General features: G+C 32.1%; 3 protein-coding genes and 1 long non-coding RNA gene across 7 annotated transcripts; 1 reads left to right on the top strand and 3 right to left on the bottom strand.

The window, feature by feature from the left end:
* Nucleotides 1–7,949: 7,949 nt before the first annotated feature.
* On the bottom strand, nt 7,950–10,354 carry LOC143069292 (uncharacterized). Its single transcript, XR_012976353.1, has 2 exons — nt 10,129–10,354; nt 7,950–9,674 (listed from the first exon to the last, which is right to left on the bottom strand). It is a non-coding gene; the product is annotated as an uncharacterized LOC143069292 (long non-coding RNA).
* Nucleotides 10,355–28,478: 18,124 nt separating this feature from the next.
* Nucleotides 28,479–49,366, bottom strand: LOC143069291 (isthmin-like). 2 transcript variants are annotated; one of them, XM_076243849.1, is made up of 6 exons: nt 48,867–49,363; nt 38,674–39,097; nt 35,143–35,280; nt 31,883–31,966; nt 30,225–30,633; nt 28,479–28,882 (listed from the first exon to the last, which is right to left on the bottom strand). In XM_076243849.1, the coding sequence occupies exons 1-6, from the start codon at nt 49,089–49,091 to the stop codon at nt 28,783–28,785; spliced, it is 1,380 nt and encodes a 459-aa protein (XP_076099964.1). In that variant the 5' UTR covers nt 49,092–49,363; the 3' UTR covers nt 28,479–28,782. The 2 variants fall into 2 exon arrangements, with proteins under 2 accessions (XP_076099964.1, XP_076099965.1); XM_076243850.1 differs by lacking the exon at nt 35,143–35,280 and having other exon boundaries at nt 48,867–49,366.
* A 5,827-nt stretch (nt 49,367–55,193) lies between these two features.
* Nucleotides 55,194–111,046, top strand: LOC143069295 (uncharacterized). Of its 3 annotated transcripts, XM_076243857.1 has the most exons (14): nt 55,253–55,332; nt 68,378–68,432; nt 70,489–70,583; nt 73,525–73,770; nt 74,390–74,448; nt 83,230–83,388; nt 83,561–83,726; nt 97,093–97,162; nt 99,087–99,198; nt 100,298–100,352; nt 102,519–102,679; nt 103,285–103,406; nt 104,189–104,335; nt 105,619–111,046. In XM_076243857.1, the coding sequence occupies exons 4-14, from the start codon at nt 73,528–73,530 to the stop codon at nt 105,774–105,776; spliced, it is 1,452 nt and encodes a 483-aa protein (XP_076099972.1). In that variant the 5' UTR covers nt 55,253–55,332; nt 68,378–68,432; nt 70,489–70,583; nt 73,525–73,527; the 3' UTR covers nt 105,777–111,046. The 3 variants fall into 3 exon arrangements, with proteins under 3 accessions (XP_076099970.1, XP_076099972.1, XP_076099969.1); XM_076243855.1 differs by lacking the exons at nt 55,253–55,332; nt 70,489–70,583 and adding an exon at nt 55,194–55,216; XM_076243854.1 differs by lacking the exon at nt 70,489–70,583.
* Nucleotides 111,047–116,333: 5,287 nt separating this feature from the next.
* On the bottom strand, nt 116,334–122,563 carry LOC143069290 (tRNA (adenine(58)-N(1))-methyltransferase catalytic subunit TRMT61A-like). Its single transcript, XM_076243847.1, has 3 exons — nt 122,194–122,563; nt 118,513–118,779; nt 116,334–116,947 (listed from the first exon to the last, which is right to left on the bottom strand). Exons 1-3 carry the CDS (start codon nt 122,516–122,518, stop codon nt 116,451–116,453), a joined length of 1,089 nt encoding a protein of 362 aa, XP_076099962.1. The 5' UTR covers nt 122,519–122,563; the 3' UTR covers nt 116,334–116,450.
* Between the last annotated feature and the right edge of the window lie 21,616 nt (nt 122,564–144,179).

The raw sequence follows: 144,179 nt of genomic DNA, 5'->3' as shown, positions 1-144,179 counted from the left end.
CCAAATTTTATATATTTGCCGAAAATTTGAATTTGTGGACGTGTTTTTACTTTCGAAAGAAATACATAGCTTTTTTTGTTTTAAAAGATAAACACAAGCTGTTTTTTGTTAAATGATTTGTAACTGCTGTTTTATTTAAATGTCCTTTCAATTTGTGCAATTTATTTTTCAAATAACTCATATTTATCAAATGTTCACGCATGTAGAAATGAAACGTCATTGTTGCTGTATATTTATCAAATTTAAAAAAAAATTGCACTATTAACGTTTTAATAAAAATTGGCACACATAATCTTCTTGCGTAATCAAACCAAATGGCATTTTAAAAACAGAGGGGTCCATGAACTTGTTTTCAAGTTAGATAAGTTTGAATGATCAAGATCAGTCGAAAACTGAATCTTTTCCCAAAAAGTAGTGAACGAGAACAATAGAAAATTCCTTCGTCGTTTAAATCAATAACAAAACAATGCCGGTGACGACACAGTTCTAAAGTAATTCCTAAACCACAATTGTACATTTTTAAACTAACATGCAAACACACGATATATTATGTTTAGAAGTTATCGACATAACTGCATGGAAAGCTTGTAAAATTGAAATCTAAAAAATGGTAATCTTTGATGCATATTGATTAAAAAATTTGAAAAAAAATCATGTACATACAAATACCAAGGATCTGTCGGGTCATGATATTTGGAGTGGTCCACACACACTCCTTTAGCATGTTGCAATTTAAAAAAATATACTTATTTCGAGTATACTTGTCAGCTCTTTCGTAAACATTCAATAAAGAAAGATTGCGTTTTTCTGAATATAAATAAAATCAACAGTAGTATACCGCTGTTCGAAAGTCAAAATAAGATTGAGAGAAAACAAATACGAGTTATAAACTAAAACCGATGAAAAACATCAACTATAAGAGGAAAACAATGAAACAACTGAAACATTGAAGTGCAACATCAACAAAAACGACGATGTAACGCACACAGAAACGAGCTATAAGATAACAACTGTCTGACTTAGTACAGGACATTTGATGAAAAAATGATGGGTTAAACCTGGTTTTGTGCCTAGCCAAACCTCGCGCTTTTATGGCAATGTTAATTATACACTAAAATGACAACATTACATTCCGAATAAATGTAAGAACAATCAGGACAGATCAATACACAAATAAATAATACAATAGTACATTTCGACATGCTAACTACAGAAAAAAAAAGAACACGTAAAACAACTTAAGACAGCACATAAAAACTGCACAACACAACCACGAACTGTCCATCACACGACTGGATCAACGCCACAAAAGTGACGTCACAGGTTAATTTCTAAAAATTGGATATAATTCAAGATCAGGGTTGTAATTACGTTATATGATGTATTTTATTACAATTACAAGAATATTAATATAGAATTGTATTAGTAATTAGATAATTAATTGTATTATCTAGCTATGTCGGTATTTCTTCTAAATCAACTGTAAAACAAATAAATCGTGTACATATAGTTGCTTTAAACTAAATTTTTTAAATGAAATGGGTGATTTCTTATCTTTTCTTTATATAGGAATAGATACTTTAAAAAAATATATTCAAACTATAAACACTATAACAATATCCTATCCGAATTACAAATACACTATCATAATCAAATACATGAATGTTTGATAAACAAGTACCGTGACACGTCTTATAGCAGTGCGAATTCACACTCAGCAAAACAGTCATATTCGAGAATAGGTCATGTTCGGTACATAAAAGACTAGACGACGTAAATGGTAAACCATAATCTAAGACAAGGTAAAATGTCTCAATTATTTTAGAAACAGACACATCGTATCGATCAACCAATTCGTGATGGTGTCCATAAAATTTACGGAGTGTCATTTTAATCTTTCCTCCTCATAACTTATTTTGGAGCACTCTCTGCGTAAGGAGCACACTCCTGTATAAGTTATATAACTCTATAATGTTGAATTACATAGTATTCATAATATATGGAAAGTCAGATTTATATATTTATATTATTCTATGATCTTGTGAACTAGATACAGAATAACTATTTACAATAAAATTAACGGTACCAATTTTCTTGCACCAGATGCGCATTTCGACAATACATGTCTCTTCAGTGATGCTCGTGGCCGACGACATTAATAAAAAAAAAATATATTTCGTGAAAGTTTTGCAAAAAGTAAGGTACTGTTAACCTCCTATTACAATAACTATACATTTATATTCGAATTTCCGTTTCGATTTTGAGTAAAACTTCGCATATACCACCTACAAATAACGTGTCACTCGACAGTCTCAGCTTTTAATTCTACTGCACTAATTGTGTGTCCTTTTTAAAAACTAAGGTGGAAAGTTTTACACTAAATATAAAGAGATAATAATCTGGAATAATAGGATTCGAATCTTAATCTCTGTTGCTTATTGTTAAAGTAAATTAGAATAAATACCCATAATTGGATTATAACTAAGCTTAAAAAACGTCAATATAATTCCCCGTTAATAAGAACGTAGGTCATATTGGTAAATAACTAAAACGAGAACACACTATTACATATTGTTTTGATAATATTGAACATTTTAGCAGAGGACGTTTGCAAATAAAGAACATAACTTTTTTGTTAAATAGAGGCATACCTTTAGCCTACTTTTCGAATTATTAGAATAGTATAAATATAGTCAACTAGAGCATATAAAAGAGGGGCGAAAGATACCAGAGGGACATTCAAACTCATAGATAGAAAATAAACTGACAATGCCATTGTTAAAAAAGGAAAAAAACAAACAGAAAAAATAATAGTACACAATACACAACATAGAAAACTAAAGAATAAGCAATACGAACCCACCAAAAACTGGTGGGTGATCTTATGTGCTCCGGAAGGGTAAGCAGAATCTGTTCCACATGTGGAACCCTTCGTGTTGCTCATGTTATTGCAAACTCCGGTAAATAGTATAATTCATTAGGTCACATTCACGAAAAGGAAACGGGATTGTAGTAACGACATCATCTGTGAAACGGATATTTAATAACTGTCAACCAACTCGTGATGGCGTCCATACAATTTACGAAGGGATTATTACAACTTCACTATTTGCAACTCTTAGTGTGATAGCTTCCATGTAAGTAGAACTCTCTATAAAGGAAATCATGATAGGAAAAACAAGCCAGGGAAAATCGTATCTATTGGGAGATATAAGGGTTTTTTTAACCAACCCTCATTTCTAGATGTAAGTCAAAATATGAGACAGACTTAACTGTATCTGTTGTATCCTTTATCTCTAGTTCGATTGGATAGATGCGTTCAACATAGTCACCAAGTTTTGAATTATTTAGTGAGAGAACATCATCTTTTTAGCGGAAAGTATAGTTAAAAGATATTGATAACTACTTTTCTTTCTTCCTAGAAAGTTGCTGTATGAATAAGAGTTACGGAACAAGTCGACAAGAAGACAGGCACAATTGGGAATGGGAATGCCGATATTTTGTTAAAAAGCACGTCCTTCCAACGTAACAAATATGTGGCCAAGAAATGAAGCATCTTGATAATATGTCAGTTTCAGAGAATGTTTTGTTTGAATCAGAGTGAGTATTTACAAAGTAGGATTTATCTCTCCCTTAGATAAGATACCTGTTTCTACGTTGGTCATTCTTTTTTATGAAACAAATCAATACCAAGTCTTACAAATTGTCTTTTTGTTTGAAATTGGAGGTATTTGTGTAAAGTGTACAAAGTCAAATGTTTTAATACTATTGCAATATTAAAGAGTCTTAGATTGTATGTACTCTAGTGTTTCACAATATCGATGAAGCCCGGATTTGTTGTTGATAAAATTGATGTTTATAATTTAGAGAGAGGTTTCGTGGAACACTTGGAAAACCCAGGGATTTATCGTTGTTTGTAAGGACACGTATGTAGTTTAGGTATCCAATACAATGATGAAAGATCCAGTTCTTTATCTTTGGTTAAAATTCCAAAGGAACATACAGCCCGTAGCAGAGTAGTGATCGAATTCGCGTTTCTTTACCGTCAGAATAAGTTACGTTATCGACAAACTTATTTCAGAAGTGACATAATTTAATTTTCTTCATTGACAACATATTTCATGTCCAACGTGTAAGTTTTCATTGTTTAAGTCGAAATTTTTTTTTAACACAGTAAAACATTTTTTATAATCAACCTCTGTCATTGGCATTTTCATTTTAACGGTAAAGGATCAAATACGGGATCTCCGAAATTTCTATCATTTGTTACGAGGAAATCATTATTCACATGTTATGAAATACAAAGGAGTTGAAATAATCAAATACTTTCGAACTGACGGAAACAAAAATACATAATCTAGAATGTGTGTTCTGTCATAAACAATGGCTTCGTCGTGCGAATCGACGAGATCATGTTACATGTAACCGATCTTAGCTGTAGAAACAGTTGGTGTGACCTCGATAAAATCTTTATCAATTTAATATAAGCGATAAATATTCATGACTACAATGAGGCCGTTAGTTTTCTCGTTTGAATTGTTTTACATTGTCTTATCGGGGCCTTTTATAGCTAACTATGCGGTATGGGCTTTGCTCATTGTTGAAGGCCGTACGGTGACCTATAGTTGTTAATGTCTGTGTCATTTTGGTCTTTTGTGGATAGTTGTCTCATTGGCAATATTGGAGTCACATCCACTGTTTCTACTGTAAACATGAACTCGTCGGTTAGCGCAATGAAGACACTTTTAAAGATTGAGATTGTTGGTTTATTCTTTACACCTTCGAGGTATTAAAATTATTTCAGTGTTTATTTAAAGTTAAATTTATTTTCAAATCTCTTCTGTTTAAAATTGTCGAAACTTCCGTTTAAGATTTCTGTAGTAAACTATCTTTTCTATAGTTAGGACCATTTTATAATAAATACCCTTTTGTACAAGAATACTTTCTTTATAGAAGTATATATCTGCTGGTTATAGATTTTTTTTATAACTTTCATTATTGTGACGACGCGCTATGAAATTCAGATTAATTTATAAATGAAGTTGTATATAAATTTTTGGTCATAAACACAAATCTTTTAAACAGTTCGACGAGGGCGTCAATGTTACAAATGTTATAAAATTATAATCCTGGTACTTTTGATAACTATTTACAGTAGTCTGTTTACTGTAACTTACTAAGCTTGGCCCGATTCACCTGTCATTTATGGAAACTAATTCACCACTTTCTGATTCATTTTTATTTCACCATCAGACATGGAGCTACATTTGTAACTAAAGGAAAACTCTCAAATTAAAGAAATTTGACAAGATATACTGAAACTTTCTTATAATCAATTAAACGACTGCTTTTCTTAGATATGTGATTTTTCATGGTCAAACTTTTTCATTGTTAACGGACATTTTGAGATTTTTTATTGTAAAAAAATGGTGTTTTTTAAAGAAATCAACATTCAAAATTTAGAACTTCATGAACATGTACAGGAAGCTGAATTATTGCACATCTATGTACTACTTAAAATTATACTTCGATCTGTTGCGTCCTTAAAATGTTCTGACCGTCCTAAGATTTAATGTACGGAAATGTTTCGGTAAATTAAATTCAAATCCGAATTGAATGTTTATGACACACAAAAAGAGAAACCAGAATCTCTTGATGACCAAACGTATGTAGTGAGATTCTATCCTTGTTGAAAGCCTTGTGGAGACCTCTAGATTTTTAAATTCAGTCCGTTTTTCTCATGGATGGAGTGTGGTCTCTCTGCAAATTACCCCATATCTTTTCATTTTCCTATTTACCGAAGGTTCCATGTGAAAATTTCCATTGTATCATATCTGTTAAACTAAATGTACAAAACAGGCTCAAGAAAAGGCGAAATTTCTTTTTCAAACCCGAACTAGAAATCCATTTTTTTTCTAATAGAGCACCTTACATTATCGTCAATGAGTTCAGGCATGTGAAAAATTATATAATCATACACAAGAAAGAAACCCTGAACAGGCTTTCAGCAATAATTTTTACCTATTTAATACTAAGTAAATATTAACATGTACATGTATTTGATAAAGTACAGATATAACAAAGAAACTGCCCGGTATCCGACGTAAGAGTACACTTTTTAATGCACGCGTAGTCGGGTGCGTTCACTATGAGGACACTTGTACTCAACTACACGTGAAGTATGAGTACAGAATCGTCCCATACAGGACATTTTTTTGTGTTATCCTAGTATATTATCCGACAGTTAAGAATAGAATCTGATGAAATTTTGAAGTTGAACATGTGGGAATTTTTTATTTTTGCCACGGACCATTTAATTTTCATGGAGGAAGGGGCCTGGTAGTTTTTAGAAAACAATACTCTGACCCTGATTTTGACTTAAAAAATCTGCTGCCTCAATATTTTGTCATATGAAAAAAAAATTGTCAACAAAATTTTCCTGTATAAACTGTAATAGAAAACAGAGAAAATGTCTCTATGAGACACAGATGCCCCCGCCAAACAGGAAGTAGACGAATGACAGATCTGAAAAGGGGAGACACGGTACAATTCACCTTGATAAAGCTTCAGACCAAAAAGTTTGGCATGTGAAACGGACGAAGACATATTCTAACAGAAGTACAAATACAAGTCCTCCCTTTTGTGTATACATATGAGAAAACATATCAAAGTTATTGATTGAATTCAAATCCATCACACATACGGTACACATTGTAGTCCGAAAAAATAAAGGACTTCATTCCTATCAAACACCTTTTTAGTTGTTTAACAGTATATTTCTTTTAGTTTTGGGAAAAATTGTAAAGGAAATAATACTATCAAGACGTCCTTCCATAAATCTTTTTTTTCTGTTCTGACTTTGAAGAAATGACTACTTTTCGCCCAATCGAAATGGTGCATGGACATATTTTGTTTCATATTATTAGAATTATTTTCAATATTATCGGTATTAAACTTGATTATCGACACATGAAAGTTTGTCAGCATTGTCAATCTTTTTAACGTTAAAGTACCAATAGTTCGGTCACTACTCAATTAAGTTTGTCGATAACGTAGCTAATTTTGACGGTAAAGAAACATCAATTCGATCACTTCTCTGTTACGGGCTGTAGAACAGACAGATGATTATCCAGGATTTCCTCTTTGGTAAGTGTCGTTAAGGTATATGTTGAGTTTCCAAGTGAATTGTCAATACCTAATTCATTTATCAGGCAGTTTAGGTAATGAGATTTAAACACACAAACAATGTTGTTTCGGGCTTTATCTGCCTGGACAACATATTTATCATGGAGTTAGGACAAATGTTTTGCAACATTTTTGGTCTTTAAAGAGTGACATAGGATGGGTATTGATAGACCCAATAATCCTCGTCTGAATCGACCAGTATGTTGAAGTTGTGTTTACATTTGATGCCCACGATATTTCGGACCTTTGGATAACACATTTCGTAGGGAAGTGGTATTGACAATGTTGAGGTCACCGGTAATAACATTCATTTCAAAATTTAATATCATCGGATTTTTCACAACATCAATTTCATAAATTATGCATGAAGACATGATCATGTAAATGACTACATTATATTTTTTCTTCTTTTTTTCAAGATATGTTGTTTTTTATGTTGTAAATTCTTATCTCCTCTTTGGTATTTATTTGAATATTTACACATTCATTTAGTTTGTAATCTAAATAAAAGAAATATTTTGTGTCTCTGTACAATGGTGTATAAAAACAACGTACAGATAGTCAAAAGGAAACCCAAATAAGTTTTGAGATGGAAACGGGGAATGAGTCTTCAACACAGCAAGAAAATCCAGCATTCCGAGACAGGTAATAGCCGGCCCCTAAACGAAAATGTATACTGGGTTCAGCAAAAAATGGAGACTTTATACTTGCGCACAAATTGATATTCGGTTCTTGATTTTTTTTCCTCAACGTAACGACTGATAACAAGTTACACATCTAACATAGTTAGCACTTTAATATACTATACAAAATAAACAAAATTGGCATGTCGGACAAAATAATGAACCAGCTCAGATAATTGAGTTGAACATGCAGACTTTTCACACATATTTTCATTAAATCATACATCACACAGCTCACACGCTTGCTTCATGTTCACATTTACAACATTATTTTCATTTCTCTAATAGTATGAATAAACTTCTCTGATAGTATAAGTAAACATCATTGACACAGTCATTAAAATCATAAAGGCACCAACTCGATTACACAAAACACAGTAGCATTTTTCAGAAAATGATTCGCAATGAACATAAACTTATCATTAATATTTAAAATGTATGTTTTCAACTTTAATACACGAAAAATATGTAACAGGATCAAAATGGGTTAATCCATTTGTAGAACTACCGAAGAAAATAATCGACATTGTTCGGTGTTTTGTCTTATCTTTTTTTTTAAATCAAAATGGTGAATATTGAAATCAACTGTATACTAAATTTAATGGTTTGATACTGATGCTGATTCTTAAAAGTAAATATGTTCCATTTCCTTTCTCTCCTTTTCATACGTATCTTGTCCCAGCTTAGTATATTTGATTCATATGGATAATAGTTACTATGACTCTAAACATCTTTTTCTTTGTCAATTTTGCATTGAAAATTTCGAAACGAACTACCGTCAGTGACGATCGGCAAAATTATTACCTGGTAACACACCCTTGTAAATCTCCCGAATGGACTTTTGAAATTTATTTTATCCAGGGACTCTCTATACTAGTTAGTATAGAAAGTCCGTGGTTTATCGTACTAAAGGAAAGTCTAAATGAGTTTATATTGTCTGTTATTAACCACATCAAATAGAACTAAATATATAACTTACGACAAACAGTCGAAAAAATACAATGACACGTGTTAAATTGTAATCGTATAAGGAACTTTCAACGGTATTTGTAAAAAATGTTATAAAAAGTAGGGTAGTAATATATGATCAAATATTCGAATCTTTAAAAACATAATAGAACTTGCATTTAAGCAATATCTCTTAAACTGGTGATGGGGATAACAAGAAATTTGCAGACAAATCCATAGCAGGTGAGGAAAAGCGTCGTGTTCTACTTTCACCATTAAACTCATCTTCCCTGAATGATACACACTTCCTTAATTTTTCTGTGCCTGTACTTTTCGGTAATCTATATGAACACTTTACATCAGATGATTGTTTCTCTTCGGATATTGATGATTCCGTTTCTGATGAATGAACAGAAGAACTACACACTGAACTCATTCCAGATTTCAATATTGATCTCACTTCGGATTGTTTATTTGAAATATTATTTTCCTTTGACTTGTCACTTTCAAGTTTAGTAGTACACAGAGAAAATCGTCTCTGCGTGAATCGTCTGTCACTTGCACCTTCATGACCATTTTTATTGTTGTGACTTACAATCGGCTTTGAGCTCACGATATCAACACTATATCGTCTATGACGACTCACAGCTCCATTGTCTTTCTGTTTAGGTTTTGATGTTGTCCCCGTTATATGCTTACTGGAATGCTGTTTCGTAGTTTTCGGTAGTGTATCCATTAATCGAATGGTTTTGACACTCCCTATCATATTATCTCTTCTCATGGCTCCTTTCTACATTGGAATCACAATTCTTTTTTCCTCTCTGCATTAAAACAGACCAATGATTAGTTGTCTTAAATCTGAAAGAATATTTTTTAAATCAATTTATGGAGATATTTTGTTATTCAAGCTGTTGTGAATTTTACATTTAAAACTGATAAAAGCGACAGATTCAATGTGTTCTTTAAGGACATAAAATGCTATTGAATATGGACACATTATCGTTCCAATAAAGACCTAATACGGAATAAATATAACATGAAAAATCGATTTAGATAATCATGTATGGTTCAAATTGTTCTTTTTACAAGCTACATCAATTTAAATTCCATTGAACTCTGTATGTGATGAAAAACATCTACAAAAATCTACGAAAATATCTTCCCAAAATCCAAACGAACTCATTTCTATAAACATTTTAAATTGAAAAATGTTGTTCAATACACATCCAATTAAATTTTAAATAGCCAAAAATAATCACACCGTTCTTTCAAATGGACCGAAAATCTTTATAATTATTAATTAGGTGCTTACCTTCCATTTTCAACCGTCTGCTCGTAAAATACCTTTCCAACTGATGGAAGATGAAGGAGCAAACCAATATCTATAGACCGACACGCCTCAACCTACTGTTCAAATTAATCACTAACATATGAAATCAGTGCATTGTTGATGTTTAAATATTCATGGATCTATTTAGGTGTATTTGTGATCGGATTAGCTATACCCAATACACATGACGGGCGGTGTTTATGTTAAAATAATTACCTGTCGTCTGAAAAGGTCGTTCAACATAGTGAAAAATCCATTACTGATATGTTTAAAGTACTTTTTGTGGTGCGACAAGAGCCTAAGATACCATTCACGATAGATTTTTATAAGCTATCACAATTTCTTTTAAATCACTTTAAATGGTCATCCAAAATGTCAGAAAATCTTTAAACTAACAACACTTTTGTAAATGTTTCCGATAAAACATATACATTTCTTCCTAACCTTTTGAACATTCGGTGATTTGCATTTCGAGGTTTGACGTCCTTCCAATTATGTGAACTTTGTCAGTATAAAGCTTAGTTTACATGTCTGCACAATTACCCACTGACGTGTAATGATCGGAAATATTAGAAGTAACAATAACATTTAATTATTTAAAGGTTCAAACATGGAACAATGAAAACAAAAACGAAACTAATTAAATTTGTGAAGTTAAAACGTTAATTGATATTCCACAGTTATTAATACAGTATGGGTCAAACGCAGCTTTCTTAACTTTCAGACCTAAACATCAGTAATTTAATTTTCCTTTCGTCTTCTATAGTTTTAAAGAAATTTGATCAACTAACGCAAATTGATTTGAATACCAAACATTATTTATGTATATTCGCACTAAAGAAACGACGGATCTTCAAACTACGGCCTATTACAATATTCATATATCGAAATTTCCCTGATTCATGAAAATATAGATTTTAATCATTGTTTTTTACATACCCAAGAACTATTTAACTAACTGAAGTCTGCATTCGATATAGCTGGCTTTTATCGCATCAACACAGATTCGAGAAGCCAAGTCCAATCTTTCTTAAGGCAATTGTGGAACTATCTATAGAACTATTACTATTTTCCAAAATGGCACTAACTATGATTTTTATATAGAGAGCTTTTATTCCATCAACACAGATTCTAGAAGTCAAGTCCAATCTCTTTGAAACCAAAGATGGGAGTATCTTTAGAATGTATCTATGTTTCAAAATTGCACTAACTGTGATAGTAAAAAATTGAAAACCACACGTATGATAATTTCAATTCGTCCGAACCGCTTTTCTGGATTTACCTTCATCAGGAACGCTCAAAGTCAAACATTTGAAATCCGAGGATGTATAAGTACCAAAAGCGTTGAAGAGCTATATGACAAAAATACCTAAAATTGAGAGCCAAATTCATTTAAAGTCATTGACTACTGAGCTGATGATATATTCGGGAACTTATAGTCCATCAGCAGAGGTATCGACCAATTGATTGTAAAAATGAAAACAACACGCTGGATAATTTCAATGCGTCCGAAGCGCTTTTCTGGATTTACCTTCATCAATGTATATTGCCCAAAATAACATTTCGGTTTTATCGATATACGTTTATACGCAACAGGAAGCGATGGATTTTACTCTTAATATCATCCGATATTCAAATAAATGGAACATTTGTCCATACACCCGCTTGCATACAAAGTTTAAAGAGAAATTACTAAAGTACGGGTAAATTGACGCCACACAAATTCGAACTTGATATGTTTTTGTGGTAATAAGTATTGTGTATATTTATATTTTTCATAATATTTGATAGAGGCAAACTTTAGTGAGAGAACGGGAATGAAAAATTCAGCAATTTTTCATTTGAAAAGTGATATTAACGTCACGCCACACCAAAATCCGGATTGGTCGTTGTGTTGTGTTTTGTGGTAATAAGAAGTCTGTGTATAGTTTAGTTGAGGCAAATCTGAGAACGGAAACAAATTTTGATTGCCTTTCTTTATACAATGAATATCAAACGGATAAGGGTCATTCATACTATCTTTGTGTAAAAACTTAACGAATATTGTTTAATCCCGTTTGGCATTTAGATCGCAAATATTGTATCTTTTGACATTTCAGACATTTTGGTTTAATATAAAAGAAAGAAGACGTGGTATGATTGCCAACTCTCCACTAGAGACCAACATTGTCGAATGGAAAATAACTCGATTGACAGTGACGGGATAGGGTTTTGTTTAATCCCTTTTGGCATTTAGATCACATATATTGTATCTTTTGACTCTCCAGACATTTTGGAGTTTTTTTGCAAATTCTCCACAAGAGATAAATAACACGGAAATTAACAACTATAGATCATCGTACTGCCTTCAACAATGAGAAAAGCCGCTACCGCATAGTCAGTTATAAAATGTCCCGAAATGACAATGTAAAACAATTCAAACGAGAAAACTAACGGTATAATTTATGAATAAAAAATGAATGATAAACAAATATGTAACACATAAACAAACGACACGGACACATGCAAGGATATTTCATAAACACTTGTTGTACACATGCACGTGGAACTGTTTCAAGCTGTGTTATAATCTTTCTTTGAGTGCATTATTAATCTTTTCAGGGAAATGGCTTAATTACAATGCAATTAATCAAAGAACGAGCGAGTTCTTCTTTGATTTGAAAATTACCAAAAAACACTTTGCACACATAGATTTATCAATATTTTTCTGGCAGATTTGTTTTGAAGTAGAATATCAGACCAATATTCGTCTTTACTACAAGAGAGTACCGTACGTTTTGACAAACTGTTTGTTTTTAAGTGACATAGTTTAATATATTATTGTTTTTAAATGGATTTTTGTGTTTTATCTAAAAATCAGAATTAATCAAACATTTGTTTGTTTGTATAGTTACTTAAAAGGAATGTATATCTTCAGTGTTCAAGAGGATTATTTTAATTGTGTCGAACTTATTTACTATAAGATTAAAATGATGTTCAAATATATCTTTATAAGCAAGACCATTTTGTTTTTGTTTTGGATTGTCTTTTTTCAAATCAATTGCCTGTTCTAAGGCTAGTCATAATGTCTATAAAAATGTACCAATATTCCTACAATCACCTTATTCTTGTACAGATAGAAGATAACTAAATTTTGTGTATACCATATTTGTACAGTATAAAAATATCGGCTCCTGGTATTCTGCATCTATTTTGAGCAAATGCAGTTATATCAAAATTAAGATTTACCATTGCGATTCATTTGGTGTGCTTGTCGTGATCCATGTTAAAGCTATGGCTTTTATTTTTTTTTAAAACAACGACTGGTAATTCAAACATTAGCTTCATATAATGTTAGTGTATTTATATATATCTTGGATTTTTTTCTCCCAAATTATCGTTGATACTAAACACTGATATTCTGATAATGATATTAAAAAAGATACTGAACTAACTTTAGAAGAAAATTAAAGTTCGAGATTTAGAGAACCAATTCAAAAACAAAGCGACAGATGTATAAAACAACAGAGCAGTAAGAAACAAAATATAAAGCCTTGAAATGAATGAACTCCAATCAAAACCTGAAATAAGAAAAAACCTTACTTGTTTGTTTCGTTATGCTAGTGAGTTCTTCTCTACATATACTTATATTTGAGAAACAAGTAAAATAACAAAAATACCAAACGCCAAGAAAAATTCCAAATTTTAAGTGAGATTGAAAACAAGACAAGGAAGGAGGCAAGTATGCTTTTAAATGAAGAACAGAGTGAGAGGAAGTTCAAGTAGACATATGTTTTTTTGCGTATGTCCCAAGTCAGGACCCTCTGCCCTTTGTTAGTCTTGTCTGTTTTTTTTTAAATTTTAGTTCATTTTTATGTTTTGCAGTTGAGTATGGCGTCTTTTATCACTGAACTAGTATTCATTTTTGTTACGGGGTCAGCTTAAGCACGCCTTTTTGTGCGGGATTTTCTCGCTTTGTTGAAAACTCTTGTTTTTCGCTCCTTGATCGGGTTGTTGTCTTTTTGACACCTTCCTCATTTATATTTGCAATTTCATATTGCATTGAATATTTCATGTTAATTTTAATATTTTCCTCCATCCTCCACATTACTTTATATTTGGTCACTGTAACGTTAAGAAGCCAAAATTATTTGCACAATGTTTAAAATAAAGTATGTGACAAACAAAGTGAGAGAAAAAATGAGTCGCAATATTTTTGATGGCCATTTTTACCACAAAAAAAATGGCAGTAAAAAATTAAAGAAGATTTTAGTTGAACACCGAGACGTGCCTACTATAAATTTGAAATGGAAATATGGAAAATGAGAAAGCGACAACAACCCAATCAAACACTCACAGTAACAGTATTGTACGTATTGTTGGACATAATGATTGGTGTAAGGGTGTCGAATTAAACAACAATGTAGATTTAGTATAAAAAACGAAAGTGAAGCAAATTTACCAAACTCCACAGTGATCTGAAAAAGGATAAGTCACTTAAACCTTACAATGAGAATTTTATTTTTGCCTGTTTTCTTTAATAAACAAAAAGTGTTCATGTGTGTATCAGCTGTCGGGGATGTTTATAAATAAAACAGATTTTTTTTTCTCAGAACGATTTTTTTTTCACTAACAACTTTTTTTCTCTACAGCACACAGGATCAGGACTTTTCTTTCTGAAACATAATGTTTTTTTTTTTTAATTTGAATGCTCAGTCATTAGATACTATTTTTTTCACTTCCCTTATGATAGTTAACTCGATGAAAGAGTTTTTACTTCGATTTGGAAATATTGCGCACATGCGCAGACACACCGATCTTTTAACCCTAGTTGGAAGAATCGAAGTAAGCCGAGTACTTGGGGACAGGACAATAATTTTCGCGTTAATAGAGACTATTCATTAATATAATATAGCAGTGATCGCCTTGGAGAAGAAACTTGAATTTGATAATTAATAGCAAATACACTTTATTTATAGTATACGTATGTTCATAGTATACAGAAACGCGAAAATAATAGAATTAATAGAAAACCAAAATATTACGGGCTTTTGAAAAAGGGAGAGGGCTTAAAAAAGTGTCCTATCTCCAAGTACCTATGATTTTTTTTATACCTTTTCTGAAATTCTCCAGACATAAAATCTTTTACAAAAACTTTCCTACAACAGTTTACATACTTTAAACCAAGCTCTAAATGCCCGCTATTTCGCTATATAATATAGCAGTGATCGCATTGGAGAAGAAACTTGAAATTGATAGTTAATAGCAAATAAAGGCATCAGTAGTATACCGCTGTTCGAAATTCATAAATCGATAGAGAAAAAAAAAAAACAAATCCGGGTTACAAACTAAAACTGAGGGAAACGCATCAAATATAAGAAAACTACGACACAACAGAAACACAACATTAAAATGTAACACACACAGAAACGAACTATAATATAACAATGGCAATTTCCTTGACTTGGTACAGGGCATTTTAAAATAAAAATGGTGGGTTGAACCTGGTTTGTGGCATGCCAAACCTCCCACTTTAATGGAGATGTTAAATATAACATTAAAATGACAACATTACATGACAAGACTACATTACAAATAAATTGGAGAAAATATAGGACAGAGAAACAAATGAATAATAGCCAACAAAAGGTACCAGGTTAAAATTTTAATACGCCTAACGTGCGTTACGTCCACACAAGACTTACCAGTGACGCTAAGTTTGAAAGCCAAAACAAGTACAAAGTTGAAAAGCACTAAGGTCAAAAGTCTCAAAAAGTTGTAACCAATACGCCTGGGACAAGAACATCATTAGGGACCGTTCAATATTTACCAGATGGATGGGCCGGTGCATTCTTAATATTGTTTCATTTAAAAAGCTAACGCCCATCCTTTTAAATTCTGAAAAAAAGTCCTTGCCCATCTATAAAAATCTATAAAAAAAAGTCCTTGCCCCTCTAAAACTATAAGACAATCAAAAATGATTTAGGTTCTTTTTCTATTTTAAAGTTTTTAAAATTTTATGTCTTGAAATCAAAGAATAAACTTTGGTGTTAATACAAAATTTAAAATGTGCTAGTTAATTCCATATATATGTATACATTTAGTTCAAATATGAATATTACTTTATCTGTTCTACTTTTGGAAAAAGAAATTATGGTCCTTTTAAGCAAATATATAGGCAGGCATGTTTTTGAATTTGATGCAGCCTTTTTCGCCTATTAATTAATTCCCTAAATTTGACAACTAAACACCAAACTATCAAAAAACCTAGCATTCTGTAAAATTGATATATAAATGAGAAAGCTGTACAGTTATATGAAAATCTAAGTTGATTTGAAAAAGTTAAAAAAAATTTAAAGGTGACCAGTCACCATCCAAATTTGGTCCAAACTTAAAATTGCAGCTTTTTTTTTAAGCTATTAACTAAATCCATAAAAATGACAGCAAAAAAACAAAGTACTAAACAGCCTGGCATTCAGTAAGATCAATATAAAAATGATTTAGCAGTAGAGTTTTATGAAAATGCAAGTTGATTTGAAAAAGTTATAAAAAAAATTAAAGTTGACTATCTGAATTTAGCCTAAAATGAAAATTTGAGTTTTTTTCTTACCTATTAATAAAATCCATAAATTTAACAGCAATACACCTAACTACCAAAAAACCTGGTTTCCTATAAGATCAATATATTAATGAATAAGCTGTATAGGTTTTTGAAAATCCAAGTTGATTTGAAAAATTTACAAAAAAATTAAAGTTGACTATCTGAATTTATCCCTAACTAAAAATTTTAGCTTTTTTTCTTACCTATTAATTAGATCCATAAATTTAACAGTCTGAACAGAAAATTTTAGCTTTTTTAATCCTTAATTAAATCCTTAAAGTTGACAGAAATGAACCAAGCTACCAGTTTTTGAGTGCCCGCAAAAGAAATTTCTTACACACCGATAAAATGGATAAAATATTTTGCTATAAATATATTCTGGCCCATCCACTAAATATTTTTAAAAAAGTTCTCGCCCATCCAAATATTTCCACAAAAAAAGTGCTTGCCCCGCCCCATTTTGCACCGGCCCATCCATCTGATAAATATTGAACGGTCCCTTATTATTTAGAATTTAGAATAATTCATACTTTTGTGAACAGTAAATTTTATAAAATGACTATATAATAGATCTACATGATTAAACTGAAATGGTGACTAGCTATAGAATAAAAACGGACACATTACAAAAATACAAAATCCCAGTGTAACGTTCAAAATGAGGTCATACACTTTATTTATAGTATACGTATACTATTTTTACAGTATAAAGAAATGCGAAAATAATGGAATTTAATAGAAAACTAAAAACATTACTGGCTTTTGAAAAAAGGGAGAGGGCTTAATAAAATTGTCTTGCCTCCAAGTACCTATGAATTTTGAAACCTTTTCTGAAATTCTCCAGATATAGCATCTTTTACAAAAATTCTCCCTACAACAATTACATACTTTCAACCAAGCTCTAAATGCCCGCGATTTTGCGGGTGTGTTCTAGTATAATATTGAAGTTTAAATCCGCTTCTAAATGCGTTCAAGACCAAATAACTGTAATTCATTCATTTAATGCATCCAGTTCAGTTTCATATGAATGTGTTTTTTTTTAAATCCGTGTTCTGACATCGGTACAAAATATTTTTCTAGAAATTGAACACATTTGTTATTAAATAGTTCGTTTTTATGTATGCTGTTATCAAGTTGTTCGTTTCTATGTATGTTGGCGTTTGTTTTTGTTGTAATTCTGTGTTCCTGATATTTTCCTCTAATAGTTGATGTGTTTCCCTCGGTTTTAGTTTGTAACCCGCATTTTTTTTAATGATTTTTGAACAGCGGATACAACTGTTGCCTTTTTTCATGATATTCGTATATGAACGTATGAAATGAGATACCAGAGGGCTATCAAAATACATATATCATGACAATGTTAGACACCTTTTATGAAGAAAAGGTTTTCCTTTGCAATAAATTTTAATATACGAAATAAAGTAGACATTCTTCAAAGCTAATTATTTACTTCGATGTTCATCGCTGAACTTTAATTATTTTTTTATATGAAATACAAATTTATGTATGGATTTATCAAACAGTTTTACCCTCAAAGCTGAAACGTAAGCTCTTATACACAAACATTAGTAATGACATTTAAATTGATAAACAGTTATGTTGTCCCCAAAGGTATCAAACTGAAACCAGAATATGTCCCCCAAAACAAACACGAAAACTTTAAACGCTCTTATATTACATAATATACAGAATGACGCTTTCACTTTCAATAAATTATATCAACACTATTCCTCTGGTTTCATCAATATTTCTGAATGACCCATATTGATAAACAGTACTATAGTTCTGCTTTCAATTTGTGTATAAATTATAAACGTTCATAAATACATCTCTACTTAGCATTTTATTGCAATAAATCACGGTAAATTAAAATGAAATGATGACAAGAAGGACTTTTGTATGGGACGATTCAATGTCAGGTCTTATTTTTGTGCCAAAAGCATGGAAATACAAACTGTGAGCTATTAGTCTTATTTAACTGTCGTCAGCTTATACTTTAAAGGAATTTTTATCATAAAGGAGATTTTAAGTGATCCATTTTCAGGGGTGTACGTCATCTTGTAGGTTCTGAGTTATATATGACATAAAGTAACGCATTTTTAATGATAAATTAAAAAACTTCTCGGCTAATTTTTTTTTTATAATATTTACAAAAAGTGAGAATGCATAATTCTTTAGACAATGTTAACTTATGAAATATTGTGTTCATTCAATACAGAACCTTTGAGTAATATAATTGTTATGATAATGTTTTTGCTTTGCAATGAACGTTCCCGGTTGTTTTTTATTACTTTGGTAAATATCTTTATCTTTCTCTATGACAAAGTGATGTTGATGTAAAGGAATGCCCAAAGCAGACCCTGTATTAGCGAAATATGTCTAAGAACCAGCTGAAGAACTATTTTTTCAAAAAGAACATAAAACTAATAGGCACTCGAGGTCTACTTTGCCTGGGGGAGTAAAAACTTTAGTTCTTGAAAAATTTATAAATCTATAACAGGAAATTTAAGAATATTTGTTATAAATCAATTCATTACTAACTACCGAGCTTGTGATACCCTCGAGGAATGGTAGTTAGTTCTGAGTTGGTGATACTCTCGGAGATTGGTAGTAAGTTGTGCCAAACTATGGGTCCATACAGTGAGTGGGGACTTTAAATGGATGAAAAAAGTGCAACAAAATAACGTTTGTTGTTTTTAAACTTTTTTAAAATCGGCAAAAAGTACACAGGTGACAAATTTAAACGTAATACTGCCAATCGATAATGTAACATATCTGACATTTTTTTTGCGGACTGGTACTGGATGATTTTCTTCGCATTTCTCCTGTTTACAGTACGTCTTTTGCATTATTAATGTTTGTATTTCACGTATTGTAAATACAACAACCCTTGCGTACTTTTCCTTATCTAATTTCATTTCTTCGTCCGAAGGAATTGTTGGGATTGACTTAAAAAAATGAATACAACACGTTTAATAATTTCTTGCGTCCGAAGCGCTTTTCTGGATTTACCTTAATCAGGAACACTCGAAGCCAGCATTTAACATCGACAGGACTTTTGTGATACTTTTTACATTTGTTTTAATTCTTTTTCCTTAATCCATATTAAGAATGTATCGAAACTTTCTCTTATCTCAAACCGTAAATGGTAGTGTGCATCTTCTATTTTGTTTTTATTCGAATTATTTTGAGGAATAAGTTTTTACCATCAAACATATACTATATGTTTGTAAACTAGACATTTTTGGTACCCATAACCAAATCTTACACATTGCCATGGATTAATTTGAGGACGGGATATCATTTTGTCTGTTTTCCTCGGTATATGATGTCAAATAAACCTTCTCTGTCTAATATAGTATTGCCATATTCAAAGCATTGATGGACAAAGAAACTGTGGAAAATATTAGTAAACATCAGAGATATTCGACGTATTATTGTTAACAGTTGACAATATCTGACGTCAGTATATGCAGGATTTGCTGTACACGACATCGAAAACATGTTGAGTTTCTTAATTCAATAGTGTATCTAGCCGTAAATAAACAATGACAATTAGTTTTTCTAAGTTTGGACATGACCTACACTTTTTTGAAAAATTTTAATGTGACAACCCAACTCCAGTTTTTAGATAGAAATTGGTTAACGTTGACATCTTTTTAAACAGGTGCGCGAAAGATTTCAAATTTGATGAATAGGTTGAAGCCCTATCTACATATTTGACACACATATGGCCTTTTTCGTGATCAATGCGTGTAAAAATATATTTCAAATAGTACAAAACGCCGTAGATAGTTCATCTATAAAATTCGAATTGTATGTGTTGCAGGTTCTTATCCAAGTCGAGAAAAAAGTAGCTTAATTTAAAATACACAATTTATTACAATAATAATGAAAACCTTGAAGTGAAAATGTATCAATGCAAGACGACATATTTGTTTAGTTAAATGGTTAAACATCTTGCAAAATATCATTTTCACTTGTGCGTTATTTTCACTCAACCGCATTTTCAGTAATAGCTAGTATATCATCTCAATATACAAGTGAAACTAGACCTTACATTATTATTGCAAGAGACAGGAATAACTTTAGAATATTGCAGCAGTAACTTAACATTTTCTCCGAACAATGGCATTCAAATTCAATCGCAATTTGAATACGTCGAGACATTTTCTTAAGCCCCAGTCACACTGTCATGTTTTATTGCGTTTTAAAATGATACGTTTAACTTCGTTTTGAATAAAAATGTTCCGTTATTTTGAAAGCTAGGTTTTACAAGGTTTGTGCTATGTTTTATCACGTTTTGCTACGTATAAGTACGTATAGGCCCACGTTTCCACCGCGCATTGATACGTTTCGATACGTAGTAAGCACGTTTTGTTACGTTCCGCTAAGCTTTGATACGTATTTACTAGGTTTCTACTTCGTTTCAATTTTCGCTACGTTTGTTGTTAAATTTTCAAAACATACGGAACACTTCGTTACGTATATTCCCGTTTCGCCGGGCTTTCAAAACGTAGTAAAACGCAGCTCTTGAAACGTGACAGTGTGACTGGGGCTTTATAACTTTACGTAACAGTATATTCGACGTCGCTATTTAGCAACGATATTCTGATCTTATGTAGTTCAGATAAACATTCGTAATGTCTTCATTTTTACTTAGAATTATATGTCATATTCTTCAATTCCATTTTTAAGTATCACTCAATAACAAACATTTCGGTGCTGACAACTCATATATTACAGTGAACTTGAAAGTCTGCTTTAAAAAAGATACAAAATGTGTAATTAACGTGATACACACGAAGATGATTCCTCAAGTAATTCAGGATATTCCGTCTTTTTCGGCATTTACACCATTCCAGGTTTTCGGTTTTATTCGTGTTGCTCACTATTTTAGATTGTTTTCTGTCTTTCAATGTTTTCTCACTTTGTTTTTGGTCTATGAGTTTTTGAAACAGGCAGTGTTATACATACGTACTCATTTTAAATTGAAGTTATTACAAGCACTCAGTGAGTTTTGATTTAAACGTTTTAATTAGACATAACCGGAAGCCTCCCTTACTTTTTGGTATCTTTCGCCTCTTTTTCTTCTTTTCTTCGATAATAATACAAATTTTCTAGATGACAACTATATGACATACGTAAAGATTTCAATTCTAATTTCTCAGCAATAAAATACCCTCTTTCCCATTGTATGGTTCTTGCATATATCAATTAAGACGTTACGCTGATAAATGTTTACATTAAATGTAGTGAATACTTTGTAGGAATATGCTCCTTACACAAACCAATGCTCCAGCATAATTATAAGAAAGAGCGACATAAAGACAGTAAATAAATTTCACGGTCACCATCGTGATTGATTGCCATCTACAATCTGACTGCGTCTCCTTCACTAGCAAAATGTTTTCTAAGATTTTTAGGTAACAGAATAGTCGTCGGATCTGTAATTTTACCGATAGAATGTGTCATATTCATAATTTTGACATTTGAACTGAGTGAATTTCGCATGGTACGCGATGCATGCATGCATAGCAGAGGACCATGTCAAACTATTTCATTCCCATAATTACTGTATCTATACATGGGTTAGGTGAAAATCATTTAAAGTTGACATACGTCCTTGAAGTTCCAAACAAACACTTGATTTCAAATTGACGACTGGGAGTAAATATAGGACCAGAGTCCAAACAAATACTTTATTTGGTATACTCGATACATGTCTCTAAAAATGCCTCTAGTTTTGCTTAAATACAATAAAATACATTACTCAAACATTAACATTAATAATCAAATTTTAAATCATAATAATTACATTAGATGTATGTTTCATTGTGATACTTTATTATGATTGACTAATTGCACATCACGTGTTATTCCGTAAGCAATTGCATTGCTCAATAAAACTTTTCAATCATGATAACACGTGGTCCCACAATAAAGTGCACAGGTGAATTAAATAAAACAATAATAAAATTCGTGTTTTCATGATCATTGCTAAATAAAATGTAATTATAAGTATTGAATGCTTCTTTTTGTAACTTCATAGGGTTGTAAAAGCGTTGACCGTGCGCACATTTTTAGTATAAAGCGCTTCCGCGCTTCATACAAAATGTACTTCGGTCAACGCTTTTACACCCCAATGAAGTTACAAAAAGAAGCATTCAATTCTTAAATGAAACAAGATTGATGCAAATAAATACAATCTAGCATGTTTCATTAGAAAAAAATATAAGCAATGTTTAAAGGGCGATCAGCCTTAGTGAATAGAAAGAAATTTAAGAATCAAAAACACCATTTATACTGGATCGAAAGCTGAATAACATAAACTTCCATAAACTGGGTTAAATGGAAAAATCTAAATAGATGCTACACCCGGAATGATAGACAATATTTTGGCACATTGTACTGCAACACAGACGAACAATTTTATATTTGATTCCTCTTGAAGTTTAGCCTTCAAAAGCACCATTTAAGACGGCTGATTGTAATTGGATAGTACAAATGTCTTGCAACATCAACAGTAAAGCAAATAAAACAAAACGAATAAGTCATATAAAGTATCATCATATTAAGGTCTTTGATGACTGAAAGGCCTCCATATCAACCTCTAAAACTAGCAATTATATGCAACTCGTTAATGAATTCGACATAACAACTTAAATACAAAAAATATTAATGCGATACTTTACGTTATTAAAGACATGCATATTAGAAGTTAGTGTTTACAAGCTCTCAAATGACCCCGATCGTGCAGATGAATAGAAATACCAAAAAAAAAAAAAAGAATGAACAAAAAATCAATGGTATTGGTATTACAGACAATAACATTTTAAAGTATCATCAACGGATAAAACAATACTAGACAAACATACTTATTACGCGATTACTTTATTCCGCGTTTAGCCCTTTTTAACCACAATACTAAAGATTTCCTAATTCAAGGCATAGATTACCTTAGCCGTATTTGGCACAACTTTCTGGAATTTTGGGTCCTCAATAAATTTCAACTTTGTCTTTCTAACTATTTTGATTTGAGCGTCACTATTGAGTCTTATGTAGATGAAATGCACGTCTGATTTATCAAATTAACAACATGGTACCTTTGATAACTATTAACCCATTTTTCTATTTTCAAATTTGCTTGATGTAGTTAAGTAAGGAAAAAAATCCAAGTTTTACATAATCGCGATAATTTTTTACTCGCGAAAGTGACGCAAATAAGTTGGCTCACAGTGCGCATGGACAATAAAGGATAAAAAAAAATATAACGTAAAATAATAATGATAATAATAATAATGATAAAAATGAATATTAAATTAATAAAATTAATGTCACCGATGTTAAAAAAAATGTACCAGTAACCTAACTTAATATTTAGAGAACTATATATATTGTTTATACTATGGGACACATTTGCCGCATTTAAAGGATTTCAAAGGTAGAGGCGGAAAATAACGATGGGATATTCAAACTCATTATTCACAATCAAAAAGACAATGATATGGGAAAAAAGAAATCGACCAAATGACGAACAACAGTAACCAAATCACTACATAGAAAATTATAGACTAAGCAACACAAATTCCACCGGGGGTGAGCTTATCCCGAAAGACATGTGACCACGATGTGTTTGTCCTATAATATACGTTGATACATCAACATATGATTTATATGGTAATAAGGCATCACACAATAGCGGATTGATAATGTTAAGATATCATCAAAATTGTAAATCATCTGAAACATCAACGAATGAAACTTTGAAACAATTATACTTTTACATACAAAGGATAGACAATACTAATGATTAAACACACATTGAACAACTAACTAGCAAAAAGAACAAAGTTTAAAACTAAAGCATGAGCATGTAATACGGACCACTTTAAAACAAAACTAGGGTAATAGCAGGTGACCTTGGAAAAAGTAAGATCACAAAAATACAGAACTTAGAGGAAAATCAATTCGGAAAGTCCATAATCACATGCTGGAAGTTTCAGCAGATCCATCTCTAAATAAGGTACGCGTCGTGTTGCCTACAGGCAGTATGAGTACAAACCCGTCTATAATTCGATAGTTCACATACATCATAGAAAATATGACAGTTACAATTGGAACATATCCGTCCGCTGTCCTATATTCCATAACGGCCATCCAACTCATAATCGCGTCCTTATAAGTTAAAATTTTCAAATGGCTGATTTCAACTTCACTTCTAGGAACTCTTTGTTGAAAAGCTTCCTTGTAAGTATTTTTAGGAAATCATGACAGGAAATGCAAGCTTTGAAATATTGCATCAATTGTAATATACAATATACGTCACATGCAGGCGCTGCTGGAATGTCTCTTTATAGAAACGTAGATTTAATTCAAGTTATGAGACAGAACTAACTGTATCGGTTGTTTCCTTATTTTTATGTTCGATTGTAGAAGGTTGTTTAACAATAACGTCGAAGCAACTTTTATTGGTGACAGAAATGATGTTAATAATTTAGAAAGAGGTTTCGTGTAGCACTTGCCAGACCCAGCAATATAACGTTGTAAACTTAGTGAGGACATTTATGTAATTTAGTTATCCAATACAGTGAAGGAACATGCATTTCTTCAGCTTTGGTTGAAAGAAACATAGGACAGACCTTAGATTATTAAAAATTTCCTCAATGATAGGTCTTGTGGGGGAATATATTGAGAATCTATGTGAGAAAGCCAATCGTCCGTCCTTTAACAATGAGAAAACCTATATCGTATAATCGGCTTTAAAAGACTCCTACATACAAAATTTGAAACAATTCAATTGAGAAAACCAACGGACTAATTTATAACATAACAATTTACAAACATCAAATATGACAGACACAAACTAACGACAATCGTTGAACTGATAATGTGCTTTGTCTATATGACTTTTTGTGTTTCTTTGTGACGTATGGTGTGTCCTTGTTCTTATATATCACGTCATTGTATTAAGGTAATTTTGGTATTCTTGTCTTGCATTTTTGCTAATGTGCTTTGTCTAAATTCCTTTATTTTTTTCTTTTTTACATATTTGTTTGTTTTCGTAGTGATTAAGATTATAACACAACGTTGATTGCTGTATTTTGATTTTTTACATATTGTGTCGGTTTATGTTGTTCACACATCGTTGTCAATATAATGGAACTTTGTGCGACTGTCATTCAAGCAAGGGGTTTAGCTAGCTATAAAAACAAATTTAATCAACCATTTCTAAATTTAAAAAAAAATGATTGTACCAAATCAGGAATATGACAGTTGTTATCCATTGGTTTGATGTGTTTGAACTTTTGATTTGCCATTTGAATAGGGACTTTCGGTTTTGAATGTTCCTACGAAACTGAGATTACAACTCTTTAAAATAATATTCAACTTTCGTAGTTGTTATGCAGAGGTCTCCCTTTTTAAGTGATACGTCCTAACTTTCTATTTTGGTGGATTTAAGGCTTCCAAACTTTTCATGTGGAACAAACTTTGTTTTATGATTTCCCAGATAAACATTTGTACAAAATGACACCTGTATTGTACATTTATATTTATTAGCATGGGGAAGTGTTAAATGAGGTCAAAACTTTTTTTAGTTATATAAACCTTTAATGTTATTTTATCGTTTTACTCTTCAGCAATGACAACTAACACTTTTTATCTCACTATTTTATTCCTGGATCTTAACAAAACCAACTAATGGATGGTATACCCGTATATATCATGATAACAGGACATATACCAGTTCATTATGCGGACTGACGTGTACTTTCACATATTAAACAAGCAGGATGTTGACAAATCATAATATATTGTATGTATTTTAACGTTTCTTTTAATTGCCATTCACAGTACTTTCAAACCTTCAGAAAAGGGTCTACCAAGTTATCCTTCCAAAATCTTTTAAGGAGCTAAAAGTTCTGTGCCTGGAAACTTGAATTTTTAAGTCCTCCTCATTTTTGCTAGTGTGCTTTGTCTATATGCCTTTTTGTGTTTTTTTGTTACATATTTAGGTCTTTCCACCTTTCCGTGGAAAGACCTATTGAATTTGTTCTGATTATTATTATTATTATTATTATTATTATTTTTTTTTTTTTTTTCTTCCGCCTAATTTTTTTTCTTGCGTATTATTGATGTTTCAAAAGATGTTGCTTAGATATTTGAAATATGGTATCGTATAGTTTATACGCTTTAAAAATTTACAACTGTGTAACAAAATACTTTACGTTGTAAGAGTTATCTCCTCAAACACTGTTTTTCTTGTGGCCACTACTCCTTCGCAACTGTTAAAGATTACGACAAATTTATTTTACCAAATTGCTCGTTACATCTTCAGGATTAGGATATTCATTTAGACCGAAGCTTTACGGAGACTCCATATGAGAGTTATTCCCCTTTTTCCTTAAATTAAGTGATATGCATTTCTAAATGGTAAACCATAAGTGATAAAGACATAGGGTCTTTAGATTTGGGGTCCTTGGTCGAAAATAATAAAAATGAGGTCAAGGTCAAAGGTCAAGGTCATATTCTAAATTTTGATTTTGGCTTATTTTCATTTATTTTCAAATACCTTATGACATATCGACAAATAATTTTTCATAAATTGTTAGTTGCGACATGTCCTTACTTGTATATTTTGATTGAAAGGGTGCGCAGACAATAAATAGGAGTTTTTGCCCATCTTACATTTAGAATTACGCGTAAAGTGATATTACTAATAAACCAAACATATTAAAGACCTTGGGTCTTTTGATTTTAGGTCCTTGGTTTGTGACCTTGAAATTGAGGTCAAGGTCATAGGTTAATATGACGTTCTAGATTTTGACCTTTGCTTTAAATTCATATAAATACATCATACAGCCATAGGAACTAACATTTTAAACTGATTTTTCATATTTCCATATCAAAATAGATCTTTACTAGTGGAAAGACCTTCAATTGTTCTCTGAACAATTGGTTTTTAATTGTTTTATTTTTTAGAGATTAAGATTATAACACATTGTTGACTGCTGTATTTTGATATTTTTACATATTATGTCTGTTTGTTTTATTCACACATCGTTGTCAATGTAATGGAATTTTATGCGACTGTCATACCAGCAAGAGGTATAGCTAGCTATAAAACTAGATTTAATCAACTATTTCTAAATAAGAAAATGCAAGTACAAAGTCAGAAATATGAGAGTTGTAATCCATTGGTTTGATGTGTTTGTGCTTTTGAGTTTGCCATTTGATTAGGGTCTTTCGGTTTTGAATTTTCCTCGCAGCTCGGTATTTTTGTTATTTTACTTTTTATTAATATCTAGTTAAAGCGGCCTCCTTAACAGCATTGATGCTTCTTACCTTCTTGTATTTGTAATATCAAACTGAGATTACAACTCTTTAAAATAATGTTAAACTTTCTAAGCTTTCTACTCTATTTGGCCTTTTAAACATTTTATTATTCAAGCGTCACTGATGAGTCTTTTTTAGACGAAACGCGCGTCTGGCGTAAATATAAATTTTGATCCTGGTATCTATGATGAATTTATTTTCATTGCTGTTATGTAGAGGTCTGTTTTTAGTTGATGCGTCATAACTTTCGTTTTTGGGGGATTTAAGGCTTTCAAACTTATTATGTCGAACGAACTTTGTTCAATGATATCCAAGATAAACATTTGTGTAAAATGACATCTGTATTGTACATTTATATTTATTAGCAAGGGGAAGTGTTAAATGCGGTCAGCATCTTTTTTTATATATATAAATTTTTAATGTTATTTTATTGTTTTACTCTTCAGCTATGACAACTAAAACAATTTATCTCACTGTTTTATTCCTGGATCATAACAAAACCGACCAATAGATGGTCTACCCGTATATATCATGATAACAGGACATATACCAGTTCATAATGCGGACTGACGTGTTCTTTCACATATAAAACTAGCATGATGCTGACAAATCATTATATACGGTATGTATTTTAACGTTTCTTTTAATTGTCATTCACAGTACTTCCAAACCTTCAGAAAAGGGTCTACCAAGTTATCCTTCCAAAATCTTTTAAGGAGCTAAAAGTTCTGTGCCTGGAAAACTTGAATTTTTATGTCCTCCTCATTTGGATTGTCTCTGCAGTTTAAACCATTATTTGGCTGAATTACTTCATTATACCTGTGTAAAAGGAAACATTTAAGTTGATAAACACTTAATTCAGTAAAAGTTGTTGTGTTTTTCGGTCTTATAGGTTGCTCTTTGTAAATACAGCTGTTTCTCAAGCAACGCATCTTTTGGGGAGATATAAAATATCCATAGATACGTTAATTTGTTAACGCACTGGTTCCCAGATATGATCTCTGTGTTTTATCTCATAGTTACAGAAATGTTACCAGTAAAGATAAACATGGTAGCGCCTAAAATTCAATTCTTGGGAGATCCAAAAGTGGGGGTAGGGTTAATATAGAATTGTATAATAAGTTTAAACTCTTAGAAGTTATATATAAAATATGCCGCACAGCAATAGTAGTGTACATCATTTTTTCGTTCTGGGATACGAACCTTCATAGTAAAAATTATCCTGTGTTGGACGCTAAAGGAGTTTATGGGAAATTACATTGTATATATTTACAGAATTGCAACCTATAGCTCCTCGCAGACTTAAGTACTTACGTACCCAATGTTTCCAATATAATGAACTATAAAAAAAACTGTCATGCAAGTAGGAGGTTATACTAGTACCCGATATAAACCAGGTTTTATTACCAATTTTCTTCGAAAATGTATGTTCCAAGTCAGAAATATGATATTTGTTTTCTATATGTTCCGTTGGTTTGATAAATCTAAGGTTCAATTTTGTCACTTTTTATGGACTTCCCTCTTTTTATGAGTTCAGTATTTTTGTCATACTGTTTTTTTATACATCTCTACATAATATACATGTATATAGCATCTGACGCATTGTGTTTGCGTTCGTCGTGAATGTTAATACTAAAAAAAGATAATAAGGCAGTTGTTTGGACCAATCCCGATCAGTGATATATAAAACCAGCTTCAGACATAAGATTTAAGAAATAATGTTGACATACAAGTTGAAAGAAATACTTAACAACTATTTAACATCAAATGACTCAGTTATAAGGAAGAACAACTAACATCGACACCACATATGTTAAACAATTACCATCATGAATTGGTTGACGAATACGATAGGTCGATATCTTACACTATCGACGCATCTCGCTCTCCATCCCTCCGGACTGTATAAGATAACCTCAACCATTACTTGTTGCCTTGCTTTTCATTTTTTAATCGATTTACGAGATTTTAACATCGGTAAACTATTGTCGCCTTCAATGTCAATTCTAGATAATTACGATCTTAAATCAAATTATTAATTGATACCTAAAACGTACCAACTTAAGCAATTAATAAAGTATATAATGTACATATAGGTTCAGCAATTAATAAAGTCTATAATGTAGATATAGGTTCAAGTCCTCTCAATTAGCTATCTTACCGAGTCCAGTCTCCCTTGCAGATAATCCAAGGACTGATGTCCAGCTTGTGATGAAGTTCCTGTGATATCTCCGGTGATATCAGATTTGGAGTTCCGGCACTTTTACCTCGTGTAATCAATCTCATCGTGTCATCATAACAACAGAATTGAGCTGCTAATGTCTCAGTGCCCCGATATAACTTAGACCGGATGCAGTATTGAGCATTTGGTTTATAAGCATTCAGACCTTCCTCTGATATAATGATATTGAGCCACTTGAAATGTTTTTGTTTTTGTCTATCCCATACTTTATTGTTATAGTCTAGATGTAAAGGATAATAACACGGACAGGAAGGTAGATATGACTTATTGAGGTATGTTTTTATTGTCTGATTATTACAATCTATCCATTCTTCACAAGTATCCACATCTGAAATGCACATAAATTAATAATTTTCAGACAAAGAAAGAGAAACAATATTATCGATGAAGGGCATACTAATATTTTTGAGTTCATTCGAAGTTTGATAGAACAGCTTTTTAATGTTTTCTTTCTGTAACTTATATCTTATATTTGGTCATATGTTCCTCTTCAGAAACAAAGTAATCTTAATATACCCTGTAAATAAACTACTTAGAATTCATGTTACTGCTGATACCTTCATTAATTAATCTACTGATATACCTTGTAAATAAACTACTTAGAATTCCTGTTACTGCTCATACCTTCATTAATATACTTTACTAATATACCTTGTAAATAAACTACTTAGAATTCATGTTACTGCTTATACCTTCATTAATATACTCTACTGATATACTCTGTAAATAAACTACTTAGAATTCATGTTACTGATCATACCTTCATTAATATACTCTACTGATATGCCCTGTAAATAAACTACTTAGAATTCATGTTACTGCTGATACCTTCATTAATTAATCTACTGATATACCTTGTAAATAAACTACTTAGAATTCTTGTTACTGCTCATACCTTCATTAATATACTCTACTGATATGCCTTGTAAATAAACTACTTAGAATTCATGTTACTGCTTATACCTTCATTAATATACTCTACTGATATACTCTGTAAATAAACTACTTAGAATTCATGTTACTGCTGATACCTTCATTAATATACTCTACTGATTTCCCATGTAAATAAACTGCTTAGAATTCCTGTCACAGCTCATACCTACATTAATATACTTTACTGATATACCCTGTAAATAAACTACTTAGAATTCCTGTGACTGCTCATACCTTCATTAATATACTCTACTAATATATCCTGTAAATAAACTACTTAGAATTCCTGTTACAGTTCATACCTTCAGTAATATACTCTACTGATGTACCCGGTAAATAAACTACTTAGAATTCCTGTTACTGCTCATGCCTTTATTAATATACTCTACTGATATACCCTGTTCATAAACTATTTAGAGTTCCTGTAACTGATCATACCTTCATTAATATACTCTACTGATATACCCGGCTAATAAACTACTTAGAATTTCTGTTACTGCTCATACCCTCATTAATATACTCTACTGATATACACCTGTTCATAAACTACTTAGAGTTCCTGTAACTGATCATACCTTCATTAATATACGCTACTGATATACCCGGTATATAAACTACTTATTAATTCCTGTTACTGCTCATACCTTCATTAATATACTCTACTGATCCTGACGATGGAAAGTATCTGTTAAATTCCCTGGAAGCAGTATCACCTTTAGGCTTCTTTTCTACAATAAAGGTATTTAAGTTACTCGTATGATTAAGATTCAGATGTCAAATAATATTGTGTGCGTTAAAAAGTAAAATCACAAAATTTCTAAACACCGAATAAAATTCAAAACGGAAAGTTCATAATTAAATGGCAAAATCAAAAGCTGAACCACATCAAACGAATGGATAACAACTGTTATTTTCTTGGCCTGGTCGAGGCATTTTCTTATGTAGAATATGGTGGATTAAAGTTTACATAGGATTATTTTCCGAAGAAATTGAATCTCGGTATATGGATAAGAAATTCTTTGAAATACAGATAAAAAAAAATCGAATCCTAAATGTGTATCAATATATTCAGTGTTGATCGTAACACACGTTATGTTAGCCAAAAAAAAAAAAAACCAACCTTTGATAAACCGAAAATTCCTCCGCCTCATTTTTAGACTTATATCTCGAATTTGACTAACACAGTCATCTCAGTACCAGAATCTGTGACAAACGAGACGATTTTAATTTTGAAATAATAAATTTCCCCCACCTTAGTAGCAATATATCAACTTCACCTGCATATGGGATATATATTTCACAACTTATTCGATATTCAAGAGCTTGCAGCTCCTACTCAGACTTTGTAAAACGTCATCAGTGTCTGAGTAGAAAGTTGATGAACCAGGGGTATGTCAAAGAACGTCTCGTCCTTTTTCTAAAAAAAAGTTCATCGGAAGGTACCAAGACCTTGTTGATAAATATTCCGTATCAACTTCACAAATAATACACGATGGTCTTTATGTATAGATTCTGCGTACTGATGTTGTTTATCATCTGAACAACGTGTTTTATAGTTCTTTCATTTGTCTTTGTTATATTATTAATATTACTTTTACTGTTGAATGGTTTTATGTGATATCCGTTCGACGTGGCTCGGTACTTATACATCTCGTCAATGTTTTTGTATTGTCTTTAATTTTTTGGTGGCGTGTTTTGTATATGCGACTTTTTGTATTTCTTTGGTTCTTATAACGTCACTCTGTACTTTAAAAGATCCCGTCAGTATGATATTGTTCTATTTTAACTCATTATGATATATTTCTATTATGAATTACAAAATACGTTGAACCATAAACGTCAAAATCATTCAATCGCGTAGTGGAATTAACTATTTGTGGATTATTATAAATTCTATTGGACTATTTTCAATCTCGGTCTATTTTTGAAATTTATTCTTACATACTTTTGATTTTTTAACCCTATATGCTAACATTGCCTATGTAAATTTGTTTGTATGCACATTGAACGACAAATCTATCTGACGTCAGACACACAAATCAATGAATGTGTTTGTAGATAGATTTTTTTGTGTTCTGTTAAATAGTTCCTTTTAAAATTGTTATACGATGATGACTGATGTACCAATAGTTTAACTATTTTATTTATTGTGTCTGTTTAGTTAACGAACGCATCAATGTAAATATAACGAAATTTGATGAGACTGTCATTAAAGTGAGAGGGTTAGCGCTATAAACCAGGTTTAATCCACCATTTTCTACATTTGAAAATGCCTGTACCAAGTCAGGAATATGACAGTTCTTGTCCATTCGTTTGTGATGCGTTTTGTTATTTGATTTTGCCATGTGATTATGGACTTTCCGAATTGATTTTCCTCTAAGTTCAGTATTTTTGTGATTTTACTTTTTTCAACGAGCCTAGCAGAGGTCAAACTCCAAATTTAATAAATAAAGCCTTTTATTCTGTCTACCTTTTTGCATATAGATTTCGCCTAATGGTTTTCAAGAATATATTGATATATTGTTGCCACTGTTCATTGATATGTGTTCTTCTAGATATTTCAATCAATTGTATCCTCCAATGGACCATCGAATGGTTATGTCAAATTACTGTTTACGTCAGAGTTCAATTTGGGGTCCTCATTGCGGTCCACGTTTAAATCATGACAATTTCTCTTAAAAACAAATTCAACGATTTGGATGGGAAAAAAATGTACATAATTAATTGCAGGATAAAGACAGTAACTGCTTAGTGTCTTTAAATATCAGCTGTATTTGTACTCGGCTCGAAGCAGGAGTTATAGCTCCCTGAAACTCGCTTTACACCTGTTTTAGCCTCATACAAATACAGCTGATATTCAAAGACACTAAACAGTTATTGTCTGGACATGAGGCGTGACCCAGAAAGGCCAATAACAATTAAAAACCAATTCTTCAGAGAACAATTGAAGGTCTTTCCACCTCGATAATAAGAAAGAAATTAAAAAAATATGTTAGAAAATGTCACTCCGTTTTGACATAATGTGGTAAATCAAACTGATATGAAAAAAATTAAGATTAATAGGTTTATGTAGAAGACTTAATTGTTTTATAATGAACCAGAAAGAATTTTGGGCAAAGGTCAAAATCTAGAACGTCAAATGTACCTTTGACATTGACCGTGACCTCAAATCAAAAGACCCCAGGTCAATCACGTGTATGGTTGTGGAGAAATCAATACATAAGGGGAGAAATCAATACATAAGGCGAGAAAATTCTTATAAGGGTTAACCAAAACTCTTCGACTTGATAGGTTGAAGTTGCGCCTTATTGTAAACAGTTATTTGGCAAACGCATCATATCATTTACTGTAACAGTTTCTTTTGAATAACGATAACAAGCAAAATTTAAAATTTATAACATGACCTTGACCTCAATTTCCTTTAAATGGACCAAGGACTTCATATCAAAAGACTGTAGGCCTCTACGACTTATAACGTATGAATTTATCCAACATGTCGCCTATCTTAAATTTCAAAGGGAAATAACTCCCATAAGATGTCTTCCGATAACTTCAGTCAAATAAACCAAATCATTCTTAAGAGTAGACGAACAATTTGGTGAAAACAGTTTGTTGAAATATTGTACGGTTTTAGAGATATATCGATAACAAGAAAAAGGGGACGCGGGGAGATAACTCTTATAAGAATAAGTGTTCGGTCACACATGGTGAGTTTTAAAACCCCCATTACTGTACAACATCATTGGCCAAAAATCCATTCGATATATTGTAAGACAAAAAAGCATCTCAGACGGCAGAAGAAAAAAAATAATCAGAAGAAAAACAAAAGGTCTTTCCACGAAAAGTCATGTTCTTTTCAAACTTTTCATTACTACTAACGTTTATAATGAACGTTATAATGTACCTCTCTTACAGGATGGCATAAAGCAGACCATCGTCTCGGTCTCTCTACATGACATTCCACATCCCCTGGACCGACTTTTTTGTCCGCTGTTACAAGTCACACTACACTCTCCCCAAGTGGACCACTGGTCAACTGAATCTTTAAATAGTTAAGATTTAAATTATGATATCCTTATATGACAAATTGTCTAATCTGCAAAATGCATTCAAAACCATCACATCATACATATCCTTATAATGTTTATTTCCTTGAACAATTGTTGATTTGTCTTTCCTTGAAATTATCTGAGTGCATGGCTTCTCTGTTCTGATCTATCTTGTTCATAAAACCAGCTGGTTTCTTATTATTAATAACAAAATAATCCAATATTTATCTATTTACAATGTTTAAAACTAAATTATCTACTGTAGATTTATATGACACCAGGCCTTGAAGGCATAAAACTTTGCTCAGTGCTCTGATCACAAAAATCATGCTCCAAACATGAAATCCAGCAGTTTGATTGGTTGATTTTCGAGTCTTAGTACAAAAATCATGCTCGAAGTTTTATGACCGTGAGGCCAGAGATCAGTTATTGGTAGAGGTAGTGTTGCTCAATAATTCTGTATTTTTTTATTTTTTATTCGTTTTTAGCTCACCTGGCCCGAAGGGCCAAGTGAGCTTTTCCCATCACTTTGCGTCCGTCGTCCGTCGTCGTCCGTCGTCGTTGTTAACTTTTACAAAAATCTTCTCCTCTGAAACTACAGGGCCAAATTAAACCAAACTTGGCCACAATCATCATTGGGGTATCTAGTTTAAAATATGTGTCCGGTGACCCGGCCAACCAACCAAGATGGCCGCCATGGCTAAAAATAAAACATAGGGGCAAAATGCAGTTTTTGGCTTATAACTCAAAAACCAAAGCATTTAGAGCAAATCTGACGGGGTAAAATTGATTATCAGGTCAAGACCTATCTGCCCTCAAATTTTCAGATGAATCCGACAACCCGTTGTTGGGTTGCTGCCCCTGAATTTGTAATTTTAGGGAAGTTTTGCTGTTTTTGGTTATTATCTTGAATATTATTATAGATAAAGATAAACTGTAAACAGCAATAATGTTCAGCAAAGTGAGATTTACAAATAAGTCAACATGACCAAAATATCCAGTTGACCCCTTTAGGAGTTATTGCCCTTTATAGTCAATTTTTAACAATTTTTCGTAAATCTTAGTAATCTTTTACAAAAATCTTCTCCTCTGAAACTACTGGGCCAAATAAATCCAAACTTGGCCACAATCATCTTTGGGGTATCTAGTTTAAAAACTGTGTCCGGTGACCTGGCCAACCTACCAAGATGGCCGCCATGGCTAAAAATAGAACATAGGGGTAAAATGCAGTTTTTGGCTTATTACTCAAAAACCAAAGCATTTAGAGCAAATCTGACAGGTCTAAAATTGTTAATCAGGTCAAGATCTATCTGAACTCAAATTTTCAGATAAATCCGACAACCCGTTGTTGGGTTGCTGCCCCTGAATTGGTAATTTTAGGGAATTTTTGCTGTTTTTAGTTTTTATCTTGAATATTATTATAGATAGAGATAAACTTTAAACAGCAATAATGTTCAGCAAAGTGAGATTTACAAATAAGTCAACATGACCAAAATGGTCAGTTGATCCCTTTAGGAGTTATTGCCCTTTATAGTCAATTTTTAACCATTTTTCGTAAATCTTAGTAATCTTTTACAAAAATCTTCTCCTCTGAAACTACTGTGCCAAATTAATCCAAACTTGGCCACAATCATCTTTGGGGTATCTAGTTTAAAATATATGTCCAGTGACCCGGCAAACCAACCAAGATGGCCGCCATGGCTAAAAATAGAACATAGGGGTAAAATGCAGTTTTTGGCTTATAACTCAAAAACCAAAGCATTTAGAGCAAATCTGACTAGGTAAAATTGTTTATCAGGTCAAGATCTATCTGCCCTGAAATTTTCAGATGAATCGGACAACCCGTTGTTGGGTTGCTGCCCCTAAATTGGTAATTTTAAGGAAATTTTACTGTTTTTGGTTATTATCTTGAATATTATTATAGATAGAGATAAACTGTAAACAGCAATAATGTACAGCAAAGTAATATTTACAAATAAGTCAACATGACTGAAATGGTCAATTGACCCCCTAAGGAGTTATTGTCCTTTATAGTCAATTTTTAACAATTTTTATAAAATTTGTAAATTTTTACTAACATTTTCCACTGAAACTACTGGGCCAAGTTCATTATAGATAGGGATAACTGTAAGCAGCAAGAATGTTCAGTAAAGTAAGACGTACAAATACATCACCATCACCAAAACTCAATTTGTCATGAATCCATCTACTTCCTTTGTTTAATATTCACATAGACCAAGGTGAGCGACACAGGCTCTTTAAAGCCTCTAGTTCTTTGTTGTTGTTTATGCGAAGGCGTGTCAGCTTATCTTTGACTTGGGTGTCTGAAATTTCCCCTTGGCATAGTGTGCCTCTTTTTTTATAACAAGATACAAAATTAAAAGACACATTAAAAAACTTATTATATGTACAATTTTATTAAAAAAGGAAAATATAGTAAGATTACCAATAAGGCAGTCTTTGAGCAAAGACTAAAGGACAAGAATGTAAACAACTACAATTTCCACATACCCCTTATCAATGAAGAAAACCCATCGTTTAAATCCAGCTGTAATAGATCCAGAATGAACTAAAAATGATACAATGAAAAAAAGACAAGCTAATAGAATCAAATAAAACAAATTGTGACAGGCAGCAACAAACGAGAACCACGGAACTTGAGACAGTAATATAATGCAGGCTTTGTGATCGATTAGTTTTCCCTTATACCAGCTTCCAATACTATGTATCAGAATTAATATAGAGCTACTGCGTATGGTTATGGAGTAGATTTCTTCAAGAAGATACGATATTCCAGATATTGCATTTCCTTGTTAAAGGATTGATGCTTACAAGGAAGCTTTAACAGTTCATCAACCAAAACTTCGAATCTATTGCGTGATGCTTTATCAATGGATATTGCCTAGTGGTCATAAAAAGCTTCTATCCAAATTTAATAAAATTCGATGTAGTTTGACAAAGTTTTTAATGTAAAAAAAATGCTAAATACTACAGACTGAACCAAGATATTGACGATGCTAAAGCCTCCGCCTACGACGGAATCTAAGGATCATGTCTCGCTTTCGCGACATAAATGTTGCAGGCTCGACAAAAACTGACATGGAAAACAAAATAAATTGATGTGAACTTAAACAAATATATTTTTTTCTCGTTTGAATTGTTTCACATCGTGTCATGTCTGTGCCTTTTATAAAGCCTACTACTGGTAATTCACTGTTTTGGGGTTTTCTCATTGTTTACTGAGGCTGTGTGGTTATACTACATGAGTTGATCTATCTTTGACAATTACACTACTGAACATCTGCTTAATTTCATATATGCAAATGTTCTTCATTATCTTGAAGCAGTATCTAGAAATCAACAAATAAACTGTAATGTCTACATACTTTTTGATGACTCAAATGGATTATAGTTTAAACCAAAATCCATGGAACCAGCGCCTTTTTGTAGGGCTTCTTCAGCAACTCGTTCTATGATATGTCTTATAGTAGTTGGCTCCAGTTTAAACATATGCTGTCGAAATTTTGTCCTTTGAAGTTTCTTCCCTTTTCCACACTTTTTACATTTCTTATTTTTTCTGCGTCTACGACCGCCATTATTTATGTTTTCTATAGAATTATTTTTAGTCTTTTTTTTCTTACGTTTTTTATTTTTCTTCCTTTTTCCTTTGTGTCGTTTTCTTTGTTTAGTTAATCGAATTTGCTCTAACATAAAATTGTCGTCGTCATTATTATATTTTGATGAAAAACCAGTAAAATTAAATAACAAGTTCCCGCTATTCTTTCTTTCAGTAGAATTCACATCTTCTGCCTGAAAAAAATAAAGTTACAGTGACCTATCAATTTATAAAATATAAACTAGTAACAAATAGTAATAAACAAATCAAAATATCAAAGAAAGCATCAGAAAACAGAATGAATGGGGAATGTGTCCATGGGAAACATAACTCAAGAACTGTACAAGTGACGATACCGGAAACGAAAAATTCAGCATATTTTTTTTCATTTTTAAAAGGGCATATTACTCTATAACGTTATAAGAGACGCCACCAAAATTTGAACTTGATCTGTATTTTGTGGTAATAATCATTGCGTATAAGTTTCATAACATTTGTTCGAGGCAAATTAAATTTAGAAAACAGAGGACAAAAAAGACAAAAGGACAAAGAAAAATAAATTCGGTATTTTATAATTTTTCAAGTTGCAGAACTTTAGAACAGATAAAGTGACACCACCAAAATTCTAACTTGATGTGTGTACTGTGGTAATCAAACAGTGTGCAAACTAAAGTAAAAGAACGGAAAGAAAAAAAATCCACATTTTTTTCCATTTGTTAAGGGGCATAACTCGAGAACGACTAGTGTGACGCTTACAAAATTTAAACTTCATCTGTGTTTTGTAGCATTTAACATTGTGTATAAGTTTCATCACATAAGGTTGGGGCAAACTAAATTTAGAGAACGGAAACCTAATTTGGGAAGTACGCACGGACGTACGTACAGAAGAACAAGGATAAACACTTTGATAAGAGAGATTTGTTTAATGTCCCCGTCGTAGCGGAGGGTGCATTAAAAAAAGATGATAGATATCAAACAATTCTGATCATGTCGCAATGGCTTACATTGCTAATGGCCTGCATTATTTTCCTTTATTTCTTTACAGATGGTGACAATAAAACAGCATCATTATTTATAATTATCCCGAAAATAAACATGATTAATATGAATCATTACATTGATTTCTTATCAAATAGTTTCAGAAGCTACTTTTTTTTCTAAAACAAATAAGAGTGATTTTAGCATCAAAGAATAGGTACATCACTGATATACTTCAAAGAGAAAAGGCGTTAAGGATGACACGCGCCTCCACGTGAACAGGATGATAAAGATCAGAATTCACTGTTTGAAATGTTTTATCAAAGAGTTTCTGTGTGAGATCTTATGATAAGTCAAAGACAGGCTAAAAGAGCATTTACTGATGAGTGACATAAATAAAGATAATATTATTCTTACCAAGATAATTGTTAAAGTTAAAACTTAAAAACAATACGAGAAATCAGTTAGATGGCAAAATAGCAAAATAGTAATGTACAATTGTGTTCAATATGAATAAAATGAGTCGAAATGAGGGATTGAACTACAATGAAACAGAAATACGACAACATCAACAACTACACACATATATATACACACACACAATAATCAAGATTGACTTCAATCCCTACTGAAGGATTGAAATAAGATTCCAAAAATAAGTTGATTGCAGTTTTAACATTGTTGGGCTTCCATGAATACCCGAATTGACATTGCTGCTCTGAGTCGCTGATCACAGACAGATGGCAATTCTACCCTGTGTACTAATCCCTCTGAAGGAATGGTCTGAATTTGCATGTGCAACAAGCAATTCTACCACCAATGAGCTATATATAACACGTAACCACCCTTTCATCAGATAAACAATACCAGTCACTACACTGACTGCTTCTTTAAAGCATTTACGTTTAGTAATTGAAAGAGGTGATAAACATGCAAGTTTTCAAAATTGTCAGTTAGGCTTACTGCTTTATAACATTTTGATTTGACTAATCTATGCTATTGAGAGGAAACTGGATAAAACGCGTTTTACTGAACGTGAAATTAACACATTTTCTAAAGCGAATATCAGAGCATTCATCCCTTTTATTTTCTTAGATGCTGATATGAAGGAAAAGTCTTAAAATAAGTTTTTATAGATAATAAACTAGTAAAAACGTTTTTGCAATTATCATAGATTATCATTTCTTCAAAACAAATGCGTATATTTTTCTGCAGAGAATCGTATGTTGTTGCTAGATAAATATTCATCTCACTATATGTCATCAACAAATTTGATTTTACCGGCGTCGCCGATGGCGGAAACAGGGGTGGTGTTCTTGAAGCTATCTTAGGATTAGGACGTGTCCTAAGACCATCTTATGACAACTCTTTGTCCTAAGTCGTGTTCTCGAAGCTCTCTTAACTTAGGATATATCACATTTTCGTCCTAACTTTAGGACACCGAATAAGGTGTCTTAAGATCATCATATCTTCATCCTGACTTTGTGCATGCTTTTTTCTATTTATTGTTTTACGTGGAGATGAACATCTAATAAAACGCACAATCGGTTGTTATAACTCGTATAACAAATTGTGCATGATTTTAAACTTTGAACTTTGTGTTTTACAATTCGACTTTTCAAATCTCGAAATTTTGACTTTAACTTGAAAATTTGACTTTTCAAATCCCGAAATTTTGACATAAACTTGAAATTTTGACTTTCAAAAATCATGAAATTTCGACTTTTTTGAAACTCGAAATTTCGACTTTTAAAAAGTCGAAATTTTCACTTTAAACTCGAATTTCGACTTTTTTAAACTCAAAATTTCGACTTTTATAAAACTCAAAACTTCGACTTATTTTAACTTCGAAATTTCAACTTATTTTAAATTCAAAATTTCGACTTTTTGTAATCTCAAAATTTCGACTTTTTTAAAACTCGAAATTTCGACTTATTTTAAACTCGACATTTCAACTTATTTTAAACTCAAAATTTCGACTTTTTGTAAACACAAAATTTCGATTTTTTTTTACAATCGAAATTTCGACTTTGATCTCTTTTAAAACTTTGATGTTAGTATTCAAACACAGTTATTACAATTTAAGGAGTAGACATGGACGCAAATTATTAAAGCGTCATCAACACATTTTGGCAATTTATATTTTGAAATAGGTTTTGTTCCATGTTTTAGTTCCCACGACACTGTCATAGAATCGTCATATCTGAGAACATTTAGCATCGCAGTTTCAAAGGCCTGTTTGGTTTCCCAATAGCTCACTGACTTTGCCTTGTTTAAACAATGGTAAATCAAGTAGCCAAAAATGCCATGCATATTCAGAAAGACAAATGAGCTGCTCGGTTTTCTAGTTTTGGAATTTTGAAATAAATAAATGGTTCTTTTTTCTGGAATATTGATTAAACTCTACAAGTTGACATTCTTATGACACAACTATTGTCTTTATATATTAGACTGTTGAATAAAAGTATGTCGTAATATGGATGTATCGGAATAACAGGGTTGTCTTGATACACATATCTGAAGTCCAGACTTGAAATATGTATTTGAACGTGAAACATATTTTATTTATTCTTCGGCAAGAACAAGATTTTCTATCTAAAATAACCTCTTTAAAATGGTTTAGTTTATTAAAATGTGCTTATTAAGTTTTCTTTATGATGTATATGGCTCTCGGATTGCTGATATAAATGACTGTGAATGTGGTAATCGCAAACGTATAAACACTTAGGAAAAGTCGAAATTTTGAGTTTATAACAAGTCGAAATTTTGAGTTTAAAAAAAAGTCGAAATTTTGAGTTTAAAAGAAGTCGAAATTTCGAGTTTAGAAAAAACTGAAATTTTCAGTTTTAAAAAAGTCGAAATTTTGATTTTAAAGTCGAAATTTCGACTTTTTATAAAGGCAAAATTTCGAATTCTAAAAAAGGCAAAATTTCGACTTTTTGAAAAGTCGAAATTTCAAGATTTCAAGATTTTAGAAAGTCAAAATTTCAAGATAAGAAAAGTTAAAATTTCGAGTTAAAGTCGAAATTTTAAGATTTGAAATGTCAAAATTTCGACTTTGAAAAAAAAGTTCACAACTACTTTTATTTTTTCTATGTCCCTAATACGCTTCCGTAGAATTCGATATTCTCATTTCAACACATATTGTTTTCCAGTTTAAATCACAATCCTTGTTGGTATTATTTCATTATTACATTTGAAATCATGCATTTAATTTAATACATGGTATTACAAAATTTCGTAAACAATTTTATTAATTAGTTTCGTCTTCAATAAATGTTTTATCAAACAATTACTTTAACTATTTCAAATTTCGCACATAGGATATGTTTAGGACGTTGCGTCTGAGATAGTTTCGAGACGCAACTTAAAAGTGTCTTAAACTGGTCCTCAGTCCATCCTAAAATTGGTCTAATCTATGACTTAGGACGAATCTTAGGATACTTTCGAGAACACCACCCCAGGTCTTTAATTGCTCAACTTTTTCCTTCGGAAAGACCTTTGTCAAAATTTCTTCGCTTCTATGGAAGGAAATGTCTTCTCATATTTGATCTGCATGCGGCTTAAAAATTATGAGTTGTAGCGAGTTACAAATTTTTGCATCTACTGTTACAACACTTCCTATTTGCAGATACTTTGATATTTTACAATACTCGTTGTCCAGAGGAAAATGTTCGTTAATGTTTTCTTGTCCTCTATGGTAGTTACTGATTGTATAGTGTGTCTCAAGTTTGATAATAAAGAGTTGTAGCGTATAACAATTTTAACTTCCTGTTTGCTGGTAATGTTATATTTTACAAAGTAATTTTTTCTTTGTTTCAAATGGAAGGGATTAGTCAAGCATGCCACAGAATACATTCAAATGTTTGCATCATTGCAGGTCCAGAACCGGTATTGGTTTTGTTTAAAAAAACAAGCAAATATTTACGCTGCTAACAGCTTTTTGTGGAAAATGTTGACAAAAATAATCGAGTGCCTCATAGAATTACATTACGCTTTTTTAACCACTTTTTCAATAAGAAGCTAGTCTATACATGCAATAAAATGTTTGATGACATCGTAAATACACTTATATTTCTAAGTATGACAAAATATATCAGATTAAAAGAAATTGTTAATAGGTCTTTTGACTAATTCAGTAATCGACGACTTACTTGAAATTACTGTTTTACTAGTAAATGAACATACAGTACTGACTAAAAAGTGGTATACTATATAATAGTATGATTTTTTTTAAAATTTCCAAACTGTATATGTTTATCTCGTTAAAATGTAACATATTTAATAATAAAAAGATTATTTTGTATTTTTTTACTTCTAAAATTTATATTTGCTTAAACCCACGTCGTTTTATAACTTCTTATCCATTCGCACCAAAATAATTTTACATTAAAATATGTCAAGGTTTTAAACTGATTCTCATACAATATATTTCCTCATATTCTGTCCAGAAACAAAGGACGAATGATAATTTCGAAAGTAAACACTGAAGTTCATCATTAACACTCCAGAAAAAAATGTTATTCAAAAGCCAGATTTTCTGAATATTTCTTTATTTAAAACTACAGAATCTTTGTAAGATGTTTGTATCCAAAAAAAAGCACTGATCCGAATCATCATATGGTATACAGCGGTGCATTCTAATTAATTATCATTAAGCATCTTCTGTTTTCATTGTTGTTAAATTGTGATGGATGATATATAACTATCAGATCATGATATAGATGCAAAAATACATTTCTTGTTTCTTGTAATTACTAGGTTGAACTTTCTAATTCCCTTTTTATCATTTATTTTGATAAAAAGAGGTTTGTGTTATTTGTGATTAAGAACCTATCAATAAACAGCAGTGGAATGATATGTTTTTTATCCGATATCTACTTTACAAACAAATCTTCAAACGAATGTAGTAAGATATATAATAACCACACAAGATGATCTTATGCACTTAGATTGACCTAAAATAAGAACGACGAAACTGGAAAAACGACACCGTCTCCCAAACTTACTTCTAAAAAGTTGTTTATCTACAAAATGTTTTTAAAATTCGCATTGAACTTAACTGACTTGGAATGGATGATTGAGTCACAATTATGATAGTTTTTACATGACTAGGACGGAGGTTTAAAGTAACATTTAATTTTGATATGAAATAATCATAAGGTCACCGATTTTTGTGTTTTATCCAATCTGTTATTATTATTTTAAGAATGAAAAAGATATATTTTTTCAAAATCAATTCTAGTTCATCAAATAAAAGTTGTATGTAAAATTTTACAAAAATCTGTGAAAAAGCTGTAAGTTGACCAAAGGCGAAGCGCTGAATAGGTATGGTTAGCGCTTCACTTCGATTAAAAGTCTTAACGACATGGAACAACAAATGGAAGTGTTTACCGACCTTGACTGGCTATACAGCCCTCGCACGATCGGCTCGGTGCACGAAGGCGTTTGGTGAGCGTTTGAATAATTTTGTGCCATCGGTCAGGAACGAGTGGTGGTCGCCATTTTGGAGGTCGCCATCTTGGTTTTGTAAGTTCTTTTTTGGTTTGTTTACTATTTTGGTGTTATTTCTTCACAACGGCTGCTTTCAGGGCCAGTTTGGTCAGCTTGGCAGCCCTCTAACCTCGATGATGGAGTACTGGTAGATGAGTCGTGGACGTAGTTCTAAAGATGACAGGAAGCGTTATCAGGACCAAAGCCGTGAGGCAGTGAAATGAAGGTCAATCATCTAACACTGTATCCCTCGGACGTTAATCGGCATAACACTCCCCCATGATACAATGGGTTTTGGAGTGCATGTTAACGCGGGAGACGGCCCAACCTTTTGCGTTTACTGTACGGCGTTGGATTGGTTACTGTCATCTAAAGTAGTAAGTCGTTAATCATCTAACTGTAAACCCTCATCGAAGATAGCGGGTAAAGGAGAGCTGAGACGTGACTGGATATGACGACATGGAATCGGTGTTTTCACAGCTTAAATAGATTTTTGCACGTGTTTCATATGTCCAGTAAAAGACTGAAATTTACATAGAGCATTTCTGTATCTGCTTGAAACCAAAGGTATATATGTAAGACCCAGGGACGGGTTATTTGGTGATTACTCATTTTCTAGCTCGATTCATTCTGCACCTTTTTTTACAATGGATTGTCCTTTATAAGGCTTTCCTGTTACTTACCGCACATATATACTATAACACAAGTATACCGCTGTTCAATAGAACGCTGCGTATACGTATCTTTTTGAAGATTGATTGCTTGATTGATTGGTGTTTACTTTCGCACTATTGTGCTAATTTGTGGTGGTCAGTTTTTGATGGTGGAGGAAGTCGATGGAGTCAAAATCAAAGTCAATGCAAAATATGTATGTCTCATTTTCCGTTGAGATGAAATCTTACAAGTGACACGAATTAAAGATGTTAGACGCAGATGCACAATCACGAAGAGTCACATGTATGCATGGATTGCAAATTTTGGCAATCAAAATAACATCATCTTTAAAACTGAAAGTTCAAGAGACATTTGCAGAGACGATAGAACAAAAATCGCACAATTCAACAAGCTTAAGATGGTGGCTGTCAAGTACTAAAACAATACTCTGGTCCCTTCTTGTTGGGCATAAAAGATAAAATTTAGAATGAAAATTGGGAATGTGTCAAAGAGACAACTTAGAATGCTTAATTGTCCATATGTTAGAATAGATTGTCATACAAATTTATAAGCATGGCATGATTCCTTATTGAGATTTTTTTAAAAATACTGAACTACTTTCAGAAACCGTTTTCTATAAATAACTGGCAGTACTTTCATTACTGTGTGGCAACTGTTATGTCCATTCAAAAACCATAAATTTAAGAAAAATATCTGCTAAACAAAGATAATATTTCATATTTATCAATCTCAAGTTTTCACTGATGAGTCTTATGTAGACGAAACGCGCGTCTGGCGTACTAAATAATAATCCTGGTACCTTTGATAACTATTAACAATATACAAAATTATGAGGACATTTTTTAAGCTTAGTGGAACCAAGTACAATTATATATAGTGTACTATATTAATACTTGAAAAGCAAATCTTAAGTCTTAATTTACACGTTTATGAATTTCTGCAATTTATATAATTGCATGATTGACATGTTTTGTAAGCATTTAAATCTTTCCTCGGAGACTTATGATTTGGTACTAAAATTAATAAAATTGTATTTCAAAGGCAATTTTCTTCCGAATGGTTATAAAGTGAATAAATTTTGAGTGTATGTCCGCACTCGCATACGCTATTGGTGATATAGCAGTTGGAACATTTAATTTCGATAATTTGATTTGAGCTTTGGGATAGAAATAATTAACATACCATCGGCGATATTTCATATCTTGTTAAATCTTTTAACTTTCCATAATTGATTTTTTTTTTTTTGCCCTTATAAAGCAGTTTGAAAAGTTCTAATATTGTAATTTTTACCAATATTGTTTGGAGTAAGATTTCATAATCTAGTTATATGCTTTTTAAAAGAAAACTATGAAGCATCATTCAAAATGCACGATGAAACGCATAAGTAGTTTCATCGAAGCCTGCTCCGCCTCGCCAATCATTTCAGGAAAACTTGGTTCAAATCCACAGGCTAAATGTATGCAAACTAAAGTTTTGTTTTCCATATTTTGTGTCTTACGCGCAATTTAGTTAGAATCGTGTTTCATGGTACCGTGGAATGTATTTCTATGATAGACTGTTACACGTCACGTCCAAATCGAACTCATCGTGTTGGGTCTCCTGTAATAATGTAAACGCATGATACCGATTCATGCGACACAACACACATTACTGGAATCACATTTATCACGAACGCTCGAAACAAAATGTTGTAATGCCAAATTAGTTGAACACTACATGTAGTGTATTAAAACCAAAAATGGCCGCTTAAAGTAGCTGGGGTGTCTAAATGTTCACCGATAGATGTTCTAAAATTTCTGTAGAAGACTTCTGGATTAATGTACTTTCAATTTTCAATATAAAACTAGAGGTAATGGCCTTGTTTTTTTAACGATAAAATGCTTTGAAATGAACGGAATTGCTTTTTATAAATTATTCCGAAATTTCAAATAAAAATATGGGGTCACGCACTTTAAAAAAAAAATATTCCAAATAACACAAATTTAGATGTTTCTTTTGTATGTTTCAAATAATAACTGATTAAATATTTCTACAACATGGCCAGAAGTAAAGGATGCCCAGAAAAACACACAAATATCTACTGTAACACGAAAAGATTCACACACTTTTTGTTACCAATTGGTTATGGGGAGTTGCTCAAATTATTTAAGAATATTTATTTTAAAATCACGCTGTATTTACATATTTGATAAACTATAAATTTACAATAAGACTATCACTTATAATTATAATACATTGATATGAATTACATCTATGATATGACATTAGCTTGTTATTGTGTGCTTTAACCCCACCCATTTTTTGACGTTGGATCAATTGTTTGGTTCATTAATATGTTGTCAACCTATTGTTGACTTGTACATGTTATAGCTTGTGCGAAATTATCTTTACAACGTTTGTAATTTAAAAGAGAAATCTTGATAAGTGTACTTTAGAGTCCAAATGTTAGAATGGTCCGAATGCTGGGTATTGTGTTTAAACCCAAGCATAGGTAATTATAAACAAAAACATTAGTTATAAACTAATATAACGAATCACAAAATTTAACGACAAATTATAATTTTTAAATTTCATCGGAAATTCTTCAAAAGTTTTTGTTATGGATTTTGTCAGTATATAAAACATGCAGTATCAAAAGCAGAACCATGCAAAGAAACCAAATCATTATCGGTTTGAAATATGTTATAAACTTGAATTTTAGCATTTACAAACTACATGATCAATATTGTCGACATGTTGCAGTACATGTTCTCCTCAACTCTCTTGTACTCCGTGACTCCGTGTCTACGTTAATTACGTGAAATACTCAAGTCTTACCTGTTTGCTGTCATAGTCCAAAGAGACGTTGGAATAAGATGATCCTGAAGTAAAAAGTCCATAATTAGCGGGAATACTCCAGGATAAATAGCATATAAAGAAAACTAGGAACATCATATTCAACTTTTCTATAACACATAAACAGATTTGTTTCGGTGTTTTCCGATTATCGTGTACATCTGGACGTTCTTGCGTTGTAGGTGGCATACACACGTCACTATTCATAAGAACAGATTAACTGCTAATTAGTGACCGGATATTTTTTTTCACCCACGTGTTTTAATCTATCTTCGTAGTATTTTTCAAAACCAGTGCATCTTTATTTAACACTAAATGTTACTGTTAAATGTACAGGCGATCAACAGGTGCCAGATAATAAAAGAACTTTAATCCATTACTTCTCTCAATACTTATTTCAAAGGCACTCGATTAGTAGATATTTTCCTCATAATTATTCTTCTCATGATAATCCTTTGTGGTCATTTTGTTCTCTGGCCGTTGTTCGTGTTAATGATGGTAACCAAATGGCCATGGTAGATAATTACAGCGATAAGTACACTTCAAATAAATCTGTTCCATCATTATTAACTTTTATCTATTCAAATACCTATCATTATAGAACACAAAGTGATAGAAATAACACATCTTGGGTTAAGTACATTTTGCCTATTTAAAGACGAAGAAATTATGGTAAAATTATCTAACTTTATTGTATCTTTCTCAGTCCTAACTGTAAACAATTAGAAAAACTAAATTACACTGTACTGTCAATTAATTTAACCTCTTCGGATCTGAGAGCAAGTGAAGTGGGGAGTTTTGTTAGATTTATTTGACATTAATGCAGCTCCCAATCCATTCTTGAAAGTAAAAACTTCTATCAGTTCTATCTACAATGCCATTATTGATGGAATTACTGAAACAACTAGACAGTTTACACTGACAGATTAAAACATTTCCGGTTCTTGCACTATGTTCGAGCAACGACAGCTTCCCATCAACATGTCTAAATTTTAAGAATACCCGAAAGTTCAGGGCAGAAAGTGTTTATACATAAAATTCCCCAACCTTTAAAAGAGTCCATTAACGAATATTTTTTATCTAGTTAGCATCCAATTTACATTTAATACAAACATAAACTTGTTCATTTGACAGCAATCCTGTCAGTCAGTTATTTCAACAGAATTGACTTGGGGTGTAAAGATCTCATCTGAATAAATGTACACAACTTCAACAATTGCCAGATTTGAACATTGTAGACTAGTAAATAATGTTTCTACTATTAACACTTTTTGTTGATCTTGTATGGGTAATAATATTTTCTTTGTTCAGAGTATCTACTAAAGATTGTGCCCAAAAACCTAAACTAAAATCGTTATTCTCGAAGTCGAAGAGGTAGACTAACAATTTCCGCTTTGTTACCATTTTAATTTAGTAGATCTTGTCGCGATTGCAGTATGAAGGATTTTAATCACCTTATAACCATGTCCCATGCTATTAATATCATTAACACCGAGACAGTATAGACTGTCTGTAATTTTTCAATCCAATGTAATTCAATTATTTTCTGTGATCGTACAAACTTTGCATGAGATTCCCCAGGCCTGCTTACTAAGTATTTACTACCTTCTAAAGGTTGCACCGTCAAATAATAAGTTTCAGTTTCAAAATTCAAGGAAATGTGCGACAGCGGATGACCGTGAGGGCATTCAAGTGTATTGCTATCGCCTAGATTTTCATCACGTAACTAGTACTTTCGTTTTGGGTTTTTAACCCGCGATCTATAAACATGATGAGTACGTAGACATCATCAACTAACGTTCCTTATCACTGTTTATCAGTTCATTTCTTCAATGAATACTCATCGAATACTTTTTAAAGAAGATAAATTAATAATATTAAAATGTTTTGTTATATGCATATACATATAAGTAAAAATCATTAATATCTATACACACGTATGCGGAAGAATATCTCAAGAACGTTTGCAATCTCAAGGAACGATAACTCTGCATGGATGATTTAACATTTTCTGCGGGAAAATACGAGTGCCTACTTTAAATAAGTCCATTCTATTAAAAACATCGAATTATTAAAGAAGAGTGTCCACCATACGCTTGCACCGAACCATTATTGATATAGTAGAATAGAATGATATACATGTAACTGAAATATACAAGTATTAATATAAAATATAGCTTGGCAATAAACCGAGTATACGGATTTGCCTCACTACAATATAATAGTCATTAAGGTAAGGTTGAAATCCCTGTCATTAACTTATCATCCACGCACGAACTTGTCCCGGAAAAAAATATATCCGTACACAAACCTCACTTTCAGGTATAGAGCTGTGATTTTTATTCTGAAACAAATACTTGTCGGACCATCCACAAGAACTTGCGGTCATCCGATGTTCAGTACTTCAGTACTTTGATTATATATAAACGTGTACCTTACAATATTGTTGGTGGAAAGACGAGGACTTGTATACGTAAGTAACTTTTCGAAATGACACTAATCGACAGAAAGGTAACTCCGATTTTTATTATTACTGAAAATGTTTGCGATTGTAATATTTTTAGATAATCGATTCTGAATATTGAGACGTGTAAATATCTTTTGAACGAGTTTGGTATTTAGTATTTTTCCGTTTCTGAGTATCAATTTTTGCTTTTGTTTTTTTTTTTGTTATGCGTATTTCCAATTCAAAGGAGCAAAGGCTTGCGTTCAGAATATGATGTGGGTTAAAAATTATAATAAAAATCGTTATGTAAATGCAACTTACAATTTTGCCTTTGTTGAAATATTATAAATATTGTTTTGCTGAACATTTTGTAGATCTTGTCCTGCTGGTCACGTATGTAATGAAGTCTTTTCTAGACCAAAATACGCTTAGCTTGATTTTTTAACAAGCTAGTCCACAAGAAAATGTATTGTCCTTCCGAACACATTATCATAGTTTGACTCCAAGCCGACGACTCACTGATATTTTTCTTAATGCAGTGTGCTTAGATATAGCAAGAAAGCAGCATATATACCAATGTTTAGTTCTAGTTCGACTTTGCTTGGGCTTCAACCACTAAGAAGTTCCTTCACCAAGGCGAACATGCAATCACAGGACCACCAATGCGATTAATGACAGAATATACCACAAGCATTAGCCTTTCAAAAAGGGCTAGTCGACTCTTAGCTGATGAAAATGGAAAGTGCTCTCGCTTTGTAGATTTATTCATTTACTAGAATAGCCATGTGCATCAATCAACAAATTTTACCACACACGTGAGGTCACACGTTATGAAGTAGTATATATCGTTAAACGTTGTTGTTTACGAAACTCCAGAAGATTCGACTATTTATAGATAAAAGTTACTTGTGTACCAATATCATGAATATGCATGATTAATGACCAGGCAAAATCTAATTGCTAAAATAGAGAGGACAAATCCCATACTCTACGGGATTGAAGGACATTTTCTAGGTTTGGATTGTCCTAACCAATCACGTCTCGTAATATCTTCCAATCAGGTAGCAAGAAAAATTCACGCACTGACTGTCCATCGTTCAATTCTTAATATCGACTCCTAGGAGTCGATAACTATGAGTCGATAATTATGCATGTCAATCGATTGTCTTAGTGACCCATTTTTTATTCTCCTTGTAATTGGTAGACATTTTTGTACAAACTTATAATTTTACTATTGCAAGTTGACCATACAATATTAGATAACTGCAAAGACCAGAGGTTCCTCACATGGGACTGGCTAAAAAATTCGGCGTGGCTAATCATGTTAAAGGAGATCTCAACCCTCCCGTGTACCGCTGGCCAATGTAGAATAAACAAACACACATCAATGCGCGGATTTAACTCAGTTTAAAAGAAGTCCGAGTACGATGTTAGAATATGTAACAGCCGAGAAACTAAGCAAAATGACAATGATCAACATACATTAACAGAGAACTACTGGCAGCTACTGACATACCAGCTCCAGACCTCAATTAAACCTTTTAGTTTAAACAGTATTTATTAATTCAAAAATACAAGATAAAGTATTACAATGTTACGTAAAGTTCAAATATGGGATAGAAAACAAGTTTGGAAAAACTTATTTAAATCCGTCTCCCTTAATTTAGACTTATTGAAAGATTGTCTTCATCATATTAAAAACACAAAGAAGAAGAATTGACCATAAACGTTAGAATAATAAATAAATAATAAATAAATAAATAAATAAATAAGCTTTATTTAGAATCGGCAAGGTATACAAACATAGACAAACATAAGCTCTAATGAGCTTTTAACCGACATAAAGACAGAAGATGTGGAGCACACATTTGAAAGACTGTAAAGTAAAATTTCTCAAAATGAAAGAAACGTTCAATAAGTGTTGTTAAAATTGACGAAAGCTGCAACCCTATCTAGTTACGGAAAAGTGTTATGTACAATTTTTATATAAAACTGGGACTATCATAACTAGTATACTAGTAATAGTCCCAGTACAAAAGCAGCACTGTGAAATAATCAGTAACAAGAAAGGCTGTTATTGTATGTTTTTGACAGCAGTAATTTCAGAAGATATTTGGCACGGTGACGAAATATTTGAGGTAAGACATTTAAAATTAAAGTGTTTAAAAATCAATTAAAAATAAAACATTCTATAGAAAAATAAATGGTCTTTATATTTTGACTGAGTTCATTCACTCTCTCTCTCGCTCTGCACGCTGTCGTATTTCTCTCCTGCATTCTGCTCGATATATTTTTCTCCCACACACTCTGCTCGCTCTTTCTGTCTCATGTCTCACACACTAGCCTTTCTCCTTTTCTCACACATATGAGCTGCTCTGTCTCACACACTGTACACTGTCTCTCACACACACTGTGCTCTCTCTCGCAGAAATTGTCGAAAATTTAGAAATGAAAATATTAAGGGGTGATAACTTTAATGGTTTAAGTGTTAATATGTGTAAGCTCAATATGTTTCCTTGCAGCCAGTATAAATATAATTTATTTTATGTCAGGGAAGTTTCACAGTGCGGGAGCGGAACTGTACGGTTTTCTAATATTTTGATCATTCAGGAGACTGTCAGACATTCGAAAAAAAAAAAACACCACACACAGTTGCTTGATGCCAATGATACGGGGCGGCGAATAGGACTTGAACTTTTTGTAATCAAAATCTATTTTGTGTACACAAAATTCAATTCTGTCATAACAAAATCATTTTTGTCTTACAAAACTATGTGATACAGACTTGTTTTATGAGAACTTGTAGACAAAATTAATTTTTGTAGACAAAATTCATTTTTGTCAGGAAAAAATAAACATGACAAATTCGATTTTGTCAAATAGGTATGCAAATATAAACTTATTTGCATACAAAATTGACTTTTGTTACCTGATAAAAATTAAAACACAAAAGTCAATTTTGTGAGACAAAATTGAATTTATACGCAATTAACATATTGATTAAATTAGCATCCTGTGATTTTGTAATTAAAATATTTTTTGTGTAGACAAAATTGAATTTTGTTAGATAGAATTGAAAATTTAACACAAAATTGAAATTTGTGACAGAAGTCAATTTTGTCTACACAAAAATAAACACAAAATTGAATTTTGTCAAAAAATGACTTTTGTGACACAAAATTGACTTTTGTGACACAAAATTGACTTTTGTGAGTCAAAAATGACTTTTGTGTTAAATTTTCACTTAATTTTGGTTAACAACACTCAATTTTGTCTACACAAAAATAAACACAAATTTGAATTTTGTATGCAAATCAGTTCACAAAATCCAAACTAAACTATAAATTTGCATACAAAATTGACTTTTGTTGCCCAGTTTTCAAATTAGGTAACAAAAGTAAAATCTGTGTTACAAAAATGAATTTTGCCATGACAAAAAAAAGTAACTTTTGTCCACTCCACTAAAAGATAATTTTGTCACGACAAATTTAAATTTGTAGTATGCTACAAATTTTGTTAAACTGAACTCATTTTTGTTGAACAAAACTCACTTGAATTTCGAGTACAAAGCCACAAGAGTCCCATTCGGCGCCCGTAAATGATGGCATATGATAAAATCATATTTTGATGAAATCAAATGTTAGTATATTAACGTTTTAGCTGCAAGTTTTGGTAATCAAAACATTCTATAGATGTGTGATTATAATTATGAATCAATCAAATAATAAAAACGATATATGTACAATAATATTTTTTTAGTGCTACTTTTTACGGGTGATCAACGCCAGTGGATTTTATTCCCATGATTTTTTTAATTCAGGAAGCCACTGATCACCACTGAGCGGAACCCTCAAAGTTGGACCTCGGACGTTGTTGTCGATTGTTGGTAAGATGGATTTTAGTACTATCGGTAAGAGATACAGACACGTACCGAAAAATGTATTGTAAACAAAATATTGTGATGTCTCTCCAGAATCAGCATAAAAAACAAATATTAATAGGGTAAATCTTAATTTTCAGAATAGAATTTTTTGACAGTTGAATTTTGTAAAATGAATCTATTACAAATGTTACAGTTTTTATGAATCTTATTCTACTGCAAATCCTGAAGCTCAGGATTCGGGTTGCACTAATGACAGGATGATTGCCCGGATAGTGACAGGACGGTTGACCGGACGACATATAAATAGTCATAACTTTTTTGTTATCCGATAGATTTGTTTAATATTTGAACCACATTTGTTTTTTTGTGATAACGATGTAATTTTGAAATAAAAGGTATATCCTGCTCGAAATTCCCACTTCCACCTCCCCGTTGGTGAGCAGGGGGCAGAATCATTCGGGCAGACGGAAGGGGTCGGTTAACAATTTGTTGCCGCCAATTTTTACCATTTGAACAAATTGAAACAATTTCATTTATTCGATAGTAATATAAACTATTAACTATGAACAAGGATTTCTAACTATACAAATCCTTGCTATAAAGGTTATTTTTTCATAAAATATTGCTATAAACAATATTATAACCAAAGAAGAGATATTTTAGTCTGTTGTCGATCAGTTCAATATATTTAAGGCATATATCGATTGAATGTTAAATCCATCCGGTCAATTTTTTTTATTTTTTTTTATTATTTAAATATATAGTTTAATTTTTCGTATAATATATTTATTCATCTCCAATGTTCATAAATTTCAGGGACAGATATGGTAAAAAAAATAATATTAACACTTATGTCAATCAATTTATTATTATTAAGGCATATATCGGCGAATGTTAGCTGTCCGGTCAACTTTTTTTTAAGAAAAATATTTTTTTTATCATAGAGTTTATATTTTCATATCATATATTTATTTATCTCGCACATATCTCAGTTTTATGAAAAAATATTGTTTACAAAAAAAAATATTTACATTTTTTGTCGCTCAGTTCAATATAATCAACGCGTACATCGGCGAGGGTGAATACCGTCCGGTCAACTTTTTTTGCAGAATTTTTTTCTTTTTTACTTTAAAGTTTATATTTTCGTGTAATATACTATTTAATCTCACAGGTTCCTGATTTTCATGGACAAATATTGTAAAACAAAAGAGATATTAACACTTGTCGTCGACCATTTCAATATATATATAGCGTATATCGGCGAGGGTGAATACCGTCCGTTTTTTTTTGAGAAAAACACGATTTTTTGCAATCAAGTTTATATTTTCGTATAATATATTTATAAATCTCACAGATTCCTGAGTTTCATGGACAAATATTGTAAAACAAAAGAGATATTAACACTTGTCGTCAACCAGTTGAATATATATTTAGCGTATATTGGCGAGTGTGAATACCGTCCGGTCAACTTTTTTTGCTCAAAAATAATTATTTTTCCTCTTTTTTTTTATATTCATAAAATATAGTTTAATATCTTTCAGGTTTACAAATATTAAACAAATCTATCGGATAACAAAAAAGTTATGACTATTTATATGTCGTCCGGTCAACCGTCCTGTCACTATCCGGGCAATCGTCCTGTCATTAGTGGTTCCCTCAGGATTCGTCAAATTTTTATAAACATGGACAGAAATGGGTGTTTACACATAATTTGAAAATACCAAAAGTACATACATACAGAGACATATATACACATGTATATATGTCTCTGATACATACAAGCTAAGATCCAGCCATTTTAAAAGGGGGGTCCCATCACAGGATAAAGGGGGGTGGGGTGGTTCCAACTATAAGTCCCCATTTAAATGCACAGATCGGCAAAAAAAAAGGGGGGTCAGGACCCCCCCCCCCTTTTGGATCCGCCACTAGATATGTACGAAAGGAAAGGAGAGAACTTTTAAGACCTGATAGTACCTTAACATTAGAAATTTTAACACATTTTGCGTTTCAGAAGAATAAGATCTCTTTTATCATGTGTATATTTAACCAATTTGACGCTAACGGTAGCTGAAAATGACGTTAAAGGGCATTACTATCCTCTTGAAAGGCTATTTTCTTTTTTTCTTTGATGCCTTTCATCGACTCAGGCTGGCGTCAAAGCAAAAATTTAAAAAGAGCCTTCCAAGACGTCATAATTATTAGGACTTACAAGTGTATATACTGACACAACTAAAACACATATTAGTTATAGTAGTCTCAGGTATATATTATAATTTGTAATAATTATTCTGCTCTTTATGGGCGTCTTGATTGACAAATAAAAGTATTCTTATTCTTTTTCTATTCTTCTATAAAAATAAAAAGATGAGACAACTATCCACCAGAAACCAAATGTTGCAACCATAGACTACTGTATGGGCTTCAACAATGAGCAAAAGCCATAATGCACAACAAGCTGTAAAAGGTCTCCAAATGACAAATGCAAAACAATTCAAATTATGTGAAAACTAACATGACTTCACACCATGAACACTAATAGCCTAATTTATATCCATTTGACAATAAGGGTAATACATGTATGTAAACAAAAAAACAAATATGATATACAGAAAGAAATTATTACCACTGAATTACAGCTCCTGACTTGAGACAAGCACATAAAGAATGTGGCAGGGTTAGATGTGCTTGCGAGCTGAACCTTCCCACAACCTGTGTGTAATAGTAAAACATAAGAACAAACTAGAAATCAATTGAGAAGGGCTGAACTCATCTGATCGATACAAAGCACTTAATTATGAACACAAAGAACAGATCTGAGAGTACAGTACATATAGTTACTGAAAACTTTTTCAAAACCAATAACAAATAGTAAAAGAGATCATGAATCTAAAGACTAAAATATAATCATTATACATTCAATGAATTTAGTGTAAAGACATCTTTAAAAGTCAATGCAAAACCAGTAGGCCTTTTCACCACTGAACACCACTGCACACTGCCGAAAACCACTGAACACCCAAAAAGATGTTTTCATTTTTATCTGAACAAGGTTGAATATGTTTATACATGTATATATATATATATATACACACAAATTAATAAAAAATGATAACAATAGAACCCAAAAGAACAGTCTTTCAGGGCTGTTGTCAGAACAGTACACTTTCAAGTCTTACATTTTTTATACGACCGCAAAAATTGAAAATGTTTTGGTCGTATATTGGTATCATGTTGGCATCGTCGTCGTCCGAATACTTTTGGTTTTCGCACTATAACTTTAGTTTAAGTAAATAGAAATCTATGAAATTTAAACACAAGGTTTATGACCACAAAAGGAAGGTTTGGATTGATTTTGGAAGTTTTGGTCCCAACAGTTTAGGAATTAGGGGCCAAAAAGGGCCCAAATAAGCATTTTCTTGGTTTTCACACTATAATTTAGTTTAAAAATAGAAATCTATGAAATTTTGACACAAGGTTTACGACCACAAAAGGAAGGTTGGGATTGATTTTGGGAGTTTTGGTTCCAACTGTTTAGGAATTAGGGGCCAAAAAAGGGCCCAAAAAGCATTATTCTTGGTTTTCACACAATAACTTTAGTATTTATAAGTAAATAGAAATCAATGAAATTAAAACACAAGGTTCATGAACACAAAAGGAAGGTTGGGATTGATGTTGGGAGTTGAGATCCCAACAGTTTAGGAATTAGGGGCCAAAAAGGGGCCCAAATAAGCATTTTTCTTGGTTTTCACACCTTAACTTTAGTATATGTAAATAGAAATCTATGAAATTTAAACACAAGGTTTATGACCATAAAAGGAAGGTTGGGATTGATTTTGGGAGTTTTGGTCCCAACAGTGTAGGAATTAGGGGCCAAAAAGGGGCCCAAATAAGCATTTTTCTTGGTTTTCGAACCCTAACTTTAGTATAAGTAAATAGAAATCTATGAAATTTAAACACAAGATTTATGACCATAAAAGGAAGGTTGGAATTGATTTTGGGAGTTTTGGTCCCAACTGTTTAGGAATTAGGGGCCAAAAAAGGGCCCAAAAAGCATTATTTTTGGTTTTTCGCACAATAACTTTAGTATAAGTAAATAGAAATCAATGAAATTTAAACACAAGGTTTATAACCCCAAAAGGAAGGTTGGGATTGATTTTGGGAGTTGATGTCCCAACATTTTAGGAATTAGGGGCCAAAAAGGGGCCCAAATAAGCATTATTCTTGGTTTTCGCGCCATAACTTTAGTATAAGTAAATAGAAATCAATTAAATTAAAACACAAGGTTCATGAACACAAAAGGAAGGTTGGGATTGATTTTGGGAGTTGAGATCCCAACAGTTCAGGAATTAGGGGCCAAAAAGGGGCCCAAATAAGCATTTTTCTTGGTTTTCACACCCTGAAGGAAGGTTGGGATTGATTTTGGGAGTTTTGGTCCCAACAGTTTAGGAATAAGGGCCAAAACACACAAATTGATGCACAAATTGATGAAAGTGCTCTGATGAGAGACAAAAGTGCATTTAAAGATGTAATGTTATTAGTACAATTAAAAAATTTAACTTGCATTGATAATTTATAACACACTGGCTAACGTTTCTTTTATAAAATTGAGAAAGGAAATGGTGAATATGTCAAAGCGACAACCACCCGACCATAGAGCAAACAACAGCCGAAGGCAACCAATGGGTCTTCAATGTAGCGAGAATCCCCGCACCCGTAGGTGTCCTTCAGCTGGCCCCTAAAATATGCATAATAGTACAGTGATAATGGACGTCATACTAAACTCCGAATTATACACAAGAAACTAAAATTTAAAATCATACAAGACTAACAAAGGCCAGAGGCTCCTGACTTGGGACAGGCGCAAAATTGCGGCGGGGTTAAACATGTTTATGAGATCTCAACCCTCCCCCTATACCTCTAGCCAATGTAGAAAAGTAAAAGAATAACAATACGCACATTAAAATTCAGTTCAAGAAGTCCGAGTCTGATGTCAAAAGATATAACAAAAGAAAATAAATAAAATGACAATAATACATAAATAACAACAGACTACTAGCAGTTAACTGACATGCCAGCTCCAGACCTCAATTAAACTGATTGAAAGATTATGTCTTCATCATATGAATATCAGGTACAATCCCTCCCGTTAGGGGTTTAGTATCATACTATCATAAAATATATGAGAAGAACATAACCCGTGTCATGCCAACAACTGTTTTTTTAGAAATAAATGTGTTTAGTTCCGATGCAAAGACCCTATCAGTGAATCAATGTTAAAGCCAAAATATGCAATCTTTAATGACCTGACAACAGTATCGTAACTATATCCCCTTTTAATAAGTCTATTTAAAGGTTTTGTTAGTTTCTGAGGAGAATACTGACATTTTTGTGCTTTATAAAGAATATTTCCATAAAATTTTGGATGTGAAATACCTGAACGTATAAGATGTCTGCATGTTGAGTTATATTTACGAATTATTTCCTTATACCGGTGATAAAATTTAGTAAATGTTTTGACCAGTTTGTGATATCGAAAACCCTGGTGTAATAATTTTTCAGTAATACATAAATTTCTCTCGCTAAAATCTAATACATTGTTACATACACGAGCGAATCGTACAAGTTGAGATATATAAACACCATAAGATGGTGACAAGGGAACGTCACCATCTAAAAATGGATAATTAACAATAGGAAATGAAAAATCATCTCTTTTATCATAAATTTTTGTATTAAGCTTCCCGTTTATGATATAGATATCAAGATCGAGGAAAGGGCAGTGGTCATTGTTATCATTAGCTTTATTTAAAGTAAGTTCTACAGGATAAATTTCTTTAGTATACATACTGAAGTCGTCATTATTTAGAGCCAATATATCATCCAAATATCTAAAAGTATTGTTAAATTTTTGTATCAAATGTTGTTTTGATGGGTCTTTGCTAATTTTAGTCATAAATTGTAACTCATAACAATACAAAAACAGGTCCGCAATAAGTGATGCACAGTTAGTCCCCATTGGAATTCCAATAACTTGACGATGTACGGAATCTCCAAAGCGAACAAAAATGTTATCAAGTAAAAATTCAAGTGCATAAATAGTATCAAAGCATGTCCAATTGACATACTTCTTTTGTTTATTGCTACTAAAAAATGATCTAAAAGAGTTTGAACATATGTACTCGCATTCCGACTTTTTAAATGCCCAGTTAATTAGGGATGTGAATTTTTTCTTAATAAGAATATGAGGCAAAGTGGTATATAGGGTAGAAAAATCAAAACTTTGAACAGATTCAAAATCACCAATATATGCATGCAATTTATCAAGTACTTCCAACGAGTTTTTGACACTCCAAAAGTAATTAATTCCACTATTTTCAAAGGCCTTATTTGAACAATTTATTATCAGGTTTTTTATTGTACCAAGTGTACTAGTAAGTAAAACAGACAATTTAGTAGTTGAACAATGGCTGGAAGATGAAATAAATCTATATTTGTAAGGTTTTTTGTGCAGCTTCGGAAGCCAGTACATAGTTGGGACTTTCATTGTGTTTGGTTCTGCTTGTAAAGAAGTAGCTAAAAGTTTATGTTTGTTACAGATGTCGTTTTCTGAAAATGAAGTCAGTAGGAATGTTGGTGAATTCGTGATTTCCTTTTGCAGAACCTCTATATAAAATTTACGTCAAACAATAATGATATTATTAGCAGCTTTATCAGCCGGGACAAAAACAAATTCCTTGGCTAGTGCTGTTAGTTTATTTTTGATACGCGAAATAGGGTTTTTATAGTTTTTGTTGAGGGTAAAATGTTCTTTAAAATGTTGTATTCGAATATCAACTATCTTCATTACTGAATTAATAAAAGAGTCCAAAGATTTTTTGTCAGCTTTTTCCCGTTTTACCCATTTCAAACAGTAGGCGCGGAGTGAGTCGTTGATGATATTACGACACTCATTCCAGTTAATAGTTGACGGGGGACGATATTTAGGTCCTTTACTGAGGAATGATTTTAACTCTCGGTCGCGAACGATGTTAAGGTCTCCTGTTATAACATGGGAAATTGGTCCATAGGTGTATTCTGAATTACTGCAATTACACGACATAGGTGTATTTTCAGTGATATTTACATGCCTATATATGTTTATGATGATTGAAACCGGCTACAGTAACATGCACAGGCAGTTTTATAGGGTTTACCAGTGGGCTCCCTCTTCAACAGTACTTGTTCCAAACTTATGATAATGACTAGCCACTGACATGTTAAGAATGAATAAAATCCTTAACCATTACAACATTGTCTATACGTGACAAAAATAAGAACACAACTTGATGCATGTGTACAAAAAAATCACATTCCGATATCATAAGTGACAAGTAGTAGTAGTAGTAATAGTGGCGAGTACCAAAGTCTCGCTGCAGAAGAGATTACGATAAACCACGAGATTCCAATCCATCTAACTATACAAATCCTTGGTATATTATAGTTACAAAAGTAATCAGAAGTCATAATTCATTTAAAAGTGATTTGATATGCCCAATCTAACTGTGTATGTAGATTCTTAAATTTTGGTCCCGTTTTCAAATTGGTCTACATTAAGGTCCAAAGGGTCCAAAATTAAACTTAGTTTGATTTTAACAAAAATTGAATCCTTGGGGTTCTTTGATATGCTGAATCTAAAAATGTACTTTGATTTTTTATTATTGGCCCAGTTTTAAAGTTGGTCCAAATCGGGGTCCAAAATTAAACTTTGTTTGATTTCATCAAAAATTGAATAATTGGGGTTCTTTGATATGCCAAATCTAACTGTGTATGTAGAGTCTTAATTTTTGGTCCCGTTTTCAAAATGGTCTACATTAAAGTCCAAAGGGTCCAAAATTAAACTAAGTTTGATTTTAACAAAAATTGAATTCTTGGGCTTCTTTGATATGCTGAATCTAAACATGTACTTAGATTTTTGATTATGGGCCCAAGTTTTCAAGTTGGTCCAAATCAGGATCCAAAATTATTATATAAGTATTGTGCAATAGCAAGAAATTTTCAATAACACAGTATTCAGCAATAGCAAGAAATTTTCAATTGCACAGTATTGTGCAACAGCAAGAAATTTTCAATTGCACAGTATTGTGCAATAGCAAGAAATTTTCAATTGCACAGTATTGTGCAATAGCAAGAAATCTTCAATTGCACAGTATTGTGCAATAGCAAGTATTTTCAATTGCACAGTATTGGGCAATAGCAAGAAATATCTAATTGCACAATATTGCGCAATAGCAAGAAATTTTTAATTGGAGTTATCTTTCTTTGTCCAGAATAGTAGTTGAATCAACTTAAATCATTGTTTTATACAATATACAATGTATATTCACTTTTACTACCAACTGATAAATTAAAACAATCTTTACCATTCAGTGATAACAAGCACTTTATTTTACATTTTAATATTTTATGATGTATTTAAATGAGTAGTTATTGTTGCAAACTCCAATAGTAATTTGAATTGAGATCAGTTTTGGAATAAGGGAAAGGGGGATGTGAAAAAAAAATTTGGGGGGGTCAATTTTTCTCATTTCAGATTTCATAAATAAAAAGAAAATTTCTTCAAACATTTTTTTGAGAGGATTCATATTCAACAGCATAGTGAATTGCTCAAAGGCAAAACAAAAAGTTAAGTTCATTAGACCACATTCATTCTGTGTCAGAACAGAAACCTATGCTGTGTCAACTATTTAATCACAATCCAAATTAAGAGCTGTATCCAGCTTGAATGTTGTGTCCATACTTGCCCCAACCGTTCAGGGTTCAACCTCTGCGGTCATATAAAGCTGCTCCATGCGGAGCATCTGGTTTTTAAATATAATTATTGTTATAATTTCACATTAAATAAAATGTTTTAACTTATTTAAACAAATTATTTCTAATTATTGAAAAGTAAAGAGGATAAGATAATATAAGAAGACTAGTAATGTACTTCTGATAATATACATTGAAATACAGACAATGTACAGCTGGGAAAAAAATATTGCTGGATGAGGGGGGACAGGGGGGTTCCAATTACAGCAAAACAGTAAATTGATTTGGTTTAAAACAGATAACAAGGAATTGAAAATGGATAAAAACGGCTAACAGCAAATATATTTTCAGAATAACAGATAACAAAGAATTAAACTACCCCATAACAGCATAACAGTTAAACCCAGAATTAAACTACCCCATAACATCATAACAGTTAAACCCAGAACTAACTACCACATAACAGCATAACAGTTAAACCCCTTGCCCCCCTCTCCTGGATATATGTTTTTATTCTGATTCTCAACTTTATTAATAACATCCCTTACAATGGCTTATGCACATAAAAAATGTGAAAAACATGCAAACGGGATTAAATTTTACGTAATTTAATCGATTTTATTGTTTTATTGTGAAACATTACTGTTTTTCTTTAGGGTACATGTAAGTGGTCTTTTTGGGTGTTCGGTGCTGTTCAACAGTGAAAAGACTGACCCATGCAAAATATGATCAGAATGTATATAAAGGACCATGAATGTTCATATGATATGTGTATAGCAATAATATTTAGTTGAGTATTAAATGTAGATAACAATCAATTTATACATGTACTGAAAAACATGATAAAAACAATATACATAGATCTAATAATTTTATTTTTAAAGATTAAGGGAGTTCTCTTCTCAGAAAAAATAACTCAAAATAATTAATTTTCAAAAAACTAGTTTAAATTGATAGGAGATAAATAAAGGAATCAAAAGAGCAAAAAAAATATATAGGTCAATGTGCTTGTTTTTCAAGATATTAACCATTGAAATTTTGGCGGGAAAATGTTCTGTCTTGACTTTTCATAGCTTTATCATTGACTGATTGACAAGTTTAAGTTCTTAAAAACTATTAAAAAATAATCAAAATTTTATGACACTTCTACAGATGGCTTATCATTATACATGTAAAAGATTATAAAAAGAAAAATGGGGGTCAATGGACAAATTTTTTAAAAGCATTCAAATGGATAAAACCAGAGGATTCTGAAAATCTGACAAAAAAGTCATCCTATCATAATCCCATTTAAAACTCCTTGACGAAGTTAAAGTGGACTATAGGTTAAAATTTGAGTCAGTAAAATCAGTTTTACACATATTTTTTTTTTTCATTCTAAAAGATACAATGTTTATTGATTAGATTTATACGACCTTAAATTTTTGGGGATCATATAATGGCATGATATTGTCTGCGTTGTCCAAAGACACATTGGTTTCCAGAAAATAACTTTAGTTTACATGAATGGATCTCTTTGAAATTTAATAAGAAGGTTCAATACCAAAAAAGAAAGGTTGGGATTGATTTTGGGAATGATGGTCTTAACCGTTTAGGAAAATGGGTTCAAAACAAGCATTTTTCTACTTTCAGGATAATAACTTGTGTATAAGTATTTCAATTGCTCTGAAATTGTTTCACAATGTTTATTACAACAAGTAGAAGGTTTGGATTCATTTTCGGGGTTATGGTGCCAGCAGTTTAGGAATTAAGGGCCAAAAACAAGCATTTTTGTAGTTTCTGGACAATAACTTGTATGTAAGAGTATGGATTTATCTGAAATTATACTATAAGGTTCAATACTACAAAGGAAAGGTAGGGATCAAGTGTGGGGGTAATTGCTCCATGGGGGGATTCAAAAAGTTTTGGGGGTTCCAACATTTTTAATGGGTTAAAAAAAAATTTCTAAATTTTTATAGTTTCACGAAGAAATCTTTAATTGCACAGTATTGCGCAATAGATTTCTAAGACCTTGATATTTGTTTTGTGTCAGAAACCTATATTATGTCAAAAATTTGATAACAATCCAAATTCAGACAGTATCAAGCTTGAATATTGTATCCAAATTTGTCCCAACTGTTCAGGGTTCAACCTCTGCGGTTGTATCAGGCCTTGCTCAGCGAAACATTTTATTGGTGTATAGTTTTATCATTACAAGTACAGATCAAGATCAAATTTTGATCTGTCTGGCTATTTTGTGCAGAGTTGTCCTTGAACTTAGAAAAATTCACTCTAATAATCAATTTTCCCATTTTTTTTCCATCATGCTTGAATCATATATTCGTTATAAAGTTTACATCATGACAAGTTATAGATCAGGTTAGCATTTTGTTCCTGTACAATGAATTTTTAACCAGTAGGGGGGTTGTTATATCAGTGATACAGATTCTGAAAAATGAAGTTAAAACCTTGTTCCTCTAAAGAAGTCTCATAGATTTTTAACAAATTATTGTTACAATACTTTTCTAAATCATCTGCACTAAAACCAGAGGACCAATAATGACCAAACCTGCCAAGGGTGATCCTCAGGCTATCTGGTATAAAGTAATTTGATCCCAACAACCAACCACCATGGCTACTTTGGCTAAAAATGACCAAAAAAAAAACAAAAATATGGGTTAAATGTTAATAATTTTCGATAGAAAGCAACTACATGTATTTGAAGAGGAAAAAATGCTAAGAATATCAAGATCTCCATAAAATATCAAGTTGCTTATCTCAATCAAAATTTGTCAGGTGAAGGCAAAAAAGAAGTACTGTGAATCCATTATTATTCGTTGAATATAAAGTTTTGTGGATTTCATGTACTCAGTCATCACAAATTTCAATGTACAACGAATTGCAAATTTTCTATATTGCATGTATTCAGACTTTTGCAAAACCACAAAATCAAATATCTATGAAAATGCAAGTTTTCTTTAATCCACAAAACTTGATACTCATGAAAACAAATAAATCCACAGCCCTTAAATAAGATCTTTATATTAAATTCAACATTTTTAACACTCTTATTGAATATTAAAGTAAAGAGTATTAATTGCTAAGCAGCAACAACCTATAATAGTCTGAAATAACATATATGAAAGCACCTACAATTTATAGGTCATAGTATGTTCTGAAAAGTGTAATAGACAGCTATAGACAGTAACTGCTGACAGCAACATAATCAGTGAGAGAATATTGTCTTTTAATTATTTGATGATGGGGGGAAATAAGTTGATGATGGCGATGGTCATCATAAAACAGGTTAAGATTATATTCAAAAACACTGAAAACTCTGTCAAAAGGGGAAACATTTGGTGGTTTTAAATATGTTTTAAAGTTTTAGTAAAAGTGAAATGTACCAAGTATCTATTAAAATATTTAGATAAGTTAACCTCTTATTCAAATAATAGATTATAATATTTTTTATCAATGAAAAAAGGTTTGCAAATCATTTTCAAAGAAAAGCTGAATATTATTGCTGAGAGATAAAATAAAGAAATACATGTGCATGCATGTACCATTCAAGTTTGTCTGTCTGTTTATCATCTCATAATCAAATTACTAGCATCAAAATAAAATCAGAAGCGGACCTGCCACACTGATTTATCATGTTTATTAATTTCTTTTTAAGAAAGCATTTTTTCAATTTTCTTTATGGACTATTTAATACCATTATAAAAATGTTTTGAAGGGATAATGATATATTGATGAGATTTATAATGATTTGTCTTGTTATGTATTAATGATCATGATTATGAATAGTTATGAATAATTGATCAACATTTATTTGTTTTACTACAGACAATATATTGTAAATCAATAAGAAATCTTGGTGTAAGCTTCTTATGATACTTTTATGTTTTTCTTATTATTGAACATTTGTATGGTTGTTTATGATTCACAGCTGTAACTTGAATTATGTTGATATTTTGTATTGATTCTTTCACAAATTTTACTCTGCTATGAACTTTAAAAATGTGTCATTTTATTGCTTTCTTGAAGTTAGTAATTGAGATCAGTGAGGTTCTTTTGGAATAATACAGATTTATTAATAATATAGAGATTGTGTACAAAGGACATTTTTATACCTTGAAGATCCTCCAGCTCAGGGACTTAATAGTTTACAGTTTTGTTTTTATTTTTATCTGTATTGATTACTTTGATAAGTTGTAAATTAATAGATAACCTTTTTCATAAATATATTTATAATTTCTTTGAGTTATATGTAATGACCTATTGATATGAAATGACAATCTCCTTTATCCTCATCAATATATGTTTGTTTTACATGAACAGATTTAATGTATCTTTTATGTAAGTTTTCACATTTAACATTTCACATTTTACTTGTAGGTTTAACAATAGCAAGATGTGAAATGGTAGTTGTTTAAAAAGGAACAGCTTGTTGGTAAGTTAACATCATGTTACTAGCTGGTTTCATGTTTAAAATTTATACACAATGCTATATGTATACAATGCATGTTCAATGTTGTTCATCATTGTTGTCTATATTTATCTGTTTTTAGCTCACCTGACCTGAAAGGTCAAGTGAGCTTTTCTCATCACTTGGCGTCCGTCGTCCTGGGTCCATCATCCGTCGTCCGTAAACTTTTACAAAAATCTTCTCTGAAACTACTGGGCCAAATTTAACCAAACGTGGGCACAATCATCCTTTGGGTATCTAGTTTAAAAAATGTGTCCGATGACTTGGCCATTAAACCAAGATGGCCGCCATGGCTAAAAATAGAACACAGGGGTAAAATGCAGTTTTTGGCTTATAACTCAAAAACCAAAGCATTTAGAGCAAATCTGACACGGGGGTTAAATTAATTAACAGGTCAAGATCTATCTGCCCTGAAATTTTCAGATGAATCGGACAACCTGTTGTTGGGTTGCTGCCCCTGAATTGGTCATTTTAAGGAAATTTTGCTGTTTTTGGTTATTATCTTGAATATTATTATAGATAAAGATAAACTGTAAACAGCAATAATGTTCAGCAAAGTAAGATTTACAAATAAGTCAACATGACTGAAATGATCAATTGACCCCTTTAGGAGTTATTGCCCTTTATAGTCAATTTTTAACCATTTTTCGTAAATCTTAGTAATCTTTTACAAAAATCTTTTCCTCTGAAACTACTTGGCCAAATTTAACCAAACTTGGCAACAATCATCTTTGGGGTATCTAGTTTAAAAAATGTGTCCGGTGACCCTGCCATGTAACCAAGATGGCGGCTACAGCTAAAAATAGAACATAGGGGTAAAATGCTGTTTTTGGCTTATAACTCAAAACCAAAGCATTTAGAGCAAATCTGACGTGGGGGGGGGGGGGGTTTAATTGTTTATTAGGTCAAGATCTATCTGCCCTGAAATTTTCAGATGGATCGGACAACTGGTTGTTGGGTTGCTGCCCCTGAATTTGTAATTTTAAGGAAATTTTACAGTTTTTGGTTATTATCTTGAATACTATTATAGATAGAGATAATCTGTAAACAGCAATAATGTTCAGCAAAGTAAGATCTACAAATAAGTCAAACATGACCAAAATTGTCAGAGAACTCCTTAAGGAGTTATTGTCCTTTATAGTCAATTTTGAACAACTTTTCGTCATTTTTGTAATTTGTACAAAAATCTTCTTTTCTAAAACTATGGGCCAAATTTAACCAAACTTGCCCACAATCATTAATAGGGTATCTTTTTTAAAAAAAGTGTCTAATGACCCTGCCTACCAACCAAGATGGCAGACATCAGTAAATACAGTAACAGGTGAGCGACACAGGCTCTTGAGAGCCTCTAGTTTTTTATGCTCTCACAGTAGTGGAGGGGGCATTAATTTTATGTTTCCGTTCTTAAATAAGTTAGCCTTAACCAAATAATATGAAACTTATTATTCACATTATTTATTACCTCAAAATACAGATCAAGTTTGAACTTTGGGGGTGTCACTTTTAATGTTCTAGAGTTATGTCCCCTTACAAATTGAAAAATTACTCAGTTTGCCTCAACAAAATGCTATGAAACTTATGCACAATGCTTAAGCTTATTAACACAAAATACAGATCAAGCACAAATTTTGGTACGGTCTCTAATGCTGTTTTGAGTTATGTCCCTTTTTGTGTTATGGTCTGTTTTTCAAGTAGCAAAGAGTCATCTATATTTGGTGTATGGAATAATTGTAAGATGTACATGTCAGTCAGGTGGGTATCATATGACCATTACCTCATTTTCATGGTTTATTGGTCAATGTTAAGTTTTGTGTTTGGGTCTGATCTTCAAATACTAATAGCAATAGGTCAGCTATATTTGGTTTGTGGAATAGTTGTAAGGTGTACATGTTTGACAGACAGGATTTATCTGACATTGACATCATAAATTTCAAGTCTATGTGATGCTTGTAGTAAAACCTTTATCTTTGATACTTTCAATATAAAATAGATGGTCAGTAAAGCAAGTGTTTCATTTCAGCATGACGAGCCTATGACTTTTGTCGCAGAAAGCTTGACTAAGGGACAGTGATCCAGCCGCAGCGGCTTGCTTCTTAAAAGCTTTATATTTAGAAGGTCAGTGGCTGATCCAGAAATTTTGCCTTATGTTACTAAGTGTCTGTCTGTCAAATGCTTATTGTCCTTGACTACTTGAAAAAAAAAGTTAAAATATTTTGTAATGTTAATTTCTCTCTTATTATGAGTAATAGGATAACTATATTTGAGTGTATCTTGCAAGATCCTCATGCCCCTCAGACAGTTTTCACTTGACCTTGACATCATTTCATGGATCAGTGAACAAGGTTAAGTTTTGGTGGTCTAGTCCATATCTCAGATACTATAAGCAATAGGTCTAGTATAGTTGGTGTATAGAAGGACTGTAACATGTTCATGGCCAACTGGCAGGTGTCATATAACCTTGAACTCATTTTCATGGTTCAGTGGTATAGTTAAAGTTTTTGTGTTTTGGTATGTTTTTTATACTGTATGCAAAAGGTCATCTATATTTGGTGTATTGAATGATTGTAGGGTGTACATGTCTAGCTGGCAGGTGTCATCTGATCTTGAACTCATTTTCGTGGTTCAGTGGTGAAAGTCAAGTTTTTGAGTTGTTGTCTTTTTTAGCTCACCTGGCCCGAAGGGCCATGTGAACTTTTCTCATCACTTTGCGTCCGTCGTCGTCCAGCGTCGTCTGTTAACTTTTACAAAAATCTTCTCCTCTGAAAATACTGGGTCAAATTTAACCAAACTTGGCCACAATCATCATTGGGGTCTCTAGTTTAAAAAATGTGTCTGGTGATACGGCCAACCAACCATGATGGCCGCCATGGCTAAAAATAGAACATAGGGGTAAAATGCAGTTTTTTGCTTATAACTCAAAAACCAAAGCATTTAGAGCAAATCTGACATGGGGTAAAATTGGTTATCAGGTCAAGATCTATCTGCCCTGCAATTTATAGATGAATCGGACAACCTTTTGTTGGGTTGCTGCCTCTGAATTGGTGATTTTAAGGAAATTTTTGCTGTTTTTGGTTATTATCTTGAATATTATTATAGATAGAGATAAACTGTAAACAGCAATAATGTTCAGTAAAGTAAGATTTACAAATAAGTCAACATGACCGAAATGGTCAGTTGACCCCTTAAGGAGTTAATGCCCTTTATAGTCAAATTTTAACCATATTATGTAAATCTTAGTAATCTTTTAGAAAAATCTTCTCCTCTGAAACTACCGGGCCAAAAAAATCCAAACTTAGCCACAATCATCTTTGGGGTATCTAGTTTAGAAAATGTGTCCAGTGACCTGGCCAACCAACCAAGATGGCCGCCACAGCTATAAATATAACATAGGGGTAAAATACAGTTTTTGGCTTATAACTCAAAAAACCAAAGCATTTAGAGCAAATCTGACAACGGTTAAATTGTTAATCAGGTCAAGATCTATCTGCCCTAAAATTTTCAGATGGATCGGACAACCTGTTGTTAGGGTGCTGCCCCTGAATTAGTAATTTTAAGGAAATTTTGCTGTTTTTGGTTTATTATCTTGAATATTATTATAGATAGTTGCTCTAACTGTTCAGGGTTTGACCTCTGCGGTCGTATAAAGCTTGGCCATGCAGAGCATCTGGTATTCTTTGTAATTACTATTTATTTTATTCTTTGTAATTACTTTTTATTAGCTCACCTGGCCCAAAGGGCCAAGTGAGCTTTTCTCATCACTTGGCGTCCGGCGTCCGGCGTCCGTCGTCCGTCGTCCGTCGTCCGTTGTCGTCGTCGTCGTCGTCGTCCGTCGTTAGCTTTTACAAAAATCTTCTCCTCTGAAACTACTGGGCCAATTTTTACCAAACTTGGCCACAATCATTATTAGGGTATCTAGTTTAAAAATTGTGTCCGGTGACCCGGCCAACCAACCAAGATGGCCGCCATGGCTAAAAATAGAACATAGGGGTAAAATGCAGTTTTTGGCTTATAACTCAAAAACCAAAGCATTTAGAGCAAATCTGACATGGGGTAATATTGTTCATCAGGTCAAGATCTATCTGCCCTGAAGTTTTCAGATGAATCGGACATTCCGTTGTTGGGTTACTGCCCCTGAAATGGTAATTTTAAGGAAATTTTGCTGTTTTTGGTTATTATCTTGAATATTATCATAGATAGAGGTAAACTGTAAACAGCAAAAATGTTCAGTAAAGTAAGATCTACAAATAAGTCAACAAGACCAAAATGGTCTGTTGACCCCTTTAGGAGTTATTGCCCTTTATAGTCAATTTTTAACCATTTTTCGTAAATCTTGGTCATCTTTTACAAAAATCTTCTCCTCTGAAACTGCTGGGCCAAATTAAACCAAACTTGACCACAATCATCATTGGGGTATCTAGTTAAAAAAATGTGTCCAGTGAACTGGCCAACCAACCAAGATGGCCGCCATGGCTAAAAATAGAACATAGGGGTGAAATGTAGATTTTGGCTTATAACTCTGAAACCGCAGCCTTTAGAGCAAATTTGACATGGGGTTAAATTGTTTATCAGGTCAAGATCTATCTGCCCTGAAATTTTCAGATGAATCTGACAACCTGTTGTTGGGTTGCTGCCCCTGAATTGGTAATTTTAAGGAAATTTTGCTGTTTTTGGTTATTATCTTGAATATTATTATAGATAGATTAAACTGTAAACATCAATAATGTTAAGCAAAGTAAGATTTACAAATAAGTCAACATGACGGAAATGGTCAATTGACCCCTAAGGAGTTATTGTCCTTTACAGTCAATTTTTAACAATTTTCATAAAATTTGTAAATTTTAACTAACATTTTCCACTGAAACTACTGGGCCAAGTTCATTATAGATAGAGATAATTGTAAGTAGCAAGAATGTTCAGTAAAGTAAGATGTACAAACACATCACCATCACCAAAACACAATTTTGTCATGAATCTATCTGCTTCCTTTGTTTAATATTCACATAGACCAAGGTGAGCGACACAGGCTCTTTAGAGCCTCTAGTTTTATTCTTTGTAGGTAATGGCTGGTGTGGTTTATGACTATCTATCATTTGTGGCCAACGATGTGATTTTCTTCAGTGATGATGTTCAAACAACAACGATAGCAGTAGCCATAGCTAGTTCTTTATGTTGTTCTATAGTGTGGGCAGTTTTTCATATCATAAATGTTGTGCAGCCTTCTAAAGGAACAGTTAAAGCCAAATCAGCAACTCTATCTATTTATGCTGGTAAAATTCATGCTTCAAGGAAATCTTGTCAACCAGTGAGTTTTTTAGTCAAATGTTTAATTAACTAATTTTTATGTTGCCATGCTTGAGAAAGTTAACCATACCACAATTGCTTAATCTTTGTTTGATAAAACTAAAGGTTGGAAAGAAGTAAACAATATGAATGATTTTCTTGACAAGTACACTTTTTCAGAGTTTTAATCGTTTGTCAAAGTTTACTGTAATTTATATTAAATAAGATATACATGTATTCTCCATTATAAAGGTTACAGGCATAACATGGCTGTTGTTTTGCATACTCATGAATGAAACAATTGGTAAAATTCTTGTCTCAAAGTCAAATGTTGAAGTGTAAAAAATCAAGCCTGACTTTGTTTCCAAATTTTAACGTATGCGTGATAAGGAAATTCAAGATCAACTGCTTTGAATACCAGAGGTAGTTATAATCAAAGGTTTCAAAGATTTTTAGTTTCTGTCCTCAATGATCTTGATAAGTCTAAACATTTAGATGAATTGTATTTTATATGCTGAAATTTCTTTGACCTCCTTTGTATATTTGGTGTAATTCAATTATGATATATACTCTATGCTGTATAACAAGTGCCTTTTCTATGTATATCATATTGTAAGTGTACAAAATATATTTTTGTGTAGGTATGTCTAGATGGTTCAGTCACACTACAGCAGGATGAAGTTGAGGTGCCATGTGTAAGGTTTGTGTTTTGATAGATTCCATTATTTTGATTGACAGACAGCAATCAAGAGGCATACAAAAATTATGTTTTAAAATATATTCCCAATAAAATTGAAATTGAATGCAAAGGCTCATTTTTGGAAAAATTAGAACTTGTTCTAAATCTTTACTTAGGCACCGGCCTCCCTAACAACAGGACAGGTTAGCTACTGTTACTAAATGTATTCACACTGAAATATAGTTCCCTATGGTTATCATGTATGTGCACATAATACACATATAAACTGAACAAATGAGTATATTATTGGAGCAGTTTATTCAAGAATGTATCTCATTAATGTGTATTGATGTACAGGCTTTTTTAAAAACATTTTGTTAGGTAAGTGGGTAATGATTCAATACTAGTATGATTGACAACTGTCATTATCACTAAACAATAAGAGACAAGGTGGACCTTTAATTACAATGCCCCGCCTCCTAAACTGCCAATCAAATTGATCACATTCATACCTCACTGTGTCTAAACCACACCGGCAAAATTTGCTCGGACTCGATGGTATCTAACATCCGGCCCAATGACGGAACACCAATAGACAAAAGAAAGGTAGGTTTCTCCTTATTTTTTTATTTTTTTTTATGATATCGAAGAATATATATACATATACAACTATTTTCTATTGTGAGATGCAATATTTTCTACAACCGTTCTATATTAACGGAGAAATAAGTCAAAATGCATGTCAAAATGACAAATTGAATGAACCTTGCCTCGAAATTGTTTAATTTCTCGTTAAATTGTTCACATTGTATGGAAAGAAAGGTACGGGAAGATAGATATTGACATGGAGATTGCAAATTTAGTTATTATGAGCATCTACATAATTGTATCTCTGTGTATGGAAGAAGGAAATGGGTCATGTCAAAATGGAACTGGCCGGTTTCGTCAATGTATACAAACCGGTTTCGTCATAGAGAAACCTACCTTTCTTTTGTCTATTGGTGTTCCGTCATTGGGCCGGATGTTAGATACCATCGAGTCCGAGCAAATTTTGCCGGTGTGGTTTAGACACAGTGTACCTGTCAACCTGTGACGATGAAAATGCAGGTCATGACCTGCATTGAAGAATCAAATCTCATCACATAATGCGTACGAACTTTTTCGAGCTGAATTTCAGTATTTATAGTACATTTTCTTATAATGTATATCAAAGATACCAAAACATCAATGCATGTTCACTTGGTTAAGTCATTTTAAATCTTATTTATTAATATTTCATTGCACTTTTAAAGATTTTTATAGATTTGTGTAACACAGTCTTATGTTCTTTACTATTTGTCAACATCTAAAATTTATTTTTTAAATGTAATTTTAAAATGATACTACTGTCTATGTAGCCTTTAAACATACTATGTACAGGTATTACATCTATGAACATTCATAAATTGACAAGGAAATTAGACTATGATAAAATATAGTAATACAGTTAAAGGAAGTATAAATGTAAAAAATACGAAGGGCCAAGTGAGCTTTTCCCATCACTGTGCGTCCGGCGTCCGTCGTCGTCCGTCGTCGTCCTGCGTCCAGCGTTAACTTTTACAAAAATCTTCTCCTCTGAAACTACTGGGCCAAATTAATCCAAACTTGGCCACAATCATCATTGGGGTATCTAGTTTAAAAAATGTGTCTGGTGACCCGGCCAACCAACCAAGATGGCCGCCATGGCTAAAAATAGAACATAGGGGTAAAATGCAGTTTTTGGCTTATAACTCAAAAACCAAAGCATTTAGAGCAAATCTGACAAGGTAAAATTGATTATCAGGTCAAGATCTATCTGCCCTGACATTTTCAGATGAATCGGACAACCAGTTGTTGGATTGCTGCCCCTAAATTGGTAATTTAAAGGAAATTTTACTGTTTTTAGCTCACCTGGCCGAAAGGCCAAGTGAGCTTTTCTCATCACTTGGCGTCCGGCGTCCGGCGTCCGGCGCCGTCTGTCATCATCGTCCGTCGTCCGGCGTCGTCCTGCTTTAACTTTTACAAAAATCTTCTCCTCTGAAACTACTGGGCCAAATTTAACCAAACTTGGCCATTATCATCATTGGGGTATCTAGTTTAAAAAATATGTCCGGTGCCCCACCCAACCAACCAAGATGGCCGCCATGGCTAAAAATAGAACACTGGGGTAAAATGCAGTTTTTGGCTTATAACTCAAAAAACAAAGCATTTAGAGCAAATCTGACAGCAGTAAAATTGTTCATCAGGTCAAGATCTATCTGCCCTGAAATTTTCAGATGAATCGGACATTCCGTTGTTGGGTTGCTGCCCCTGAAATGGTAATTTTAAGGAAATTTTACTGTTTTTGGTTATTATCTTGAATATTATTATAGATAGAGATAAACTGTAAACAGCAATAATTTTCAGCAAAGTAAGATCTACAAATAAGGCAACATGACCAAAATGGTCAGTTGAACCATATAGGAGTTATTGCCCTTTATAGTCAATTTTTAACCATTTTTCGTAAATCTTAGTAATCTTTTAGAAAAATCTTCTCCTCTGAAACTACTGGGCCAAATTTAACCAAACTTGGCCATAATCATCATTGGGGTATCTAGTTTGAAAAATGTGTCCGATGACCCGGCCAACCAACCAAGATGGCCGCCAAGGCTAAAAATAGAACATAGGGGTAAAATGCAGTTTTTGGCTTATAACTCAAAAACCAAAGCATTTAGAGCAAATCTGACATGGGGGGTACTATTGTTCATCAGGTCAAGATCTATCTGCCCTGTAATTTTCAGATGAATCGGACATTTCGTTGTTGAGTTGCTGCCCCTGAAATGGTAATTTTAAGGAAATTTTGCTGTTTTTGGTTATTATCTTGAATACTATTATAGATAGAGATAAACTGTAAACAGCAATAATGTACATCAAAGTAAGAACTAAAAATAAGTCAGTATGACCAAAATAGTCAATTGACCCCCTAAGGAGTTATTGCCCTTCATAGTCAATTTTTAACAATTTTCTTAAAATTTGAAGATTTTCAATAACATTTTCCACAGAAAGTACTGTTATAGATAGAGATAATTGTAAGCAGCAAGAATGTTTAGTAAAGTAAGATCTACAAACACATCACCATCACTAAACCACAATTTTGTCATGAATCCATCTGTGTCCATTGTTTAATATTCACATAGACCAAGGTGAGCGACACAGGCTCTTTAGAGCCTCTAGTTAACCATTTTTCGTAAATCTTAGTAATCTTTTAGAAAAATCTTCTCCTCTGAAACTACTGGGCCAAATTTAACCAAACTTAGCCATAATCATCATTGGGGTATCTTATTAAAAAAATGTGTCCAGTAACTCGGCCAACAAACCAAGATGGCCGCCATGGCTAAAAATAGAACATAGGGGGAAAATGCAGTTTTTGGCTAATTACTCAAAAACCAAAGCATTAAGAGCAAATCTGACATGGGGGTACTATTGTTCATCAGGTCAAGATCTATTTGCCCTGGAATTTTCAGATGAATTGGATAATCGGTTGTTAGGTTGCTGCCCCTGAATTGGTAATTTTGAGGAAATTTTGCTAATTTTTTGTTATTATCTTGAATATTATTATAGATAGAGATAAACTGTAAACAGCAATAATGTACATCAAAGTAAGAACTAAAAATAAGTCAGTATGACCAAAATAGTCAATTGACCCCTAAGGAGTTATTGCCCTTCATAGTCAATTTTTAACAATTTTCTTAAAATTTGAAGATTTTCAATAACATTTTCCACAGAAAGTACTGTTATAGATAGAGATAATTGTAAGCAGCAAGAATGTTAAGTAAAGTAAGATCTACAAACACATCACCATCACCAAACCACAATTTTGTCATGAATTCATCTGTGTCCATTGTTTAATATTCACATAGACCAAGGTGAGCGACACAGGCTCTTTAGAGCCTCTAGTTAACCATTTTTCGTAAATCTTAGTAATCTTTTAGAAAAATCTTCTCCTCTGAAACTACTGGGCCAAATTTAACCAAACTTAGCCATAATCATCATTGGGGTATCTAGTTAAAAAAATGTGTCCTGTAACTCGGCCAACAAACCAAGATGGCCGCCATGGCTAAAAATAGAACATGGGGGTAAAATGCAGTTTTTGGCTTATAACTCAAAAACCAAAGCATTAAGAGCAAATCTGACAGGAAGTAAATTATTGATCAGGTCACGATCTATCTGCCCTGGAATTTTCAGATGAATCGGATAATCAGTTGTTAGGTTGCTGCCCCTGAATTGGTAATTTTGAGGAGTTATTGCTCTTCATAGTCAATTTTTAACCGGATTTTTGTGACAAAAATGTTGGGTATTGATTTGGGGATGTACGGCGGTCGGGCGTGCTGCAATCAAATGTTGTCCGTGCATTAACTCATGAACCGTTCAACCAAAGCTTTTAAATTTTTCCCATATGTTATTACTGACAACTATATGAAGGTCAAGTTCAATAATGGCGATTTTGACTTTTACCGTTCAGGAGTTATGGTTCTTGAAAGATTGAAAAATGGTGTTTCCCGTCGTGTCTGTGCATTTTCTCATGAACCATTCAAACAAAGCTTTTGAAATTTTAATATGTTGTTACTGATGACAAAATAGAGGTCAAGTTCAATAATGACGATTTTGACATTTACCGTTCAGGAGTTATCGTTCTTGAAAGATCGTAAAATGGCGTTTCCATTCACGTTGTTGCATTTACTCATGAACCATTCAATCTAAGCTTTTCAAATTTTAATATGTTGATACTGATGACAAAATGGAGGTTAAATTTGATATTGATGATTTTCACTTTCACCATTCATCAGTAATGGTTCTTGTGATATTGCCAGGACACAAATAAATGTTAATAAATCCGGTTTGCTGTCGTTGTGACAGCTTCTTGTTAACAATTTTTTTAAAATTTGAAGATTTTCAATAACATTTTCCACAGAAAGTACTGTTATAGATAGAGATAATTGTAAGCAGCAAGAATGTTTAGTAAAGTAAGATCTACAAACACATCACCATCACCAAAACACAATTTTGTCATGAATCCATCTGTGTCCATTGTTTAATATTCCCATAGGCCAAGGTGAGCGACACAGGCTCTTTAGAGCCTCTAGTTGGTTATTATCTTGAATATTATTATAGATAGAGATAAACTGTAAACAGCAATAATGTTCAGCAAAGTAAGATTTACAAATAAGTCAACATGACCGAAATGGTCAGTTGACCCCTTTAGGAGTTATTGCCCTTTATGTTAAATTTTTAACCATTTTTCGTAAATCTTAGTAATCTTTTACAAAAATCTTCTCCTCTGAAACTACTGGGCCAAATTAATCCAAACTTGGCCACAATCATCTTTGGGGTATTTAGTTTAAAAAAAGTGTCCGGTGACCTGGCCAGCCAACCAAGATGGCCGCCATGGCTAAAAATAGAACATAGGGGTAAAATGCAGTTTTTGGCTTATAACTCAAAAACTGAAGCATTTAGAGCAAATCTGACAGGGTAAAATTGTTTATCAGGTCAAGATCTATCTGCCCTGAAATTTTCAGATGAATGGGACAACCCGTTGTTGGGTTGCTGCCCCTAAATTGGTAATTTAAAAGAAATTTTACTGTTTTTGGTTATTATCTTGAATATTATTATAGATAGAGATAAACTGTTCAGCAATAATGTTCAGCAAAGTAAGATTTACAAATAAGTCAACCGAACGAAATGGTCAGTTGACCCCTTTAGGAGTTATTGCTCTTTATAGTCAATTTTTAACCATTTTTCGTAAATCTTAGTTATCTTTTACAAAAATCTTCTCCTCTGAAACTACTGGGCCAAATTAATCCAAACTTGGCCACAATCATCTTTGGGGTATCTAGTTTAAAAAATGTGTCCGGTGACCCGGCCATCTAACCAAGATGGCCGCCATGGCTAAAAATAGAACATAGGGGGAAAATGCAGTTTTTGGTTTATAACTCAAAAACCAAAACATTAAGAGCAAATCTGACATGAGTAATATTGTTTATCAGGTCAAGATCTATCTTCCCTGAAATTTTCAGATGAATCAGACAACCGTTGTTGGATTGCTGCCCCTAAATTGGTAATTTTAAGGAAACTTTACTGTTTTGGGTTATAATCTTGAATATTATTATAGATAGAGATAAACTGTAAACAGCAATAATGTACAGCAAAGTAAGATTTACAAATAAGTCAACTTGACTGAAATGGTCAATTGACCCCCTAAATTTGTAAATTTTTACTAACATTTTCCACTGAAACTACTGGGCCAAGTTCATTATAGATAGAGATAATTGTAAGCAGCAAGAATGTGCAGTAAAGTAAGATGTACACACACATCATCATCACCAAAACACAATTTTGTCATGAATCCATCTGCTTCCTTTGTTTAATATTCACATAGACCAAGGTGAGCATCACAGGCTCTTTAGAGCCTTTAGTTTAAAAAAAATTGTATAAAGGTATAAAAATAATGAAAAGTTATTTTTCCATATGTATTTGAATTTTATATTTTTATGATTTAATCTTTTTCACCCATAAAACGTAAATATAAGGAATAATTTTGAATGGTGACAAATAAGGGGAAATAACTCTAGTTCAAATATGTTTGTAAACCAGTAGTGCAATTTATTTACGACCTAAAGCTAAGGTAATTGGTGTTAACTAACAGTGTGTTTGACACCAAAGCTGTCAAGTGAAGCCATGCACTTAATAGGTCACCTAATTTGACAGTTTACATAGCTAGATGAACTGCCTGTTCATGGAAGAATTACGAATTTGCCGGTTACCTATCAAGCTCAGTCTTACACAATTATACTGACCACTCAATATACATATAATTCTTAATACACAAGTATTTGATCTCATAATTGAATACACAAATGTGTATACTAGATGTTTGATATTTATAAGGATGATAGATTTATTTATTGCCAATTACTTTTTATCTACATTACATAAAGTGACTCTGTAAATTATATCTGAAAGATAAATGATTAATGGATAAACAATATCTTAAAAAAATGAAATATGAATATAAATATGAATATATAAAAGGTATTCAAGTAAGGCCTGTAATTTACTTGATTAATTTCCAATAATCATCTGTAATTAATCAACAATTTAGATTAGTTCACTTTTTAGCTCAGCTGTCCCAAAGGGCCAAGTGAGCTTTTCTCATCACTTTGCGTTCGTTGTCCGGCGTCGTTGTCGTCGTCGTCCGTCGTCGTTAGCTTTTACAAAAATGTTCTCCTCTGAAACTACTGGTCCAAATTAAACCAAACTTGGCCACAATCATTATTGGGGTATCTAGTTAAAAAATGTGTGGCGTGACCTGGACGACCAACCAAGATGGCCACCATGGCTAAAAATAGAACATAGGGGTGACATGTTCTGGTATTGTGCAATAGCAAGAAATCTTCAATTGCACAGTATTGCGCAATAGCAAGAAATCTTCAATTGCACAATATTTTGCAATAGCAAGAAATTTTCAATTGCACAGTATTGCGCAATAGCAAGAAATCTTCAATTGCACAGTATTGTGCAATAGCAAGAAATATCTAATTGCACAATATTGCGCAATAGCAAGAAATTTTCAATTGCACAGTTTTGGGCAATAGCAAGAAATATTCAATTGCACAGTATTGTCCCGTTTTCAAATTGGTCTACATTAAGGTCCAATGGGTCAAAAATTAAACTTTGTTTGATTTCAACAAAAATTGAATATATGGGGTTCTTCAATATTCTGAATCTAACCATGTACTTAGATTTTTAATATTTGGGCCTGGTTATCAAATTGGTCCACATTGAGGTCTAAAGGGTCTAAATTGAACATTATTTGATTTCATCAAAAATTGAATTTTTGGGGTTCTATGATATGCTGAATCTAACCATGTATTTAGATTTTGGATATTGGACCATAATAGGTAAATTAATGTCCATTTTAAAATTTTTAAGTTTTTAAGTTTAAGTTCTTAGACCACATTCATTCTGTGTCAGAAACCTATGTTGTGTCAACTATTTAATCACAATCCAAATTGAGCTGTATCAAGCTTAAATGTTGTATCCATACTTGCCCTAACTGTTTAGGGTTTGACCTCTGCGGTCGTATAAAGCTGCGCCCTGCGGAGCATCTGGTTAGCTGTTGGTCTGGATTTATGTCTTACAAGGATAGTTGGTAACATTTACTAGAAGAATTTTTTATTTGCATTTTTTTGTTTTTTTGAAACATGTTCAGAACAGGCAACATAATTTCAATAAGATATAAACTGCAGTTTAAATAAAATTGTGCAAATTAAGAGACCCATATTATTCAATTTGAGCTCATTTTTATGCTCATACTGGAAAAGCAAGTTTCCTTCTAAAGACCTGCTGTAAATGCAATTTTCAGGAATAGTACTTTATAAATGTTCATTTTCCCCACCTTACCTTAATATGAAATAATTCAAACTACTCTTCTAATCTTTCCATGAGTGATTTCCATCACTTTGATGAAAGACTTGATTTAACACACAATTTTATGTCATGAATTGTGTGATTCATTTTTTATAATTTCAAAAGTGCTGACTACATAAATTTAAAATCATATGAAACAAGTTTCATGTGATTATAATTTTCCAAAAATGCACATATTCTAATCTAATTCATCTTCACAGGTTTTTACCATATATACATAAATAAGGAAAATAATTTATAGTCAACAAAACAATGAATCCTTATAAAAAAAAACTGAATTATGGAATTGTAAAATTGATATTATTAATGTTATTCCAGATGTGGCAAGTACTATGCTGATGCCAATTGTAGATTTGTAACATGTAAAGAGTGTTGTTTCTCTGTTACTGCTTGTAACTTCCATCGCCTCAATAAAGATATTAAAGTTCGTCAGTATAGGTCAGATGGTCAACAACAACTCCAAGAGATTGATCTAAGGTACAGTGTTAACATGTTGATTATAATATCTTTATGCAGCTCTTCCTGAATTTGGAATAATTAATCTAAAATTTTAGTTGGTGATGTCAAAGTAAATTATAAATGTTCACAACAATTTCTGTTATACAGTATGTTATTTAGATGAAAGTGACAGTTTATATTTATTTTTCAGTCAATGTCAAATACAGCAGTGTCCAGAAAGACTTGGATTTGTTGGTGCTCAGCTTACTTTACTTAATCTTGCTCAGAATAAACTTACTAACTTACCTTCAGAAATTGGATGTTTGAGAGGTCTTACAGATTTGTTTATTGACCACAATAATATAACTATCATACCTGTAAGTCGCAGTAGTTTTTGTAAATTTAGAAAAAAAGGTTTTATGTAGTTTACTTAAGTATTAAACAAGTGAGACAAAGCTACCTTACTAGTGGTGATAAATGTAATGCTAAAAAAAACACATTTGTAAGAAAAATATATCAGTGTTTTGTTACAATACTTGCAAAGATGACTGACGAAATGGTTATACCACTGTGATATGTGTCCTGTCTTCACCCCTGTCAGTGACTTTAATACAACTGCAAAATATTCGGTCGAATATTGGTATCATGTAGTTTTCGAAGCAAAAGACATTTTGTTTCGCACAATAACTTACAGAAATCTATTAAATTAAAACACAAGATTTATGACCTCAAAAGGAAGGTTGGGATAGATTTTGGGGGTTATGGTTCCAACAGTTAAGGAATTAGGGACCCAAAAGGGGCCCAAATAAGCATTTTTCTAGTTTCTAAACAATGAATTGTGGAACGGTGTATGGATCTCTCTCTGAAATTATACCACAAGTTTCCATACATGTACCACAAAGGGATGTCAAAAATTGACTTTTGGGGGTTATGGCTCAAACCCTTTACGAATTAGGGGCAAAAAAAAAAGGAAAAACAGGGGTGTCCTGGTTAATGAACAATTACTTAAGTACATAAACTAATATAAAAGCAGTGTAAGGAAAGTAATTCAAGCACAACATTTTGAATTACCTCCCATACACTGCTTTAAAATTATGTAAAAAGAAATGTTGTATTGTCTTGAGCTGATTATCTGTGTTAATTTATTTTTAGCTCACCTGGCCCAAAGGGCCAAGTGAGCTTTTCCCATCACTTGGCGTCCGTCGTCCGTCGTCTGTCGTCCGTCGTCGTCTGGCGTCGTTAACTTTTACAAAAATCTTCTCCTCTGAAACTACTGGGCCAAATTACACCAAACTTGGCCATAACCATCATTGGGGTATCTAGTTTAAAAAATGTGTCCGGTGACCTGGCCAACCATCCAAGATGGCCACCATGGCTAAAAATAGAACATAGGGGTAAAATGCAGTTTTTGGCTTATAACTCAAAAATCAAAGCATTTAGAGCAAATCTGACAACGGTTAAATTGTTAAACAGGTCAAAATCTATCTGCCCTGAAATTTTCAGATAAATCGGATATCCTGTTGTTGGGTTGCTGCCCCTGAATTAGTAATTTTAAGGAAATTTTGCTGTTTTTGGTTATTATCTTGAATATTATTATAGATAGAGATAAACTGTAAACAGCAATAATGTTCAGCAAAGTAAGATTTACAAATAAGTCAACATGACCGAAATGGTCAGTTGACCCCTTTAGGAGTTATTGCCCTTTATAGTCAATTTTTAACCATTTTTCGTAAATCTTAGTTATCTTTTACAAAAATCTTCTCCTCTGAAACTACTTGGCCAAATCAATCCAAAGTTGGCCACAACCATCTTTGGGGTATGTAGTTTCAAAAATGTGTCCGGTGACCCGGCCATCCAATCAATATGGCTGCCATGGCTAAAAATAGAATCTGGGGTAAAATGCAGTTTTTGGCTTATAACTCAAAAACCAAAGCATTTATAGTAAATCTGACATGGGGTAAAATTGTTTATCAGGTCAAGATCTACCTGCCCTGAAATTTTCTGATGAATCTGACAACCCAGTTTTGGGATGCCGCCCCAGAATTAGTAATTTTAATGAAATTTTGCTGTTTTTGGTTATTATCTTGAATATTATTATAGATAGAGATAAACGGTACACAGCAATAATGTTCAGCAAAATAAGATTTACAAATAAGTCAAAATGACCACAATGGTCAGTTGACCCGTTTAGGAGTTATTGCCCTTTATAGTCAATTTTTAACCATTTTTTCGTATATCTTAGTAATTTTTTTACAAAAATCTTCTCCTCTGAAACTGCTTGGCCAAATCAATCCAAACTTGGCCACAACCATCTTTGGGGTATGTAGTTTCAAAAATGTATACGACCGCAAAAATTGAAATTTTTTGGTCGTATATTGATATCATGTTGGCGCTGTCGTCCGAATACTTTTAGTTTTGGCACTCTAACTTTAGTAAAAGTGAATAGAAATCTATGAATTTTTAACACAAGGTTTATGACCACAAAAGAAAGGTTGGGATCGATTTTGGGAGTTTTGGTCCCAACATTTTAGGAATTAGGGGCCAAAAAGGGCCCAAATAAGCATTTTCTTGGTTTTCGCACTATAACTTTAGTTCAAGTAAATAGAAATCTATGAAATTTTTACACAAGGTTTATGACCACAAAAGGAAGGTAGGGATTGATTTTGGGAGTTTTGGTTCCAACAGTTTAGGAATTAAGGGCCAAAAAAGGGCCCAAATAAGCATTATTCTTGGTTTTTGCACAATAACTTTAGTATAAGTAAATAGAAATCAATGAAATTTAAACACAAGGTTTATGACCACAAAAGGAAGGTTGGGATTGATTTTGGGAGTTGATGTCCCAACATTTTAGGAATTAGGGGCCAAAAAGGGGCCCAAATAAGCATTATTCTTGGTTTTCGCGCCATAACTTTAGTATAAGTAAATAGAAATCTATGAAATTTAAACACAAGGTTTATGACCATAAAAGGAAGGTTAGGTTTGATTTTAGGAGTTTTGATCCCAACAGTTTAGGAATAAGGGGCCCAAAGGGTCCAAAATTGAACTTTGTTTGATTACATCAAAAATTGAATAATTGGGGTTCTTTGAAATGCCAAATCTAACTGTGTATGTAGATTCTTAATTTTTTGTCCTGTTTTCAAATTGGTCTACATTAAAGTCCAAAGGGTCCAAAATTAAACTAAGTTTGATTTTAACAAAAATTAAATTCTTGGACTTCTTTGATATGCTGAATCTAAACATGTACTTAGATTTTTGATTATGGGCCCAGTTTTCAAGTTGGTTCAAATCAGGATCCAAAATTATTATATTAAGTATTGTGCAATAGCAAGAAATTTTCAATTGCACAGTATTGCGCAATAGCAAGAAATCTTCAATTGCACAGTATTGTTCAATAGCAAATATTTTCAATTGCACAGTATTGCGCAATAGCAAGAAATATCTAATTGCACAATATTGTGCAATAGCAAGAAATTTTCAATTGGAGTTATCTTTCTTTGTCCAGAATAGTAGTTGAATCAACTTAATCATTGTTTTATACAATATACAATGTATATTCACTTTTACTACCAACTGATAAATTAAAACAATCTTTACCATTCAGTGATAACAAGCACTTTATTTTACATTTTAATATTTTATGATGTATTTAAATGAGTAGTTATTGTTGCAAACTCCATTAGAAATTTGAATTGAGATCAGTCTTGGGAAAAGGGAAAGGGGGAAGTGAAATAAAAAAGGGGGGGCTTAAATTTTTCTCATTTCAGATTTCATAAATAAAAAGAAAATTTCTTCAAACATTTTTTTGAGAGGATTAATATTCAACAGCATAGTGAATTGCTCAAAGGCAAAAAAAATATTTTAAGTTCCTTAGACCACATTCATTCTGTGTCAGAGACCTAGACAGTGTCAACTATTTAATCACAATCCAAATTTAGAGCTGAATCCAGCTTGAATGTTGTGTCCATACTTGCCCCAACTGTTCAGGGTTCAACCTCTGCGGTCGTACAAAGCTGCGCCCTGCAGAGCATCTGGTTGGTTATTATCTTGAATACTATTATATAGATAGAGATAAACTGTAAAGAGCAATAATGTCCAGCAAAGTAAGATCTACAAGTAAGTCAGAGAACCCCTTAAGGAGTTATTGTCCTTTATAGTCAATATTGAACAACTTTTCGTCATTTTTGGGGAAAGACGGCTTCAAGCCATCAATCCCCTATGGGGTTGACCAGAGTGACATTCCCTCACATCATTCATTTTGTTTTTATAGTGTGGAAAACCCCCAACAAATCTTACTGAGATTGATGAGAAGGACACACAAATAAATAGATTGACTTTAAACACTTTTCTACACATTTCCCTTCTGTTTCTAGCGAAATTATCGTATTTTGAGCTCTCTTTTACACTACGTTTCTTTTACAAACCGGAAAAATCAGTATGACGAGATATTCTAAATATATCCAACCTACATCATATTTTATGATAACGTCATTGTTGGAATTCCACACTATGCAGAAGCAAGGATAGCCTTCACTGGTTATTTAAATTATTCTCAGAGTTCGTGCACTAATTATAAATTGTTATTTGTTAAATTTAAACATAATTATGTTTGCTTTAGATGATTAAAACATCAACATGCAATATTTTAGTTTGTAGGTCAACAACTTTCAAAGTAAACAAATTAAAGTTCGTGGAGATACATGAGATTGGGGAGAGAAACGATTTTTTGGTGGAAGAAGACTTCAAGTCTTCTGAAGGCCAATGGTGCCGACCTTAAAATCATTGAATTCTCCGTATGCCGCATTTGTTTCTGTGTATTACAATTTCATAACAACTTCCGATTCCTGACACCGATTTTTATACGACCGCAAAATTTGAAAAATTTTTCGTCGTATATTGCTATCACGTTGGCGTCGTCGTCTGCGTCGTCGTCGTCGTCGTCGTTGTCGTCGTCGTCCGAATACTTTTAGTTTTCGCACTCTAACTTTAGTAAAAGTGAATGGAAATCTATGAAATTTTAACACAAGGTTTATGACCACAAAAAAGAAGGTTGGTATTGATTTTGGGAGTTTTGGTCCCAACATTTTAGGAATTAGGGGCCAAAAAGGGCCCAAATAAACATTTTCTTGGTTTTCGCACTATAACTTTAGTTTAAGTTAATAGAAATCTATGAAATTTTGACACAAGGTTTATGACCACAAAAGAACGGTTGGGATTGATTTTGGGAGTTTTGGTTTCAACAGTTTAGGAATTAGGGGCCAAAAAAGGGCCCAAATAAGCATTATTCTTGGTTTTCGCACAATAACTTTAGTTTAAGTAAATAGAAATCAATGAAATTTAAACACAATGTTTATGACTACAAAAGGAAGGTTGGTATTGATTTTGGGAGTTTTGGTTTCAACAGTTTAGGAATTAGGGGCCAAAAAAGGGCCCAAATAAGCATTATTCTTGGTTTTCGCAACATAACGTTAGTATAAGTTAATAGAAATCTATGAAATTTAAACACAAGGTTTATGACCATAAAAGGAAGGTTGGTATTGATTTTGGGAGTTTTGGTCCAAACAGAATAAGGGGCCCAAAGGGTCCAAAATTAAACTTTGTTTGATTTCATCAAATGAATAATTGGGGTTCTTTGATATGCCGAATCTAACTGTCATGACTGTGTTTGTAGATTCTTAACTTTTGGTCCCGTTTTCAAATTGGTCTACATTAAGGTCCAAAGGGTCCACTAAACTTAGTTTGATTTTGACAAAAAATGAATCAGTTAGGTTCTTTGATATGCTGAATCTAAAAATGTACTTAGATTCTTGATTATTGGCCCAGTTTTCAAGTTGGTCCAAATCGGGGTCCAAAATTAAACTTTGTTTGATTTCATCAAAAATTGAATAAATGGGGTTCTTTGATATACCAAATCTAACTGTGTATGTAGATTCTTCATTTTTATACGACCGCAAAATTTGAAAAAATTTTCGTCGTATATTGCTATCACGTTGGCGTCTGCGTCGTCGTCGTCGTCCGAATACTTTTAGTTTTCGCACTCTAACTTTAGTAAAAGTGAATAGAAATCAATGAAATTTTAACACAAGGTTTATGACCACAAAAGGAAGGTTGGGATTGATTTTGGGAGTTTTGGTCCCAACATTTTAGGAATTAGGGGCCAAAAAGGGCCCAAATAAGCATTTTCTTGGTTTTCGCACTATAACTTTAGTTTAAGTGAATAGAAATCTATGAAATTTTGACACAAGGTTTATGACCACAAAAGGAAGGTTGGGATTGATTTTGGGAGTTTTGGTTCCAACAGTTTAGGAATTAAGGGCCAAAAAAGGGCCAAAATAAGCATTATTCTTGGTTTACGCACAATAACTTTAGTATAAGTAAATAGAAATTGATGAAATTTTAACACAAGGTTTATGACCACAAAAGGAAGGTTGGGATTGATTTTTGGAGTTGAGGTCACAACAGTTTATGAATAAGGGGCCAAAAAGGGGCCCAAATAAGCATTATTTTTGGTTTTTGCACCATAACTTTAGTATAAGTAAATAGAAATCTATGAAATTTAAACACAAGGTTTACGACCATAAAAGGAAGGTTGGGTTTGATTTTGGGAGTTTTGGTCCTAATAGTTTAGGAATAAGGGGCCCAAAGGGTCCAAAATTGAACTTTGTGTGATTTCATCAAAAATTGAATAATTGGGGTTCTTTGATATGCCGAATCTAACTATGTATGTAGATTCTTAATTTTTGGTCCCGTTTTCAAATTGGTCTACATTAAGGTCCATAGGGTCCAAAATTAAACTTAGTTTGATTTTAACAAAAATTGAATCCTTGGGGTTCTTTGATATGCTGAATTTTAAAATGTACTTAGATTTTTAATTATTGGCCTAGTTTTCAAGTTGGTCCAAATGGGGGTCCAAAATTAAACTTTGTTTGATTTCATCAAAAATTGAATAAATGGGTTCTTTGATATGCCAAATCTAACTGTGTATGTAGATTCTTAATTTTTGGTCCAGTTTTCAAATTGGTCTACATTAAGGTCCAAAGGGTCCAAAATTAAACTAAGTTTGATTTTAACAAAAATTAAATTCTTGGGCTTATTTGATATGCTTTATCTAAATATGTACTTTGATTTTTGATTATGGGCCCAGTTTTCAAGTTGGTCCAAATCAGGATTCCATATCAAGTATTGTGCAATAGCAAGAAATTTTCAATTGCACAGTATTGCACAATAGGAAGAAATATCTAATTGCACAATATTGTGCAATAGCAATTAATTTTCAATTGGAGTTATCTTTCTTTGTATAGAATAGTAGTTGATAAGATATATGGGAAATTTGCCAGACATGACTATGATGTCATTTTCTATTTTTATTTGCCAATAACTTTATGTAAATAACTTCATTGGAAATTTGCCAATATGAAATGTTGCTGATGAAGCTTTTTTTCCTTATCTTATCTAAAATGTTTTTAGATAATGTATGTTGGACATTTGCCAGACATGACTATGATGTCATTTTCTATTTTTATTTGCCAATAACTTTATGTAAATAACTTCATTGGAAATTTGCCAATATAAAATGTTGCTGATGAAGTTTTTTTTATTGTTTTATACAATAAACAATGTATATTCACTTTTACTACCAACCAATCTTTACCATTCAGTGATAACAAGCACTTTATTTTACATTTTAATATTTTATGATGTATTTAAAGGAGTAGTTATTGTTGCAAACTCCATTAGAAATTTGAATTGATATCAGTTTTGGAAAAAGGGAAACGGGGATGTGAAAAAAGGGGGGGGTTTGAATTTTTCTCATTTCAGATTTCATAAATAAAAAGAAAATTTCTTCAAACATTTTTTTGAGAGGATTAATATTCAACAGCATAGTGAATTGCTCAAAGGCAAAAAAAAAGTTCATTAGACCACATTCATTCTGTGTCAGAAACCTATGCTGTGTCAACTATTTAATTTTAGATTTAAAAAGTTTGAAGAAATCTTTAATTGATTTGTAAAATCTTGACATTTGTTTTGTGTAAAAAAAAACCATGTAATGTCAAAAATTTTATCACAATCCAAATTCAGAGCTGTATCACGCTTGAATGTTTTGTCCATACTTGCCCCAACTGTTCAGGGTTCGACCTCTGCGGTCGTATAAAGCTGCGCCCTGCGGAGCATTGGTTGGTCCTGTTTTCAAATTGGTCTACACTAAAGTCCAAAGGGTCCAAAATTAAACTTAGTCTGATTTTAACAAAAATTGAAATCTTGGGGTTCTTTGATATGCTGAATCCAAAATGTACTTAGATTTTTTATTATGGGCCCAGTTTTCAAGTTGGTCCAAATCAGGATCTAAAATTATTATATTAAGTATTGTGCAATAGCAAGTCTTTTCAATTGCACAGTATTGCGCAATGGCAAGAAATATCTAATTGCACAATATTGTGAAATAGCAAATTTTTTTTTAATTAGAGTTATCTTTCTTTGTCCAGAATAGTAAGCAAGAAATGTCTTAATTGCAAAATATTGTGCAATAGCAAGATTTTTTTTTAATTGGAGTTATCTTTCTTTGTCCAGAATCAACTTAAATCTTTGTTATACTGTGGATTCATTTATTTTCGTGGGTATCAATTTTCGTGGATAGAGAAAAAAAGACGTTTCGTGGTATACGTAAATTCGTGGATCGCTGATTACAAAAAAAAAAAAATTCAGATACGTAATTCGTGGATTTGTTTTTGATTTAGGAGATCATATAACCTCCTTAATTTGGTCAATAATGAAACAAACAAAAAAGAAGGAATTCATTGAAAAAGTTTTGAATTGTCAAAATCCTCGCTTGGTCATTCTATGTTAAAGTGTTCATTGATAACTGCTATTACAATAATGGACAGAGACAACTAATTATTTGTTTGTTTTACAATTTATAAATTCTTGTCGGAATTCTATAAGGCATTCAAAACTTTATGATTGAAAGCTCATTTCCCTAATCACGATATAATAAACAGTCATATAAGTATCTAGGTGTGAAAATAAATGTTCCTGTCATAAACAATATTACCTACGGGCAATATCCCCGTACTTAATCCTATTGATTTTAAATCACTAGTAACCAAACTATGACACGGTAATTAACAACTTGCAGTTATTTTCCATGAACAGTGTTAATCAATTTTAGAAAGTTAATTATCACTGATATTCGATATATTTATTATTGATTTAATTAAAATATTTGTATCTTCTTTCAATAAAAAAAACACGTGTTATGTTACAATGTTTATCGCTAGTCAACACTATACTAGAACTGCATAACATAACCGGAAATAAACATCCGACTCCATACACATTGCTCGGGATTATTCTTCGTTGAATTCTTAAATTCGTGGTTCGCTGTGACCCACGAAACCCACGAAAATTGGTATACCACGAATAAAAATGAATCCACAGTATACAATATACAATGTATATTCACTTTTTACTACCAACTGATAGATTAAAATAATCTTTACCATTCAGTGATAACAAGCAGTTTTTTTACATCTTTATATTTTATGATGTATTTAAATGAGTAGTTATTGTTGCAAACTCCATTAGAAATTTTAATTGAGATTAGTTTTGGAATAAGGGAAAGGGGGATGTGATTAAAAAAATTGGGTTCAATTTTTCTCATTTGAAATTTCATAAATAAAAAAGAAAATTTCTTCAAACATTTTTTTGAGAGGATTAATATTCAACAGCATAGTGAATTGCTCTAAGAGAAAACAAAAATTTTAAGTTCATTAGAACACATTCATTCTGTGTCAGAAACCTATGCTGTGTCAACTATTTAATCACAATCCAAATTTAGAGCTGAATCCAGCTTGAATGTTGTGTCCATACTTGCCCCAACCGTTCAGGGTTTAACCTCTGCGGTCGTATAAAGCTACGCCCTGCGGAGCATCTGGTTACACATGATGAAGCATCTGAATCATTTAATTTGTAATTAGGATTGAAAAACAATCACTATCGTAAATATGTACCCTTTTATTTATGTAAATTATTAGATTTCATCTCGTCTACATGAACGTTATTTGTTTACTTGTAACCGGATGTTTTTACTGTAGATATTTGAAGTACGCATGCGTTAATTTGTTATCGGGACAACTCGCCCTGTTTACATGTTCGCCCCTGAAGTTACGAATTTGCAGACAAGAAGATTTTGTTTTTAATAAATAGAAAGGATCTATTTCTTATTTAATTGATGTCTTTATTCATTGTTTTCCTTTGTCATGTGAATTAGATGCCCTTCAACTTCAAATGGTTTGAATCTATTTATAAAATTATTCAAGACTCAGTTGACAAGAGCAGTACGTTGCTGTTGGGAGAATTTTAATCAAACTCGAAATGCTCATAGGAAATATAATCTAAACTGAACGTACCTCCTTCTGAATAATTTATTGCAATATAAATCCCTTTTGACAAGGGAAATCTGACTTTTGTCAGAAATTTTTGTTTCACATGTGCAAAGGTAATCACTGTGGCAGCCATATTGGTTTGTTTACAAATATGTGAAGCCTCTAGAGCCATGACCTAAACATAAATAGTCTTCCGAAAACGTAAAATTTATGCAATACTATTTTGTCAATCATGATTATTTTCGTAAATTTAAATTTGATTATTTAAAGAAATAAAATTATAACAATTATGATTTTAGATTAGAGATTCTACACAGACATGCTTTGATCTATTTATAGCCAAATGAGTTTACCTGTGTGAAAATGTAAATAATGGTCTAAAGGGATATTAATTTGTTTACTAAACAAGTAAAGACAAACTATGGATGGAAGATAATAATTCACATAAATATTTCAGGACATTTGATTTATTAATTTGTTTACTAAACAAGTAAAGACAAACTATGGATGGAAGATAATAATTCACATAAATATTTCAGGACATTTGATTTATTTTAACTAACAAGTAAAGACAAACTATGGATGGAAGATAATAATTCACATAAAAATTTCAGGACATTTGATTTATTTTAATAAATGTAGGATTTAAAAACTACAAGTGAAAACAAATTTCTCCTTCTTTTTCTTCTTCTTCTTCTTCTTCTTCTTCTTCTTCTTCTTCTTCTTCTTCTTCTTCTTCTTCTTCTTCTTCTTCTTCTTCTTCTTCAAACTTTACACACTCCTTTGTTATATTATAAATCTAAATCTAAACATCTGTATGCTTTTTGGTCATGTTGGTGATGATTCAAAATTTTATTTTTCAGTTATTTAGTATTTTGTAAAAAAGGGGGAGGGTTTTATTACATGTCGCGTCGTATCTCAAAAACAATTTATGATTATTGCTCAAAACTTTACACACTTCTTTGTTATATTAATGTAAAGATCTGTATACTTTTTGGTTTTGATTCAAAATTTTATTTAATTGATATTTAGTTTTTTTTTAAGAAAAAAAAGAGGGGAGAGGGGGTTTCATATGTCCCTCCGTATCTCAAAAACAATAAATGGAACTAAGCAGCCTTTGTTAGTGGGGCTGCTTTTATGCTTATTCAAAATACCTTTTAGTCACCTTCTTCCACCTCAGAGCTATCAGCTCTTTGATTTCATTTTTTCTGTAAAATTCTGTTTTGTGAATCTTCCTCCAAATCAGGATCACCTCAATTGATGAGTAATTATCCACTGAAATAAAACTTGAAAACGTGACATTTAGTATATGATTAGTAGTCTTCCATTAAAACTAAATTGTGTGTACCAACAAATAAATCATTGTAATGGTAGAAAAAGTTTTTTAAAAAAAGTTGCATTTTATAGTTTAAACCTACTTATTCATAAAATTTACAAATTTTTCAAAATGTAGGATCTGGAAACAAGCTTCACACATTTTGCATCAATCATATTATTTTTTATTTGTACCTGTATCCCTGTGATGAGAGTTGTAACTGAGAACTTTATCAATGGAAATTTAAGATTAAATGGATTTTTCAGTCCTAACTTTCTTAAGAAAAAAAATAAAAATCTTAGAGTACTGTCACAAAAAATGGAAAATGGCCTTGCCTGCAGTTCAGTGGTACACAATTAAGATTTCTGAAAACATTGTAGTTGTTGTTTAATGACAGAAATCAGTTGAATTTTACATAACAAACTATCGACTTTAATGGAATGTTTAGATTTAGAAGATGCAGATCTCTTGGTCCAAATTGAATCCTAAACTAAGGAAACAAAATTAGATTAAACAACAACAATTGACTTCAATTTTGTCAACCTTTCTACATGTTCTAGCTGTTCTTTTTTTTTCATTCTTTATATGAAGACTATCAAAGGTTTCCAGACAATAACTTGTGTTAAAGGAGGCTCGCGGGTATAAGATTTTCAGAAAAAAATTAACATTTATTTTTCATTGCAAATTTTATTAATTACCTTTTAAAGTTGTTGTTACTTTATCATATGGTACAAAAATCATTCCAAAAAATCAATTCATGTTGGCCCCAGGTGATTTTTAAAATGTACATATCATTGAAAAAGCTCCAAATTATCTCCCTTTGGTGCAAAAATGCCATTTTTTGCCATAAAATTGAAATATCTTTTTTAACTCATCTGTGACCTATATTTTTTATTGTTGTTTTTGAATAAGCTGTACATAAACTAAATAATATTGAAATTTAAGCGATTTCTGTAATTAAGTTCTTTTTTTTATTTCGATATTAATACCGCTATTTCTCCTATTAGTTCAACAGAAAAAAAGGACATTAACAAAAATGTTTGTTTTTTTCGAAGTCAGATTGTGAGCATAAATGTACGGTGACCCCATTTTTCTATTAAGTATAAGATAAAGTTCATTTATAGAAAAACATAGCAAAATCCTATATTTAATAAAAAAAAAATGATTTAGACCCGCGAGCCCCCTTAAGAGAATGGATCTCTCTGAAATTGTACTACATGTTCCATACTACAAAGGAAAGGCTGGGATTGAGTGTGTGGGTAATTGCCTCAAGGGTGGATTAAAAAAAAATTGGGTGGTTTTAATTTTTTCAAGGGGTTCAAAAAAAAAATTGAAATTTTGAAGAAAAAAAATTTGAAATTTTGAAGAAAAAAAATTTGAAATTTTGAAAAAAAAAAATCAAATTTCAAATTGTATTGCACAATAGATTTGTTAGATCTTGACATTTATTTTGTGTCAGAAACCTATACTATGTCAAACATTTGATCACAATCCAAATTCAGACAGCATCAAGCTTGAATATTTTGTCCAAATTTGCCCAATCAGGCTGGGCTCAGCGAAGAAATTTATTGAGTTTTGGTCTTTTTTTCTAATTTTATATGCAATAGGTCAACTATATTTGATGTATGGAAATATTTAATGATCTATATGTCAGTCATGCAGGTTTTATTTGACCTTGACCTCCTTTTCATGGTTCATTGCTCAGTGTTAAGTTTTTGTGTTTTGGTCTGTTTTTCTTAATCTATAAGCAATAGTTCAACTATATTTGTTGTATGGAAGAATTGTTAGCTGTACATGGCTGCCTGGCATTGTTCATCTGACCTTGACCTCATTTCTATATGGTTCATTGGTCAATGTTTAGTTTTCTTGGTTAATGTTAAGTTTATGTGACAGTTGTAATAAAGCTTTACATTTAGGACTATCAACATAATATCAATGATAAGTAAAGAAGGCGAGATATTTCAGTGTGTACACTCTTGTTTATCATTGTCTGTTTAAAAGAACAAACTTTAATATAAATATGTTTCAGTATTCCTCTTTATATTTCAGGATTCACTTGGATCACTAGTCAACCTAGAATCACTCAACCTATCATTTAATCAAATATATACATTACCAGGTAAAATGATCAAGCTTTTTAATAGTTATACTCAAAAAGGTCTTTGATTTTATTTACTGCAAACCAAATTATTTTCTTATACTTTTTGCCTTTTCTAGCTGACTTCAGGGCAATTTATTTTTTTGCAGATACCTTATTCATGTTTAGCCCTTATAAATAACTTCAAGGGCAATTTATTTTTGCAGTTACCTTATTCAATTTTAGCCCCTTATAGTCAAGTTATAGATAACTTCAAGGGCAATTTATTATTGCAGATATCTTATTCATGTTTAGCCTCTTATAGATAACTTAAGGGCAATTTATACTGCAACTAGTTATGTTTTTTTTCCTAAATATAGTAACATAGCTATATTTTGTATAATGTCAATTTCATCATGGAACACTTTCTCCACAATCAGGGGTTCGTTAAGGGATGAAAATAAGTTTGACAATTTTGTTACTATTAAGAAAGCTATCAATGTATTAGTTCAAGTTGCAGTATAAAAACAATATTAGGTCAATGTCATAAAAATATAAACTTTTTTGTACTTGGCACAAAACTGTGGAAGGGCTCGGTAGAACCTCGCCCTTCCCCAGTTTCTCAGCTTCATACAAAAAAGTTTATATTTTTCTTTCATTGACCTAATATTGTATATTTATTTTTTCAGATACCTTATTCATTTTTAGCCCCTTATAGATAACTTCAAGGGCAATTTATTTTTGCAGGTACTTTATTCAAGTTAAGTCCTTTCACAATACTCTAATTTTTAACTGGATTTTTGTGACAAAAATGTTGGTTATTGATTTGGGGATGTACGGCGGGTGGGCGGGCGGGCGGCCAGGCGGGCGGCAATCAAATGTTGTCCGTGCATTAACTCATGAACCGTTCAACCAAAGCTTTTAAAATTTTAATATGTTATTACTGACAACTATACAAAGGTCAAGTTCAATAATGGCGATTTTGACTTTTACCGTTCAGGAGTTATGATTCTTGAAAGATTGAAAAATGGAGTTTCCAGTTGTGTCCGTGCATTTACGCATGAACTGTTCTACCAAAGCTTCCCAAATTTTAATATGTTGTTACTGATGACAGAATGGAGGTCAAGTTCAATAATGACGATTTTGACTTTTAACGTTCAGGAGTTATGGTTCTTGAAAGGTTGAAAAATGGAGTTTCCAGTCGTGTCCGTGCATTTATGCATGAACTGTTCTACCAAAGCTTCCGAAATTTTAATATGCTGTTACTGATGACAAAATGGAGGTCAAGTTCAATAATGACGATTTTGACTTTTACCGTTCAGGAGTTATGGTTCTTGAAAGATTGAAAAATGGTGTTTCCCGTCGTGTCTGTGCATTTTCTCATGAACCATTTAACCAAAGCTTTTGAAATTTTAATATTGTGTTACTGATGACAAAATAGAGGTCAAGTTCAATAATGACGATTTTGACTTTTACCGTTCAGGAGTTATGGTTCTTGAAAGATCGTAAAATGGCGTTTCCATTCACGTTGTTGAATTTACTCATGAACCATTCAATCTAAGCTTTTCAAATTTTAATATGTTGATACTGATGACAAAATGGAGGTCAAATTTGATATTGACGATTTTCACTTTCACCATTCATCAGTAATGGTTCTTGTGATATTGCCAGGACACAAAAAAATGTTAATAAATCCGGTTTGCTGTCGTTGTGACAGCCTCTTGTAATTCTTTTAGTTTTGCAAAAGTATAATGAATAATTTAAAAAGATACGGTTAAGTAGATATAAGAAGATGTGGTATGAGTGCCAATGAGACAACTCTTCATTCAAGTCACAACTTGTAAAAGTAAACCATTAAAGTTCAAAGTACAGCAATTGAAGGTCAGTTTAGACTTTCACTATGTTGACTTGCACCATACAGGTATTACACCCATCAGCATAAATACAGTTTATATTTTATTTTCAGATACAATCTGTTCTTTGCAAAACTTAAAAGTGCTTAAAGCTGACCATAACAATATGGAAGATATACCAAAGTGTATTGGTCAGCTACATCGTCTTGTTAAACTGTATTTAGAGTAAGTAACTATATAGGTTTTCTTTAATTATGAAATAGATGGTATAATATGGGTTCATATTGGCCCAAAAAATAGATACCTGTATATTAACTATTTATCTTGATTTTCAGAAACCAATGTTTAATCCTTGATAAATATAAAACATTACAGGTTGAAACTGTACCATTCTCATGGATTATAAAGCCATTAAATGATGGTTAAGGCAGGAAAATGTCAAAAATAGGCTAAATGTTGAAAATTTTACTTGCACATAATTCTGAATTACATAGAGAACAACTGCCACCAAAAATCATTAGATATGATTATAGAAGACTTTTCGAAAGAAAAATTGTATGAAAACTTTGTTTGGACATTTTTATAGCAATTCAAAATACTAGTAACTACATATCACCTTAAGCATGACAATAACAATACAATTTCTGTACAAACTGTTAAACTGATGTTTCATAATAACATTGAAATTGAATTAAAGTCTTATAGGATTATAAGTATGCTTTGTTTTATTACCTTCCATTTTCACGACGACAACTTGACTGTGGTTTTCTACAGCAGTTTGTTCAAATTACCAAGGGCGCATAACTAATATACATCCTTGAAATTACTGACCAGTTGAACAGTTTGGTTTTATAAAACTAATTGCAATTGAGTCAGAATTTTGAATAAGTTGCAATAGGTGGAAGAGCAACACTAACATGCAACTTCAAAAATTTGTTAAACCATAAAATGTGTACCCTAAAAAAATCCAATCAATATAGAATACAAAAAAGAATTCATTTATTTTCTCTTTAAAATCTAAAATGGAAAAGCATGTAACAAAATACAATGTTAAGAAATCCTACAATGCCAATATAGACCAGTAGCTATTGAATGTTTACTTATGATTAGAAATGGTATAATTATAAATACTGTTAATTCAGCAGTTAGTGTGTAATCTTTGACAAATATGGAAATTCTAATATGCTGATAATGGAAAATCACTACTGATATTATAAATGCAAGTTTTTATGATTGTGAATTTGAGACTGACACATTTTTTGCATTAATAAAAACAGACCAAAATTTACAATATTTAAAATACAATTTAATGGTTTATTTTCAGATACAATAAACTCGAATACTTCAACATAAAATGTTCCTCACTAGGACACCTTGAGGTAAAGTTTATTATCATTAATTTAATCATATAAGAAAATAAAGTTAAACTGTCTTTTAAATCCAGCATATGTTATATATTGTTTGTTTGCTTCAATGAATGGTACAGATGCATATGTTTCATAGTGATTTAGTTTCCAAACTCAATTATAGATCCACATTGCCTACTTTTTATATCTGAATGACTTCCTTTTCCTAGAAATTTTATGAAAATTCGTAACTTTAGGATTCAGTTGGTATCTTTGTGATACTCATTATTTTCCTTAACTAGATATATGTTAGACTCAGATCGACGTCCAGCCTCTAATCAACGTCTGTTCTTCAAATCGACGTCCAAAACCGACATCACATTCCCACATCAATGTCCAATATTTTTATCTTCTAATTGACGTCTAATGTGAGGTCATGTATTGCCAAAACAATGTCCGATTGATTGTAGTCTTTTTTAATGGATGTTCATTATTAAAAAAAAAACAAATTACTGGACATACACCTATACATGTACATGTTTTGTGGGATTCTTATGACAACTAAATTTTCAAATATTTATACATACTTTTATATATAGATTTTTTTTAACCCCAAAAAGGAAACATGCATATTAAAATGTTTATCTTGATAAAAAGTTAATCCAATTGATCTACATAATAGTGTGCCACTCATTCCTATTCATATTAACGGGTAATAAAAATGACATGCATGTAAGTGTAATTTAATGAGAAGGCAATACAACGACAAAGAAAACCAAACGACATCTAGCTGCATTTTTTAGTCTTCAACAATAGACAAAATAGAGTAGTACAGCCAATTTGTTTACAGTATTTTAATACGGACTCTGTAAGATATTTTTCAACAATGAGTTTTACACCTTGATTGAAACATATACGCAAAAAAAAATGGAATTATGTTTTTTATGTTGTGCTGTACTATACTGCTGTTCCAGGTTAGGGGCGGATTAAGTGCTAACACACACACACACACATGTTTAACCCCACCTTATTCTTAATGTGCCTGATGTCCAGTGGTTGTCCCATCACCTTATCTGTATGTAATCTCTAAAATATTTAAAATTTATATCACAACCTATTTACATACTAGTAGGTAATAATTTAAATAAAAAGTTGAATAGATTTTACTTGTACATAGTATGTTTACCAGTCTTAAGATTTCAGCTGATATTAGTTCAGTTCAATATTGTATTTTGTTTCCAAAATGGACGTCGATTACAGAAGCTAAAATTGTTATCGATTAGAGAAAATAAAATTGGACATCGATTATATAGGCAGAAAATTGGCCGTCGATTTGAGGATATGTTATTGTGAAGTAAGATTTGGACGACGATTTGAGGAACGACTTCGATTAGAGACTGGACATCGATCTGAGTCTTACACATATACTCCAAATGCTCCTGACTTTAGTTGACATTTTATAGTATAAGGCCAACAGTGCTTTGTTATTTTAAATCAATCATATATATTTGATCTACAATGAACAAATTGTCAATATGAGGCACCTGGACTGATCTGGGTAATAATTGAAATAATGATCACAAAAAACAAACAAAAATAAATAATAAATACATAATAAAAAGTGGCTGAATGATGCTCTCTTCCTTGAAACCCAAGTCATGTAAATGGAACCCTGACTGAAGTAACAATATGGGAAAATCTAGTACAGGATGTTATCAATTAGGTTCAATGAGAGTTATGTCCCATTGTACACAAGTTTACATCAAACTTCTTTTCTAGGTTTTATGGTCAATTTAAGAACATGATGAAATATGCAGAGCCAACATTTGTAAGGGGACAGAAAATTAAAAAAACATAGAGAATGATATATATACAATATTGAATTTTTTTTTCATGTAAAGGTTTAATGTCTTAAAGCATAAACTAGCTTGGTAAGGCTTAACCTTGGGAAATTCTGCCTAAATTTATAATGAACATGGTTTTTAAAGTAGTTTACTGGTAACTGCATTTTTTGGGCTTAGATGGTAGCACATTTCTGGTAAATTTGGCACTGTTTAAAGTGATTCCAGTTCTCTGACACTTCTAGTTTTCCTTTTAAGATTTAAAAAAAAAGTTGTATTACATAACTAAAGTAACTAAATAAAATAACATAAATGCAATGTTGTAAATGTTTGAACATAGAAGAATTCTTTATTACAGATCTTGGTGCTAAATAATAATCCTATTTCTAGCCTCCCTGATGAGATCAGAAATATGATACATCTCCATGAGTTAGATGTCTCCTCGTGTGATCTACACAACATTCCAAAGTCTATTTGTTATTGTCCAAATTTGGCGACACTAAATTTGTCAAACAATCAGTGAGTTTAATATAGCAATGGTTATGCTGTTTTACATTACAACTGTACAAATATTTAAAACATGCAACACATTTAAATAGTTCCAATTCTATATTGTACCTTGTTAAAAAATATTTACTCATTTGTACTATATACGTAACTTGTTCTCTTAAATAAATGAAAAACAAAATTTAATTGCAAGCTCTGATGAGATTTTTAATAATAAAAAGAATTGGATCACCCTGTTGTGAGTCATACTTATTGTATTTATCTCTTTCTTGAAATTTTGTGTTTATACAAGTTTAAAGGGAACCACTTATGAGATGCAAATGCTATTTGGTATGCAATTGTTTGAGCAATGGCATTTCTTATTTCTACTAAGGTAATAATTTGACCTTATGTCTTTAGCTATGTTTCATTGATTTTGTATGTTAACATAGTTTACAAGATGAAATAGAACTGTGAACCTCTGTGTACCAATTTACTTAATAAATATATCTGTCACGATACTAAATATCAAGATATTTCAAATAAGTATCAATTTTGATAGTATTATGCAAATGTTGAAATAAATATGGCAGTATTTTAACGTCCTATTAGTATTTTCTTTAAAATTGATGTTTTAGATTGTCTGTGATACCTGTTGAAATAGGACGGCTTCCCAGTCTAAAGAACCTACAACTCAATAATAACAAACTACAGTACATACCATCTACATTAAAAGTGGATAAATATAACAGTATCTCAGGTAATAGATGAGGATTTTTGTTTCTGCAAAGCATTGCTATAAATTAGCCTTCATTAGTTACACTTCAGCTAGTAATTAGGAAAACTAAATGAATGTATAAAATATTATTAATGCAAAAGGCAAAAGGAGCAAACATTTGACAGCCAAACCCAGCTAAGATCTCTTAAAGCCTGATGGAAGTCAACTTTTCAATAAGAAGTAACTCAACAAATCTCAGACTGTTAATTCAGAATGTGATATATTTATAGATTATCGTTGATCATCTTAACGAGATTGATTTTCTCGCTTGAGCCGATATGGGGAAAGTGAGAAAAGCAATCGAGTTGAGATGACCAATGATAATATGTTTATCGCTATTTTACCTATGAGGACGTTTTTAATTTCATGTTCATTTCATTAACAACGGTACATGCTCCCTTAGTTTTTAGTGATAATTTTCACATCACTTGACTCCGCTGAGAAAGAAAATTATCAGACAGTAAGATCAAAGGTAAATTTTGTAAAATAGCGATAATTATATTTATAAGTGCTATCATCAACAACTGATGTTAATGTCTTTTCAGGTATATTAAAGTAAACAACCAGTAAATTCTGAATGTGAAATTTATTGGGTTTGCTATTTATTATGTTGTGTTATTGCTAAATAAAACAACTTTTCATTATTCCTTTAGATTTAGTGTAACTACAACATTGAAAATAACCAGGGAAAAACTTTATTTCCTATGGTTAAATTTAAAGATCTTTTAAATGGATCTTTTTTCAAGACAGGTCTTATTTTCCAGTTTCAGGAAATCCATTCCTGTTAGAAGACAGTTTGATTGAAGTATATACTCCAAATAATCTATTCCCATCATTACTGGAGAAGGCTTTAAGATTCGTATGTAACCATGGGAACTACAAAATTGATATTCTCCCACAAACATTACAAGGTAAGTAAATAATATTAATTATGACAGACCAGTACTAGAATTCATGACTAGTTAAATTTATCATATTTCTAACTAATGAAGAAACACAAGTAAAATACAAAAATTTTACTTGCCTTCCAATTTTATATGCATGAGTAAAACATGGATCTTGTCATATTTGCAATAGGGGATAGGCATATTTTTGGTGGAAGAAGACTTCAAGTCTTCTGAAGGCCAATGGTGCCGACTTCAAAATCTTTGAATTCTCCGTATGCGGCAGAAATATTTGTTTCACATGTGCAAGGTAATCACGTGTGACGGCCATATTGGTTTGTTTAAAAATATGTGAAGAAGCCTTTAGAACCATGACCTAAACATAAGTAGTCTTCCGAAAACGTAAACTTAATGCAATACTATTTTATCAATCATGATTATTTTCATAAATTTAAATTTGATTATTTAAAGAAATAAAATTATAACAATTACGATTTTAGATTAGAGATTCTACACAGACATGCTTTGATCTATTTATAGCCAAATTAGTTTACCTGTGTGAAAATGTAAATAATGGTCTAAATGGATATTAAATTGTTTACTAAACAAGTAAAGACAAACTATGGATAAATATTTCAGGATTTTGATTTATTTTAATAAATATAGGATTTAAAAACTGCAAGTGCAAACAAACTCTTCTTCTTCTTCTTCTTCTTCTTCTTCTTCTTTTTTTTTGCTTAAAACCTTACACACTTCTTTGTTATATTAATCTAAACATCTGTATACTTTTTGGTGATGATTCAAAAAAAAAAATTTCAGTTATTTAGTATTTTGTAAAAAAAGGGGGAGGGTTTTTTTTACATGTCGCGCCATATCTCAAAAAAAATTTATGATTATTGCTTAAAACTTTACACACTTCTTTCTTATATTAATTTAAAGATCTGTATACTTTTTGGTTTTGATTCAAAATTTTATTTTAGTGATATTTAGTTTTTTTTTAAGAAAAAAAGAGGGGAGGGGGTTCATATGTCCCTCCGTATCTCAAAAACAATAAATGGAACAAAGCAGCCTGGGTTAATGGGGCTGCTTTTATGGTAATTCAAATTACCTTTTATTCACCTTCTTCCACCTCAGAGCTATCAGCTCTTTGATTTTCTGTATAATTCTAAAGTACTGACTGGCTTTCTTGGAAATTATCATATCAAAATATGGACTTTTCAATATTTATTCAAATTAGGGATATGGGGGTTTAAAACTTGTAAAATTTACTTGCTTAGTTTTTCTGATTTACTTGTTCATTTTCATTTCAGATATTTTGACAGAAATAAAGACATGTACAGGATGTGGTCAGATATTTTTTACATATTATAAGTCTACAATAGAATTACAACAAACAACACAAGGAACCATTCCATTTTACTCACAGATATGCTCACCACATAATACACAAATGTGTAATCAAACATAACATTCCAATGTAAATCTATTACAAATTACCAAAATGTATTATTTAGCTTTTAACAGGTTGAATGTGTATAATTTGTCCCTTACAAGTTCGCCATGTTCAACTATATGAATTAATTTACATGTATTTGGATTCAATATTATACATTGTATACCTTTTTTGGTGAGGAAGGGTCAGTGTCGAATTTAATTTTCAACAAAATTCAAAATTTTAGTTATCTTGTATGTAGTATTTTGTTACTATAATGTTCGAATGGTTTCATTGTGGTTTTTCAATTTTTACCAAAGGAACTTTAGGGTCCACATCCATTTACACAGTTTAGATTAGAGGTTGCTATTAATATAGTCTTGAAAGGGAAAATTGTTGAAAACTATAAAACAGATAAGACTTGAAATAAGACTACATATAATCTATAGGTTTATAGAAATTGACAAGGCCAATACCTATGTCTGGTTGTGATATTATTTAAATCCAAGGAGGTATGCATATCTTCAAAAATTTTGTAAGTGATAAAACTGAAACAAGAAAGTTCAATTAACATTTTAACTTATAATGTAGGTTTGAAAAACCAAGAGGTGGAACAATTCTTTATTTTTAGCTCACCTGGCCCGAAGGGCCAAGTTAGCTTTTCCCATCACTTGGCGTCCGTCGTCGTCGTTAACTTTTACAAAAATCTTCTCCTCTGAAACTACTGGGCCAAATTTTACCAAACTTGGCCACAATCATCATTGGGGTATCTAGTTTAAAAAATGTGTGGCGTGACCCGGCCAACCAACCAAGATGGCCGCCATGGCTAAAAATAGAACATAGGGGTAAAATGCAGTCTTTGGCTTATAACTCAAAAACCAAAGCATTTAGAGCAAATCTGACATGGGGGTAAAATTGTTTATCAGGTCAACATCTATCTGCCCTGAAATTTTCAGATGAATCGGACAACCTGTTGTTGCTTGCTGCCCCTGAATTGGTAATTTTATGGAAATTTTTGCTGTTTTTGGTTATTATCTTGAATATTATTATAGATAGAGATAAACTGTAAACAGCAATAATGTTCAGCAAAGTAAGATTTACAAATAAGTCAACATGGCCGAAATGGTCAGTTGACCCCTTTAGGAGTTATTACCCTTTATAGTCAATTTTTAACCATTTTTCGTAAATCTTAGTAATCTTTTACAAAAATCTTCTCCTCTGAAACTACTGGGCCAAATTAATACAAACTTGGCCACAATCATCTTTGGGTTATGTAGTTTAAAAAATGTGTCCGGTGACCCGGCCATCCAACTAAGATGGCCGCCACGGCTAAATATAGAACATAGGGGGAAAATGCAGTTTTTGGCTTACAACTCAAAAATCAAAGCATTTAGAGCAAATCTGGTAGTTAAATTGTTTATCATATCAAGATCTATCTGCCCTGAAATTTTCAGATGGATCCGACAACCGGTTGTTGGGTTGCTGCCCCTAAATTGGTAATTTTAAGGAAATTTTGCAGTTTTTTGTTATTATCTTGAATATTATTATAGATAGAGATAAACTGTAAACAGCTATAATGTACAGCAAAGTAAGACCTAAAAATAAGTCAACATAACCAAAATGGTCAATTGACCCCCTAAGGAGTTATTGTTCTTTATAGTCAATTTTTAACAATTTTCATAAAATTTGTAAATTTTACTAACATTTTCCACTGAAACTACTGGGCCAAGATCATTATAGATAGAGATAATTGTAAGCAGCAAGAATGTTCAGTAAAGTAAGATGTACAAACACATCACCATCACCAAAACACAATTTTGTCATGAATCCATCTGCTTCCTTTGTTTAATATTCACATATACCAAGGTGAGCGACACAGGCTCTTTAGAGCCTCTAGTTGTTATTTACAATATTTTGTTTTAGGGTACATCATAAATGTATATGGTATTTATTAAGATATACATGTAAACAGGATTAATAATATGAATGTCATACCCGTAGCCAGGGGGGGGTCGGGGGGTTCGGACGAACCCCCCCTTGAAATCAAGTAAGCACTGTTAAAGTCAACGTTTTGTTCAAATTGTGACTGTTAAAGTCGAGTTCATGAGTCCAACGAACCCCCCCTTGGAAATTCCTGGCTACGGGCCTGAATGTTGTTTAAATTTGTTTGATTTGTTAATTTAATGTATTTTCAATTATCTGTGATATATTGTGTATTGCTTTTATTTATACAAGAAAAACACTACATATGCCTATTGGCAAGTTATTAAGTGTTTATTTTATGTTCTTGGTTTTGAATTTCTATATCTTAATGTATTTGGGCATTTTATTTATTATACAATACGTATTTATGTCATTTATGTAAGTTTCATTTGAAACATTTCACTTTTTATATCAAAATTTTAGCAGTTTTTATTTGGTAATTAAACAAGATTATTAGCATTGTGTACTTTAATTAAATTCTAACTATTGATGGAAAATTCCAACAATTTTCAATATCACCTAGCTTTCTTATGACTTGGCATGTGGGGACTGTTGTTGTAGCTTTAAAAAAAAACCTTATCCTCTAAATATATTAGGCAAATTTTAACCTAACTTAGCCAAAATCAGTGATGGGGAATCTAGTTTGAAAAATGTATCTGATGACCCAGACGAAACTTTCATTAACCCATATGTTAATTTTTTTACCATGACAGCCATGTTGGTCAGATACATTTTTCAAACTAGATTTTCCATTACTGATTTTGGCTAAGTTAGGTTAGAATTGGTCTAACATATTCAGAGGATAAGTTTGTTTTTTTAAGTTACAATGTCTATTATCTTGAAATCAATATATATTTCACCTTTCTAACAATATGTTTGTTAGGCTATTTTATCATCATTTCTTAAATTTTAGTTCGATGAAATATTATTGCTCAGCTGTTATAAACATCGCATGACATTGTCTAATCATTTACAGTAAAAAAAAAGGGGGGTGCACGGACAAAGACGAAATTAAATTGTCATTTCAGAAACAAGAAAAATAGATTCGCGTTACTAAGCTCTTAATTCCAGAAAACTTGGTGAATAATGATCTTCAAGCACGAAAACTGATAAAGAAAAAAATGTAAAAACGTCGTACGAAAATAAGTTTCAACACACGTGTCAAAAACTAATAGACTCGTCCACTGGAAAAACGAGATTATTGGGTTAATCTGTTGTCTCGCATTCCCGTTTTTTATCCAAATGGACGATATAATTTTTTTTATTATCTATGAAACAAGAAAATTCCAAATGATTTGTTAATATCAGTACTTCAACTTGATGCCTTCACCCTGTCCACATTTGGACAAGTCTATTTCTATGAGATGATGCATCTGGCGGACTGATGACAAATAAAGGAAACAAACTTATTGTGTAATTGGTTTTAAACACAAGTTTCGTTCCGCAAAATTATTTGCGCAAACGACATTTCAAGGTCAGTTAGGCAGCAACCATTTGATTTTCTGGGGGGGGCTATGGTTTTTTTTTCTGTGCAAACTTTTTTTTTCGCCTTTGGCAAAGAACAATCTATTTTTTTAGCGACAAACCGAAGACAATTTTTTTCTTTCAATTTTAGCATTACATATAGTGGCAGCTGAGGGTGAAACAAACAATTTTTTTTACTCAGGGTCCAAAACAAATTATTTTTTTCACCAAAACCTGGAAACAAACTTTTTTTTCCAAAAAAAACCATAGCCCCCCCCCCCCCCAGAAAATCAAATGGTTGCTGCCTTATGATTAATTTGTCTATTTTTAGAATTGTTAACTGGAAGTTTTATTTTTTCACAACAGAAAGTACGTGTTATCAATTTTGTTAGTGATTAAAGCATTTCATTTCATAAAAAAAATTATTTTAATTATTTTTCAGGGATAATGCATTTATTTGTTAGGGTCGGCGGGAATAAAAAAGCATGAAAAGTAAATTTTATTTTTATTCTGGAAGTCGGCAAAATCGGGTCGGCGGATCCGTAAACCAACAAATTAAAAAATCCTGGCCTAATGGGGTTTTAATTAACCTTCAAACAAAACAATATTTAAGGAGGCAAACATTAGATATTGGAAAGTTTTGAACTCAAAGAGCCTAAATATGTAATCTTGAACCAGATGTATGAAAAATGTTTGTCACAATATAAATGAAAATGCTCTATTTAACGTTGTGGTAATGGATTTATGTTAATTTTACCAAATTGAGGAATTATATTATAGTTTTTCATGGTATTTTTCTATGCATTTAGAACTTGTTGAATTGCATCAAAATGATAAAAATGGATACATGTAGCATTTTATCATCCAGAGTTACACTCAATTAACTACTTTAGATAGATGTATACTTGTATAGAACACATGAACAAAATTCTGTAAAATGCATTTTAGTTATTTTAGTCACTTTTAGTTGTGATTTCAAGAAATTAGGTTTCTCAGAATATTTGTAAAGAATTGATGCTATTGCTGTGAACAAGAATGATTTAAAAATAATGTTGGGGGGTCTTCAACATCCTTTTTGCCGTCTTCATAAATAAAGTTTGAAGTGCTGCCTATATGCTGTAATACCACTAATCATAGTACTTCACATTCAGTTGCATACGAAAATAGGTAGAAAAAATATTCCCTTGAATTTGACAGATGTAGGTAATAAATCTACATTTTATTGCAGTAAAACATTTCTTTTTCATTAACATTTAACTTTGGTATATCAAAGTACCGTTATTTTTTTTATTTGGGATTTCTTTAGAATATATTTGAAACTTGAGGTAACATGGTTACTAAAGCTGGTACACAGGTTAAATAAGGGGGAAAATTCGATTGGTAAAATTCCAGGAATGGTTATTTTCCTATATGCAATGAAAGGTTATGCGAGATTTTTTCTATAGTTCTGGACAGGATGAAACTGTTCTCATGCCAAGTTTTTCTTTATGTGAAACAAAGATAAATTTATCTACTGGTATATAAACATATCTTACTAAAAAATGAATCTGCTGAATCTGTTAATTGGTTATTTCACTGGAAGAATACATGCTACATATATCATTTCTTGATATTCATATGCAGTAAAAATTATAATCACTGCCCAACTATGTTGATCTTATGTGCTATGTTAGGTGGTCTTGTATCACTTTACCTTAGGTTGTATGCAAAATTCTTAGAATGTGTCTTTTTATAAGTTATTTAAAACAAAAAACTTTAACTGAAGAAGTTTTACTTTCAAAATTACAGAACATTTTTAAAATAGTATCTTTTTACATTTTATTCCTGTCATGACACAAAATAAACTGGTGCAATATCAACACATTGTTATTTGTCTTATTTGTCCCTCCTTATCACCACCCTCCCCTATGATGGCTATGTAAGGTGATACTAGCTATAGGCAATGTCTACTGAATATATATATTCAAGTTGTGAATTGTAGCCTCACATTACTAAACTATTATACATGTACTGTGTGTGTGTCATACTGTGAGTGATCATTTGTACATGGAGCTGTTTTTGTTTATGGTCTTGGCAGGATATATACCAATGAGGCAGCAAGTTAGCAACCAATAGATACAAATAAAAACAACAAAACACATTTAGAGGTTACAAAATAGTCTTTTTAGCTTTTAAGTGAACAAATAAAACACACACTATCAAAGGTCGGACATCAACACCTTCGTATTTGCAAATAACAAAAAGATAGCTTTCTTTATATTACCCTTCCTTAAATATATGCATCTGGATCTGTATCACTTTTCCAAAAAAACTTTCAAGAGAAAAATCTTGTAAGTCACATAAATGTCATTATAACTTATGATCATTGTCGAGCCTTCGACTTTAGTCGAAAAAGCGAGACTAAGCGATCCTACATTCCGTCGTCGTCGGCGTCGTCGGCGGCGTCAACAAATATTCACTCTGTGGTTAAAGTTTTTGAAATTTTAATAACTTTCTTAAACTATACTGGATTTCTACCAAACTTTGACAGAAGCTTGTTTATGATCATAAGATAGTATCCAGAAGTAAATTTTGTAAAAATAAAATTCCATTTTTTCCGTATTTTACTATAAATGGACTTAGTTTTTTCTGCGGGGAAACAAAACATTCACTCTGTGGTTAAAGTTTTTAGAATTTTAATAACTTTCTCAAACTATCCTGGGTTTGTACCAAACTTGGACAGAAGCTTGTTTATGATCATAAGATAATATCCAGAAGTAAATTTTGTAAAAATAAAATTCCATTTTTTCCGTATTTTACTTATAAATGGACTTAGTTTTTTCTGCGGGGAAACATTACATTCACTCTGTGGTTAAAGTTTTTAGAATTTTAAAAACTTTCTTTAACTATCCTGGGTTTGTACCAAACTTGGACAGAAGCTTGTTTATGATCATAAGATAGTATCCAGAAGAAAATTTTGTAAAAATAAAATTCAATTTTTTCCGTATTTTACTTATAAATGGACTTAGTTTTTTCTGCAGGGAACCATTACATTCACTCTGTGGTTAAAGTTTTTAAAATTTAAATAACTTTCTTAAACTATCCTGGGTTTGTACCAAACTTGAAAATAACCTTATTTATGATCATAAGATTGTATCCAGAAGTAAAGTTTGTAAAAAGATTACTCTGTTTTTTTCTGTAATTTACTTTCAAATGGACTTAGATTTTCTTACAATCATAAAATAGTAACAAGAGGAATATTTTTATTGATTTTTTTCCTCATTGTTGTTGAGCCTGTGATTTACAGCAAAAATAGGCGAGACACTGGGTTCCGCGGGACCCTTACAAATTTTTTTTAGACATGAGATGTTTTATGAGAAATCAATCATTCCCAAAAATGTACAGTTCCTAAGTACTACAGCCAGTGATAAGAGAGTATACAATTTTGTGAGTTCAGTTCCAGTTCAGTGAAAAATGAGGCTATGGGTCTTAAATCACAAGACTCGAGATCTCCACTTTTAAATTTGTATAGCTTATTGGTCCTCTACTGACGAAGTGGAAGTGGACTTTAGGTTCCCACTCCGTCTGTCTGTGTTAGTCCATCTGTCAGTAGAGGATCAATTCAGTGAAAAAATCAGGCTATGGGTCTTAAATCACAAGACTCGAGATCTCCACTTTTAAATTTGTATAGCTTATTGGTCCTCTACTGACGAAGTGGAAGGGGACTTTAGGTTCCCACTCCGTCTGTCTGTGTTAGTCCATCTGTCAAACCGGCAAATCAGTTGTCCACACTTTTTTTCTTAGTTCTTGAAGATATTGATTTGATTAGTTTTATCATGCCAAGTAATAAAACAAGTTGGAATTTGTTCTGGTCAGATGGTTTAGTCCAGAGTAATGGTCCATATCTAATGTTAGATTATTATGTTAAAACATATTTCTGTACACAGGGAGATAACTAATTTTTTAAAGAAGAATTTTGTGGCAGATTTGTTTGTTATTTTGTATAAACTAATTTTCTGAATGCTATATATATATATTATTTGTTTTTAAGTAGTGGAATTCTTTAATAGATAAAAATCTATTTTTATAAAGATATATATTTCATTACATAACATTGTGTCGATAAAAGTTGTTGAAATTTTATAGACAAGTTACAATTCTGTATTAGTTTTTATACGAACGCAAACATTTTGTGGTCGTATATTGGTATCACGTCGCCGGATGGTTTCCGGATAATAACTTTAGAATAAGTAAATAGAAATCAATAAAATTTCAACACAATGTTTATAACCACAGAAGAAAGTTTAGGATTGATTTTGGGGGTTATGGTCCTAAGGTTTAGGAATTAGGGGCCCAAAGGGGCCCAAAACAAGCATTTATCTAGTGTCAGAACAATAAGTTGTGTAAAAGTATTTCAAATATTCTGAAATTGTACCAAAATGTTTAATACCATAAGTAGAAGGTTGGGATATATTTTAAAGGCTATGGGGCAAATAGTTTAGGAATAAAGGGCCAAAAAGGGGCCAAAAACAAGCATTTTTGTAGTTTCAAGACAAGAAATTGGAGTTATCTTTTTTTGTTCAGAATGGTTGTTGAATCACCTAAAACAAATGCTTTCTGAAATCCTCTTTGAAAATTGGAGTTATCTTTCTTTGTCCAGAATAATATTTGAATCAACGTAAATCAATGCTATATACAATATACAATGCAATATTCACTTAAATTAAAGCAATCTTTACCATTCAGTGATTACAAGCACTTTGGTTTACCATTCTAGGGTTTTGCCTCTTTACAAGTGGAAAAATTGAAGAATATTTTTCGTTTCTGTTCTTTTAACTTAAGTTTGTCTCAACTAAATTTAATGAAATGTGTATAAAATGCTTATAAAATACCTCTAAATTCAGTTTAAGTTCAATTTTTGGCAGCTTCACTATTACAGTTCTTGAGTTATGTCCCTTTATAACGTTATATGCTAGTGGGGGCATCATCTTTGTCACTTTGGACACATTCCCCTTTTTTTTTAAGAAGTTAATATAAATTAATATTAATTTTAACCATGACTGTATATATTTTAATACTTTATGATGTATTTAAATGAGTAATTATTGTTGCAAACTCCATTAGAAATTTGAATTGAGATCATTTTTGGAATGAGGGAAAGGGGGAGGTGAAAAAAAATTTGGGGGGGTCAATTTTTCTCATTTCAGATTTCAGAAATTAAAAAGAAAATTTCTTTAAATATTTTTTTTTGGAGAGGATTAATATTCAACAGCATAGTGAAATGCTCAAAAGCAAAAAAAAAATGTTTAAGTTCATTAGACCACATTCATTCTGTGTCAGAAACCTATACTGTGTCAACTGTTTAATCACAATCCAAATTCAGAGCTGTATCCAGCTGGAATGTTTTGTCCAAACTTGCCCCAACCGTTCAGGATTTGACCTCTGCAGTCGTATAAAGCTGTGCTCTGCGGAGCATCTGGTTGACAAATGAAATATATCTACCAGTTGATAAGATATTCCAGAACTTGCTTTTCTTATTATGATTTCCCAAATAAATGTTGCTGCTTACATGGAAGCTAATGAACCAAAACTTCTAACGGTAAAGCTGAAGTCCTCCATTTTAAACAGTCATGATTCATGGACTACTATAGTTTATCTATGTCAAAGATGACCATGTATATGATCCAATGGTTGTATTCACAATGTCACCCTCTTTGTGTCTGTCTCTTCTGCCACAGGTGTAATGATTGTGCATATAAGTATTTGCATGGTTTTTCACCTGAATAAATATATATCTTCTTAAATCTGTTTTTATAAAGTAGTTCCAAGAACATTGATAATTGCAAGAGTTTAGAAATAAGGAGGGGTTACCTTATGTAAGAAGTCTCAGGACCACTTCAATCTTAATATATTGTCAATAATTTGGAATTATTTTGCTGAATATCAACTTTGCATCTAATGTGGATTCTTAAAAGCAATAACAAACAAACTCTATGATGACCTTGAAATCTTGAATATGCTACATATATATTGCTTTTCTGTGCTGCATTTGTTCTATATTATTTTTAATGTCTCTATTGTTTCTTGGTAAGGTTTATATTTTTTTCTTTTAAACTTTTATTTTACGAATTGATGTATTTTGATTGGTAATAAGAATGTAAATTTAAGGTATTTTTTTTTTTAAAACTGTGTAGGGTTAGAGAAATAAAATGTTTCAATGATTTAAGATTAGGTCATGTCATAGGGTTAAACAAGATATTAACCAGCCCCATATTGTGTGACGCCTTTTCAGTTTTAAAGTTTCATCAACCGATTAAACCTGCAGTTTCACGTTTGACCCTTCTTGAGTACCTAAGTGCACCTAGATTTTGATGGAGTTTTTGTCTCTCATTGAGAATGCAATACATACACTACAGTATGGTTTCTTACTCATTGTGGAAGGCCATACAGTTGCCTATAATTGCTGACATCCACTACATTTGAACTTTGGTGAATGATAGGCGTCTCATTGGCAACCATACCTAATCATTTTTAAATTAAAAGACCTGCAAACAAAAATTAGATTCTAGAGACAAATTTTCTCTAACAGACAGACAGACAGACAGGTAGGAATGAATCAAAAACAAGTATAACACATTTTGCTTGGTAACATTGGAATAAACATTAGGTTTGTTTATTTTTCACATTTACCTGGCCTGACTTTGTTCTTCATATCTGAAGTATTCATGAAACATTTGTAGATAAATATATAAAGGCATGGGATACATGTCAGTAAGATAGCAAATAAACAACTCAAAAATTACCATATGATCTTCCACAATACAGATCCATCTGATCACAATAATCAACACTCCCTCAAAACCCTAAATATACATATATCCAATGAGAAAACTATTCTATTAAGATCAAATACCCATAGGAACTTGGTGAGCATCGACACTACATTACCCTATAAGTAACCTGTATCAACCAAAGTTTAACAAATGTAAAGAAAAGACCATCTGTAGTATCTGAATCACCAGAGTTAAATTATTTAGCTTTATGTGAAGTATTTTGGGGACCTCTATCTGACTTTTCATCTCGTTTTTTTTTTCTTTTGATGGTATAGTCTGTGTTTGCTGGGCATGTGTGCTTTTTGAATATCTCATTACTCAAATTAACAAAAAATACCTTTTATAAAATCACTTTACCAAATATGATTACATGCTATCAACAATGATTTAAAGTACAATGTATTAGAAAGATTCTATTTCACAATGTTGTAGAACAATTTTTTTTCCCCCATCATGATGGATATAATGTACAGAAAGTCAAATATCCTGTATGTCCAGGCATATTCTGAGGAAATACCCCAGTCTTAAAAAAGAAGCTATATTCTTCTTTCTTTCCTATCAAATCAAAATCAGTTCTTAGTTTGTTTTTATCAACTGCTTTGTTAGACTTGTCTTTTTCTTTTGATGTTAACTTTTCTTTCAAGTCTGTATCCATTGGTTCTGATTTCTCTTTAGTTTCTAAGTCCTCTGTTTCAGTCTGTATTTTCACTGAATCTGCCTTTTCTTCAATCTCCTTGCATGCTTTCTTTTCATCTAATGCTGTACATGTATTCGATAAAGCTGAATTATTTTTACCTAAATCAGCAATAGGAAGATTAATAGTTCTTACATCATAATTTTTCACTAAACATTCCATAGATGTTATATCTTCAAACCCCAGTTGCTGTAGTAATTCACATGTTTTCTGTACTTGTTCAATACATGGAGAAAAGGAACATAGTCTACCACCTAAAATAAAAAGAATGATTGATCAATATTCTCTGTAACAGAAATTGTATTTTTTCTTTTGATCTTTTAATGAATAATTTGCTTAAAAAGCGTGTTGAGGGAAAACCATGGTATATTATCTTCAATTTGATGTTGTACCATACTTTGATAATTAACTATGCAACTCAACTAGAATCTAAAGGAAAGCAGGCAGAGCTTAGCCATGGTACAACATATTTATTTTCATGTTATTCCATAAAACTCCGCCCCATTTGTGTAAACCTTAGGATTTTCAACGAGTTGCTTTACAAGTTTGAACAAATTGCTTTGCTGAGCACAGCTGGATACGACCACAGATGTCCAACCCTGAAAAGTTGGGGCCAAAATGGACACAAAATTCACGCTTGATACATGTACAGGTCTGAACTATGATTGTAACTAAATTTTTTACACATAATAGGTTTCTGACACAGAAGTCAAAGAACTTCAAATTGGTTATATGATTTGAATTTTTTGCATTGTGCAATGCACTATGCTGTTGCAAATTGACCCTTTTCCTCAAATTACCCTGTTTTTTTCCCTTTTGTGCAACATACTATGCTCCCCCTAAAAAAAAATATTTCAAGAAATGAGAAAAATTGTCCCCCCCCTCAACTTTTTTTCATCTCCTCCCTTTCCCTTATTACCCCAAAAAATCTTTCCCTCAAGATATGGTCAGTATCTCATTTCAAACTTCTAATGGAGTTTCCAAATATAATTACCCATTTAAATACATCATAAAAGTTTTAAAATATAAACTGACATACATACATTTGTAGTCATGGCTAAAATTAATATTTATTAATAGAAAAATTAATTTAATCACTTTAAGACAATCGTCATTTCTTAATACATAATTTACAAGCAGTGTAAGGGAGGTAATCAAATAGTGTTTTTTAAATAGATTTGGATTACCTCCCATAATGTAAAATATGTGTGAAATAACAATAAGTTATTGATAAGTTTCCATGGGGAGATTACCTAAAACATTATTCTTTAGAATAAAAACTTTTTGAAAGAAAAACTTATTATCTCCCCATGGAAACTTCCTACAAACAGATTCTAATTTCACATATATTTAACTGAATATGAAATGATTTAATTCACATAATGTTTGATTCTTATGAATATAGAAGGCTTTTCGAAAGACAATATATGAAAGCTTAGTTTAGATATTTTTATAGCAATTCAAATTACCAACAATTCACCTTTAGCATGGTAATGATTATAATATATCTATTCAAACTGTTTGACAGGTTTTGTCACAACATTAAAGTGGACAAAAATCATGTAGGATTGTAAGTATGTTTTATTTTATCACCTTGCACTTTTACATTTTGACTCAACAATTTGTTCAAAATTCTGACCAGTTGAACAGTCTAAAATTCAGGGTACATTTTATCGTCATGCACCAAAAATTACCATTGGCAAAATTTTACCATGATTTGTCATGAAGTTAACCCCTCCCCACCCCGACCCATTACACCCTCTAAGTACTTTTGTAAGGTGTTAAATTGACTTATTGACTTTTGTCATGAAAAGAATACCTTCTTTTTTGAGAGCTTGCTTAGCACTAGTTATTGCATCCCATGGTCTTGGTAAGTCAAGGAAAACAGCATCTGCTATACCATTTAATCCAAATCCATCCTGACATACATCTTTATGAGTAACTGTTACAAAATCACTAACACCATGTTCCACAAACTCTTCTTTAGCTATCTGTGCTCTCTGTTCATGAAATTCAAATGTATATAAATGTCCTTCAGGTGCCACTGTTCTAATGATGGCATGGGACAAAGATCCACTGCCAGTTCCTAAAATAAAGATTTTTATTTGTACTTTAATAGGTATATGATAAGCTGTACAGTAATTATAACCAATCATTGCATTCATCTATGTCATTTGGTCTCTGGTGGATAGTTGTCTTACTGGCAATCATTCAACAGCTTATTTTTATATAATATCATGTTCCTTTTCATGACTGAACATTTTGAAAAATGCCTACTTTACTTACTTACTTACTGCCCTTGTACGCCATTGGCATATAGAGCAGTAACAAAGAGTTGCAAATGCCCTTCCGGCTTCCCCCTACATATGGAAGCTTTCAAGACGTGACGGCCACATCGATGGGACGTATCGGCCATACCTTGTGAGACATATGGTCCACACTTTAATTTTTTTTTATTGAGGTTATAACATATAATATAATAATAAAATAAGTATTTATTCATAGTAATAACATGAATTTGATTTTGTAGTATTTTTTTCTGCACAAGAGATCTACTGCTCACCTTAATTTATTCTTGTAAGAGTTATCTCAAGTTTGCTTTATCATCATCATCACTCGTATCTTGTTGGTGCCATATTATGTAAGTATATTGATTATTTCTTCATTATCAGTTAGAACCAATTTCTGAAGAATTATTTTTTATCGTAATGTGATATAAAGGCATCTTATTTTATATGAAGTTAAAACTATAGGAATGCTGACTGTCGATGACGATATATAAATACAAATTACAAGCACATGTTACTGATCTTTTTATTATATCTGTAAAAAATATATTATTCTAAACAAGTGTAACTGCTTGTTTAAACTGTATTTTGGCTGATAAAATAAAATATTTTTCCTACCTACCGACCCTTCAGTCTGAAGGTACAGTCGGAAAACTGCAAACAAACATATTTTTAAGGTTGGCCTCACCATGCTAAAAGCATGAAAAGCTTGCGTATAGTAAGTTAATTTTTATAAATATATAAAATCAATAATCAAAACTCTAAAGTGATGATCATTTTCATTGGTGTCCTTTAATATTCAAATAGGTATAGTCACATGGTACATAACATATGCATAATAAACAAACATTAAAAGCACATGTATGTTGTTTTTGTTTTGGTTGGAAGGCCGTTACACTACTTATACTTACTCCATCTGGTAATCAACACTTCAAAAAATAAAATTAACATAGAGACCTAATGGGAAACTTTTTTAATTATTGACCAAAAATTATGAAATTAATAGTCAGAGTTCGTATATATCATATATTTAACATCCATCGAGGAAAAAATTGTTAATTAATAAAAAGGAATGTTTAAGAATTTTTTTCTGCAAATATATAGAAGTCAAATGGACAATAACAACCTTCTTTTGGAGGATATAACAAAATTAAACATGATAAATAATGTAAAAACAGTATTGTTTATTTAAAAGTTATAATAACCATCTATAAGTATCAGAATAATTCATATATAACATCTATAAAAAAAAAAATTTAAAAATGGATGGTATGTCTTTACAAAGTATGGCTGTTTTTGTCCTACAGTGTATATGGCTGTTTCATCTTTTAGGGGTATGGCGGATACATCCTATGGCAGTATGGCCGTCACGTCCTGCATCCATATAGAAAATATATCTGTTCATTAGTATATCTCTGACTTTTGTAAGGACTTATCCTGTTACCTTTTGCTGATTATGATATATAAGAGCCTTAGAGGTTAAGAAAATCAAAGAGCAGATTGCTCTGAGGGATACGATTGCCATTGTTTCATTGACATATGTATACATGTAGCTGGATAAAATTATTTTCAAAACTAATTCAACTGCACATGTAAAATGTAATTTACGTAATCTGAATAGTTACAAAATAGCCAATCCCGGATAAAAGAGTATGAACAATATACTTAGGCCTATTGTGTTTTATTTTTGTACTATCAATTCCAAGTTTACTTTCCACACTGACAGCAGTCAGAGTGAGAGAAGGTATTTTCACTTCGTATCTTATCACTTATTTTCCTACATTAATTCTAGGAGGAACCCCATTCCTAACTGTTAAATTTTTTTATTTCCTTTGGGTCAGTGATCATGACTCCTTTCCGTACACATTCCACGGTTTAAATTGCGATCGTTTTTAACATTAAACGATGAGCTAACATTGTTTTTCATTCAGAACTCACAGGATTTACTTCCGGAAGGGAGACAACTCGAAACGATAATATGGAAGACTCCATTCGCCTGAAGGGATGTTCTAGTAACAACTTGACAATGTGGACTAATTAATTTTAATTTAAATAATCCAAACGATTTAAAATTATGCAACAACAATAACCCTCAATAGCAGACATACATAGAAAAGATCCAATGAGTTATAAATTAATTAATTGAGTGGGAATCCAGAGCAACCATTCAATCTAAAACCCCTTGAAGGCAAGAAATCTATACGCATGTGCATAATTTCCAAAACAAACCCTGGAGCAAGAACGTATATTAAATGTTATTAAACGACCTAGATGGTTCTCTATTTCTTTATGGAAGTATAATCTCAAATATCATTTTCATAACGGTAACATATAAGAAAATCTCCACTTCAGTTTATATATGACAGAAATAGATTTATCGGAATTCAGAGAACTCTCTTTTTATCAAAACTGGGAATTCCCTCTGACGTGTTTCTAAATTTATAAAAACACTTAATATAAATACTGCTTAATTCTGATTTTCTGTGTTGTTAAAAACACGCATATAAGTCAAGGGAATTATCAAACATGAAGATTATGAAAAGAATATTATAGGAAAGTTGTTTAAGTTCAATCCCTTTGTGTGTTTTTACCTTTTAAAGCAAGACAATCATTAGAATGTGAGATTTTCCTTAATGTTTAGAATTAAACGATTGACGTGAGGGCATTGCTCTGAGCCACCGGTATAAGTCTACAGATTGCTTGAAAGCAATCGTATCCCAAAAACTAACAGCTTTTGAATAAGATATATGAGGTGAACCAGCATAACATTTTGCATATACCTCTATTGCTTAAACCATGTCACATAGATATATATCTAAAACTTCACACCTTTTATCATGTTTATTTTATATAACAAATACTCATGAGTCGTGGATATTTTAGATTTTACAACTTCTTTATATCTTTAAATTATACCCTGCCTTCAACAACAATGTTACCACTAGGCTAGTACTGTTGTCATCAAAGTATCAACGACAAGGGGTACAATGTATGTCTCAAATGTTGCAAGAGAGAGACGAAAACCATCACTTAAAAACTTTGTTACCATTTCCTTAAATTTTTATCTGATGTTTTGTTTGCATAACTAGGGAGATTTGGTTTTTTTTTCTAAATGTATTTCAGTGTTAATGATTTTTTTTTTTACAATTTAAGGTACGGTTTTTTATCGACAAACATTTAAAAATCCAAATTACATGTATATGTATGATCACCTGATTCTACTACCACAGATCCTGGTTTCAGATCTAACTGTAATGTTACTAAACTGATATCAGTAGAGTATAAAATTTGCGTTCTGTGAGGTAAATTCTGGGTCCACAATTCTGGGTTAGGGTACAGAACATACAAATATCCTTTTGGACATTGTATTCTACTTCCATAAGGTTTCCCTATCAAGTTTGACAATCTTAAAGCTCCAAATTTCGTTTGAAACGTCTGTCCTTTAACAACTTTAATTGCATGCATGTTGTCAAACCCAAGATACAATATGGCAGTGTCATTTTCCTCAATGTTTGTTCTATACTCCTTGAAACTCATTTTGGTAGAATTTCACGTGTTTTTATTTTTAGCGGAAGTATGATTTAAGGGACGTAATAATAACATAAGGTTAAACTAATAACCGATCGGTAATTAAAAATTGACACATTACCATGTACCCACAATCGAAACCGCAACCAGATTCGTATTATATGTATCTGGTCATGGTAAAATGACATGTGGTTTGATTACGTATGGAGATTAATGTATCAATTTTCATGAAAAAGTCAATAGTGCATTTTTTTTAAATACTCTAGTTCAGGGAAACAATGCGCACGTGCAAGACCGATCGTGATTTTGTGTTATCGACTAATTAGATACGAGATTTGATAAACTGGGGGCATTATCAGTTTATTGATTAATCAGATCGGCATCGTAATTACTGCAGTCAGGTTAATGAACACTTTATTTTCAAGAAGCATATACATGCTATGGCAAACGAAAATATACAATATATGACAAACATAAGACAGCAGAGAACAGAAGTTACAGAGTATACAATAATATTATTACAATCATATGTGATCTAATTTTCCAAGCTGCATTTAATAATTGCAAAATTTTACTGTCAGAGATTTGGAATAAATTATCTAACTTGTGCCGATTTGGCCAAGAACAGTAGAATAAATATAAAATTCTATACGCACAGATCTATACGTTGGCCATGATAAAACAAAATGATATTCGTCCTCAAAAACATTCATATTGCAACATATACAAATTCTATTTTCTCTTTGAGTATTCAGATAACGACCAACTTCAACATTTAATCTAAGTGTGCCGCTACGCAATTTTGTTAATATAGATACATTACTGTACAATGAAAATCTAAGTATCTTTCAAAACCAAATAATTTATATCCTTTATAAATACAAAGTTTGTTACATTCTTCTAAAGCTGAAGATTCCACTGACATATTAAAACAGACTATTTTGACCGTTATGTTAATTAATCTTACTGATTACAAAAGGAACGGTTTGATATATGTCACCTGACTTTGAGTGTTACCTTCACATAAAAATGGACAGATTCATGCTGTGATGTTCACTTAGCAGATCGTCTGTATATTCAAGAAGGTACGGGTGCTATTTCATTACCATATCTGAGGCACTGATCTTAGGTCATAAAAATAAAAGTCAATCAACACCTAGGCCATATGGTACCATAAAGTTTTACCTTAATCTATTAATCTCACCAGGCGACAGTTAGACACAATTAATATACCCTTAATAATCATAATCATGTTCTGACTGTTAGGTACCATTAAAATATATGTTCAAAATCACGGTGGGTATGGTTGTCCTGCGAGAGAACGTACTGTGCTGGTGATTTGGTCCTGACGGGTGCTGGTGGGTCCTGATTCTGTGCTGGTGGGTTTGTTTACATTGTATCAGAACGGCAATAAAACGACTGTTTTGTTGCTTAATTTTTCTCTGATGTGTCATAAGTACCATGCAAAGTATATTACAACAATATTATATTGCAAAAGTCGTGCAAGTTCGTTAAACGGAATTGTCCTGACGCTGTGCTGGTGATAAGAAAAACGGTCCTGGTTCTGTGCTCCTATGTCCTGGTTCTGTGCTTTTATATTCTAGTTAAAAGTGGCATATATTCAAGATCATTGATGCTGTACTGTTATTGACTTATTAGCTGTTGTCTGCTTTCTTGAAATTGACATTGTTGTGAATGTGTTTACTGTTATTATGAGAGAAAAAATACCCTTATTTTTTAAATTTTTTTTTAAACTAACTGTAATCTTATTTATTGGCCTGTTAATGGAACCCTTCTTGCCCCCTTTTAAGATAAGAAAATATGTTTACGATTTTCGGGATTACGATCATTTTGCAAGATCACCAAAATACGTTGTGATTTATACAATACTTATATAAAGTAGATGATGTGGTATGTTTGTTGTCAATGGACAAATTTCCATAAGAAACCAAAGGCAGTATGTGTTAACAACCATACGTCACCGTACGACCTTCAACAATAACCCATAAAATAAAAATGTAAAAGGTTTTGCATAAAAATGGAGAGCAAAAATATAGAACAAAGGACTTTCTGAGCGTTTGAATCATGTCTTTAGCAGCTTAAAACACATTTGTTTGTGAACAATTGAGTGCTGACTATAAGAATGACAATAGTATTGCGGGTTTGTTTGTTTGGTGTGGTTTTTTTTGGGGGGGGGGGGGGTGAGGGAGGGATGGGGATAAGTTAGAGCGAGGTTACAGTGAAAGCTTGGAATAGTTTCCCGTAAGATTTAAAAGTTGAATTGTAAAAGAAAAATGTATCTTATAGCTATTAAGAATCACTTGCTGTAAGATTTTTCCAACAATTTTTTTTTTGTCTAAACGGTTATCAGGTATTTTTTTTTCGAAAGTTCGATAGAACACTAAAAAAAATCACTATTTTATGAAAGGGCAGGCTGAATATGTCAGAGAATTAAGACGAGATAACCTAGAGAATACTAATAAAATATAGATTTCTTAGCTTTTTTATTTCAAAATAAATATTTTTGATAAAGAATTACGGGGGAGGAAGTGAACAATGTGTCCTTCTTTTCTATATATAAATATTTTTCATGAATAAAAATAAAATGTGCCTTGATTATAATTGAAAATGAGTAAATGGAAAAAATACCCAACTAAAATACTCTTTTATTTTAATATTGGTAATATCACTAAGCTTTTAAGTTTTGTGTGTCAAACACACCATCTCTGTAGTAATGACTCCTTACTAAGATATTTCACTTCATTCATTTTTTTTTCTGCATTTTTTTATATTGTGAATTCATAGAATTATTATATTAAAATGTAGCCTTAATTTATATTTAAAAAAAACTGAATCTAAAGCCAGATATATCAAACATTTTTGTTTCCATCTATCCGTTTTCAGGACTTTAACAATCAACAATAACACGCCTGGAAAGTAAAATGCGTACTCGGCTGTCTGTAATCGACCATTTTTAGACACCCCAGGCTCCTAAAAAAACAAGCCGGGGTGGGGGTTCAAAGATGCAAATTAAGTACTTATATCAATATTTTATCTTTTCGTGTACGGTTTATGACCCCTCCTGTGGCCTGTCAATTCCGAAATGTGCAAACTGCAATAGTATCAAAACAGCACAGGCAATGAATAATAGAGATATAATTTTGTACATATATCAAAGCATTATTATTTATAGTTCATTATTGTATTTAGCAGAAAAAAGTGAAAATAAAATCACTATTTTTGTAGAAAATTCACAGACCTTTGTACAGAGATTTTTGTTATGTTTAGCATGGGATCAACACAATGGTTCATTACCGAGTAAAAAAAATCAAAATGTCTATCTACCTTGCACATTTCAGAAAATTCAGATCAGATAACGAAACTGGTTCCAGCAACATTTATAAGCAATTTAAGATTGTGACCCTCACAGTTTCCATTCACCACAAATATTCTCGTTACAACGAATCATTTTAAATACAAAAATACGTGTTGCATGCAGCCTTTTGTTTATCTATTAATATATGTATACGGATAAAGTTATGAAAGGCAGCAGGGTCATCAGGGTGAGGAGTCCATGTCATCTGAAATAAATGCTAAGCATAGATCTAGAAAGCGACATATAATCATGACATTAAAAAAAGTCTCTTCTTTTCGACTTTTTTCGAACAAATTGACACATAAGATGAATTATATAGTATTGTGGAATTTTTAACTTATTTTAGATACTATATATTGTTATCTGATATTGGACGAAAGATGTTGCCCTTTTATGTTATTATGTAATACAAGTTCAGATCATTTGAAAACACATATTAAACAGCCAAATGGATGCACAAGAGCTAAAATAGGAGTCATAGATCCTGTTGGCAACAATTATCTGGCTAATTTTATTGATTTTGTAACATTTGTTTCAAATATGACCAACTTCTTATCCAAAATCACCAGCACCGTATCAGGACCCACCAGCACAATGACAGGACCCACCAGCACAGTATCAGGACATGAATAAATTGAGAAAATGCTAAATTTTAATAAATTGCAATGTTTTTTCACAAAATTGTTTTGTCGTGTGGATTGCGGTATAGAAAGCGGACTCTATGAGCATTTTTGTTTTATTTTTTCAGTTCGAGATTTTCTGAAAATGAGCATTTTTGTGTTACGCTTACTGAAACAGTTTAGAGGGTCATTTTTTTAATGGTTTATATATGAACCCATAAGAAACGAAATTGAAAAATCTCAACTGTTTTCTTCCATTTTTTATGAGTGAAAACGTCAAAAATCATCATTTTCGTCTTTGTTTACATTTTTTCATTGATCACCAGCACCCGTCAGGACCGAATCACCAGCACAGTACGTTCTCTCGCAGGACAACCATACCCACCGTGAAAATGCTAGCCCTGATTGCATGCGTGTATTGAATTAACATATTTTTTTTTACTTAATTCAATGTAATATTGATATATATATTAATATTGTATACAGAATATCTAGTTAGTTTCAATGAGATTTAATAAGATCTAAAACAGAAAAAAAGATACTTCAGAAAGTAAATTTTCTCGCATATATATATATATATACAAGGGGTACAATCAAAATCACGTGATGGATATACACACACCGGAAGTAACAGTCGAGCAGACCGCTTGAAAGGTAAGTAGTCGTATTTACTTGTTTATATCAATAAAATTTAATAAATAAGGTAGTGCACCGAATGTAGGATACTATCTAGTTTTGAAATACACAATTATCCTTGCTGGAAAGCGTGCAGTTAATGCGAACACTTCGACACAGTTCCAAAATTTCACCGTCGAAGTGTTTGCAATAACTGCACGCTTTCTAGCAAAAACAATTGTGTATTTTAAAACTACATACTATCAGACATTCGGTGTGCCAACTTATTAATCAAAATTTAATTGATATTAACAAGAAAATGCAACTACTAACCTTTCAAGCGGCGAGTTCGACTGTAAGTTCCGGTGTGTGTATACCCATCACGTGATTTTGATTGTACCCCTTGTATATAGTTTGGCATTTGATTACATACTTTTAATGAACAGTGTTGTTATATTACAATTACTATAGAAAAAAGACCCCCCCCCCCTAGACAAAAAGAAAACAATTATTGTCGTCTTGTCGAAAGCAACGGGAGGTCTTTAAGATTCATAAGTGAAATAGCTGCCTACTTGGATCTTTTGACATACATCCTTCTTTTTGACAAGTTTCGCGAAAGCGATATACTTAGCGATCATAGATTCCGTCGTCAGCATTCACGCCGACTACTTCAGCATACATGCAGGTTCAGTCTGTGGTTTTGTTTTACATCAAAATCGTTGTCAAACATTTAAAAGAATTTTTTGGGAAATTGAGACAGAAGCTTCTTTCTGTCCAAAATACAGTATCCAGGGCAGAATTTTGCAAATATTTATTTTCATTTTTCCGTATTTTACTACAAGATGGACTTCGTTTTTCCTGAACAGTTAATTTCATGTTTTTTCTGAGGTTGAAGATTTTTATGCAGTCATCAATAACCGTTTTGTTTAATCGTCCAGTCGCATATTCATGCAGGTCTAGATCATGATAATGATATATGAATGTTGAAACTATTTTGTTCTACATTGCGCTGGACTTTTCACTTGTTTATTCAAAATGCAACAGTCAGAGTAAAGACATTGTATATCTTATTAGTGCCGGTGTGGCTTTTTATATGATGACCTAGCTGTAGCTGTTTGATTTTATGGGAACTTATTTTATTATGTTTTGAACTAGGAACGTATCTACTGTTCCAAGGTTTAACGATCAGATTATTTATACAATATTGAAAACATAACATTTATGAAGCCACGGTTATTTTTTATTGAATACATCGTATAATATCATTCATTACGACTATGTGTTATGACCAGCAACGCTTTGTTTTACATGACAGTCATATGGTTTAGATTGTTTATCTATATTCTCCCGAAAAAAAGCTAAAGAGAATAAAATTATGTAGTGTCACCATTGTATGATATACTAGCTGTTTTTGGCAATTATAATGCCATTACGCCAGCATGTTTCTGGAAATTATTCTCAATTGCTAAAAATGATATTTCTGCACATAAACTTCCTCAAAGTACTTAACAGCTTCCAGGGACTTGAAGGACCTCGTTCCTTTCTTTATCAAACATTTCGTTTTAGTTATTTGCATGCCGTCATTTCAAAATTATTTTCCAATTTTCTCCCGTAATTTTCAAACACTATGTCTCGAAATTTTTCACAATATTTTTTATTTTACTTTATTAAACATAAACATAAACAACCAAAAAACAGATGACACGCATGGATTTAAATTAAACGCTTGACCCACTCAGAATTCTAGATCGCGAACAAGCTTTCCCTGAACTACTCTATTGGATAAATACTCAGCAAAAAATGACTTTTTTTTTATTAGATACATTCATTCAAACATTTGATAAATATGAGTTATTTGTAGAAATAAGATGTACAAACTTATAGAACATTTATACAAAACAGAAATTACAAATAAATTATCAAAAAGCAGCTTGTGTTCACTTTATGTTTTAAAACAAAAAAGTTATGTACTTCTGTCGAAAGGAAAAAAAACGGCAACAAATCCAAATTTTGAGGAAATATCTAATTTCAACCTCAATTTACTCAAAAAGTAGCACACGATGGTATATTTTTATAACATATTTGATTTAATCAGGTAAAAAATAGCCTACATGTAAATTTTCATCAAAATTTCAATATGGGATCTAAACTGTATCGTATGCCCATACTGTAAACTTGATAACGGCTGAGAAACTGTAAATGGGCTTCATATGTTACAGATTGAGCTAAAATTTTGCATAAAACCTATAACTGAAAATTGGTGACTCATCGGTTATAAATATCTCGACTAAAAGATCGTCATAGCTTATTTATATATCATAATTTCCTTGTTTGTTAACTATTCCGACTCCAAATGCAGCTTAAGGTGGTATGGGTGTCTTTCATTTTCTGAAGGAATATACAGGGAATTTTGCTATTTTGCATTTTAGCGGGAGGGAAAAAAACGCACGTAAGGTGGCCCTTAATCTTTTTTTTATATTTTCAAAGCATTTTCTAAAAGCCATCTTCTAGTTTTCTATTTTACAATTCAGTGGAGGTCACTTTGAAATTGTGCATTTTCTGAAGGAATATACAGGGAATTTTGCTATTTTGCATTTTAGCGGGAGGAAAAAACGCACGTAAGGTGACCCTTAATTTTTTCTTTGATATTTCCAAATCATATTCTAAAAGCCATCTTCTCGTTTTCTATTTTACAATTCTATATCATTTAGTTTAGCTTTTAATCACATAAAAGAAGTTTTATTAAGTATAATCCATACAAATACCTTTAGAGCTACCTTAATTTTTCAAAAAAAGTAAAAAATCAGTTGAAAGTATGATTTTTTTGCAGATCATTAATAGCATAGATGCAATTTAATTGATGAAATAAATATTTCCGTAATAAGATACCAATAATTCGTTTGTTTGTTGCTGAATATTAACGATCATAATAATTTTCGTAAAATCATGTAAAATCTACAAATCAAGTGATAACAGAGGATAGATATAATTTTGGAGCACATATTACAGTGCACGGTTCATCAGTTTGGAATGAGATGTACCAATCGGCATTAGAATTATCAGAACCCCTCGATATCGTTGAAAATATGCCGAGGCGATGTGGTCGACAGACTACCAGAGCCAATCACCCTGCAAATGCGCGTAGCTGCCTATACGCTAACACGCAGTTGCGTGCACATCGATTCGGCATGCAAAAAAAAAAATGGCAAAATAAAAATTTATAGATTGAATGTTAAAGAAAACACCTATGTTGTCACTTTTTTAATTGATGAAATATCATTAAATAACGGCATTTGGTTTCAAAATAAAAGTTTCATTGGAGATTATGACAAAATCGGACAGTAACTTGTATCTTTTACTAGATTTGAATTTGTAATACTCAGTCTAAGACATGTAGTTTTGGAGCACATATTACAGTGCACGGTTCATCAGTTTGGAATGAGATGTACCAATCGGCATTAGAATTGTCAGAACCCCTCGATATCGTTGAAAATATGCTGAGGCGATGTGGTCGACAGACTACCAGAGCCAATCACCATGCAAACACGCCAAAACAGTATTGGAAATTCTCATTATTTTTTGCGTTATGATATGATAAGGGAACTGGAGAGTGGAGTCGCGTCTAGTATTACCAGAAAATCGCACTTTTGCGCTGTATCTGCTCCATCTTGTTGTAAGAAATATAACAAACGAAAAAATCTCAACATTATCTGAGACATACGAAACTTACCTGGCATGTGACTTTGACGAATTAAATTGGAAGGTCGCTCGATGCTAAACACATACGCTGGTTCATAAGATCTCGCGATTGCTACCATGGAGATCTATCAGTGTACTAAGTATGTTGAAAACAAATGTACGATCATCAATGAACGACAGTTACTAGCATTACTGCATATTCATCGGGATTTCAGTGTGAATATTGACAATTAAAGTAATACAGAAGTTTGTTTCTGCCTAGACCCGAAGAGCCGATTTTGGACAATTTTGAGTAAATTCTGTATCACAAATATGTGTTGTTTATGTATTACTCTATTCAGAAGATTTATTAATAGTTTTACATTCATAATTTTTTTATAAGTCCTATCTACATATAGCTCCTCTTTTAACAGTCCTATGACCGAAAACCGAAAAAAAAAAATTTCTGCATAAAAGGGTCCCAAAATTTTTTCGACTCGCTCATCTCGGCGGTAGTTGCTTGCACATCGTTTCTTTCTAGCTACGCCCCTGTAATAATATAATTCCATCCTACCCTTATTTCCTAATCTCATTGTTGTGTATACTTATGATTTCATTCGTTTAAACGGGCAGTGCATTAGAAAGAAATTAATTTCTCCTGGATGTTTCATCATATGTAGCATACAGGGCGTAATGTTTTCCCGCTTCAAAATAATTTTCGCGGTATTTTATGTTATCATTCAGCACGACATTGTCAATCTGAGCAGTCGAATTTTCTTGGTACACTGCCTATCTTGAATTTGACAATGGACCCAAATTCTCCATTACTTGAGGAATCTCCTGCATGGTGTTTTACAACAGGAAATTTTCAGCACTAGTAAACAACAATAAAAATTCAACAGCAGCCCTTTCGAGAACCTCAACCCGGTTGTATATGCCTTTTCCCGTCTTATTAGAGATTTCCCGATTTGCTACGTATCAGGTACGGTTGGTACGTAACACAACCGTTGGTACTGTTTTGGAGGTATCATTTAACGCATGAAATTATCTTATTCATCATGATGAAATTTTAAAAATTGATTTCCGTATCACCAAAAAACTAGCTTAACGATTTATTTGATAGCGATTTTAACGTTTCTAGAACACTTAGTTAATAATTCTATATGGAATAACTTAGTTATGCACAAGTGCATGAATCAAACAGACCTTAAACGAACTGAGTTCAAATTGAGACGACCTTTACATTCTAAATATAGATTTGTGTTTCTGTTTGTTAAAGGTATTTTGTTTTGGTTCGTTTATTTATAGAAAAAAAAATTGTTTTCGTACAGACCTTTGAATAAAATAATAACTATAAATTACTATCTAAAACACATGATACTGGTGTTGGTTATATTTATTAACGTGTCAAAATTGCGTAGTTTTCGTATCATAATTTAGTCAAAGTTCTAATCATAGTTCTTGGATGATTTTGAAATTAGTTTTTTATTATTGAAGTTATTTATTTCGATCATTGCAGCAAGATATTTTTTTTTGAGAGGATTTGGAAGTTGAGTTTTCATTTTGAGTGAAAAAAGGGAATACTTCGACATTTTTTTTTCTAGAAATGCCTTCTAGAAAGTAAAGAGAAAAAATATTGGAAAATCAGTATTTACTATTCGGTTGCCAATGAAAAACAACCACATTACTTGAATCATATCATTTGATTGACTAGAATAATTGTCATATAATTATACAGAGGCGGATTAAGGGAGGGCAGGCCCCCTTTTCTGGAAAAAAAAATTGGTTAAATATATAGCGAATATTATAATATAATTATATATTGTAACGATAACCGAGCGGTCAGGCTTTGATGTTAACTATAAATATTGGAACCCTTAGTGTGTTGCTATAAGAATGGAATATATGAACTAAAGTTATAACTGGCGACTCTTCTTTGGTAACGTGGTTCTCTGGTATCGTGGTATTCGGGTAGATCTACAGTTGGTTCTGTATAGGTTTTGTGGTACGTTGCGGTATTCTGATAGATCTTAGTTTGGTTCCGTTTAGGTTTTTGTAAGAATAACAGACTCGTCGAATAAATATCAACTTGTATTTACGTACAATAAATATCAGCAATTCGTACACATAATAAATAACTTAAGTAGCAGTATTCTAGTTTAACAAATAAATACCTTACTTTTATATTAGAATATCGTAAAGAAAATGGATAGCGGAACTATAATACATAAATACCTAGAAAGTTTACGAACAAGATAGTTTGGTAATCGGCAAATGGTTACGGAAATTCAATGTCAAAAGATAACGTTTCTCTCGAGAAGTATTTCTCTAAATACAACTTGTTATGGAACTAACAAGCAAAGCCAACATTATACGGAAATAGTCTGGTTATTTCTGATTATTCAATCGCTTGGAATTAGCGTGTGTCACTTGCCCAGGGTAAAGTCGTACTGAAGTCTTTTCCTTTCTCACCACTGTATTTATACTTAGGTAAACCATTTACCGAAATGGTTTACCATTTACCATTTAGGTAAAATACCTAAACTACCAAAACCGGAATTGGTAATTACCAAAATAATGTTCGGAACGATTGGTAAACGTTTATGTACTTCATTTGACATGAACAATCGAGGGGAGTTCCGAATATAAATTCAAAACATGGACGTTAAGAATAATAAAAAGTTAACAATGTTTACACAAAGTTGTACAAGAAATATAAAATAAAAACAGTCAATAAACGGTAAGGTTTTAACAACATCATCACACAATTTTAGGGAAAACAAGTTCCATTTCAAAGAACCCCCATTTTGTTACACTCTCCCCACCTTTGAAAAATAATGTTTGCCCTCAAACATGAATAGCCATTCCCTAAAATTTAAAACAAGTTCTCCAATATTTTTCATTAAAATATTCTATAGCATACATATTCAAAATTATAAAACAATATTTGATCAAATATAAATACAATCTTCTGAGTGTACATTGTTCATTTTCATCTTCCCGCAAAGTTTGAGGCTTCCGCACAGTTCTTTATGATCTTTTAATTTTGTAAATGTTCATAGAGCACCAACATTTCTTCTTCACATGACGATTGTTCATAAAACACGAGTTCTGTTTATTTTAACAAATGTTTATAGAACACAGACATATCTTCTTCACTTGACAAATGTTCATAAAACACCAACACATCTTCTTCTCATTACGAAAGTTCATAAAATACGAGTTCTGCTTATTTTTAACAAATGTTTATATAGAGTACTGACAAATCTTCTTCACTTGACTTCTAGACGAATGTTCATTAAGCAGCAACACTTCTTCTTCTCGTTATGCATGTTCTCGCATCAGAAATACTATGATGATTCTGTGTATTCTGACAAATGTTTATAGAGCACCATCAAATATTCTCTGCGGGACGAATGATCATATTGCGCTATTTACAAATAATTTTCCTGAAAACAAATTACATATTACACAACAATCATCAAATGTACACAATATCAATAAAAATCTGAAATAAAATTACATTTAATCTACAAAAACTCTTTCCCTTATCCAATAAATACATGGACTTTTATCTATAAAAATCAAACTCTATAATCATTGATACAAGTATATCTATGTCAGCAATAATGAGACACGATACCGAGTATTTATTAGACGGTGTTGGTAATACAGCAGTCCCCATCGGCATAACTACGCTTCCATTAGCCATGCAGGGGTATCCCACTACGTGTATTGGTTAACACTGTCTTCACAATCTTGGACATGGTATTATTCATGGATGAATAACAAATAATAAAAAAACTACCCACATACAATGGACTTGGTATCAATCAAACAATTTAATTCGATGTCAAAAACATTGACAATTACATATAAACTATCAGAATATATTTATCTGACTGAATTTCTCAAAATTATTGGACTCTTCTATAAATCATAATTAGTCTCAGCTAAAACTTGGTACTCAGTTTCAGTAACTAATAGTTTCCCCGACCAGTCATTTGGTCTACCACTTTTATTTCTTGGAATTAAAAATTGTTATTTCTGTTATATTGAATTTTTGAAAGACGACCTGAAATGTCATCAAATTGTTCAGACAAATAAATTTCCCTATTTAAATCAAAATTATTATATTTATTTACAGCACGGACTGGCTTAGTGTCGTAATTTACGTCTATTGTTTTGGAAGGCTTCATACTCAAGAGCTACTTGAATGGCGTTATCAATATTTTTTGCTTTGGCCTGGAAAATAGCCCATTCCATGTCAGCATCATTTAGAGAATCAATAAAACAATCACGTGCTAAATAATCCCTAACTTCCATTGGAGCTGATGGATACGCTAATCTTACTAGACGTTTTATGTCTTGGCCTAATACAGGTATTTGTTCCGTGTGACCGCGTATTTTACTTTTCATTTGCGCCCGGTACATTTCTGCTTGGTTTTCTGGTTGAAAACGTGACGCTAAAGCTGCAGTCAGTTGTACAAAATTGGTCCGCATCTCTGGTCTCAAATTGGTTAAAATACTTTGGGCGGAACCTCTTAAGCTAGTAGCTAATTCTAAAGCTTTCTCTAAGTCAGACCATTTATTAATTGCTGCAATTAATTCAAACTGAACTAAATAGTCTTCCCAATTAGTCTCTCCATCATAAAGCACTGGTTTCTTTTTGTAAAAGTTTGTATTTTGTAAGTTTATATCATAATCATGGTCAAAAATTGGTTTATTGCTAATGCCAGAATAATTTAAATTACTGGTCATTTCATCAGTACGGTGTTCATGGTCGGTCCTGTTAACCCCAACTCTGAATCGTCCGCGGGACGTCAAAGGTAATGCTTGGTACGTTGCCCCCATATTATGGAGTACGCCCCGGTCCAAAGTCCTAGGTAAATCTCCCGAATCCCATCTGGATTCACAAGACGTCGCGACCCGTCTTGTTTTCCCGGAGTCTCCCTCAGCAGAACCCTTTGCCTCTGCAGTAACCTCTGCCCCGGCATAACCCTCTGCCATAGCAGTACCCTCTGCTATAGTAGAACCCTCTGCTTTCTGACTCCAAAACCCATACCTAGACCTGGCAGCATGGTTATAAAGAGTGCTTGACTCTTCACCAAGATTCTGTTTTACCGGCCACGTCACATTTGGTTCTAAATGCACAACCGTTGCCCTATTTGAAACTTCCTTATTTTTCGCTTGGTCAATGGCCACTTTCGTTGATGGTGATAGACCTCCTGGCAATGGCCTTTTGTCAGTATGGTGTATACCATCCTTTTCGTATCTATCTGTATTCTCTTGTGAGGGCCATTGATCTTGGTTCACTCTTATGCTTATCTCTCCGGTCGGCGTCAGATCATGGAAAGTTTCACAGGACCGAGATCGGGGGAGTACTGGTCTACCCTGGGCAGTTAACCTAGGTGTTTCAAATCTATTTTCTGCGCTATCCATTTTACTTATTTTATTTATGCCTTATCTTAAATATTATTAAACTTATTGTAAGAATATAAAAATGTAGGTACGTGCCTCCGCTGCCACCACTGTAACGATAACCGAGCGGTCAGGCTTTGATGTTAACTATAAATATTGGAACCCTTAGTGTGTTGCTATAAGAATGGAATATATGAACTAAAGTTATAACTGGCGACTCTTCTTTGGTAACGTGGTTCTCTGGTATCGTGGTATTCGGGTAGATCTACAGTTGGTTCTGTATAGGTTTTGTGGTACGTTGCGGTATTCTGATAGATCTTAGTTTGGTTCCGTTTAGGTTTTTGTAAGAATAACAGACTCGTCGAATAAATATCAACTTGTATTTACGTACAATAAATATCAGCAATTCGTACACATAATAAATAACTTAAGTAGCAGTATTCTAGTTTAACAAATAAATACCTTACTTTTATATTAGAATATCGTAAAGAAAATGGATAGCGGAACTATAATACATAAATACCTAGAAAGTTTACGAACAAGATAGTTTGGTAATCGGCAAATGGTTACGGAAATTCAATGTCAAAAGATAACGTTTCTCTCGAGAAGTATTTCTCTAAATACAACTTGTTATGGAACTAACAAGCAAAGCCAACATTATACGGAAATAGTCTGGTTGTTTCTGATTATTCAATCGCTTGGAATTAGCGTGTGTCACTTGCCCAGGGTAAAGTCGTACTGAAGTCTTTTCCTTTCTCACCACTGTATTTATACTTAGGTAAACCATTTACCGAAATGGTTTACCATTTACCATTTAGGTAAAATACCTAAACTACCAAAACCGGAATTGGTAATTACCAAAATAATGTTCGGAACGATTGGTAAACGTTTATGTACTTCATTTGACATGAACAATCGAGGGGAGTTCCGAATATAAATTCAAAACATGGACGTTAAGAATAATAAAAAGTTAACAATGTTTACACAAAGTTGTACAAGAAATATAAAATAAAAACAGTCAATAAACGGTAAGGTTTTAACAACATCATCACACAATTTTAGGGAAAACAAGTTCCATTTCAAAGAACCCCCATTTTGTTACAATATCATGGTTAACTTATATAGCGAATCACTGGAGCATGACCGGAGCGGGACCCCTCTTAGGCAGATAGTGGTCCCAAACTTATGAAAATTTCTGATCCGCCACTGTTATCATGACTAAAATACAATTGTACTGACACTAGTGTTCTTTCAATATTTTATGTGTGTATCTTTTATTTGATACTTTATTCGTACTTTTAACTTTTGGTAAAATTTCACATACGTCTGAATGATGATTTTTGAAACTTGCAGAAAAATATAAGAATGGTATTATAAATAATGAATTTTAACAACTAAAATAACCTACAATTTGAAATTACATGAAAGAATGTACAGAAATCCTCCTGATTATTTAATAAAATCAAGTCACTTCATCAACGGTATTGTATATTGTTATACTTGTACTTTATACTGACTTGGCTGCTCAATCGTATTTATATATATATAGACACTGTACAATACCGTGCACACAGTTTCTAAAATTTGAACAATCACGATATGAAAACTGTTTTTGTATTTACCTTTAACAATATACATTTTGAATGAGGTCAATTTTGAATGTTAAAACAGCTCTTATTCTGTTATCTTTTCTTAAAACCTGCCCCCCAAAAATTCAAACTTTTCCATTTTATACTGTTAAATTAATACAACAGACAAACATAAGATAAATTATGAATGTGCTATTTATATAGCTAGTTTTTGCCTGTGGAATTTCAGGGGAAATAAATCTTAATTACAAACCGTTCGTTGCAACGGTTTAATACTAGCGACGGTTTGTTGAAAGCATAAATCGAGTACACACAATATCGTTTGTTATGAATAGGTAACAAACATATCGACATAAACATTATACCAAGTTGTAGCTAAAAATCATTCAAATATTTTTTTTATAATGATTCCTAAAAAATACATTGACATTAAGTGCATATATGAATTGATTTCAAAAGTTCAATGACGCCTCCCAGTTCGTACTACGGTTGGTACGGTAGCAAATCGGGAAACCTCTATTGCACCATGTCCAGCACGAGCGGAAGTCAGTCTAAGTTTCAGGAAGAAGCCTGCTATGGTTATGGATAACCAATATTTGAGGAATAGATGCCTATTCAACCGGAAAGCAGTCGTTAGGCCAAATACGGAATTATTTATATAAGATGAGTATTTAAATATTTCTATTGGTATTCAATCGAGTGCACACTTTCTCACACACGACTATTTTGAATATGAACAAGGTCAGTCTAAAATTATCGTCAGAGATACTAGATTATAGAGACATATTGATTTTTGCCGAGCCTTCGACTTTAGATCCTACATTCCGTCGTCGTCGTCGTCGGCGGCGGCGGCCACAAATATTCACTCTGTGGTTAAAGTTTTTGAAATTTTAATAACTTTCTTAAACTATACTGAATTTCTACCAAACTTGGACAGAAGCTTGTTTATGATCATAAGAAAGTATCCAGAAGTAAATTTTGTAAAAATAAAATTCCATTTTTTTCGTATTTTACTTATAAATGGACTTAGTTTTTCTGCGAGGAAACATTACATTCACTCTATGGTTAAAGTTTTTAAAATTTTAATAACTTTCATAAACTATCCTTGATTTGTACCAAACTTGGACAGAAGCTTGTTTATAAGATAGTATCAAGAAGAAAATTTTGAAAAATAAATTTCCACTTTTCCGTATTTTACTTATAAATAGACTTAGTTTTTCTTCCAGTTAACATTACATACAGTCTGCAGTTAAAGTTTATAAAACATTTATTGGATTCATAAACTATCCTGGATTTTTTTACCAAACTTGGAAGCTTCTTTCAATCAAAAGACAGTATCGAGAGTGAAATTTTTATTGATGTTTTTCCTCATTTTTGTTGAGTCTACGATTAACAGCAAAAGTAGGCGAGACACTGGGTTCCGTGGAACCTTTACGAATTTTTGGTATAACATTGGTTGTCATGATTTCATTACCGATACCATTTTACATGCTTATAAAATACATTTTATACTTCACGGCTGTCCGTTTTGTTTACAAAACAACATACAGTGATTTTGTTTTAGAAGCTATTGACACCTTTGTATAATTTGAAGATATCTTGGTAGCTATGCAATCTAATTAAACATAATTTTATTGTTTTAAGTTTGACATTCAGATTATCACCATATATATATATATGCATATATATACGATCTGCATTCTGATTATCTTGGTATTTACTGGACATATGACAAGGTATAATAGTTGAGACTACAAACCATTGATGAAAGTTCATATATTTTTATTCTCGTTCCCCCTTTTTGGATAAAGTTCTGCTTATTATATATTTACTAAAGTTACTTGACCACTAATTAAATTGAGGTGAAGAAAAGAAATTTTCATGTATATAGATTATGGATCTGGCACCGATTCTGATATTAGCGTGTGTACAGATATTGCCACATGAGTTAAACAAGATCTTATTGATCAAAGTGGTTGTGTCCATATGGTCTCCCAGTTATACATTGATATATTTGGTTATATCATTGATACAGACAAAGCTATCCTAAGCATACCAGTTGAAAGACTGTCATAACTGTTTGATACCGTAAAACAAATTAAAGTATCTTCAGGATATTTAGGTTAATTTATGGGAGAACTGTAGCTTCCGTTGGTCAGATTATATCCATTTCGTATATATGTCATAGGAATGTGGCTTATATTATGATTGAATCATTAGTATTGATGTTAAATCAGTCTTTTCTTCGAATCTAATATGGAATTTCAGTTCAAAGTAAAGAGCAGCTTATACTCTGGCTGGTAAATCTTAAATGTGTCAATTCTAACATTTGTATCCAATTTTTCGTGTCACACTATGTTTTTAGTGATACCAGTAGAACTGGATATGGTGGATGTTCAGTAGAAAATCCTAAGAATCTTGCTCATGGTATGTGTCATGAATACGATGTACACCATAGTTCTACTTGGAAAGAACTTACGGCTGTTAAATGTATATGGCTTCTTTGACAGATTTTATGAGAGATAAACGCATTAATGGTTTACGGATAACCAAAACTTTGTTTCCATTGTTCATATAAGGGCAGTATGAAGCCTTATTTGCAAGATATTGCATATGCCATTTTTGTGACTTGTTTGAAGCGCACTTGTTCTTAGAGGTTGAATGGATACCTAGGGCAAAGAATGGCATTGCAGACTATATAAGTCTTATCATTGATACTGATGACTGCTGTTATGCAGTACATATTTTTGAATATTTGGATTCCCTGTTTGGGTCCTTGTGAAATTAATTGGTTTGTTAGTGATCATAACCATCGATTACCTGTATTTTACTCCAGGTATTGGAATGTACATTCAATGTGTATTGATGCGTTCACTGTCTATTGGCAAGGTTTAAATGGGTGGTATGTTCCCTTATACATGCAGCAGTGTAAGGCATATTTTACTATTATTTTACCTTTGTGGAGATCGGCGGATTACTAGCCGTTTTTATATACCAAAGGAGATAGATTAATTGATCAGAAGGTATAAATGGGTGGTATGTTCCCCCAGTTTGCCTATTATTGGCAGTGGCGTAGCTAGATCATTTTGAAGTGTACGCCCGAACCTTGGCGAGGAATTCAAGGATCCCAAAACGGACCCATGTCAAACAAGTGCTCTAGTGGGTTAGAGCTAGGGAGCGAAGCCCCCGGAATTTTTAAAGAGTTATCGATAATTGATATCATTGCATGTCATTAAAACGCATCAGTAGCACCATACGTTAGAATCTAAATTGTATATTCCTCGGAAAAGTGAATCCATTTATCAGTCCATTACAGGATTTTAAAAAATCAAACATTTCTTCAGAGACTTTTTCTTGATCTGGAATATTGGTTTTGGTCCAAGTTTCATGGTCCAGTCTGTGAAGTTTAATGCTTTTATAATTTAAAAAAGCCATAGAGTCTCAGTATAATACTGAAAAATGAATAAACAAATTTACTTTCAAAACTTTGCTTCAGACAAAATTTGTAAAAAATTCTTGGATTCTGCGTATTTTTCATTAATTAGATGAATTTTTGACAAAGAAATTGTTGTGTAAAAAATGTAAAGTTCTTTTTATTTTCTTTAGATTATTTTTTTTATTTTTTTTTATCAAAATTCAAGTGTACGCCCGGGCGTTTCGACGTAAACGTAGCTACGCGCCTGATTGGAAGTCCTTATGTATACATGTACAAGGCATATAGTACTATTATTTTACCTTTGTTGAGATCGGCGTTTTACTAGCCGTTTTTATGTCCCAAAGGAGATATATTTATTGATCAGGTGATGGGTTTACATTACCTACCAACAAAGCTAATTTTTTACCTGGTAGAGGGAATAAATCGGCCTTTGGTATATTTATTTACCATTTAGGGTGTTGGCTATTAGAATGGCGTTTAGGGTGACATTAAATTAACTTGGTGATAGTTTTCATGTTGAAATTAACTAGTATTAATTTGGTGATAGTTTTCATGTATTGGGGTCATTTTTATTGCATGTGCTATATTGTATTTTTTCATGTTATTGGTATATTATTGTATTGTATTGATGAACTATGTCAAAACTTGGAAGGAACCACATATCAATTTAAAATTATGTTATTAAATACATGTATGTTTTTTCCAGGTGTTCAGAAACTATATTGCTTTTTCTAGTCCTGTATGTGATGCATACTATAGTATAAAGGGGCGCACTCGATTATTGGTGAAGATTCTCCAACAGATTCTCAATTAGAGAAATATGTGTTTGAGGATGTTAAAAAGAAATTAGGCTTACAAATCTGGAAGGAAGAGCCGATGAGTTATTACAGGATGCGTATAATAAGTTATTTTTTTGTGCATATAATCGTTTTATACAACGTTCCATTTGTGCATGTATATTGGGATACACACATTTCAATTTTTATCGAAAAAACGGATATTTACAGAGATGGAAACTGGTTTATTATTGCGAAGAACGTCACAACTTTGCGTCCAGTCCTAATTTGGAATTACATATGCATGCAGTGGCATTTAATCTGATTAAACTTTGTATTCATTCAGGAATTTGTCACAAGTGAAAGAATTTTTTGTTTTTCGTTTAACAAATAAGCCTTTAAGCTATACAAGGATGAGGGAACTTTCTTTGATGCAATTTCTCCATTTGTTCCCGATATAAAAGCATAGGGATTATATAGTATCTTGTGGTGCTATTACCTACCGCTGCAAGGTTTGGTTTTTCAGATAGACTTTTTAAACGTTATGGACGTTAGAAGTCGGACACTTCAAATCATGGCTATGTGAAAGACGATTTATCAGAACGTAGGATTGTTTCTCAGAATTTGGGAAATGAATATCTTTTTTGTTTTATTTACATTTTGGACTATATAATCTTCAATACATAATAATAAATAGCTTCCCGTTCTTTTGGTTCAGCATCGGCGTTGTCGTGCGACTATCCACTTTACAAAGTCTTTGGTATTTATTATAGCCTTTTATGGCGTGTATATTCAGAGTGTATTGGTTATACTTGGATATTTGGTACAAGTATTGGTTATACTTGGATATTTGGTACAAGTATTGATTATACTTGGTTATTTGGTGCAAGTATTGGTTTTATGTCTACATTGATGGGTGGTTTATACCAAGAGAACGAAAAGTACTCAGTTTTTAAACGCATGAGATTCATGCTATTATTTTCTTTTGTTATCTCTGTCACGGTGGGTATGGTTGTCCTGCGAGAGAACGTTCTGTGCTGGTGATTCGGTCCTGACGGGTGCTGGTGATCAATGAAAAAATGTAAACAAAGACGAAAATGATGATTTTTGACGTTTTCACTCATAAAAAATGGAAGAAAACAGTTGATATTTTTCAATTTTGTTTCTTATGGGTTCATATGTAAACCATTAAAAAGTTGACCCTCTAAACTGTTTCAGTAAGCGTAACACAAAAATGCTCATTTTCAGAAAATCTAGAACTGAAAAAATAAAACAAAAATGCTCATAGAGTCCGCTTTCTATACCGCAATCCACACGACAAAACTATTTTGTGAAAAAAAATTGAAATTTATTAAAATTTAGCATTTTCTTAATTTATTCATGTCCTGATACTGTGCTGGTGGGTCCTGTCATTGTGCTGGTGATTTTGGATAAGAAGTTGGTCATATATATTTTGAAACAAATGTTACAAAATCAATAAAATTGGGCAGATAATTGTTGTCAATAGGATCTATGACTCCTATTTTGATCTATTTTAGCTCTTGTGCATCCATTTGGCTGTTTAATATGTGTTTTCAAATTATCATAACTTGTATTACATAATTACATAAAAGGGCAACATATTTCGTCCAATATCAGTTAACAATATATAGTATCTAAAATAAGAATAGTTTTATTAAGATATTAAATGCCCCTTACATTGATGCTTCAACAATGATCAAAGCCCATGCCGCATAGATATGTTTGTTAGCGCTCCGCATACCCCTCCCCACTTCCACCCAACCAACCCTCCTCATTTCCTCCTTCATTGTTACAGTGGTGTACCAACACAACAATTTATCACATAAAATAATAACACAAAGACACACATTATTGAACAACGAATGCTCGCAGGTACTGAAAGCTAGTTCAAAGCCGCATTTTCAACTAATAGATAAACCATGTTCTCATATACAAAAATCCCAATCGTGTCGATTAAAAAAGGTTTAAAACTTAAGTTCACATTTTAATGTTTGATGAAGCAGAACTTTAAAAGTGTGCAGTGAATCTTGTGCTCACAACAGTTATTGTCATAATTATGTTTACATAAGACTTATAACGGAATTAAGAAGGTACAAAGAAATATTTTACAGTTCAATTTAATGATCACGAATGGAAGG

Source organism: Mytilus galloprovincialis, chromosome 3, assembly GCF_965363235.1.
Source record: "Mytilus galloprovincialis chromosome 3, xbMytGall1.hap1.1, whole genome shotgun sequence".
In the NCBI taxonomy this organism is placed as follows: domain Eukaryota; kingdom Metazoa; phylum Mollusca; class Bivalvia; order Mytilida; family Mytilidae; genus Mytilus; species Mytilus galloprovincialis.
Note: the sequence above shows the minus strand (reverse complement) of the source record. Positions and strands in the feature narration are given on the sequence as shown.

Coding starts and splice junctions, on each gene's coding strand:
- LOC143069291 (XM_076243849.1), bottom strand. CDS start 49,091: ATGAATAGTGACGTGTGTATGCCACCTACAACGCAAGAACGTCCAGAT. Junction 39,098..48,866: donor TGGACTATGACAGCAAACAG/GTAAGACTTGAG, acceptor TATTTTTTTCAG/GCAGAAGATGTGAATTCTAC. Junction 35,281..38,673: donor TCCATTTGAGTCATCAAAAA/GTATGTAGACAT, acceptor AACTATTTAAAG/ATTCAGTTGACCAGTGGTCC.
- LOC143069295 (XM_076243855.1), top strand. CDS start 73,528: ATGGCTGGTGTGGTTTATGACTATCTATCATTTGTGGCCAACGATGTG. Junction 102,680..103,284: donor CTAAATTTGTCAAACAATCA/GTGAGTTTAATA, acceptor TTGATGTTTTAG/ATTGTCTGTGATACCTGTTG. Junction 104,336..105,618: donor TCTCCCACAAACATTACAAG/GTAAGTAAATAA, acceptor TTTTCATTTCAG/ATATTTTGACAGAAATAAAG.
- LOC143069290 (XM_076243847.1), bottom strand. CDS start 122,518: ATGAGTTTCAAGGAGTATAGAACAAACATTGAGGAAAATGACACTGCC. Junction 118,780..122,193: donor ATCTGTGGTAGTAGAATCAG/GTGATCATACAT, acceptor TCTTTATTTTAG/GAACTGGCAGTGGATCTTTG. Junction 116,948..118,512: donor GCAAGCTCTCAAAAAAGAAG/GTATTCTTTTCA, acceptor TTTTTATTTTAG/GTGGTAGACTATGTTCCTTT.